We start from the raw sequence: 138,591 nt of genomic DNA, 5'->3' as shown, positions 1-138,591 counted from the left end.
TCCCTTGGATCATGGAGGCATGGTTCCCAGAATCAGAGTAAATCTCACAGCCTAACATGATAAAAACAAAAACAAAACACTACTTATTGTCATCTGCAGCAAAGACAAATTATTTCTTAGATGGGGACAACGGACTTTGCTCTGAACGTGCCACTTTGCCTGGGAGGAAAGACTCCTGGCCAGTTTCTTCCTGGGAAAATCGTGAGCTAGTGCTTCTCCTTTGAAAAGACCCACAGGTGTAGAATAATGCAATGGAAGACAGCCAATGTGCTTTTAAATCTGGCCACCTCATTCCAAACTCCATCAAAAGGTAACCATGAATGAATAAGAGAATTCTCCAAAGGATTTTCTTTGAATACTGAAGCAATCAGGTTAAGGACAAGCCCTTCATTAGTACCATTTGCTACTGCAACCTCTCGCGGTAAGTGAGCACTTCATGTTTCAAGAAGAAATGCTCCCAGATACTATCATTGTTCTTAACTGTTTTGGGGAAGCCCTCTGTGTTATCAATATCCCTGTTATTCCCCGAGAAACCCCAAAACCCTAAAAGCACTCAGGAAAGGCTTCCTTACCTGGCATCATCCTAGCCAGAGTGAAGAGGGTTGAGTCGTTGGCCACAAAGCACGAGGAAAACAAGAGTGCTGCATCTTTGCCATGCAAATCAGCCAGCTCCTGCTCCAGGTCCACGTGGAATTTACTGGTTCCAGAAATATTTCTAGTACCACCTGCTCCAGCACCATGCTGTTTCAAAGTGTCCCTTTTATTTAAAAAAAAAAAAAAAAAAAAAAAACGGGGGGGGGGGTGGCAGACAGAAAATAAGCCTTATGGTTCTGAACACTATGTGAATCGTTCCTTTCCCCAGGAGCTGGGACACTGAATCTTAAGTTCATCTAGCAAGTCTCTCATGGTGAAACCAGGGGCCAGAAATTTCAGCTAACTTCACCTTTAGACTAGGTGGCAGGTGTCAACACCAGGGTGAGGATATCGTAAATACCTCTAGGGATCATCAAGAACAAGTGTTTATCAGTCACTAGATACTTAGTATTAGCTGATTCCTAAGGCGTGTTTTCTCTGACAAACATCTTTCTCTCCAGACACGATTATCAGTCTCTACAGGCATATCTTGGACGGTGGTTACCTGAACCTAAACCCTCCGGAAATCAGTCACATAATGTTAGGAGAGATCTATTACTATACCTCAGACTGGACTCTCTTTAGCAAGCCTCCTTAGAGATTTTGGCAAGCAACTCTCTCAAGTATCTCTAGCCATGGCCACCTCCAGAAGCACGTGAGTGCCAGGAACTAACATCCTCATTAATGTCTTTCCTCCAGTGCTGCTAGATTTGCACCTCTCCATTCACCTGTGCACAGAGGCCTGGGCTTGAAGGAGGCGCACCCACTTGAGGAGTGGTAGGAAGTAAACGGACACAAGTAGTCAATGAGCCCATACGCTTGAACCATCACACACCAAGGGGCTCCACCACCTACTTGTGAATTCCAGTCTAAAAGTCATCTGTAGATATCTTTTTTTTTTTTTAAGATTTTATTTATTTATTTCACACAGAGAGAGATCACAAGTAGGCAGAGAAGCAGGCAGAGAGGAGGAAGCAAGCAGACAGAGGGGGAAGCAGGCTCCCTGCTGAGCAGAGAGCCAGATGTGGGGCTCCATCCCAGGACCCTGAGATCATGACCTGAGCGGAAGGCAGAGGCTTAAATCACTGAGCCACCCAGGCACCCCATCTGTAGATATCTTTAAAGGCTAAGATAGTATTTTGTTATGGCACACTTTCAGCTTCTGAATATTGCCCCCATAGAAGATCCAATCCCTCTAAATCATCAATGTCTTGCCAAATAACGTCAGTGGTATCTGAAAGCTGAGGGCTACTTACATGACTGCCCCGCATACTCGTGGATGACGACTCATTCCTAGGTAGTCATTGCTACACCAGACTGACACCTGCTTTTTGGTGATCAGGGAGTCCGAATAGTCATCTGCCATGGGGAAAATGTGAGCTCTCCGGTTCACAGTTTTAAAAACTCGATAGGTATGGTCATTTTTTTTCTCTTCAATTTTCTTCTCAAAGAAATGATCATATTGAAAAGTTGAAACAGCTAAAAACCAAACAAAAGACAGGACAGAATGGCGGTTAGGACGCACGTCTGGCTTTTGGCAAAAGATCTGGCTCCCAACCCATGACCCCATTTTGGTCATCTAACAGCAGAGCAATTCTGGACAAATGTAGTCATTCCTTTCCCCAGGAGCTAGGACACTGAATCTTCCGTTCAACCAGAAAGTCTCTCGTGGTGAAACAAGGTATTCATGATCTCCTCTCGACAAATTAATGCTCATGTGAGCAACTCATAGGATAACTTCATCTTGAGAACATGAAGGTCTCAAATGAGACTGCATGTGTGAACCGCTTAGCACAGGGCTGTGGCAGAGAAGGGTAGGTATTAAGGTTACCAACAGGGTTTGCATTTACTATGGCCAAGAACACCTACCGGCATCAAGCAAGAGACAAGGTTTTTAATCCTTAACTTACCATACAATTTTGTTTAATCTAACGTATGTTTACATTAAAAACCCTCTCATGCATCAGGCAAATAACAAGACCTACATTTTGGCAAGTTATCTTGAAGAAGATGGGACACTCTTTCTGGTCTTTGCTTTCTCATGATATCCTGGAAGTTCTTCAGCAATCCACCTGGCTCCCCTTCGTCAGCCTTTACACGAATTACACTGGGGTTCACTGAGGTCTGGGCAACCTCTGTAACAAAAGTAACAAGAAGAAAAGGGGACCAACATTCTATTCTGAGCTCACAATACTTTCCAGAAATATTGTCAAAAATGAATTACTGCCTAGTTCACCAAAAAGAGCTGACCATAACCAAAGTTAGTAGGAACTGAGCGTATGAAGCTTTTCTTCTCCACTTCTGTTTCAATGGCCAATTCCTGGTGGTGTCTTGTTTTCAGAGCTACCAGACAGCTTTAATGAATATTAGAGTCCAAAGCTTTCTAACTGGCTGGCAGGTCTTCCCCACCTTCCCACTCCACCCAACCCTAATCTCACTTTTCTTCAGAGAAGACAGTTCCAGCCATATGCATCATTTCTGCTGGTGAGGTTTTCTGGGGACTCTGGTTCTCTGTGGCTAGAGCCACAAGTGGAATTAAGTGACCATCAGTTAGTGCAGAACACTCTTTTTTACCTTTTATCCCACCGGATGGCAGGAAAGAAACAAAGGGCAACTGGTAACAGCTTACGCCAGCAGGGTATTTTCAGAAATGAAGCAATTACTATAAAAACTGGTCACACCCTATACACACACACCCCAGAAAGAAAGTCCCACATTTTCTCATGCAGTCCTCTGACTGCCTATCTTGAAGACCTTCCTCCCTGGCCCTAAAAGAGGAAGTTTTTTTATACAAATGCTACTCTAACAATAGCTCATACATAAATCTGAAGGATCAAAAGAGCCAGAGGGACCTCTTGGTTCTTCCCAATGGTTCCAGTTCTGTGTTTACCTTTTCTCACGGCATGCATTTCCTGCACATCCTCCTGAAGCTCGAGACTGGCTTTGCGGAAGACACTGCTGCCCTTCTGGCTCATCTGGGCTGCCAGGAAAGGGCATTTGCTTGCAGTGCCCTGGCTCGTAGCAAGGGAGGGATGTCCAGACGGAAACTGCGTGCCATGTGGAGTCTGCTGGGATCCATCGGCAGCCTGCTGAACCTCAGCTTTGGCAGTTTTGTCCTCTGGGGGGGGTGTGAAATGGAAAAAGCAAAGCATCAGATCTAGTTGCATAATTCAAGAAAGCCCCTTGTTTCTCATATGGCCTCAAAGAAAAGCTTTATACTTACTCTACCCCCACTTCTCAGGGACCAGTTTATTTTTATTAGGTTCTGATAATTGAACTGTTTTCTTTTTTTTAAAGATTTTATTTATTTATTTGACAGAGAGTGAGAGAGATCACAAGTAGGCAGAGAGGCAGGCAGAGAGAGAGGGGGAAGCAGGCTCCCCGGTGAGCAGAGAGCCCGATGCGGGACTCGATCCCAGGACTCTGGGATCATGACCCAAGCTGAAGGCAGAGGCTTTAACCCACTGAGCCACCCAGGTGCCTCCAAACTGTTTTCTCGTTTGCTTCACAGGAAACAATGTTCTTGTGAAGAGTTAACTGGCACAATCCAGCTATCTCTCAAACCACATTTCTCCCATATAAATCCACCAAAAAGTAGTGTTTTCTAGCTTCAGCTAGCCTAGAGTTCTTGAGCTGGAGGATTTCCAGTAAATCTACCCGAAAGACACATAGCATATTTCATGACAGGACACGATCTTGAAGGTAGAGGTGTCCATACAATTATTTCTCTGCTAATATTTTTGAAACAGATTCTTTTTTTTTTTTTTTTTAAGATTTATTTATTTGTCAGAGAGAGAGCGAGCGAGAGCGAGCAAAGGCAGACACAGTGGAAGGCAGAGTCAGAGGGAGAAGCAGGCTCCCTGCGGAGCAAGGAGCCCGATGTGGGACTGATGTGGGACTCGATCCCAGGACGCTGGGATCATGACCTGAGCCGAAGCCAGCTGCTTAACCAACTGAGCCACCCAGGCGTCCCTTGAAACAGATTCTTGACAAAGCAGTTTGCTGTTGCTTAACATATAAACTGACTTTTTCTTAACAAAAGACATTTAGCTAAAAGTGAGGTCTTTCGATTGTTGTCTAACAGAGTTCAAGTTATTAGTTTGGTGAGGAAAAAAACCCCAGGGATATCACAGTCACACACTTCATCTACTTGCTCATCTAAATGCATCAAAAAGTGCCCGGAGTTGGGGGCGCCTGGGTGGCTCAGTGGGTTAAGCCTCTGCCTTCAGCTCAGGTCATGATCCCAGGGTCCTGGGATCGAGCCCCACGTCAGGCTTTCTGCTCAGCAGGGAGCCTACTCCCCATCCCCCCCGCATGCTTCTCTGCCTCTTTGAGATCTCTCTCTCTGTCAAATAAATAAATAAAATCTTTAAAAAAAAAAAAAGTGCCCGGAGTTAACACAGTTGGCTGGCAAATGTGCTTCTAGTCACAATGACTCCCCTCTCCCCTGGAGCAAATTCATTCACCCTTCTTCTAGTAAAGTCTTATTCTGCATCATCCTGGAATACTGTGAGTCAGAAGCTAACCTTTCCTACGACTTGGGGAAGAGACATGTCACAATACAGTTTTTATTAAAATCTCCTATGAAGTCAAAAAAATTGCTTTGAAGTTCATTTCATTCATTATAAAAGTAATACACATTTGCTGTGGGAAATCTAGAATGACAGTGTTCTGCCCCTCAAAAACAGCCATTACAGGCATCTTGGTAAATTTTCTTTTTTTTCCCCCTATGTACAAATTTTAAAAAAAGTTTTACTTATTCTACATGTACTTGCTTATTTTGCCCTTTTTTGTTATAAAGGTCTGCCTAAGCTAGTGAATAGTTTGCAAATGTCATCTGAATGGTTGCATAAGAGTCCACCAAGTGACCAAGCCATGTTACACTCAACTTCCTCTATGCCAGGGACAGAACTGTTAAGAATATTTTGATTGTTCAATTAAAAGAAGAAAAACAAAACTAACTCCTAAGAGGAAAAAGGAAAAGAAATCCTACAAAGGATTAAATCCCTCTGCTTACAGAAAAAACAAAACAAAACAAAATACTCCCTTCTTACAAGGAACACATCCAGAGGATATACTGAAGAGAGCCTGTAAGGTAAATTATTCTCTAGGATTAAGTGAAACTTGAAAAGCCTCCTCCTCTCCTGGTAGAGCCAAAGCAAAACAAAAGCCAACTCTGATCTCTTTATTCAAAACAAAAATTCACATATAAAATAAGGATTCATATGTTAAAAAAAATCACTACTTTAGCAAATTCTGTATGATTCTTGACATACATTCTTGAGGTTCCTACACCTTGAGGTTCCATACACCTTGAGGTTCCATACACCTTGAGGTTCTTTGTTTCAAGTTCAGAAACAAAAGTAGAATGGTGTTGACCGGGGGTGGGGAGGGGCAGTTAAGAGCTCAAGGAGCAGAGTTTCAGTTGTTCAGGATGTTGAAGAGCTTTAGCAATTGGACGGTGGTGACAGCTGCACAGTAATATGAATGTACTTAATACCAATGAACTGTTCAATTGGTAAGAGATGATAAAAGTTTTATGTTAGGTGAATTTTAACACAATAAAAAATAATTTAAAAAAGAAGAAAATCACAATTTTTTTAAGCCACAACTTTAAAAGCCAAAAGCTTCCACTCAATTTTGCTGTAAGCCTAAAACTGCTCCAAAAAGTCTATTAATTAAAAAAGAAAAAAGCCAAAGGGCCAAATATTTAACGAAGGAAAGGTTAAAATAGGACATTTCAACTTTTTTTTTTTTTTTAAGTAGCATGGAGCCCAATGTGGGGCTTGAACTCGTGACCCTGAGATCAAGACCTGAGCTGAGATCAAGAGTCCGACGCTTCACCAACTGAGCCACCCATGCGCCCCAGAATATTCCAGCTTTATATTTACACAAATGAGGTACTGATGAACACTAAAACTCCAACAGACATTGACATGTGATCCAGAAACCTGTAAAGGGCACACTGGCCACCGTCTCACTTTTAAAGTTGGGAAAATTAGAGTGCCTAACTTGCGGGGTTAGGATGACAATTATGAGATACTCTGGTTACTGTGACCTTCGTCACAATGTGGACTAGAAGCGCTTCCAGTCTGGTGATGAATTGCAAATACCACCACCTCCTACTTTGTTGCCAATGACACTTACTCTCATTAGCTGGAGGGGTTTCCTTGACCTGCTGGCAGTGTACTGCTGAAGTGGACAGGGCCCGAGTGGCTGGTTTGGCCCCAAATTCCATCATCTTAGGGCAGTTTTGGGCATAGAACAACAGAGATTTTCCTGCCTTCTGCAGAAAAGCCTGAGGCACTCGGGATAAGAATGGGCAGCGGCGAACAACAGTCTCCATGTCCGAGAGGGTACACTGATCCTACAGAAAGACAATGAGTGACATCAACACTTGTTAATAATCGGGCAAATACCACTGCAAGGCCACTGGGTTCAGGTGTCACCTGCAGTTTACAGCAACGGTACTCTTATAACAAGTCTGAAAATCGTCTAAGGACGGCACTCGTGTGGGACTCAACTAAGGAGTGGTAACAGTACTCTACCCAGGTCACCAACTTCTTTCATTCCCAGCTCTACACAAAAGCACCTGCAAAGCAACTTTACCAAGTGAAGTAAACGCCGATGATTAACCACCAAGGGGCTGGAACAACGAGGGACAAGTCGGGAACAGGTTTGGGAGGTCAGGGAGACGCAGAGCACAGATAAGACACCTTGGCATACACCCAGGTGAAGTGAGGCTAGGGAAGAAGCCACCATCACCCATCCAGGCAGAGAGGACGCCCAGGGATCCTGAACTTCTCCTGGTCCTCACATCCCCAAACTTGAGGAAGGCACCCAGCTGGGCTCTGGGTCCCTGAGCCAAGGATTTCCCAGAGGTCATCCCCCACAGCTCCAACAGGACAACTGAGAAGGAGGAGACATAAAGAGCAGAGGTAGGAGGGGACGCGGTTAGGGCTAACTGGGGAGAGGCAGGAGGTATAAATCGAAGGCATTAGGTCTGTTGTTAGGTGGTGGTCCTGGGCAGGGCGAGGTCAGAGGTTATCGGGGGTCGAGGGCTCGAGATAACGGGAAAAAGGAATTCTAAAGAAGTGGCCCGTTAAAAGGCAATGTAAGAGGGCCGAATGGAGGAAACTGAGGCAGCTCAATGGGCTAAGGGTCTGGGAGATGAACGCTGAACCCAAGGAGGCGGGTGACGGGAGCAGTGGGGGATGGGGTCCCGACGACCGGGCGTGAGGGGCGCGGGCTGGCAGGACACGCGGGGGCTTCCCTGGCCGGCGCCGCACCCAGAGCGCGGGCCCTCACCTGCGCGGGAGACTGCGGAGGAGGAGGAGGAAGAGGAGGCGGAGGCGGCGGCGGCGGCAGGTAGCCAAACCAAGAGGAAACAACCCGTTGCCCTTGTAGGCGAGAAGCCTCAGGCCGCGACTGCCGTCGTCCTAATATAGAGCCGGAGGGAGCGCTGCGCATGCGCCTTGGGCGCAGACTTCCTTCACGCAGGCGCCCTGCGTCGCGCTCCCAGAGTAGGAGGGGCGGGGCGGGGCGGAGCAGGGAGGGTGGGGTGGGACCTGGGCTTTCCCGGATAGTCTGCTCTAGGAGTGGGGGCGCGGCGGTTGATCAAGGGCTTCATCCTACAGCCCCTTCTCCCTTCCCTATTAAGTGCCCTATGCTTCAGAACCCTACACCTCCGTGTAGGGCATAAAAAGGCAGAGTCGGAGGGGAAGTACTCCTGGAGACAACTGGAGGGTTATGGGGTTGTAGAAACGGATCCCTTGGAGATAGAAGGAGCGTAAAGAAGGGGGTTCCGGCCGCGGTCTAAAGCGGGATCTGTCCCGTCTGTGACTAAGGGCTTCCTGGAAGAGGTGGAGGTGTAGTTGCTCAAGGATGGAGTGGTTGTGGGAGTGGTGTGTGTGTGCGTGTGTGTTCGGGGAACTCCTGGAGGGAGAGTTTTTGGAGTGTGGAGGAGCAGAAGCAGGAGACCCACCTGTGGCACTTTCTGTCTGAGATGATGGGACTTAACCTGAGGTAGAGGAAGGAGCAGGAGGAGCAGGGCTGGATGGAACCCGTGGACTACAACAGCTCTGAGAACGAGAGGGTGTGTGGAGGCACAGGGCCTGATACATGGTTAGGGTTTGACACATACTATTGAAGAGGGAGCAGAAGGCTAGCTGAAGACAAAGCATAAGCTGGCACCCTGCAACCTCACCCGCAACCAAGCCCAATGGGGGTTCTTCCACGAATCTCCTAAGTATCTTAATGTTAATAACTTGCTAGAGGGGAAAAAATCCTAAATTGAGGATGGCAAGGCTTCTGGTATCTTGTAGGTATCTTATAGGTCGGTCCTCTTTAGTATATGAAAGTTCTTTTGGAAACCTCCCTTTTCCTTATTTCCTCCAGCTCTGGAGTATATAATACCACTACTCAAGCCCCTGGTGCGGCAGCTTTCAGCCCACTGCTGTGTGTGCTTTAATAAAACCACCATTTTGCAGCAGAGATACCTCACTTCTTTCTTGGTATTCGGCTCCGGACTCCACCCCCACTGAACCTCACCTATATTCCAAAACCACATCACTCTTATTTTTATTTTCCATTGCTGGCTGTCCAAAGTCCCTTGCCAGCCACCCTGGGTATCAACTGGGTGACTCAGGACTTCATCCCAAAGTTCAGTGTTGGGCCATTCCTCCTCTGGGTCTCCCCCAGTCCACACCTGCAGGGTAAGGTTAGGCAAACCTCTCTCAGGAGTGCCAATTTAGCCTCCTTGCTCCACACCCTTCCCAGGTTAACTTGAGCTGGGTTGGCCTGGGTCTGTGCCAGGCTCAGAACTACCCTCCTCCGCTCTTGAAGAAGGGGCCATGCAGGCTGCTCCTTTCCCAGCATGATAGTGACCAAGATGTGTCCAGGTTCTTCTCAATTCCCTTTTGAATCTCCAGCCAGCTGAGAGGCAGGCAAGGTAAATCTCCACATTCAGAGGAGGAAGCTGGGTCCAGAGTGGCACTGGGACCAGTCCAGGGCCCAGGAAGAGGGTTCTGGCCTGGGAGTCCGGATCCCAGCTCTGCCCCATCCTGCTGAGGGCCCCTGAGAAGTACCCATTAGCCCAAGAGGAGACATGAGGAAAGGTCAGCACTTGGACTCAGACCCAGCTGTCACTAAAAGTGAAAACACAGTAAAGATAAAGATGTAAAGTAAAGTACAGTAAAGTAAAGATGGTGTTGGGTCCTTTGCCCATCTCTGGGCCTCACTTTCCTTATCTGGGCAATGGGATCATAATCCCTGTTCCACCTGCTTCACGGAGCTGTTTGAGTGGTCGGAGGTAAAAGAAGAAGAAAGAACTAGATGTTGGAACTAACTATAGGTTCCAACCCTGGCTCTGAATCTTACTTGGCTTTGGGCAGGTTATAGTCTCTGAGGCTCGTCATCCTCATTGTAAAGCTCTTCCAGCCCTGCTACTTGTGGTTGGCAGGAGGGTCAGGTGAAGTCATAGATTTCAGAGGCTTATTGTTTAAACCAGCAAGTCTCCAGCTCTCTGGGAGTTTCCTGTTTAATAGAGGGAAAGGTTGAGAAACAAAGAAACTCACATGGAAAGTGAAATTCAATGTTGTCAACAATTCCAGATGGAGGAGGAAGCTATTACTCCCCAGACGCTGAAGGAGGGGGGATCCCAACCACCAGGAAGTCTTCTAGAAGAGAGGTGCCAGCTGGAAGGGTGGGTCTACATGGGACCGGGAGACTGATAAGTGAAGCCTTGAGTGGGAAGCTCCCAGGCCTGTCCTGGTGGGGGTTAGGGGGTGGAAGGGATGTATGAGTCAGCCCAAATAGTTGGACTTCAGGGATGCAGCCAGAATGTGAAGTCGGGAGGTCAGACAGAGACCATAAAAGGCCACAGAGATGCTGGTGTCAGGGCTTAAGAACCATGACCAGGGCACTGGTCAAAATGCCTATTCCCGGGCAATGTCCCTTTGATCCTGACCCGGGAAAACTATGGTTTTGCCAGGCCTCTCTCTTGGTAATGTGGGGGTGGCACATTTTAGGGCCATATTTTGGGAAATGTGGGTTCCACTTGAAGACTTGGAAGGGCAAGTGCTGAAGCCATGAGTTCTAATCCTGGCTCTGTTTTTGCATCTAGGAAGTGAAAGCAGCCCACCTCTTTTGCTGAAGAGTCTGGGTGGGCCCCATTCTGGCAGAGCTGTGACCCTCTCCGGGGTTCAGCCTTCTTCCTCTCCTCTCCCTCCTGCCTCTTCTTTTTCCTTTCTTCCCCCCATCCAGCCCTCGCTTTTCTATCTCACTGCTGTCTTGCCTCCCCCAGAGCTGCAGTACAGATTCATCTTATCACCCTGCTTCTGGGCAGGGGAGCCCAAGCCACTGGAGTTCAGGCAAGGTCAGACCCCATGCTGGGGTCTGGCTTCCCCCATTTTGTCCCTCCAGCCCAGTCTGCGTCATCGTCATCATCATTGTCGTCACTGTCGCCGTCAGGGGCTGCTGCACACAGCACTCATCCAGCGGTCAAGGCAGAAGGAAAATGTCAAACCCAGCCTGAGAGCTCAGCCTTTTCCACTCTGGGTCCCAGAAGCTGCTTTGCAGTAGTGCCCCTCTTTGAGGGTCAAGGAGCCGACAAGGGGCCTTACACAAGCTTAAGGCTTTCTTCTGGGCCTCAGTTTCAACATCTATCAGTCAGGCAAAAAAATCCCTCCAGCCCTCCACCCCAAGGAGATCCAGATGGACATGGGGCTTTTTTTTTTTTTTTAATTTTTAAAATATTTTTTAAAAGATTTTATTTATCCACTTGAGAGAGAGAGAAAGTATGCCTGTGGAGGTGGTGGGGGAGGTGGCACAGAGGAAGAGGGAGAAGCAGACTCCCCACTGAGCAGGGAGCTGGGCAGAGCTGGATCTCAGGACCCCAAGATCATGAGATCATGATTCAAGCTGAAGGCAGATACTTAAGCAACGGAGCCACCCAGCACCCCTGGACAGTTTTGAAGAGAAGCCAAACCTACAGCCTTTGCTACTGATGCTTTGTGTAGTGTTGGCGGCGAGCCAGCTGTGCTTCTTGGAGTGGCTGGCAATGAGTGGGAGATCAGCCTTGAGAATGGCTAGAGATTCTGGAAACAGCTCATTTCTGCCCTGGAGAGTTGGAAATGTGAGCTCCAGGGTTTATAGTAATAGGGCCCGGAATTACCATAGGAAATAGAATTTAAGGGTTGGACAGGGTAGGAGGGTCCTGAGGTCCCCAACAGCTGCTTTGTGCTGGCCTGTCCTTTGGAACCCTCTTAGGTTCTAGCCCACCAGGTACAGGCCTGGACTTGGGTTTGTAAAGCCAGCTTTGGAGCAAGGGGTGCACTCTGACCAGCTAGGGGAGAAAGGGACTAGGTTGGGGCAAAGCCATCAAATGCTCCAGGTGTGTGTGTCAGGTGGGGGGAATTACAGGAAACAGCATCACCCCCCAAAGAACAAACTCTATTCTCCCAGAAAGCCCCAGAGGACCCCTGAACCTAGTCTTCCAGGATAGAACACACAAACTGTGGTCCAGACACGTTCTCTTTGACCCACACGGGGCTTTTAAAAAATGTGAATTAGTTGTCAACATTCAACAGTCAGGAGATTGTTAAATTGAAAGATTTCTAACTTCTCTTGAGGGCTCAGCAGGCCTAGAGCCCCTGAGCCGGCCCAGGCAGGAAGTGTATTCTCCAGTTCTCTACCAGTTCTCCCATCAGTGGATCCCTAACCCCAAGGACACGTGGTGTCTAAGCAGTGACGTATGTCTGCTCTATAGACAACTGAGTGTGTGTCTTTAGCCCTAACTCACTTTAGAGCTAGGGTGACTAAGAACCAGAGGTGGGAGAGGACTCAAGGTCATATAGCAAGGGAGGTTTGGGCTGTGAGGGAACCCCAGGGTCCTGCTTCCTAGGCCACACACGCTGGGCTCTTCTGCCCTCATAGCTTCTAGATATGGGGGAAGGATCAGGCTGGCTGTGAGAGGCTTTCTGGAAGGGACTGACTAGAAGGTGGGTTCCCTGATGCAGGAACCTGCAGCTCCTGCATGTGGATCAGGCCGGGATGGGCCGCACGAGGTGATGGGCTGGTGATGGATAGAACAGGCTGAGCCCTTGCCCCTCTGGCCCACGTTGGAGGCAAAGCATGGAGGAGCCTCCTTCCCTGCCTTTCATGGTTGTTGTGGAGACAGATGCCAAGAAAGTAGCTCCTTTTGAGGCAATGACCAGTGTGGGCAAGGGCTCTGGGACAGCGAATGGCAAGGAGGGACACCCATCTCGAAACTGGAGCCTGGTATCCAAGAGATGCCACCTTGGACAAGCAGCTAGGTTGAGGGGTGCCCAGTGAAGGGGTGCCTGGAGGCATTTAAATCTCTGCCCAGCACCCCTTCTGTCCAGACATTGAAGAGCTGGAAGAAAGGCAGAGAAATGGAGAAAGAGTGAGTGAGCCCCAGAGAAGTGGTCCTAGGTGGTCAAGGGTAACTAGGAGAAGACCAGGGAAGATAATAACACAGTGAACAAGTATGGCAGCAAGAACAGCTCTATTCAATGTTTCGGCCTGGTGCTATGATTATATGCACAACCTCAGGTCCCCTTGGAGCAACCCTACTCCAAGGTCAGTGGAACGATGAGCCCCATACACAGGGCAGTAGCCTGCCCAAGTTCACACAGCCAGCAAGTGGAGAGTGTAGCTCACCTGTTGGCCTTGGACTTTCTGGTCTAGTGCTCCATCCTGAGAAGGACGAGGCAGCTGGGAAGAGACTGGGGCTGTGTCAAGGGTCAAGGTCTGAGTGGAAGCTCTTCTCTACTTCAAGGATATGTGTTTGGTTTGGATAGGCAGACAGGAGTGCCAGGCCAAGGAGCCATCCAGCCCGACCTTTAGTGGGAGTCACCTCTTTTCAGGGACCTCTGGGCAGCCAGCCATGGCCTCAGGGTCCTTCCAGAACCCACACTCTGGTGGGACACTACATTCCCTCTCTATCCCCTACACTTGGGTCAGTGGCTCTGGGCCCAGACGCACCATGGCTCACAGCCTAGCAGAGGCCTCCCGCTGCCCTCCTCTCTCCTTGGGGCGCCTGGAAGGAGGAAGGTGGGGGGTCTGGGCTATAGGTTTTCTGTCCCGTACTCCAGAACCTCCCTTCTGCCTCCTCTCCTAGACTACCTGCCCCTCTGCCGGGCCCTTGGCGTGTCTCCACATCTAATTTCCACACATGCCCTTGAAAGGGCAATGAGCAGCCCCATTCTTAGGGAGTGGAGATGGGCTCCTGTCAGTATTAGGCTCCCAGCTCTGTTCTCTTATGTGCTCCCTGGCCTTCAGCAGATGGCACAGTCTCTCTGAGCTTCCATCCCCTCCTGCACAAAAAGGCAGTGGTACTTTCTGTGATGGTGGAATGTTATGGGTCCACTTGACCTGGCCATGATAATGGAGGTGGGCCTCATACACTCAGCTGAAGGCCTCAAAGAACAACCACCTCAGAGTTTCTTGGAGAAGGGCTTTTGCTGCAGGCTGTAACAGGGGAATCCTACCTGAGTTTCCGACTACTTGCCGGCCTGCCCTGCAAATTTTGGATTTGTGAGGCTCCACCATCATCTGAGCCAATTCCTTAAAATGAAATAAATTTCTCTCTTCACGTATCTGTATCTTACTGGCTCTGTCTCTCCGGAGAAGCCTGATTGATCCAGCGCCTACGCGCAAGGGTGACACAGGGGTTCCCTGGGCAGCAGGGATCAGCCTGTGCAACAGCACGCGGTTCGCGTTAATGGGTGGCCACGGCTGAGCCTTGGAAAAGTGACATGTCCCAAGTATCAGAGCTGGGGTCAGTGTTTGGGCCAGTCCTGCCTCCCCACTGCTCAGTGTGTCTTTGCCCTGTCACCCTCCTCCTTGCCAAGAACCTCGAGTGGAGGTGCGCAAGGGGCCATCGGTGGCTCCCTCTCTCCAGGGGTTCCCTTGGGGCTGAACAAAAGCCCTCAGGACCAGGTGGGGGAGGTGAGACCAGAGGCACTGTTGGGGCCTGGCTGGGACTAAGTTAACAGCTTCTTGTGCAAGACTAGCAGGCTTGTGACATGCCGACATTCACCGGCCCCCGAACTGCTGTGGCCCTACTGTGGCCTTTGGAGTGGTTGGAGTGAGATCAGCACAGGAGCGATAGCCAAATAACCACCCCTTCTCTTGGGGGAAGGCTCTTTAGCCCTACCTCCCCCTTGCAGATTTAGCAAGCTAGGCCCGTTGCAGCATGCACTTGGGGTAGGCAGCACAGGGACCCACGGGGGCCAGATGGGGAAGGGCAGTGGGCGCCCGGGGCCCTCCTACATCTCATCCTTGCTCACTGTATCCCCAGGAACACAGCCTAGTGTGGCCAGGCCTTCTTCCCTTTTCTCAAGAAAAGCCTCACATCCAGACTGTTATGTGAGCACTCAGAATTCTTCTTGTATTTTTAAACAACAAAAACTTGTTTGAGTAGGTAATATTTGCATATGACTAAAATGCAAATAGTATGGCCAGGTAAACAAAGAAATTTTCCTCTTCAGGGTCTGTCCCAGACACAGCTACTGTTCCTGAGTTTTCCTGGGTTCTTCCGGAAAGATTCTGCTCATTCATTCAACATTTACCCATTAATTGCCTGTTATAACTGAGCTCCATTTATAAAACATATTCCTCTTTGTTCCTTGCTTTTTGTATTTAACACTGTAGCTTGGAGAGGGCCCTATCGTGAGCAGAGAGCCTTTTTATGGCTGCATAGCACCCCACTATCCTGCTGTTCCTAGTTCCCTGGCCTAGCCCCTCACCAGTCCTTTGGAGTTCCTGGTAGGTTGCCCCTACAAGTTCTTGAACATGCTACCTTGTATGGGGACGTGGGATATTTAGAAAGGACATCACTAGGTCACAGGTCAAAATCTTTGTTTTCTTCTCTCCAACATTGTTTTCTCCTCTCATAATGAATTGCATGTGTTCTTATAATAAGCAGCCTCAGACCCTTGATGAAGTGAGATAGCTTTCAGGAAATGGGTGAATAGGTTTATAGATTCAGCAAATACTTACTGTGCACCCACTAGGTTTTAAGACAGAACAAGGCAGATATAGTCCTATTCCATGGGATGTTCTAGTGGGGTAGACTGTATACATATATATACAACTTACATATATTAATATAAATATATATTCAGTATATATATATTAAATACAAGCCCACGCAAACGTGGTCGCAGAGTGAGCGCTCACATGGGTGGTCTGAGTGACAAGGACAGGGACTGCTTTACTTGGGGGCTTGAGGAGGCCTCTCTGAGAAGGGGATGTTTGAGGTGAGTCCTGGTGGATGAGAAGGAGCCAACCAGGTGATGACTAGAAGTGGAGAAATCCATGCTCTTGGCCGCCTCCAGCTCTGGCCAATGCACTTTATAACATGGGAGGTTGGGGCCACCAGCCATCATGCCCAGGACTGAGGTCTGGATATGTTTCATTATATTACTACTATTACAACAACGATGTGAGCAAGGGGGCATGGATGAGAAGTCTCGGGAAGGCAGGGAGCACTCAGACAGGCTCCTTAGACTTTTAAGGACTGGAGGAGGGAGAGTAGGGAAGAGTTGGAAGGCCTCCAGGTCCTTTGAACCCTCTATGAAGTCAGCGTCTGGTGCAGCTGGTGGGAAGGAGCATGACAAGCGGCCAAGGCCACTTGGGCCCAGTGGAGGGGTCCTGAGAGCCAGGCTGGAGATGAACCTTGTTGGGTGGGGTTTGGGATTGAGGGACGGCTCTGAAACCTTGGGGCTCAGTCTTAGCTGAGGCAGACCCCTGGGCTTCAGGCAGAGTGGCAGTGCCATACCCAGCTTGGGGGGGGGGGGGGGGGCCGGGGGGGGGGGGAGGCCACCCATGACATTTACCCAACCTCTAGAGCCCATCCGGCTTGACTCAGCCTCTGGGTTGTGACACCCGCTCAGTGCTTCCCTCTAGCCAACGGCTGCCATCCTATCTAGCCCCGAGGTTCCTCTTTTCTGAGCTACTCACATCGAGGTTCGTTGGGATTTTGCCTTTGTTGCACTGACTTGGTGGTGGTGGGGTGCTTGGTGGAGGGATGCTTGGTGGAGGGGGTCAGCAGAGCTGATGGCTCACAGGAGTTCCTCAATGAGCATTTGTTGAATGGATGGATGGATGGACGAACAAATGCATGCAAGAAATAAGAAATGGAATGGGTAGATAAACGAGAATTCCCTGTGGACTGGGTGTGAATGCATGCGGTGCGGGTGGGTTCCCAACTCTGAGGCAGTTTGAGGGCAGGTTGTGTCAGCAGAGAGGCAAGTGTGGAAAGCAAGAAGCAGATGGTGGGTTAGCAGATAGCCCAGAGATGGGCAGGGGAGTTCTCAAGGTCATCGACCAGGCACGTGTCGGCTTGGGCATTTGCAGGAGCCTGCCCTGGGGAGATCTGTGCGTGCCCACGTCCTGAGCATCCTGGCACCACACCTCCTCTCATCCCGATACAAGAACACACGGACCCTTGCAGGTGTCCACGTGGTCCTCTTCCCGCCTCCCTCTGTGCTTATCCTGGGTCAGGCCATTTCTGATCCTGAGTCTGGTCTATGGACCATGTCTGTGGCCAGGAGCCCACTGAGCCCCATGGAGCGAAGCTGGGGTGGGGATTGCAGGACAGCCTACGGGGCAGGTGGCCAGTCTTCCCCATGCCAGGCCTTCACCCCTTCTCTTTGTCTTTCCCCTGCTGCCTTCTGGGCCATGCAGCAGGAAGGCTCTCCCTCTACCTCCGGCTAGCTACATTTACAAAATCTGCTTTCCACAGTTGGCTCGTGTCTTTGCTGATAGCTCTGAAATGACGCATCACGTCAGTGAGTTCTTAGGGCCAAGTTTCTGCCAGAGCAAGCCACCCACTAGTCACACTTAGATAGCTCTCCAGGGGTCCCAGGCCCACAGGTGTCAGGGTCACTGACACCCCCTGCACAGCCACACGCCCAGCCACTCTGATCAGAAGGACAGCAGCACACACGCTTGCAGCCTCCGGAGCTGCAAAGTCATGTTGTTACAGGCAGACACCCCAGGATGGCTGCAGGGGACCACTGCCGTGACATTGTCATACACGGTGTCGCACATGTGTGGAGTGTAGGGTCACAGAGTTGAGCACACTGCTTCCTCCTCCTTCCTGCCGCTACCCACCCTCCCCGCAAGGGCTCACTAGCTCCCTGGGATGGGGTGTGATGCCCATCCCTACCCCTACCCACATCCCTGATGAAGCCAAGGCTATCATGAGCCCTGACCTTCCCTCCCTCGGCCTGCCTTTTTGGTGACCCTCCTACTCACAAATCCCCCGATGGCCCTGTGCAACTCCGAAAAGTCCCCAACGGACCTGTGTGGCCTCAGGGAGCTCCCTGGGGCATCATAGTCAAGCTGAGCGACAATAACAGTTTCTTCTTTTGGGGCTTGAATTTCTTCACCTTTTTAATGGGGGCATGGACCTGGTGGCTCTAAGTCTTTTCTGGTACTCGTGATAGGGACAGCTATGATCGTGTGGTCCCTCTGGCATTTCCTGAGCCATGGGCTCCTTGGGGGCCATCTGGCTCCTGAGTCTCTACTTAAACTTTAAGGCAAATACCTCTCACTAATGACTGGGCCCCCACTGACGTTTCCTGGGAAACAAAGCAGAGCCCGGCTGCGCCTCAGGCCTCACAGGGGCCATTCACGCAGGCCTGATACCTGGCTGTCTGCCAGGACCTGAGGAGGAGGCGCCCAGCTTAGAACCAAGGGGCCAGTAAGACTGACCTCTGGGGGCTTACCCAAGACTTCTATGAGCAACCCGCTGGCAAAAAGAACCTTCTAGAAAAGCTGCCGTGTAACTCAGACATGAGCTCAGGCAGGGTGTCTTAGCACCAGAGACAGTCATTGTTCTGGAGAAGCCAAGTGGCAGCCTCTCTTCCCCTTCTTGTTCCTGATCTTCTCAGACCCCTGGGGTTCTGGGGCAACACAGAAGTCAGTATGTCTCCCCAGAGCTCGGGAAAGGCCAGTCAGTTTGGAAATCTCCCAGGTCTGGTCAGGGTCACCACGGAGAGATTCGTGTACTTTCCAAAGGGCAGGTGTTGAGAGGGCACTGTGGACCAGGCTCAACGCAGGAACCCAGAGCAAATAAACCAAAGTGCACCCGGAGTAGCATCCGTGCAGGACGTTTAACGGTGTTCTCTGGGGAAAAAGAAATTCTGTGGTCAAGTAAGTTAGGAAAGCCTATTATATAATTCAGCGGGGCTGAACAAAGGCAGACTGGTTTCACGCTTGTGGGTTTTGGCAGAGCCCTTGTCAGGCCGTGTGCCGCAACTGGGATCCGAGGGGTGGGTGGGGAGATGGCGTGGGTCTCCCTTCCACCCTGCTCTCTTCTCCAAGCCTCCGGTGGGGTGGGAGACCTTGAGCAATGAGGCTTGAGGGGCACAAGGATTCCAGATAAAGCAGGGTGCCAGGGAATCTGCATTCCTGCAAGTTCTGCCAGGACATCACAGGGAAAACCACCGATTTTCTCTCAGGGCAACCAGAGGGATCTATTTAAAGCCAAACCCCAGAGGTCCTCCTCTGCTCAAAGCTCTCCTGTGGCTCCCTCTCGCTCAGGAGCAACCAAGTCCTCACAGAGTCGGTAAGGTCTACCCACCTTGCAGACACCCTCATCTCGGAAGCCGACCTAGTAAATATCCCCACGTGGGGCCCTTGTTGTGGGTGTTCCTTTTGCCCTGTAATGCTCCTTCCCCAGATCTTCCCCAGAGGGGCAACCCACCCCCCACCCCTTCCTTCTCATCCCCCTCACCCAGCCTGGTACCCCTGCTCTTCCAAGAGACCCCCTGAGAACCACAGCGGTTTCCACGGCGCTGGATGTTGGCTCCATGAGGCCGGGGCCGTGCTGTCTCGTGACTGTTCCCAGCACCGTGCACAGTGCTCAGCAGAGCTTGAGGGCAGGAGGTATGGGGGGGACTATTAAGTGAATGGAGCCAGAGCAGCTCAGAGCCCCAATAAAGCTGGGGCATGCGAGGCCAGGCAGCCCTGAGCAGCAGGGAACTCTTTTGCAGGTGGACTCTGGATAGGGCTCTCTGGTCTGAGGTCAGGACTGGCACCCAGGGAGGGGCTGGAGAGGTGGACAGAGGTGTCCAGGCTGAGGCTGTGGGGAGTGGCCCTATGACAGCCAGGCTCTGTCACTGGCTCCAAGAGTCTTATCAGCGTCTATCCTTGGAGTACTCAGTGTTCCTGGTGATTCTTCCCAGAGGTCATGGCAGTGCTGACGAACTCTGCTGCCCCCAGATCCTGATGAGCTCAGAGGGTGTCCTGTGGCAGAGACCAGAAGGTTCTGAGGAACTGCAGCCAGGTGTGTTCTCTCCGCTGCACACTCCACTGACTCTGGCTTGGCCTGCAGGTGACCCCAGTGGGCAGCTAGGGGAAGGAGGGTTAGCTGGACCTGTTTGACTGACAGGTGCAGAGGAGTTACGGGGAGGGGTTGGGGCAGTGGTAGACCCTCCTCTCACCTCCTCTTCCGTAAGGTGGGGGAGGGCTGCCCAGGATTTTCATTGCGGTCCCCGGGGCTGTCTGATTCTGTGTCTTGCCTTCCCCAAAAATCGCCATGCTGGCTGTACCCCTGTGACTCTCTGCCATCATGCCAAGGCTGTGTTTGGGTGGCCTTGAGTAGCCCCCCTCAAGGACCATGTGAACTTGCACATGATGTCAGTGGTGGCCTTGTTCAGGAGTCCCAAGGAATTTTCTGACAAGCAAGGCTTTGGCTTTGGGCTCCCTGCCCAGTGAGTTGACATTAGGCCCCGAGCCTTGCTCTGAATGGCTCTGCCTGGTGGATAGACTGAGGGGACTGAGGTCCCTGGGCCACCCGTCCCGGCCTTCCGTGCTGGGTGTCACTCCCTGAGCAGTGTTTTGCTTCCCGGCACTCATATACACCCAGGCACACACAAGAGTGCATGTGTGAGTACGTGGGTACCACAAGGAAAGTCTGCCCACCATCTCTGCCCACCTGCCCTGCTTTTTTAAACCACCCTTTATTTAGAGCCTACTGTGCACCAGGCCTGCAGTTCAATCCTCATGGCAACCCTATACCCTAAGGTTGTGTTCCCCAAAGAGACATGTTGAAGTCCTAACCACCCCCTTCCTGACCCCATACCTGGGAATGTGACTTTATTCGGAAATAAGGTCTTTGCAAATATAATCACGTCAAATGAGATGGAACTGGATGAGGGTAGGCCCTGATCCCATGCCTGGTGTCCTTGTAAGAAGAGGGAAATTTGGACACATAGAGAAGACAGCCACTTGAAGAAGGAAGCAGAGAGTGGAGTCATGTGGCCCAACGCTGAGGAACCTGGGGGCTGCCAGAAGCCTAAAGGGGCCATGGAGCGTCCTCCACTAGAGTCTTCAGAAGGAAAGTTGACCATGTCAACGCTTCAGCCTCTGACTTCAGGCCTCCAGAACTACGACGGAATAAATTTTTGTGGTTTTAAGCCACCCAGTTTGTAGTACTTTGTTACAGCAGTGCTAGGAAACTGGTATACCCAGTTTTCTGTTACGAATGCCACAGGATCTCCATTACATGAGGAAACAAGGCTCAGAGAGGTTAAGCTCTTGAACACAGTCACACAGCAAGTCAGTGTTATACCTGGGATTAGAACCCAGATCTGCACAGCTCCAGCCTTTCCCTTACGGACCCCAGAACTGTCACCTTCTTCCTTGCCTCCATTCCCTGACCTGCTAAAGCACACCACCCCCCAGCCCCTGGGGAGATCCCATGCCCTCCCTGCTGGTGGTCTCCTGTCTTCCTTGTTAGCTCCTAGACTGTTCCAGTGTCCTGGCTTCCCCAAGCTCCAGCCCTAACCTCCTTCCTTCTCTTCCCCAGCAGGCTTCAGGGGCACATCTCCCTATCCCCCCAACCCCTGGGTGCCACAGTGGCCTCAGTTAATGTGGGGATTCTGGTTGTCCCACAGCCCAGCACCCCACTGCTCTTCCTGCCACGTCACTGTGCTGTCCTGATCTCCCCGCAGCCGGATTCATTACTCACTGCTCCCTAGGTCTGAGCCACCCAGGCCTCTCTGTTCCCAGACCACTCCCTTTCCTGAAGGGGTTTCTTTGGGGGCTGACCCCTGCTGGGACCTCCATGCTCTCTCTTTGCCAAGGACCACTCCCCTGGGTCACTCAGCCTCCTGTCTTACCCCAGCTCCTCACCCGATGGCTATTAGACCAACTTGATGACACTGGCAGTTCCCCTTTCCTTATTCCCGTAGTCCCCTGACCCCAGCTCTGTCCTGCAGCTCTTGAATTCCTAAACATTGCTCAGATAGTAACTGGATACCAGCCCTCCCCCAAAAGGAGTATCCTGCTGGCCAGTGTCACCCCGTGCACATGTCCTTGAGCCCTGGCCCAGTCATCTGTCATACTTAGGGCTTTGTCCAATCTGCCCAGTTAAGTGCCTTCTCTGAGCACTCGGACTTCCAGACTCACAGAGTGATCCTCCCCAAGGGGAGCACCGACTGTACCCCTCACTGGCATATCAAGGCTCTAGTGTCCCCCCCTGCTTATAGGACAGAGGCCAAGTTTCTCTGTGCAGTCTGCGGGGCCTTTCCCACTACTATCCAGGCTCCCACAGGCAGCAACTTTCAGCCAGAGGAGGCCTGGGTTCTAGCCCTGTTGCTTTCTCTGAGATCAGGCCTTCCTGGGCTCCCAGCCCTACACCTGCTTTGGTCCCCCTGACCCTCTACCCTGGCCCAAGGGTGGAAGTTGCCACAGCCCAAAGCAAGCGCAAGTCTGTTTGGCCTCATTTGGTACAGGCCTGGCATGATTTGGCAAATTGAGTCGACCTGGTTGGGAGAGGGAAGGAGAGCAAGGCCACCATTTGCCCAATGCACTCCCCTCTCCTGAACCTGCAGAAGTTTGCACAGAGGGGTCATCGGAGTCCCTGTGTCCATGTGCCCCAGTAGGGCACCAGCACACACACGGGGCCACAGTTCATGTCCCTGCCCCCCCCCCCCATACTGACCCCTGTCACACACACAAGCCTGACTTCCTGGCTGGCGCCCAAGATCCTGTACTGGGGGCTTTCTTCCCCCAGAAGGCCCCAGGCCTGGCCCAGGAGAGCCTGGAAGCTCCAGGCCTCCACCATGATGGTGCCATAAACCGTGACTCCCTAATCCTCAGGGGGGACGGCCCCGAGGCCAGTTCAGTGTCACATCTAAGACCGCTCCAGTGTGACTGGGCCCCCGTCACCCACAGCAGTCACTTGCTTCATAACACACCCTTCACTGGTTGCTTTCCCTTCTCTGTTTCACTTTCCTTCTCCCTATGCTGTTTTCCAGAATCACCTCCCAAATAAATGAGTTACCCCTGAATCTGTCCTCAGGGTCAGTTTCTGGAAGAATCTACAGTGAAATACACGGGCGCACACACACGGCCAGCCACACCCAGACGTGCGCACACACAGACACACACACACACCCTCAGTCACAATGCAGACAAACACACACCCAGCTATGCACACACCTGTGTCCAGTGCCCTAGAGAGGGGACTAGACTCAACTGACAAGATCTTCCCTCCGGGAGCCATGGAAGTGGAGAATCTGGCCTGAGGGAGTCTGAGCGGCCTGAGCCCTGTGGGGGCCTGAGGGAAAGTAGCTGTTTGTTCGTTCTGCTCAGGGAAGATGAGGGCATTTGAACAAAGGGTAGAGGGTAGGAGTTGCCCTGAGGGGCTGTACAGGCAGAGGGGACAGTGTAGACCCAGCACAAGGCTGGGGAGGGTCTGGCCCATGAGGTGCGGTGGGGTGTGCAGCGAGCCTGGAGCAGGGGAGGGCAGAGACGCTGTGGGGAGCCTGCCTTTATTCTGAGGGCAGGGAGCCATGGAAGGGTTTAATGTGAGGGAGCATAGGGCCAGCCCCAGAGAATACAGACTGCCAAGTGTAATCATCCCACATCTTCGCCAAACCCCTTCTCGCCCTGCCACAAGGAACAGAAGACAAGCCCCGTCCTCTCTGGAACTCAGTATATCTCCCCTGCATGGGGTGGCTGCTCTGGCCCTGAGTGTATGACTGACCCGTAGGGGGTGAACCTACCCGGAACCTGAGGATGACTCACCACAGAAGGTCTTTGTCCCCTGGGTGGACCTCTGGGCTCCTGGCCATTGCGGTGGGAGTGGCTGGCCCTCCATTACGCGGTCAACTAGGCAGTGGAGGTGAGTCCTCACCAGTCAGGCCTGTCCCTGCTCACCTCAGCCTGGAGGAGCTGTGGCTCTCTTCCAACCCAGCCCTTCTTCTTCTGGGGCCTGCGATGCCATTTCTCTGTGGAAGACCTGCTTGTTCTTCAAGTCCGCTTCCCCACCCACCTCCTCCTGGAAGCACCCATCTTGTCAACAGAGGGACACCCCAGGGCTGAGCTGGAGCCCCTGGGATGATACTCATGGACCTTAGCCTACTTGATGGTTCCTTCCCTCTCTGAGTCCTCTGAGGAGCCAGGCACAAGGGCTATTATACGCCTGACTCTGCATAATGTGGTGATGCCAGAAGAGGGCTAGGCACACAGCAGGCACTTGATAGATGCTTGTAGAACTGAGTTACCTGCTTCCCAACCTGACAGCAAGTCCCTCCATGAGTCCAAGCATCACCGGGGGCCTTGAAAGGATTTGCTGGTGAATCACTCAGGCCCAAGTGACCCCAAGGACTGAGCTGTCAAAGTCTGGGTGACATTTCCCCCTGTGACCAGCAGAGGTGGGGTTCCTGCTCTCCTGGAGCTCATAAACCCGGGGGAGATGCACGAGAAAGCAATGGCACACAAGCCCGAGGGGGATGGAAGGAGGAGAGAGTCAGAAGGCATGTTTCTGAGGAATTATTGTTCAGGCGGAGGCCTGAGGGTCCAGGCCTGAGACAGGCATGATCTCGGGGAAGGTAGGTCGGGCAGAAGGAACAGCCAGTGCAAAGCCCCAGAAGGGTCTGAGCTTGGAGTCTGGGGGGCCAATGTGGCATGACGAGGAAGGGGTGACCGAGGAGGCCTGCCTAGGTGTGCCCCCAGCCCATTGCCTTGGGGAGTCCGCCCAACCACATATACCCACTGAGACCAGAAGGGCTTTAGAAGTCCCCTATGGATGTCCTTACTGGACAATGGGGAAACTGAGGTCCGAGATGGGACCACAGAGTAAGTTAGGGTCAGAGTTGAGACTTGTCTAGTCTTGGGTCCCTGGCCAGAGCATCGGAGATGGGTGAGAGCTCCCCTGGAGGGCAGGGCTGTCCAGGCCCCCACTGTGCCCAGGGCTTCTTGGTAGGTACCAGGACCATCACAGAAGAATTACCCAGACCCATGGAGTCAGGCTTTGTAGCTGACCTAGGAATAGGCATCTAAACCAGCTGCATCCTGGATTCTGGAAACCCTGAGTCCTACGCCCCAGGAGCAGGCTCACCCCCTTGGATGACCTGCTGAGAGAGGTTTCTATAGCCCACCTTTCACACTGATGGGTGGTGGAGGGGGTCAGGAAACCGCAGGGCACACTGGGACTTAGTCCTGAGTCTCAGTTCTCAGTGTGACTTGGTGTCAACTGGTCCATCCTCAAAATATTAATTTTATATTAAAAGGACATTAAAAGAGAAGCAGACAGTAAATTTACTTGCCCATTTACAATAAAACACAAGACAACAAAGGACTTTCTAATGTGGGGTTGGCCACTCTGGGACACTTTGGGTCCCCATCTCTGCTGTTGGGGATCAAAGTCTTTTTTTTTTTTTTTTTTTTTGCCCCCCAGAGAGGGAGTGAGGGAGGGGCAGAGGGAGAGGGAGAGAGAGACTCTCAAGCGGACTCACACCCAGCACCGAGCCTGACGTGGGGTTTGATCTCACAACTCTGAGATCCTGACCTGAGCTGAAATCAAGTCAGACACAAGCGATGGAGCCACCCAGGCACCCTCAGGAGTGAAAGTCCTGAGGCCCTTTTTAGTTCATCTGAGATCCGAACTATTTCAGCATTCTTAGTTCTCAGGTTCTAATCCTCGCTTCCCACTTACTCTGTACCTCAGTTTCTCCACCAGTAAAATGGGCAAAATGCTGTATCGCTCCTGGGGTTGGGGCTAAGACTTCATGTGACATGTGGTGTGGAGTGACTCTGTGGTAAATTAAAGTTGTCAGTTGCTTTCTTGGTCAGCCCTTCCCTTGCACCACAATTCAGGATCCCCTGGAGGAAGGAAATCCAATTATCCTCTGATTCTCAGGTGTCTGGCTCCATCTTCTCACTCCAAATGCTCTGGGGTTAGCCAGCAAAGTCCTGCTATGGGGCGCGAGGGGGCTGTGGCTTGCGTCTTACTGTCTTGGTCCACATCCCGAGGGTTGGGCTGGTGTCTCCCACCACCCTGCCGGATTTTCCCGCTTCTCTCCCACAGCTGGGCAGTGGGGCATGGGTACAAAGAGTTCCCTTGGCTACTGTGGACTGAACCTATGTTCCTCACCACCAGAAGACTGAAGTTTAAGAGGCTCAGTGACTTGCCTAAGACCATAGAGCCAATTCGCAGCCCAAGGCTGTGCTGTCCAGTACCACGGCCACTAGGTAATACGCCTGTTACATTTAAATTAATGAAAATTAAATACAATTAAAAATTCAGTTGTGTAGGCCCAGGAGCCACATTTCAAGGGTTCGATAGTCACATGTAACCAAGGGCTACTGTATTCGATAGTGTAGTTAGAGAACATTCCCATCATCATAGAAAGTTCTCTCAGTCCCTCTGGTTTAGGGCAGTCTTGGCCCAAGGACTCACCTGGGGAGCTCTTAGACACCAGTGCTGGGTCCACCTGCAGAGCTTCTAAACAGCAGCGGGCGCTGAATATTGTTGCTCAGAAGCCCTGTCCGAATGATCTACCAGGAAGGTTCTCAGGGTTGAGTTCAGACCTTTTATGGCATTTGCAACCCACCCCAGCCCCCCTAGGGAGGGAGCCAAGGCCAACGGACCTCAGCTTTGTGGGATTTATTCTATCCCAGCTGGGCTTTTTTGGCCCCTTCCCTTTTTCCTGGACAAGGCAAAACCATCCCCCAAGGGGTTGCTTGGGGTTATGGGAGGGAGGACACTGGTCACGCTCATGGGATGTGGGTAGAAGGACTCAGCACACAGAGGCTTCCCCATCTGACTTGAGTGGATGGTTGAGGTGTGGTCACCAACCAGCTCTGTTTCTTCACACCTCCTGGAAACTGGTCCCAGATTCATTGACATCACTGCCCCCCCACGAATCGCCATAGCAGCTCTAGACATGCCGTTCACTGTTTGCAATATGGAAGGACAGGCTCAAGGTGGACATTCACCCAAAGGGATGCCCCTGTGTGGGCTTCTTCTTCTTCTTTTTTTTATTTAAAGATTTTATTTATTTATTTGACAGAGAGAGATCACAAGTAGGCAGAGAGGCAGGCAGAGAGAGAGAGGAGGAAGCAGGTTCCCCGCTGAGCAGACACCCCGATGCGGGACTCGATCCCAGGACCCTGAGATCATGACCTGAGCCGAAGGCAGCGGCTTAACCCCCTGAGCCACCCAGGCGCCCCCAGTGTGGGCTTCTTACCAGAGTGGCCAGTGCTGTTGGATGGAGAAGGAGGGCTGAGGAAGGATAAAGGCTTGGGCTTAGACTCCTCCCTGCTTGGGGTTCAGCCTGTCTTTAGAGAAGTTTGGCCAGCAGGGGCAGGCACACTATTTCCACAGCGGGTATGACGGAGGCCCAGAATTGCCATGGGATTTCCCTCCGACAGACATCACTCCCACAAGAGGAAGTCCTGACATCATAGCCTCATCTGTGAGAGGGCTCTTTTGGCTCCTCTCAGCCCTGGGAGGGGACATGTGGCCAGTCCCTTGACCCACTGAGCCCGATCCCCATGATTCTTGTCAATGTGTGTGTGACCTTGCAGTCTAGCCCTACTTCTGAGGCCACCTGCTTTATCCCTGCTCTCCCGATGCTCCGCATTTAACCCTGCCACCAGACCTTTGCCTAGTCTATTCCCTGCACTGGAATTGTCCTGTGTGTCCGAACCCCCCACCCCACCCAATTAAAGCTCAGGTTTCCCTGTCCTCACAGAGAAGCTTTTCCTGATTACTCTAATCCCTTCCCCTTCTCTCCCAGTGAGAACAAGTCCTGCCCTTCAGAGGCTCTGTAACCATCCATGAGCAATCTTGTCATGATTCATTGATTTCACTGGCAGATATTTACTGTGAGCCCACTCTGTCTGGGCCCCGTGCTGGGTGCAGGAATATAGTCACATCCTTTCCCTGGAGCTGATGTTCTACGAGGGGAGAAGATAACAACCCAAGAAGTCCGATGTGTCGTATGGCAAAGTCACTGGTGAAAAATAAAGCAGGGAGAGGGAAGGAGGGTTGGCGTTTTAAGTAGGGTGGCCGGGGGACGCCTGGGTGGCTCAGTTGGTTGAGCAGCTGCCTTCGGCTCAGGTCATGATCCCAGCGTCCTGGGATTGAGTCCCACATCGTCGGGCTCCTTGCTCAGCAGGGAGCCTGCTTCTCCCTCTGCCTCTGCCTGCCATTCTGTCTGCCTGTGCTCACTCTCTCCCCCCCCCCCTCCCTGATAAATAAATAAAATCTTAAAAAAAAAAAAAAAGTAGGGTGGCCGGGAAAACCACAATGAGAAGGTGACATAGGAACAAATTCTCGATGGGAGTGCTAGGGTGAGCCAAGTGGACACAGAGACCGTAGCCAGTGCAAAAGCCCCGAGATGGGAGTGTGCCTCTCACATTCTTATTCCAGGAACAGCAAGAAGGCCCATGTGGCTGCAGCAGAGGCAGCCCAGGGAACAGAGGTGGGAGCAGAGGCATAGAGGTATCAGCTAGACGGTTGGAGCAGAGAAGACATGTGATGTTACTGAAGTCAGATGAAAAAGTCAAATGTGTTAAGTGGCAGCTCCGTATCAAGCTCGTACATTAATTAGTGGCTCATGGAATCCCTCCTCCCCCACTGTGGCAGATAGATTATGATTATAATCAAGGACATGGAGGCTCAGAGATATGGCGTGACTCCTGCTAGATCACCCAGCTTAGAGATGGCGGGTTCTGGGCTTGTCCCAAGATGTGTCTGACCCTGGGACAAGCCCTGAGCTGCCATGCTCAGAGTTTCAAGCCCAGGCCACAGTGCAGGGCCGGGTGATAGAATAGATGGGGCTTTCCAGGGGCAGGTTGGATTGGGCTATGTGGATGGGCGTGATCCCTGCCTTTCCGCCTTCTTTCTCTGCTTCACCCTGAGGTGACATTGGCTCTTGGGCAGGGGGTCTGCAAGTGATGAAAGGGAGAGAGTCTCTTGCAGGGGTGCCTACCCATGGGCTGTATACCAGGATAGAAACATTCCTGCCACAAGGGGGTTTGAAAAAGCTCTCTTCCAGCCCCCCTCAACATGGAGGTCCCCCCAACATGGAGGCCAACAATGTTGGCTCTTCCAACATTGAGCATACTCATCCCCAATATGAGGGACTTAGATAGAAACGAAGTCCAATCGGATGGAGGTGGCACAGGGTAGGGGCTGCTCAGTCAGAAGGTGGAGGCCCTAGTCTTTGTTTATACAGGTTGTGTCAGTGGTGGATCATGGCTTGTCTCCGTGGCGTTGGGAGAATGTGGTGTTGCAATTTTTGGAGAATACATGAGCAAGAATGGGTGGGGCATCCCCAGCTCTTCTTCTGTGGGTAAGGATAGAAGATAGTGGGATCTGGAAAGACTTAGGAGAATGAGTAAAATCTTCTAGTGCCTGTTACGTTGAGCGAGCTCAACATTTGAAAATCATTTTACCAAAGGGTTTCCCTAAATTTGGTTTTGTAGCTTATGAGCTCCAACAGACCAGGGATATTTCACAACTAAAATTATACAAACAAAAGAAAAAGACAAAACGAAACCAAAAACACTACCAATAATAGCAAGAAAAGAATTCTAAGTTTAATGGATATATTTTTCTGTATTTTTTTTTTCTTCCTTAACTTTTTTTAAAAAAAGATTTTATTTATTTGACAGACAGAGATCACAAGTAGGCAGAGAGGCAGACAGAGAGAGAGGAAGGGAAGCAGGCTCGATCCCAGGATCCCAGGATCCCAGGGTCATGACCCGAGCCGAAGGCAGAGGCTTTAACCCACTGAGCCACTCAGGCGCCCCTTCCTTATCTTTTTCACTTTAAGTGTTTAGACAGCAGGCAAGAGAATCACTGAATAAGTTGTGAATGTTGGGGGGAAGACTTGAAAATCATTCTTTGAACAGTGTGGCACAACCTCAGGGCGTGTAAATGATACAACACTTGTTTCAAGGAGAATTTCAGTGTCTGAGTTAAATGAGCCTGAACACTTGTAATGTGAAAAAACCAATTCTGTGCCAAATCACAGAGAAGATGGGATTAAATGTATCTGTTTCTTCTGTCTGGCCCCAGACTTTCCAGATCCAAAAGAGAGACCCATTCCTCTACACGCCAGCTACCCACCTGTGCCAGGTTCTGAATCTGCTCTGGTTTGGAGACCCATGGAGATACCATCTTAGGTCTCGGGATGTAGTGAGAAATCTCTGGGCCTGGCCAGATCCTAATCAGTGTTGGAGTGTGGCCAAACTGGCCTGTCCAGGGAGGCAACAGCTTCCTGAATATTGCAAAACATCCGGTCCAGGTCAGTTCCAGGTTGGGAAGATGCCCAGAACAGGGTAAAAGGTCTGAACAAGGACTGCCTGGGTGTTCCAACAACATAAAATGAGCAGGGATGGCCCCTGGTGGCCAGGCCCTTAGAATGTCTCCTTTTTATCTTCTTTTATTTTTTATTTTAATTCCAGTATAGTTAACATACAGTGTTACATACAGCAGTTATGAATAGTTAACCTACCCTGTTACATACAGTGGTGATGTAGAGTTAACATACAGTGTTTGTTTCAGCAGTTCTACATGTGATTCAGCAATTCTACATGTCGTGTAGTGCTCATCACAGTAAGTGTACTCTTAATCCCCTTTATCTATTTTATCCCTCTCCCCACCCACCTTCTCTCAGATAACAACCATCAGTTAGTTCTCCATATAGTTAAGAGTCTTTTTTTTTTTTTTTTTTTTTTGGTCTCTTTTTTTCTTTGTTCATTTTTCTTAAATTCCACATATGAGTGAAATCATATGGTATTTGTCTTTCTCTGTCTGGCTTATTTCATTTAGGATTACACTCTCTAGACCTATCCCATGCTGTTGGAAATGGCAAGATTTCATTCTTTTTTATGGCCAAGGATATATATACACACATCCACACCACATCTTCTCTGTCCATTCATCTACTGATGGATACCTGGGTTGCTTCCATAATTCGACTTTTGTAAATAATGCTGCCATAAACAAAGGGAGGCATATATCTTTTTGAGTTAGTGTTTTCCTGTTCTTTGGGTAAATGTCCAATAGTGGAATTATGGGATCATAGGGTAGTTCTGATGAGGGAACAGAAGGCTGCCCAAGGACAAAGCAAAAGCTGACATCCTCCAACTACCCCCTTTACCCTGAGTGGGACATATGTGACATTCTTTAGGAATCTCCCACCCATTTAATGTTCATACCTTGCTAGAGGGCAAAACAACTTTGGCAATGGCAAGGCCTCTGGTATCTGGTATCTTTGTAGGTCCTCTTTAGCATATGAAAGTTCTATTGAAACCTCCCTTTTCCTTACTTCACCCACCCCAGGGGTACAAAACCTGGCATCCCTCACAACCTGGGGCAGCCGCTCTTCCTGCCCACGGGTCCTGTCCCCGTGCTTTAATAAACCACCATTTTGCACCAAAGATGTCTCAAGAATTCTTTCCGGACCTCACCCCACCGAACCTCACCTATGCTCTAGAACTTCATCAATTTTATTTTTAATTTTTTGAGGAAACCTCATACTGTTTTTCACAGTGGCTTCTCCAGTTTGCCTTCCCACCCACAGGGCATGAGGGCTCTTTTTTCTCTGCATCCTTGCGAGCACTTGTTGTTTCTTGTGTTTTTTATTTTAGCCATTCTGACAGCTCTGAGGTGGTATCTCATCTTGGCTTTAATTTGCATTTCCCTGATGATGAATGATGTTGAGCATCTTTTCTTTTCTTTTTTTTAAGATTTTATTTATTTTTCAGAGAGAGAGAGGGAGAGAGAGCGAGCACAAGCAGACAGAATGGCAGGCAGAGGCAGAGGGAGAAGCAGGCTCCCTGCTGAGCAAAGAACCCAATGAGGGACTCGATCCCAGGACGCTGGGATCATGACCTGAGCCGAAGGTAGCTGCTTAACCAACTGAGCCACCCAGGCGCCCCTGTTGAGCATCTTTTCACGGGTCTGTTGGCCATCTGGATGTCTTCTCTGGAGAAATGTCCATGTCTTTTTTTTTTTTTTTTTTTCCATCAGAGAGAGAGAGCTCGCGCACAAGCATGGGGAGCGTCAGGCAGAGGGAGAAGCAGGCTCCCTGCTGAGTAAAGAGCCAGATGAAGACTCAATCCCAGGACCCCAGGATCATCAGGAGCTGAAGGCAGATGCCTAACCAGCTGAGCCATCCAGGCATCCCAGAAATGTCCATGTCTTCTGCCCATTTTAAATTGGATTATTTGCATTTTTGGTGTTGAGTTGTATAAGCTCCTTATATATTTTGGACACTAACCCCTTAGCAGATAGTCATTTGCAAATATCTTTTCCCATTCAGTAGGTTGTCTTCTGCCTTCTTTAATTACTTTCTTTGCTGTGTAGAAGCTCTTTAACTGGATGTAGTCCCAATAGTTTAATTTTGCTTTTGGCTCCCTTGCCTCAGGAGACATATCTGGAAATGTCTCCTTTTCTTTTAAACATGTCATTTATAACCACTTCTCAGGGCCGAGGGTTCTGGAGAGGCCCAGGCTGCCTCACACTTCTCTGTATTACAAATGGGTAAACTGAGGTATTTCCCCTCAAGGTCACAGGTCACACAAGGAGGCAGGACAATAACAGAATAGAACCTAGGTTTCTCCATCCATGGAGAATCCCACGGATGTCATTCCAAGTGACTGGTGTTCTTTCAAATCGACACTTGTTTTAAGTTCGGAGGAGCGGACCATTTAAACTATCTCCGAGGGGTGACTAATTGGCCCGTAAGGCATTGGGCGACTACCTAGTTTCAAAGGCCCTTTAAGAGAACGCCCAAAGAATGACGCACGTGTCCTCCACTTCCGGGATCCTTGAGGCCTTTCCAACGCGTGGTTAATCCCGCCCCGCTCTCAAGGTATCTTGGGAAAAGTAGTTCCACTTTCCTACATACCCTAGGTGGTGGCTGTCTTGAAACTGCATTTCCCAGAAGGCTGTGCTCGTGGCCTCGTAAACGGAGCTAGGGGTGGGCGGTGTGAACACCTCATCCTGCGTTTTATCATTTTTCAGGGGATTAGTGACAGTGGACGGAGATCTTTGGCCGCTACGTCCGTGGGCTGCTGGCCTAGCGGAGCTGTGCGCGGAGGCCGTGGAATCCGCCACACAGCTCTGCTTCTGGCCTGGGGTCAAAAAGCCGACGCGCTGCGTCTCCTTTAATCGCCGTGAGCGGGGCGTGGCGACGCGACCCGCGTTGCTATTGGCGGCGGTTGGGGGCGCGGAAACTGAACCGGCCGCAACGGCCGACGCAGCTTTCTCCAGCGCCTTGGGCGCCCCCGACCTGCCATGGCTGCACCTTGCCCTGTAAGTTCTCGCCGGCGGTGTTTGCCCGGCCTTAGTCTCCCCATTGGGACTGTAGGCGCCTGGCCCGAGCGATGGCTGCGAGAGGGCGAGTGGGACGCCGGGTTCCAAGCCAGTCTTCTCCAGCCGCTTGACGGTCTGTGCAGGGGTCGCTGGGTCGGGACACGTAGTGAGCACCTCCTGCGCGCCAGACCCTTTGCGGACTGCCGCGGCGGACCACCAAGTCCCTGCTCCCTGGATTCGCATCCTAGCTGAGGAGACGCTAGTACTAGTACGTTTCGACTGGAGGTCGGGCCGGAGGCCAGCTCCGGGCCTCACTGGCCTGAGTCTCATCATCCTGAGCAGTGGGTGGCTGGTCGGGGCTTTTTTGAGCGAACACTTGCTCGGACCGGACAGCTCAGGTGTGCATTGTGTTCTGGGCTGGGCGCCCCGAGTCCCAGGTTCCTCCAGAGGGAAGCACTCCCAGACCCCTCTTTTTGAGAGATTGTGTAAACATGTCTGGTCTTTGGGCTGGGTTGAGAGTCAGGAAGATCAGATGGTCCTCTGTAGAGCGGAACGCCTAGACTTAGGATCCAGGCTTTGTTTTTTTTTTTTAAAGATTTTATTTATTTATTTGACAGATAGAGAGATCACAAGCAGGCAGAGAGGCAGGCGGGGGTGGGGGGGGAGCAGGCTCCCTGCTGAGCAGAGAGCCTGATGCAGGACTCGATCCCAGGACTCTGGGATCATGACCTGAGCCGAAGGCAGCGGCTTAACCCACTGAGCCACCCAGGCGCCCAGGATCCAGGCTTTTTGATCCCTATTCTAGCCCTTTCCACAAATCCCTCCCCACTTCTTTCCATATATAAACCACCTTTGGGGAGATGAGGAACCATAGAGCCTGGTGGGATGAGGAGTTGGGAAGGGTGTTGGGCGGTCTCAGGAGTCCCCTGGTCAGAGGTAGAACTGAACTTACCTAGAGGTGGACATTATCTTATTCTTGTTCTCCCAAGACGTTCAGATGTAGCAGTTGCTGCTCTGTTGGGGGCCCTCTCCCAGCTGCCACTCCCTTGAATGGGGGACTGGGGCAGGTGTGTTGGGGGTGGAGCTGGGCACAGGGCCCTGAGGGCCTTTGTTCTGGTTACAGCTCTGTGAGGTGGCATCAGTCTTACTCTGTTCCCAAGGACATTTTCTTTTTTCTTTTTTTTTTTTTTTTTACCAAGAAGAGGTTTTGCTGGGCTCCATGGTGTGCCCAGAATGCTTCTGATATTTAGGGAAGGGGAGATGTTTGCATGGCAGGACTGTGACTCTTCAAGTACTAAGAGAAGCTGCTGTTGGGTGGTAAGAGTCTCTAGAATATTTTCTCCATGTCTTCCTAAGCTGTGTCCTGAACAGCTGCTTCCTTGACCTCAGTAGAATGGTGGCACTGCCCCTTGGGGCCTGTCCAGGCTGACCTTTGGATTCATTGGCCAACACTGGCTACCAGTGAGATTGAAAGTGCAGAATCTGATTCCCGAAATGGGAGTTGCTGAAAGGTCCCCATTTCTTCTTCATTCTCTTAGAAACATTGCTTTGTTGAAATACTCACATGTCTTAAAATTCACCTTTTTTTTTTTTTTAAAGATTTTATTTATTTATATGACAGAGACAGTGAGAGAGGGAACACAAGCAGGGGGAGTGGGAGAGGGAGAAGCAGGCTTCCCGCCGAGCAGGGAGCCCAACATGGGGCTTGATCCTAGGACCTTGGGATCATGAGCCAAAGGCAGACACTCAAACACTGAGCCACCCAGGTGGCCCAGATTTTTATTATTTTATTTTATGATTTTTAAAAGATTTTCTTTATTCATTTGAGAGGGGGAGAGGCAGGCAGAGGATGGGGAGTAGCAGACTCACAGCTGAGCAGGGAGCCGGACATGGGGCTCTATCCCAGGACCTGGAGATCATGACCTGAGCCAAAGGCAGACGCTCAACCATCTGAGCCACCCACGCACCCCACGATAGATTTTTATATATTGATCTTGCAACCTCGCTTAACTGGTTTATTAGCTCTATTAGTTTTTTAGCTATATGTTAGTTATAGTTATTTAGCTATATGAAAATCCTAAGGAGTTTTATATATAGGATCGTGTCTTGAGCATTTTTGAACCCTCCTGGCTGTTTGGAAGAGTCTTGACCCCTGGGGAAGCTCCTTCTTCATTCAAGTTTCACACATTTGACCCTGGCTTTCCAACAGGAGGACCCCTCGCTGGAGAGGCATTTTAAGGGCCACCGAGATGCAGTTACCTCCGTGGACTTCAGTCTCAATACGAAGCAGTTGGGTAAGAGGAGGCATCTTTTCCTAGGCGCTAGGTTATGCGCCAAGAAGGCGGAGTCTCTAGCTGGGAGGTGTGGTGTGAGGGGAGTAGGACACTGTGAGGACCCAGGTGGTTTGTCTAAATCTGCATCTGGCTTCAGCTGGTCACTGTCTGGGTGCTGGGCTCGGTGTCTCTGTGAACTGCATTCTGCATGCAGAGTGTGAGACTCAAGAGAGTCTGGGGGCCTTGACAAGGGCACGTAGCCTTGGGAGGGGGGCCCAGGGTCTGGGCTTTTCACTGCATATACCCCAGCCATCTCTTGGATCTGGCTGGTGGAATGGCCCTAAACAATGGCTCCGTTTCCTTGGGTCCTCAAGTCTGTTGTCCACAGCAGTATGGGGGCATCCAGTGAGAAGGGCGAAGAGCAGAGCCGCATACTCCCTACCCTTGTGCAGCAGCTGAGTACTCCTGCTTCTTGGTCGCTTGGGGGTTCTTATACAGCGTCATGGCTGCCGTTTTCTTATTTGTTTGTTTCTTTTTTTTAATGCATTTTTTTTCTTTTTAAGATTTTACTTATTTATTTATTTGAGAGCGTGAAAGAGCACGGGTGTGCATGCGTGAACAAGTGGAGGGGAAGGAAAGAGGGAGAGGGAGAAGCAGACTCCCGGCTAAGAAGGGAGTCCAGGACCCTGGGATCCAGGACCCTGGGATCGTGACCTGAGTTGAAGGCAGGCACTTAACGACTGAGTCACCCAGGTGCCCCTGCTTTCTTCTTTCTATGGACAAGACTCCCCCCTTCATCCCATGGTCAGGGTCCCCTGCCAGAGGCTGCTGGTCACTATAGATGAAGAACAAATGAAGTCATTTGATCTATCTTGGGGAATCTCTAGGTTTCTGACTAACTTGGCCCCTCTCAATGGTAGAAGGCCATTGGGTTGGGCTGGTAGGAATTGCTGTTTACTACCCTTAGGGTGTGACTATGTGGGTCCCCACGGGGGATGAGTTTTGTCAGAGGCCTGCTGGGTTGCAGCCTCGGGCTGGCATGTGAAGGGCATCTCTTGGCTTCACTCCCCTGTTGCTGCTCGGGCTTGCTGCTTGGAGAGCTGACAGCCCATCGATGCTCCAAACCCAGGCTTAGCAGTCGCTGGAAGTGTGATGTGTCTCCTGTCCCCTCACCCCATCGTCCTGCTCAGAGGCTCGTGGCCCACCAGAGCTGAGGGTCACAGCATCCCTCCTTCCTCAGCCAGTGGCTCCATGGACTCATGCCTCATGGTCTGGCACATGAAGCCCCAGTCACGCGCCTACCGCTTTGCGGGCCACAAGGATGCTGTCACCTGTGTGAACTTCTCCCCTTCGGGACACCTGCTGGCCTCAGGCTCCCGAGACAAGACCGTCCGGATCTGGATACCCAATGTGTGAGTTACAGACTTGGAAGGGCTTATCTGAGCCTGCGGCCCTGGTGCCAGAGCTGTCCCCACTCAGGTCCCACCCTGGCTCTGGACTTGTCTCAGTGGGCATCTGCCCGACTTCTGAAGAGGGGCTGTCAGAAGCTGGGGCTCTGGTTGGGGCCCTCCCCGCCGGGTCAGGAGAGGGATTCGGGGCTTACCACTGCCATCCCGCCAGGGCTCCCATCTGATGCTGCTCATGCATGGCAGGGTGGGTGGTGGTTCTGGCCTTCCTTGTCGGGGGGCTGGGGCGGCAGGCCTGCACTGACGTCGGGAGGGGCCCCTGTGGGGTGGGGAGAGCATCGATGTGCTCACGGGCCCTCTGGTCACCGCTCTGGGTTTCCTGAGTCGAAGTACTCGTGCCCGCAGCAAAGGCGAGTCTACCGTGTTTCGTGCCCACACGGCCACAGTGAGGAGTGTCCACTTCTGCAGCGACGGCCAGTCTTTCGTGACGGCCTCCGATGACAAAACGGTGAAGGTGTGGTCAACTCATCGCCAGAAATTCCTGTTCTCCCTGAGCCAGCACATCAACTGGGTCCGCTGTGCCAGGTGAGCCTCGTCCTGGCCCAGGTCCCTTGGAGGGACCCGGGCCTTGAAGGGCCCTGAGGCGCTGCTGGGCGCCCGTGTAGCATGACCTTGGGCACACTAGTTCCTCTTCCATATTCCCGAGCCTCAGTTTCCTTATGGGTGAAATGGGAGCAGAGAAGTTGTCACTTTGTGAATTGTCGAGGAGCTTCTAGCTCACACGTGGCAAGTGAGTTCATTGCCAGCCACGACTGAGTGTGTCACATCTGGGCTGATGTGGCTGGAAGCACGTCAGCAGGGGCTGTTTTGGAGCAAGAGCGACAAGGTGATGTCGCTTCTACCTCACTACGATTTCTGTTCCCTTTTCACGGCAGTCCTGCAGGCCACATGGTGTCATTCCCACTTTGCGGATGAGGACAGGGAGGCTCAGGACAGCGCCAGTATCTTGCCCCTGGGCGCTCGCTGGGTTAGTGGCAGAGCTGGGATTTGAACCTGCGGTCTACCGCTCAGAAGTTGATTTTGCTTGAGCTGCTGGATGGGGGTCGAGGCTTCTGAGGAGGCTGGTCTGGAGGCTGGTTCTCCCTTTGCTGTGGTGGGGCAGTGCTGTGGGGATGGGGGCCAAGTCACCCAGAGGACATTTCAGGGGCCAAGGATCGTGGGTGTAGATGAGCCCGCTTTTAGGTATTCTGATCCTTTCTCTGTAGATCTCTGCGCTCCAGAGGAAGAGGTTGGGAGGGCTGGGGATTCTGGGAAACAAAGGGAGTCGGAGATCAGGGCCTATTACAGTGTTCTTCTGGAGACCCCACGCAAGTTACTTCTTCTCAGGGCACCTTTGTCCTGGGAGGTCCCTGACTGCTCCGAGAGGCCTCACCATTGGGCTCCTGAGAATAGGAATCAGGCCAGCAAACAAGTGTGGAACCTACACCAGCCTTCGTGGGTGGGTCCCTAGGACCTCCACACACTTTTGTCCTTAGATGGTGCTCCAAGTCAAAAGTGAACTCAGGGGTCCTGGGAACAGGATAACGATGCTGATGGTGGCTTCGGGACACCTTCATGCTAATAGCATCAGCCATCAGCACACACTTTGCCACATGCCATGTGCAGTGCTGGGGGCCTCATGTGAGCGACGCTGCTCCCCGCTCCCCACAAGGTAGGTCCCGTTCTTACCCATCTCCCAGAGGGAAAGCCGCTTGCCTGGGATTGCTCAGGACCGGAGCAGGGCTCATTGCTTTGGCTGGTTCTGGAATCAGGGGATGGGCAGGGCAGGAAGGTGGCTGTGGAGGACAGCGTGCCGCGTCCACAGTGGTGATGTGACTTGTGCTCTGCCTGGTTCAGGTTCTCCCCTGACGGGCGGCTCATCGTGTCTGCCAGCGATGACAAGACTGTCAAGCTGTGGGACAAGACGAGCCGGGAGTGTGTCCACTCTTACTGTGAGCATGGCAGGTAAGTCACTGGACGCTGTCATCCTCCTGCAGGTGTTCAGGAAGAGCATGGACCTAGGGACAAAGGGGCCCCAGTGGCCTTATGTGGGGCCACGTTTCTGCCACTCTCTATCTCTGGATTCTTTCCTCTGTGAGCAGGAGGTTCAGCCTCATCCCCATCCCCACAAATATGAGGAGCTAACTTCAAGGCATGTGATGCTTTGGGCCGCTCTTCCCAGTTCTCAGACTGGTGACTTGTCTCTCTCAAAGAAGGTGACCCCAGACCTCCCCACATCACATTAGTATGTTACTTACCTATGGTGATGGTTTTATCAATGACAGGCTTGTCAGGTTCTTGTAAGTTCTTGGTGGTGGTTCCCATTGTGCCACATCATCGGGAGAGGCAGGGGCCTGCACTGGAGCTGGACCTCCCCTATTCTCTCCTCGATGAACCCCAGGGAGCCCAGGGCCAAGCTCCTCTGGAGAACTAGCCACGATGCCAGCCTGGGTGTCACGTGTGGGCATACTGGGGGACCTTAGCCTGTCTCCTGGAGATAGGTCAACCAGTGGTCTTGGGGTCCTGCTGGCCCTTTGCCCTCAGTGGGCAGGGCCTGTCCTGCCTCCCGTTTTGATGAGGGCTCTAGCTCTGACTCAGAACACCCTGAGTCATCAGCTGACCTCTGGGCTGAGGACTACTTTCTCTATTTGTATTTAGAAGTGGCTGCTGGGATTTGCTCCCTGGTGAGTCCACGTCCAGTACCTGCTACTGTTCTCACCCTCTCCTTGCTATCTCTTGGCCCCTGGTAAAGAAACAGGGCAAAAGGGAGGTCTTCTGTGTTTGGGGAATAGTCTGAGCAGATGTGCATGGTTAGGAAAGGATTGGATGTCTGGGGTCTGTTCAGAGCCCGGATGGTTCTTCTCTAGCCTGTGGCGGCCACTTTCTTTGCAGCTTTGTCACCTCCGTGGACTTCCACCCCAGCGGCACATGCATCGCCGCCGCCGGCATGGACAACACGGTGAAGGTGTGGGACGTGCGGACACACCGGCTCTTACAGCACTATCAGCGTGAGTGGCCGTGCGCCGCCGTGGCAGGGCTGCGTGGGAGCAGGCAGCAGGCTTGTCACTCTGGTGCTGAAGTGGCCCTGAGGATGGCCCCGGTCAGTGGGGAAGAGCCCTGGGCCTGCTGGGATCTCCCGTGGTCTGTAGTCTGTGTCGTGGCCATACTGGCTCAGAACACTGGCCTGGAGGTGGAGTGTGGCACTAGCTGGTGTCCCCCAAGCCCTCTGGGAATCTTACACATGCTGTAGGGCGAGATGAGGAGTTCGTGGGGGATGTCTGGCCAGGGCCCTGCTCACGGGCCACTTCTCAGGGGCTGCCTGTGCTACTGGCCTAAGGCAAAGGGGGCAGGTCTGTCAAAAGAAGTCAGTGTTTATGCGATCTTGGCCACCTCTGGCCTCATGGTGTCCTCCATAGATACAGAGCCATGAACCAGATGGAGGGTCCACTTAGGGTAGAGACCAGGCTCAGGAGACAGCCCCAGGGATGTGTGACCTGATCCAGCGGTAGCCCTTGGGAGGCAGAGTGGCAGGCAGTCAACATGGGCCACATCAGGCTCCAGCTTGGGGGTGGGGGAGGGACGGATTTGGTATGATTAGGATGAGCTAGCCGAGGGTACTGGAGTATGGAATTGTCTTGAGAGCAGGTGTGACTGGGCAGGGCCCTGAGCCACCTCAGTTGTGGGGATGGGGCCAGGGAAGGAAGCTGGTGAGGTCCATGGGAGGAACTGGGGCAAAGTGCAAGGGGCAAAATGGTGGGTGGGCCCGTGGCCGAGACTGGGGAGGGGGAGAGCTGGAGTTGCTTGAGGACCTGTGGTCGTTGACTTGGGACTAAGTTTATTTATTTTTTTAATTTTTATTTATTTTTATTTTATTTATTTATTTGACAGACAGAGATCACAAGTAGAGAGAGAGGAAGGGAAGCAGGCTCCCTGCTGAACAGAGAGCCCGATGTGGGGCTCAATCCCAGGACCCTGGGATTATGACCTGAGCCAAAGGCAGAGGCTTTAACCCACTGAGCCACCCAGGTGCCCCTGGGATTAAGTTTAAAGTCCATGGGCTATGTTCCAGAATTCACACCTGAAAATGGGGAGGATGTGTCTGGACAAAGGTGTGGGACTTGAGCTCTCCTTTCTACCCGCTCTGAGCCCTTCTTAGCTGATTCTCAGATGTTGAGGATGGCACTTTCTTGAGGTAACCGATGTGAGAAGATCTTCCAAGAAGAGGGAGAGGCTCCTGGTCTTAAAAAGCATGTGGTGGGGACGCCTGGGTGGCTCAGTTGGTTAAGCAGCTGCCTTCGGCTCAGGTCATGACCCCAGGGTCCTGGGATCGAGTCCCACATCGGGCTCCTTGCTCAGGAGGGAGCCTGCTTCTCCCTCTGCCTCTGCCTGTGCTCGCTTTCTCCCTTTCTCTCTGAAAATCGTTAAGGGAAAAAAAAAACAAAACAAAAAGCATGTGGTGGAGGGTGGGCTCTGCAGCCAGTCTCTGCATTCCTAGTTTTGTGATGTTGGGCAGGTCACTTGACTTCTCTGGGCACCCTGGGACAGTGATGGGGTCTCCTTCGCAGATGGTGTTCGTAGGGTAACAAGGTGGTCTGGAACCAGGTGCTGTGTTCATGATGCCCAAGTTGCCAAGTCTGGGTCCTGGAGATCCCGGAGGAGGGAGTCTGGCCTGCACTGCCCTACGCCACCACCAGGTGGCAGGGGCTAGCCGCATTACTGGTTCCTTCCTCCCCAGAGCCCCGTGTTTGTCATAGCCGGGGTCCCAGACGGGGCTTCCAAAATAGAGCAGCAATGCATCTGCCCTCTACTTGGAGACCAAAAGTCTCCTTCCCCTTCTTCAGGCTTTAGAGGCCTCTCTTCTGCTCTGGGCCAGGCCTGGGTTAGAGAATGGGCACATCTGCACGGTTAACTAGGGGAAGGTTGGTGGGTATGGAGGAGCACTGGGCAGGAAGGTGCCCCTGAGTGTGGGGTCAGGAGAGAGGGGAAGGGAAGGTGATGAGGCACTGCAGGTTGGGAGTATAGGCTCTTTCCTATCTGTAACTGGGGTGGTAATAATACCTTATGGGGTTTGTGAAGCTCTGTTGGGGGAATCCACGTGAGTCCTGGAAATGTGGTTTGTACCACAGAAGTATTTTTCTTTTAATTTTTTGTTTAATTTTTTTTCACCACATAAGTCTTGACACTGAGGGGAGAGGATGTCTAGGCGACCCTGGGAGGGTCCAGCTTCACCTCTGATGGATCAGGAGCATGGGTCTGGGTTTGTAGAATACACCAGCAGGTACCCATTGGGGAATGCCATACTCTGACCTATGGTCCCAAAGATGCAGTCTGGCTGGCCATGCTGGGACTGGTCATTGTTCGAGGAGTGAAGGTCTGTCTGGGAGGACAGCAGTGCTTGGAGGTCTGCATGGGCGTGGGAGGGGGGGAGTTGATGCATTTGGGTGACTGGTGGATGGGCCGCTTGCACCCAGTGTCTGAGTGAGGGCCGGGTGTCTGAATGGGGCGGGGATGGGGCCCAGAGGGATAGGTTTTGGAGATTGACTAGAGTCAGGAGGTCATGCTGTGGGTTGAGCAGCCAGCTGGGCCCAGGAATCGGGGGGCTTGAGAGGGGCTGAGGCCATATCCTGGGTCCCTGCGATTGAGGGGCTACGGAATGGAAGGTCCACAAAGCAGCCAGAGTGAGGGGTAGAAGCCCTCTCTCCCAGTATGGGAGGGCTGAAGGGGCAGAGCCAGAGGCACGAAGGAGCACAGCGTCTCCTGAAGAGTGTGATTGGGAGGAGGAGTGATGTAAGGCAGTCGAGGAGGGTGCCGGCTGCTGGAGAGAGGTCCCTGGAGTTCTTGAGGGGGCAGTCTTGGCAGTGGATGGGCATGGGAGGTCAGTGACTGGCAGGGCTGGGGAGGTGGTGGGAGGGCTCAGGTGGTACCAGGAGCCAAGCCCTGAGGGGACCGGAGGTGCAAGAGGCTGACAGGCCCTGCGGAGAGATTTCAGTGGGTTTTTTTGCTGTTGTTCTTTGCTCCTGTGACAGAACCACCAGCGTCTTGTTCCTAAGCCACCCTAATATAGATCAGACACCTGGGTGGCTTGGAATACCTCAGCTCCCTGCCCAGTGCATGGTGCATGGGGCAGCAAACTCATTCCACTGGCTCTAAGCTCACCCTCTAGGGCTCCAGGAGAGCCTGGTGGATCTGAGGACATTGGCTGGGGGATGGAGCCCTCACTTTTCTGCTGCTTGAGGGCATGGCTAGGTCTGCTTAGGTCTAGCGGCTTCCCTTAAGGGCTGCATGGCTGAACTTTCTTCCTGTGAGGCTCCCCCTCGCCCCTTCATGGCTGCTCCCTCATCCTTAGAGGAGCTGTTTGGAGGCTGGTTCCCGAGAAGGACTTCTGGCACTCTGGTAGCACATGCCTGAACTCTTTAAGGTTCCCAACCCCTGGAGGAATGTTTTTAAGGCTGCTGTGATCCCTCATGTCTCTCTTGGTGACTCTGGATGAGTTCCAGGCGTTCCTGGGTAGGCTTGGGGCACGTGAGATTGTCGGGCTTTTCTGAGACCCTTTGATTCCTGGTACTGTGTGTGGTCAGCAAGCCCAGCCTGCCCATGTCCAGCTGCCCTGTGGTTGCCTGCATCAGAGAGGATGCTTTCTGTCCTGTGCTGGGTCTTCGGGACTTAATTTGGACAACAGCAGGCAGCTGGCACCATTTGTCTCAGGCATGGAGTTTTTGGCTCTAGCCTGTCACTGTGGGGAGCGGTTCTGGTTTCCCAATTCAGCAAGGAGACAGTGGGGCTACTGGAGCCCTGGGGGTGCCGGGCCCCACGGAGGTGGGTTCCGCTCCATATGCTCTGAGCCCACATTAAGGCTGTTCAGACATCTGAGCAGCAACCCCCATCCGGAACTCACAGTGCGGTTTGTGGCTCACAGGCACGTGTGGGTCCGCTGTCCAATGATGGGCTGGGGGTGGGGGGTAGGCGAACAGGACAGGGCTACTCCCCATTTCACAGATGGGCAGTTTGAGGCTTGCCCATGGTCCCGCAGCTGGGAAGCTGGGGATCTGAATCTCCAACAGAAGGCCTCTGAGTGTAGCGACCACATGCTGGCTTCCTTACACCATGTTGGATCTCGTGATTTGCTTCCTGAGGTCCCTGGGAGATTGTGGCTCAGCCTTCTCCCGACATTCTAGTTAGAGCTCAGAGTCCCAGGTTCTCTGTTCCCTGGCTCCTACCACACCCCTCCACCCTACCCCAGATGTGGTCATGGAGGGTCTTCAGGGGGCTGTGCAGTCAGTGGGGCAGGCCTGTGTTCTTTGCTTGACATTTGGAGACCAAAAGCGTTGGTCAGGAGAGCAGAGCACTGTCCCACATAACCTGGCCTTCCCACATGGCATCCCTAAGTGGGCATTTATGGGACATTCACACCGAGGCAGGTTTTGAGCACCCTTCCCTGCTGGTTTCAGAGCACTGTCATTGTGTGACTCCGTGGCCCCTGGAAACCCAAGGTCGCTGGTGACGCCAGTGGCACGTTGTGAGAAGCCGCCCCGGGTGAAGAGAGCCGAGCCCTTTGTGAGGGTGGTGGACTGGGCCTCGGCCTGGTGGGGCCTGTCTTACAATGCTACCTCCTTACAAAGCTACATCCTGGGTAGCTTTGTGTGGGTGCCTGGGACTTCTCTGGGCCCCCTGCTCCGTCTGGAGCCCACTGGGGAGTGGGCTGGGTTTGTGGAGGGCTTGTACTTGCAGGGCTGTGTAGGCAGCGGGATTGTAGGTCCCTAGGACTCTCCTTATGCCACGTGCTGCCCATAAGTGATGGTTAGTTCCCAGTGCATAGGGTCAGGGTCTGCAACGGCCTCCGTCCCACCCTCTCTGGGCTCCTGGTGACGTGTAGAATCTTGATGTTGGCGTGTTTCTGACCGTGGGTTGGAATGTCTTCCCTGGGACAGCCCATGCCCCGCCTCCCCCCTTTGCGGCATTGGAAGTAAGAAGAGGGCCTGCAAGCTTTGAGCTTGATCAGAAGTGGATTGTTCTGGACAGTCACTGCTTGGGACTTTATGGCGGGAGCCTCCCTGGGGGACTGTTGTGCAGGGCTGATTCTTCGGATGAGGCCTCCCTAGAATGTGTCTCCCACCTCCATGGAGCGGGAAGGGCTGCCCCAGGCTGGCGGGGCGGTGGGAGAGGGAGGAGCATGGGGAGGGCCAGGCAGTGGGTCCTGCTATCTAATACATCCTCATCCCCCAGGCTGAATGCTCTTCTGGAGTAAATGGTTCCAGCTGTTTTCATCCCAGCAAGGAGAGCTTTGATATTCCTGCCGTTTAAAATGGAGCAGGACTTGTGGTACCCGTCTCTGGGGGAGATTCTCTCTGTGGGGTAGACTGGTCCAGCTGGGAGGCCCTGCATGGTATCCACATCCTGACCAGCCGCCCTGGCAGTGTGGGGAAGCCCTGGACTCCGTGAGCTCGCCCTCCCCTGATCCACACCCTCCTGCCCCCACTGCTGCTCTGCCAGCTTTGCCTCGGCTGGGGTGGGGTGGCGTTCATTCCAGGACAGGCTGCCAAGGGCCATAGAAATGAGAATAGCGTGTCCTTCTCCAGGCGCAGGGAGGTAGATGGGCCAGGAGCAGCATTTGAAGGGGTCCTGGGGACGTAGAGGTGGGGCAGGCTGCCTCGCAGAGCTGTCCCACTGGGGGGCTGAGGGGTTAAGGGTGGCGGGGCTCCCCTCCTCCCACCCCACTTCACTACCAGCGTGAGGCAGCAATCTGGCGAGCATCAGTGGCCACTTGGGAGCACAGGGCCCTAGCTCTTAGCTTGTAGACACCCGACCTAGAGGGCTGGTGGGAGGGTGCTGAGCCAGACTGGGCTCCTGCCTCCCTGGGCATGACTCACTCTTTGCGGGGAGGGAAAGATTCACTTTTTATCATTCACCCAGTTGTGTAATCACAGTGACTGTATTCTGATGGTTAAAAAAAAAAATCTGGGATACCTGGATGGCTCAGTCGGTTAAGTGTCTGCCTTCAGCTCTGGTCATGATCCTGGGGTCCTGGGGTCGAGCCCCACACTGGGCTCCAGCCCCACACTGGGCTCCCTGCTTGGTGGGCAGCCTGCTTCTCTCTCTCCGCCTGCCTTCCCGCCCTGCTTTGCACACACATGTGCTCTCGCTCTCTCTCAAATTAAAAAAAAATTTGGAAGTATACAGAATAAAAATGAGAAGTCCCATATTCCAGTCCTCTCCGGAGGACTCTATAGAAGGTCTCTATTTGGGGCTTCTGTCCACTTCCCTCTGCATGTGCGTGTCCCCTTCCACATGTGGGTACTGGCAGTCACATTCTGTTACGAACGTTCTTTCTGCTTCTGCTTGTGGTTGGCTCCTGCCTGTTCAGTTCCCGCTGGGGTCAGCTGTGGCTGAATTCTCTGGCTCTCCATGCCCCAAGTCTTGGCAAACACTGAGAACTCTGACCTCGCCCACCCCCGACAGCCTCGAGTGTGGGGAGTGCGGCAGGCTGAGGGCTCTGTCCTCTGTTTCTGTGGAGCCCCTGTCAGTGCCTCTGCAGGCTGGCTTGCAGAGCTCTGGTGCCTGGAGAGTACTCAGACGGAAACACTGTGTTATGTAAAGCCCTGGCTGTCTCCCCTAAGTGTGCTTGGGAGCTTGTACCCACACTCCCCAGGCATGCTGGCACATTAGCTGGGCTGGTGTCTGGGGGGGCTCCCTATACCCCTGTGGGCTTTGCGGATGGCCAACCTGTGGTGGGTGTGTTTCTGGCCTAACGCTGGTTGTTGCATCCTCCCAGGGCCAGGCTGAGGGGCTGGTTTTAGAATTTTTCTTTCTGTTTGTAGCAGTTCTGATTCAGCAGGCCACGGTTATCTCACCCTCACTGGTGTCCCCGACCTGGCCCATGGATGAAGGCACTGAGGTCTTCTTAAAGCAACTTCTTTAAGAAGATGTAAGGTAGCCGGTGTCACGTTGTCGTCCCCACATGGCCTGCCTGGGTCCAGCTCACCAGCCGCTTTCTGAGTCCTGCTCAGTGTCAGGTGCTGAACCGGGAGGCCAGGACCTGACACAGCCCCTGCCTGGTAGAGCACATAATCTCATGGGGGACCTGGCCACAAGTCAAAGAGCTACACCGAAACGTGAAAGACTGCGGTGAAGAGTGCACCCACTGGAGCCTCGTGGTGCTTCGGGGGGACAATTCAAGGGGGTGGCTCTGATGAGATCGGGAGGCTTCCTGGAGGAGGTGACTGAGCAGTGAGCTGCAAGGTCGGGGCTGGAGATGGGCAAGAGTCTCCCAGCTCTGTGTGGAACAGCTGGGGAGCTGACGGGCCGGGGTGGCTGGATTGCGCAGAGTGAGTGTCCCTGGGATGGGGGAGCTCAGGCCGGGCCACTGGGGGAAAGAGTCACACGGATGAAGGGGAGCTATGGAGTGGGTAAAGTGGCAGGACCTGGAAGCTGTGGGTGACAGCCAGGGCAGCAGAGAGACCCATCAGGGACAGAGGCCAATGGTAGGCCCCTTCCCACTGCGCCCCAACCCGTGGGTGCTGAGGTAGAGTAGGAGAAGCGGACACAACATGTCAGGGTGCTTGCTCAGGGTCCTACGGTGAGGGACAGTGGGGAGGCCGGATTGGAAGCCAGGCCTGACTGGCTCCGGAGTGTGCATCTCACCATCTGCCTGCCTGCCCCGATCCCCCATTTGGTTTCCCCTAAGTAGTGGTCAGAGAGACAGAGTGGACACTACGTTTGAGCACTCCGTTCTGCTCCAGCTCGACCGCTCCATGCGCTGAGGACAGGCATCAGGAGACACAGGGCAGGCGGGAGCCCATGTGACAAGGGCACGGACAAGTCCTCTACCTCTCCCAGGGGCTGTTGTGGGGCTCCCCTTGTCATCAGAGCTGTGACCACCCTGGCCTGGCCCCGAGCCAAGCCTTGGCTGGCCCCAGTCACCCATCTTCAGGCTCCGGCTGCATCCCCGGGCCTCTTGCCAGCGCCTGACTGACGTCCCCCCTCTAGTGCACAGTGCAGCGGTGAATGCCCTCTCCTTCCACCCGTCTGGAAACTACCTGCTCACCGCCTCCAGCGACTCGACCCTGAAGATTCTGGACCTCATGGAGGGCCGGCTGCTCTACACACTCCATGGGCATCAGGTGAGGGCATCAGCCTGGCGCTCGGTGCTGTGGAGGGAGGTGGAGGTGCCGTCTCGAGGCCCATGTGGGTCTAGGGAGAGGCCCTTCCCTTGGCACCCCCGCTGGGGTTGGTTTCTGTGGTCCCCTCACAGCCTGGGCAGTGGGGTACGATGCAGAAACAGGTTCACCCCTCACAGGACCTATGACCTCTGGCAGAAGTGCTGGGGCTGGTACTATAGCTGAGAAGGGAGTCCAGGGGTTAACTTTGAGGGTGGGAGAGGCATCTGGACATGGTCACACTTCCCCCACGGGGCTGCATGGAATCTGTCCCTCAGTGACCTCCAGTGTCCTTTGGGTCCAACATTTGAGTAGAGGCCTGGAACCCCTGCCTTGAATGGGGGTCTTCTGGGGGTTCTCCAGACACATTGTCTTTGGAGACAGAAACCACAGGTGTCTCTCAGGCAGGTGCTAAGGGAGGAAATCTTCGTGTGTGTGTGTGTGAGTGTGCGCGTGCGTGCGCGTGCGTGCACGTGCGTGCACGTTTGTGAATTCCTGGAATTGAATGGAGGGAGCAGAGACCTTCTCTCGGAGTGACTTTTGCCAGTGTAGCCAGTGGCCTGGACTCCGTGGGCGGCCACTGACCAGCACTAGCACTAGCCCCTGTGGGCAGGCCATGGGAAGGTGGGCCGCTTCCAGCGCCCAGTCAGGAAGTGTGGCTGAGCAGAACAGTCATTGGAATGTCTCCAGTTGGGACATAACTGCCACCACCAAAGGGGGCAGGGAGTACGGAGACCAGAGCTTTCTTTCAGTTCATCCCTTCTCCACTTGTGAGAGAGAGGCAGGCAAAGGGGAAAGCGGGAGTGGACTGTTGAGGGCTGAGGGAGGCCTGCTGTGCTCATGCATCTCGTGCTGGCAGCAAGGTGTGAGGCGTCCAGGCTGGGGCTCTGGTTTCTCCTGCCCTCTGAGTCGGCCATGTGGGGACCATTGGCCATGGTTTGGGGAGGGGGCGGGGAGGGTGGGCCTTTTCTTCTGCTCTCTTGGGACTTGGAAGGCTGCCTGCTCCCCTCAGCCCATGGTGACCACTTGTGCTCCCTGTCACATGTCTGGAGTGCAGGACCGGTGGTCCCCTCCCCGCAGCGGCCGGCCCATCTAGGTGTAGTATCTGGCCTCCAGGTGACTGCTGGGAAGCCACCCTGTCTGCCCTTTGGCAAATCGGTTGTTCAGACTCATGTGTAACCGGTTTGAGCTCTTCAATAACCAGGAGGATATTTTAAAACCACATGAATTTTGTTCTCCCCTCCAGCTCCCCACAGAAAGAAAAAGCAATATCCAGAAGCATCACGCAAACAGAGGCATGCCAAGCGATCACCTAGGGCTTTTGGGATGTGTGTGTGTGCGTTTGTGTGTGTGTGTGTGAGAGTGTGTGAGGGTTCTCTTTTAAACTGTTGACTCACTTCTCAGCCTAATAAGCCTTAAATGTGGTGTCTAGAATGCCAGTGCCGTGTTCAGGCACAGCATTGAGCACGTAAAGGAAACCTGTTGGCGTTCTCCTGGAGAGGTGACACAGGGAACAAGGGAAACTGCGCAGTGGTTTGTTGGTTGTGGAACCTGGAGATGTGGGAACTAGGCTGAGGGACGGCTGGCAGTTCACACAGCCCTGTGCGGGCGTGCTGTCCTCTTGGGCTCCCTGCTTGTGCAGTCCGCTCCCTGGTCCGTCTCTCCAGGGAGCTGTGCACCTGGACTCTTCGGGGACTTGAGCATTCACATTCTGTTCCAGGAGGTGGCTGAGTGCCCCATCAGGCCCAGGTACCACCAGCCACTTCCTGAAGCATGGAACTGAGCAGCCCCTGGGCTCCCGAGTGGATCGTCGGTGCCTTGGGCTTCTGTCCTGCAGGTGAAGGCGGCGGATTTGAAAGTCCTTCCGATCCTGGTGGGGGCAGCCGAGGCCCAGGGAGCGGTTGGGAACTGTAGGGGTTGCACACAGCTTCAGGTGGCAGGGCGACGACTGGCGTGCAGGTCTCCGCGGTTCCCACCCTACTCAATTGCCTCACACGTCTGGCTTTTAGCTGTCGAGTTGTGATTTCGCTCTTGTTTTGCGATTCCCGGTCGGTGTAGGAGACCAGCAGGCTTTGTGACCGCTTGTGTTCCAGCCTTGCCTGCGGCATGACCTCATTCTGGTCCAGCAGGAGGGAACCCCGTGAAACTTAGGTTTGGACTTGGCAGCCCTCCTTGGGACAGTCCCCAGGCATGGGAGGGAAGAGTTGTGGGAGGGAAGGCTAGCGAGTTGTTCTGCCAAGTGGAACGCACCTCCTCATGCTTCTAGTTCCACACCTGCGAGAAGGGACAGCCCAGGCTCAGGGTCAGGCCTGCCGAAAGGAGCCAGCTGCAGGGGGCTGAGGCCGGCGGGAGGCAGTCCTTGGCCGGGAGGGCGCTCTGGGTGTATGCCAGGGAAGTGTCTCTCTGTCCCCATGTGAGGGCCAGGCCTGAGCCAGCCCCTTTGGGGGAACAGTGAGGGAGGGTCAGGAAGGAGAAGGAGGCTCAGGGCAGGCAGTGCTGTGGGGCTGACCCTCTGATCTGGGTTGAGGCCAGAAGTCTGATAGGCCACTTCATGGTCTCGTAAAGGCACAGGGGCACCGGGATGGAGGTGCTTGTCAAGTGCCAAAACTAAGGTCAGGATCACCTGAGACAGCCCGGGTCTCCTACGCTGCACTGAGGGCAGCTTGTCAGCCCAGGAGTCTGGCCACAGCAGCAGTTTGCTGGTTGCTGTCTAGCACACAGTCGGCCATAGCGCCCATCGGCCCATGTGAAGCTGGCTCCTTTTGTGGGGTTAGGGGTGGATGTCAATCCTAAGTTCATTGTGGTCCTCAAGGATTCTGGTGTTTCTCTCCTACAGTCCTGGCCCTGGGACTCTGAGCTTCGAAGGCTCATTCAGGGGAGGTAGCCGGGGACTGAGAGAGGCTTCTGCCCCATGGGAGCTCAATGCCACTTCGGCTGTCCCCCAGGAATGGTTCCTTAGCTGCTGCTAGGGCCCGTGGGGGCTCTTCAGAGGCTGCTGCCACATGAGTGTCTTCGAGTGATTGAGCACTGGGTGCTGGGCCGAGAGCTGGACAGGCCCTTTGCTCTCTGCAGCCCGGAGGCCCCAGGCCCTCAGCAGCTCTGTTGCTTCAGCTGTGAGGGCTCTCGGCAGTGAGGAGGCAGCTGGTGGGGCTGGTGGGACAGGCTGAGGGGAGCCCTCTACCTCAGCCAATCTGCCCACCCCAGGTGGAGGGTGGACGCAGTAGGGAGGGCACTGGCAGCCTGGATGGGGCTCATTGCCTTCTTTCCTCCACCTTTGTCCCCAGGAATACCAGGGCAGTTTCTCTCAGCGGACTGAGCTAGTAAAGAGCCTGCACCAGTCTCCTTTGCTAGCGTCTTTGAGGAGAGTGCTAGGAGCCATTCTGGGGGGTCGGGCACAGCCTTGTCTGGCGGGTGATGGTGCCCAGCTTTTTTAAGGAAATACCCCAATATCTCCAGGAACAAACAGCTTGTACCCACCTGTTTCTGGTTTCGAAAAGCCACGGCTCCTCTCCCACCTAGTTCAGCCGACAAGCCTGAGCCTCAGGAGGCGGGAAGAAGGCTCTCAAGGTCAGACCATTCCAGCTTCGCCTCTTAACCTGGGACATTGGGCAGGACCTTGAGCTCTTCCTTATTTGTAAGAACTGCTGCGTCTGCCTCCTAACAGGGGAGCACGTGTCTACACTCCCCAGCACCTGGCACGGTAGGTCTTTACAGATACTGGTCCTTTTCCACTTTAGCTCTTAGGAAAGATCCCAGGCTGCTCTAGGTGAGCGCTCGTTAAAAGGCCATTGAACATTTGTGTTATGGGCACAGTTCTGGCAGCCCGCGTGGGCATTCCTCTGTAGGAAAAGTAGGGGTCTCTGATGGGCCCGGCCCATAGCCACGAGCCCTGCCCTCTCGGGGCTGGGGAGTGCCTGTTTCCCTTCCCTCCATCACCCACAGGGTCTTTCAGGGGTTTATCTAGCTCTTCGTTTTGTTTGGGCTCATCCTCATCTCCCCTAAAACACCCTCTTGCTTTGGCTTCTCTTTGGCCACACAGCTCCTGAAACCTGTCCTTGCGCAGGCTTTTTGCCTCAGTGCACTGGTCCTGGCCCGTTGCTCTGAGTAGGTGTGGCCTGTTAGTGCCTTGGTCCATAGGTCTGCCTGCCGGGCCCTTTAGTAGTCCCACCCATCAGGCTGTCTTTTCTAGGGCCTGCCTCCCGGAGGATGGGCCAGGTATATTAGCAGGAGGCTGGCCGGGTGCCATTGCCCTCTTGGAGGCTCTGGAGGGTCTCACTCTAGGGTCAGCCACGGCGGTGACAGTTAAGCAGAAGGAAGAGGGGTCCTTGCTTCTTGTTGGACCCAATGCAGACTTCGGGATGTCAGCATACAGGGGTCTCCTCTGGCACCCCTCACCTTGCAGCAGGGAAGAGCAAGAGAAGGAAGAGCTTTCCCACTGAGCACAGCTGTTGTACTGCAGCCCCATGCCCCGCGCAAGGCCCCCATAGCTCCGTGTGGCAAGTGTGGGAGCAGTGTGCTAGAAATGCAGATTTATTTTTCTGTATTTTCTGAAACATAATCTTGAGCCATGCTCATTTGGTTTAAGTCCCCAGAGCTATTTGGGAGAGGATAGTGGGCGGGACGTGGGTGGGAGTTAAATCTGGCATTTCTGGCTAGGCAGTTGGCGTTCGTGCTGCTGCGGAGTGACTGAGCTGCACGGGGACCACTGGGCACGTGGTTCCGTGCACCCCGGCTGGCTCGAGGGCCTAGAACCCCAACCCAGGGCTGCTCTCCACACTTGGGGCTATGCTCCGAGGCTTGGTGCTTGTGAAATCACAGGCTCAGGGTATGGGGTCCACCAAGGTCACTGGGAGCTTGGGCCATGCCAGAACCGAGGCTGGGACTGGGGAAGTGGCATTAAGGGGGGTTGCAGGGTTGAGGAGGAGAGGGGGCAGCATGACAGAGTGGCGTGGAACACGTGGGCTGCCCCTCAGGCGGCTCCAGGTGGAAGGAAGCTCTCAGAAAGTGCCCTGCCCCCTTTGTTTCTTCCAGTGCTCGGAGGCCTGGTGTAATCATTTCACTTTGGAGAATTACTTTTATGCCTGGGAGGCTCAGACCCAGTTTGGATAGTTGGGCACCTCCGGGGAGGGATGAGAGCACATCAAGAGGGAGAACAGCTCATTTACTTCAACTTGTGTAAGCCGAGAGGTCAGCCTGGCCTTCTGTTCGCTGCCACCAGCCCAGGGTTGAGGATTGGGAACCCGCATCCTTGGCCAAGGTCAGGAGAGAGCCTCAGCATTCCTGACCCCCAGCTCCTCCCAGAGGCCACTCCTTGTCCACAGGGTCACTACTCATACAGAAGAGTCAGCCACGGCAGGCGCCAGCGAGCGAGTGCAGGAGCGTCCCTGCTGTGGGGGTTGTGGAAGGAGCAGCCTGGGCGCATCAGAGACCAGAGCTCCTACGCCAGGGGCTTCTCAGGCCTCCCTGGTCTCCATATCTTTGTTGGATGGTCACTTTTTTACCTCTGACTTGAGACATATGGTGTGACATTCCTGTTTGTTTGCTGGCAGCCAGTGAAAAACATTTCAGAAGCCTAGGAAGGTGGTGGTGGGTGGGGTACTGTGCTGGGTCTTCGGCAGCGTAGCTGTTGTGGCCACCATGGTCAAAGTTTCAAGTGCACAGGGATCTTGGGGAGTCAGGTCGAAGCGTATGAGGAGAGCAGAAGGACCTGGACAAGCTACTAGGGCTGGAGAGGGAGAATCAGCAGGACCTATGGGATCTAAACACTGTGGGTTCCTTTGTTTTGCCTTTTTTTTTTTTTCTTAAACTTTCTTGATTGATGCTTGATGCTTTGCCATGTGAGAGCCAAGAAAGCAGATTTTGTGGGTCCCTTGGGTTTGGAGGTTGTCAAGGCAGAGACAGTATGTGTTAAAGTGACTGGGTGGGAGGCCAGGCTGTGTCCTGTGCTTGTGACGACTGAGCAGAATCATCTCACCGAAGCCTGACTGGCCAGATCTGGAGAGGGAGGGAAGGATCTCGTTGGACCCTTGAGGGGTCTCTGCCAGCAGATGTGGCCTGCAGGCGGATGGGGACCAGGACGTCAGGCAGGTGGGCACCTCAGGAAATCAAAGCACACTGCTGAAGTCTCAGCCAAGAGCTCAGAGTCACGCCGGGAGTCACTGCAGAGGCCCCTCTTGCCTGGGTGCAGAGACCACTCGGTGACATCCCTGGCCTGAGCCAGTGAACTAATGCACCGAGATTGTTGTCAGTGATAAAAGGGACTCCCCACCCTGCCCCAAGCCACGGTGGTTTGGAAGCTAGAATGCCCGCCTAAATGATTGCTGGGCTGAAAGAGAATCAGTGGAAACACCATCTGGAGGTGGCTGCCAGTGAGAGTATTGCATGTTGTAAACTTTGGGGGTGTAGCTAAAGTAGTAAATCAGAGGCACACGTGTAGCCTTAAATGAGCTGATTCAAAACTGTGAGAAAGATTGGAAAAAATCGAATCAAGAGCTCAATGCTGAAAGTCAACGAAAGATCCTGAAGCAAGATGAGACCCTCTGGAGCTTGTGGTGAGGAGCAGTGAGCAGGCTGATGGGGCTGGAGCACCAGTGAGGGCCAGAAGCGGTGCAGGGCGGGGGGGTCTGGTGAGGTCGGTGGGGCCGGGGGTTGTGTGGGCCCTGGAAGGGGTGGGATGAGGGTTGTCAGTGGTGGAGAAGCCCGGGCTGCCTTCCAGTCCCTGCTGGCTCTGGCTCACAGCAGAGCTCTCTTTGTGGGCCTCAAACAGGCGAGAGCCTCCGTGGAAGGGTGTTCCCTCTGGGAACAGCAAGGTACAGGAGCCAAGCATCCTCTGGGTAAATGGGCATTACCGGGGAGGACTGGGGTCCTGCCGCCTTACTGCTTGCCTGCTGCAGGCACCAGCCCCAGAGTGTCTGGGCATTTGGACTCTGGGGAAACTTCCAGCACCTGCTCTCTGGTCCCAGCCTCCCACCAAGCCACAGGCTGCCGGCTGCCTTCTTCAGGGGTGCTGCTACTGCTGGCCTCCGGCATCTTGTCCCCAACTTGGCATCTGGTGGTTGAGTGACAGCAGGAAAGGAGACTGATGAGTATTTGTTTGGTTCCTTAGTTGCTCTGACCTCGTGGGAACTGGCTATTCCTCCATGAGTTCCAGGCAGGCAAAGAGCCCAGCTCCTTTGACACTCCCGTGCCCTGGTTTCCTTCTCTTTTCCCTCTCCCCTCTTTGTTTTTCCTCAGAATGAAAATAGTTTTGTTGTTTTGTTTTTATATTAACATAGCAACGCCACATACTCATTGTTTAAGAATTCAAAGTTTGGGAAATTACAGGATTTCCAAGAATTAAGTAAGAGTCATCTGAAATTTTCTCCCCCCACCACCCCAGAAGTCCTGTTCACCCTTGGGGGTTGTCACCCTGAAAGAGTATCTCAGGGATGCTCAAGCTGCCCCCCGCCATGCACTCAGCCCCGCACTGGCAGCCCATGATTCCTTGCAACTGGCATTTTGCACTCAACTGATGCCATTGACATCATTCCCAGTCATAAAGATGGATCTCCTTTGTCCTACTGGATGGCCATGTAGGGCTCCTGGCTGCATTGATCCCCAGGGCGCTTGGAGTCCCACCTGTGAGAGAAGGCAGGGAGAGGCACAGGGGGAAGGGGCAGGACCTTTCAGACCTGGGTCTCCCTTCTGGGACATGTCACCTGTAGGGAGGGGTCAGCATGCAAACCATCCTCCGAAGATTAAGTGGGTTAGTGCACAGCAGTGTTAAATGGCCCCATACTACCTTCCTCAACATCCTCATTATGGTCATCTTGGAGAGGAGGAGCCATGGGTAGATTCGGGAAGTGGAAGAATGTTCTGTCCTGCTGAGGATGCTTGGGCCCAGGGGGGTGGCTTTCTGCTTGCCTGTCCTTTCTGGGCAGGCAGAAGCTTGTCTTGTTCTGTGACCACAGATTCCTGTTTTAGCCCATAACTTGTCTGGTCTTTTCTGGTATCAAGTGGAAGGTGCATCCCAGTGTTCCCCATGGCCAGAGGCACCCATTTGGGCAGCTGGGTCTCTTGCTGCTCCCTGCTCTGGTCTGGAAGAACAGAGATGGCCTTTGTGACAGAGGCCATGCCGTCATCAGTTAGGAGAGAAGCTATTTTTTCTGGTTTTGCTTGAGGTATGCCAGGTACTAGCAGAAGGACTGTTTGGCTAGGAGGGATTGGTTCACTGTGTCGTGTAAACAGACTTGCTTCGGGCATCTTTCTGCTGTGGATGGCAGGCGTGTGGGAAAGAGCCTTCCATTTTTCCCAGGAGATCACGCCCTGCTCCTCCAAGCCTGGATGTGCTCCTGGGCCCTCCAAGCGCTGCCTGTACTGGTCTGGCATCCCCCTTCCCACAGTCATCCAGACCTTCAGCCCCGGAAAGCCAGAGTGGGCCTTTCTCCCCGCAGGGTCCTAACATAAGGCAGGTGATGCACATTAGGGGGATGTATCTTGTCACTCCTGTGCTCAGGCACATTTGATAATCCCTTCCCCACCCCCCTTCCTGCCCTGCTCTGCCCTCCTGTGTCCCCTGGACTCCCTGACAGCACCCTGCTTCTGCTCATTGGCTCCGGTTTGGGCCATGCACTTCTCTGCTCGGCTTTAGGGCAGTGTGGGGGAGAAGCACGGCCCCAGGCCAGGAGGACCAGGTTCTGGAGCCGGTGCTAGGCCCGGGATGAGTCAGGGTACCTCTCTGACCTCCAGCTCACCCTTGAAGCGGGGACAGTGATGTCAGCCCAGCAGAACTGTCAGTGTGCACTGTGCTGCTCACTCCTCCCTGCCCACCACAACTCTGTGGCCTGGCCTTTGTGCTGTCAGCGGTGCTTGGGAACAGAGGACTCAGCCTTGATGCTTGAGGCCGAGCTTTGACAGGTGCCTCTGCGAAAGCTTGGGGAGGACTAGGAGCTCCATGAGGCCCAGCCCTCGGTCCTCCCGCTGCTCTTGTTCATGAGCTGGTTTTCTTCCTGTGCTTTTAGAAGCTAGAGTGACCTTTGGTGTTTGTTCTTTTTTGTTTGTTCTGATAGGGCCCCGCCACCACTGTTGCCTTTTCAAGAACAGGGGAGTATTTTGCTTCTGGAGGTTCTGATGAACAAGTAAGTAAAGAACGGTGTGAGCAACGTTGGCTGATACTTACAGAAGGGAACAGGAGGTCAAGGCACCTTGAGGATGGGCCAGTTCTTGCCAGCTTCCTTGGTGGCTTTGAGTGACCATCAAGGCTAAAACTTGGGCTGAGGTGCTCAGGCCCGGGGTGCTCCACTTAGGAGCTCTTTGAGGGGCCCCGTTTTCAAACTGTTTGGTTGCAGGGGGAAGACACGTGTAAGGAGGTCCTGTCCCATTTTGTCACCCTTTGTGCCGAGGCTTTCTGCCTGTCAGCCCTGGTGCTTCCAGCCCAGAATGTTCCTTCGCTTGGGGCTGGGCCTCACAGCTCTGACTGCTCAGCCCAGGAAAGTCCCATTGGCCTCCCAGTGAGCCCCCCCAGCCCCATGGACAGATTCAGGTTGAGTGTCTGCTAGGAAAGCAGAAGGTGGTTGGAGGCTTTTGTGGCATGGCCTGGATAAGAGGCCGTGGGCGTCTTCCCCTCCCAGCACCAGCTCCTGTGCTAATCAAACAAGGGAGGAAGAAGGCCCAGGGGACCCCTGAGCTGTGCCCGAGTGTGGAGGCCTGGCTCATTGCTTAAACAAGGGAAAAGTCGTACTGTCAAGTCACACTATAAATAGTCCTGGTAAAAGAAGTCACAGAGTACAAGAGGCAGCCTAGTAGAAAGTAGGGCTTCTGCCCACTCTGGCCCCTCCTCAGGCCATCCCTGTGAGCAGCTCCCTGGCTGCTTTCTGAAAGTCAACTCCCAAGAGCCTTTGCAGAGAGACATGCGAATCTGTCCCCCTCCCGGGAGTGTAGTCAGCAGCTGGACCAGTGCGATTACACTGGGCCCTACAAATAGGGTGGGAGGGGTGCTAATTCTGTTTGTAAACAGGAGGAGAAACAAAGGCCTCAGTGCCTGTCAGTCAGGGGGCAGTAAGCGGTGGGCTGCCCTGGGAGTGGGGTGCGGCCTCCCACAGAACCAAGCTCGTGGCTGCTTTGCAAGCAGGGAGGCCTCTCAGGTGTGGTGAGCTGGCATCTGACAAGGCTTCGGGACTCTGGGGCCTCCGCTGAGCACCAGCCACACTCCGTAGCTCCTGACACATTGTAAGTGACCCTGGTGCAGGGCAGCCACCTGGGGTGACACCTTCTAGCAGGAGCTCTCTTGCTCCTCAGCAGGGCCATTTTCCAGCCTTTTGCTGGGGGACCCTCAAGAGGCAACGCTCCTTCAAGCGGAGCGGGGAGTGATGGGTGTGTTACCCACGGCTCCCTGGCTACCAGTGTCTGCCGAGCTGTCTCCTGTGAGGTTGGAAGTAACATCATCCCCTCTTCGCCGATGAGGAACCGGAGGCACAGAGAGGTTGAGTGCCTTGCCTGGAGCCACACAGTAAAGGGTGGACCCAGGAATTTAACCACAGTGGTCTGCTGTAACTTAAGGCCAGGCCGCGGCCCTTGGGAGCTTCTGTTTGGTGGGGAGAGGGACGATAAACGAGGACGAGAGACAGAGAAATTGAATAATTGTCGAGTCTAATGCTATGAAAGAAATCACTAGAGGGCTGTGATAAAAATTAGCAGGAGACCAGGACAGTCTCTCAGAAGATGCTGCTGAAGCAGACACTTTAGCACAAGCAGCTAGCGACACTGATGCTGGGACACTCCAGGAAGGGGCGGCAAAGGGCAAAGGCCTAGGGACAGCACACAGTGAGCCCACGCGGTGGTCCGTCCGAAAAGTTTGGGAGGTGGGGCAGGTCCCAGAGTTGAGCTGGGCTGTCAGGTGGGGACTGTCTTGCAACTTTGGCTGGGGTGGGGGGTGGGGTCACCTCTGGGCTCATTTCTTCCATGAAGTAGGGCTGGTGTGATGTCTCTGTGCTTGTTGCTCTCCGCAGGTGATGGTCTGGAAGAGTAACTTTGATGTTGTGGATTATGGAGAAGTCCTAAAAGTGCACAGGCCCCCAGCCCCACTGGCCACGTCCTCTGGGAATCTGGTAAGTGACTCAACAGGCATGTCCCGAGCCCTGAAACTCTGGTGGGTCATGGTGAATGGCAAATCATACTTTGGCACTTGCTGCACTTTGTTTCAAATCTAGAGTGTACAAACAAGACGTGAGGACCACTGGGTGCAAGGTCCTGTGCTGTCTGGTGGGGGGAGTGTTTGCATGGCGCAGGCTACTAATGGTTGAGGAGAGGAAGGACCTGTCCCATGCCCGAGCCTTGGGCCGAGGACCCACTGGAGAGTTCCTAGAGGGTGTGGGGCCTGAGCCACAGCTGGGACGGATGGGAAAGGCCCAGCCTTGTTGCTTTCACTTCCCTTTTTTTTTTTTAAACCATGGAAAGGAAGTTCCTCAGCCACAAACTGTTTTTTAGTATCTTTGTTGGTAAAAGGGCATTTAGTGTTCCTGAATTAAAATAGTTAACGGCAATTTTTGACAGATACTTTTGGGGAAAATTTGATAACTGCCATGATCTCATTGAATAAGGTTGCATTCCGCTGTGGCTGGAGTAAGTTGTCAAGCCAAAGGTGTGGAGCCCTGAGGGTTTTAAGCCCTAGTGGCCGCAGGGTGTTTAAATCTCTCCCTCCCGGACCCTGGAGGCAGTGTAGCCTCTCCCACCCACGGAAACCAGCCTGAACAACAGGAAACGGCTTGCCCAAGGCCCCCAGCAAGTCAAGGCTGGCCCAGAATAGAACCAGGAAGCCTCTGAGTCCATCCTGGGCTTGCCTTGGCTCCAGCAGAGGGATCCCCCACCCCAGCCTGAGACGCACACACACGCGCACACACACCCCCATTCTGTGTGTTGGAGCTACCTCTAGGAATAGGCCGGGTTGAGATTTAAAGCTTTTCTTCCGAGGGTGGCCCTGGGCTGGGAGGTTTTGTTCTCCTTCCACATTTGTTAACGAGTAGCTGATTCTCAGCTTTGGGGTTTGGTGGGGATGACTGGGTTGCATTGCGGCCTGCTTGCTACTATTTGGTCTTCTGCCTAGAAAGGCATTTCTCAAACTGCAGGACTGGGATCCTGTGGGGTGAGGACCTTCTCCCCTCTAGCTCCCCCATGTACTGGGCATTCAGTGAGCCGAGCCCAGGCTGGACAGGTCAAGTTACTACTCATTCTCAGATGAGATGCCTGGGGCTTAGTCACCTGCTGGGATGCCTGGACCTGGGGGCTTACCACACTGGCCCCTCTGAGCAAGGCTGACCAAGCTAGAAACTAGGGGGCACAGGGCTGCCCAGCAGCTCTCCCCCATCCCAGGAGAGGGCACGGCCACCTGCCTCTTGGGAATGGTTAGTAATCAGCAACAAGGGGAGAATCCCATATTCTTCTTCTTGTGGTTATTAGGCAAGTGGCTTGGACAAGCTGCCTCTTGTCCCTTCAGTCTTGCTCAGATAAGGGGTATGGAGCATCCTTGCGTCCCAGAGCTGTGGGGCTTAATACTCTAGCATGAAGGCCTTCAGGGTAGGGGAAGCCAGCAGGACAGGGCAGGGTTTGGCAAGGATGGGAGACTAGCTCACCGGTACTCAGGAAAACCATGTGTTCCCATGCTGCCTGCTGGCCCACGACGGAGCTATGGCCACAGTTCCCCTGGACGTCACCACGTGGTGCTTACACAGGGGAAAGGATATGGGCTCTGGGGTCAGAGAACTGGGTCTGAATCCTGGCTGTGTGGTCCCAGACGAAGCACCCATTCTTCCCACACCTCTATTTCTACAGTGGGACCTGAGTACTCTCGCAGGCAGGTTCTGAGGACCCCATGTGGGACATAGGTGAACTTTACTAATCCACACAGTGACTGGACTTATTAGTCCTAAAATTGTTGTTTATGGCTTTTCCTCTACACGCCGAGGCAGTGTGTGGGCCCTTATCCAGACAAACCCCCATGCCCAAGGCTACACACCACTTGGAGTACACGGCGAGGAGTGTCTCTGATCTCAGGACTCCCAGGCCAAGAGGAGGGCTAAGGGGTTTTTGGTTGGTTTGTTCTGTTTTATGTACATGACATAAGATTTCCCTTCTGAACTAGTTGAAGCATGCAGTTGAATGGTGAGAAGAGCATTCACCCTGTTGTACAGCCATCAGCCATCACCACTGTCACCCACAGAGTTTTTCCAGCTCCCCCTCGCCCAGGGGAGCCCGTTGGCCCAGTCCTACCCTGCAGTTAGGTTTGCCCCTGTGGTGGGAAGGGAAGCTGACAAGTACGGGCTCACCTTTCCTGCCCCAGGGCTTCCCTGGCACTGAGTTGGTGACTGATCGCATGGTTGGCCAGAGTGTCACCACTCCCCTGGGGAGCCCAGTTCCTCTGCAGCCACATGCCAGGAACTGGTGCATCCGATGAGCTCCCGCCCCTCCCGCAGACCCCACCTGGGGCCCTATGAAGGCTGCATGGGGGGCTTTCCTGGGCCTTGCAGGATGCTCAGCAGCTCCTGGGCCTCTCCCCACTGGCTGCTGGTAGCATCTCCCCGCCCTTTGTTGTGACAGCCCCAGATGTCTTCAAACATTGCCAGATCACTTCCGGGGGAGGGGGGTGCGGTGCACGTAGGATGGCCCCCTGCTGAGAATTGCTACCCTAACTCCAGCCTCAGGAGTGATCCCAGAAAGGCAGTGAATGCAACAGCAGGAGGGTAGGAATCAGGTGGGTCAGGGGCATCTCTGGCAGAAACAGCACAGCCACGGTGTGGAGGATAGGCTGCCCTGAGCACAATGACTCTGGAGCTCCTGCCCCTGCTCGATTGGGCCAGATTTGGGCTTCACCCGGCAGCCATGGCTCAGGTCTCTAGACTATCTCTACAGAAGTCTATTTTATAGAAATGTCATTTCAGCCTGTCAAACTTTGGAATCTTCCAGAGGTGACAGTAAACGACAAAAAAAGACCTTTAGCAACTCGTTTTTTTTTTTTTTTAACTTACCATTGGAGTGCGTTCTTGGCCTTCCTGCCTGCCGGCTTCCCTGGCCCTGAGATAGTAACTGGTGAGTGGTTTGGTGGCTGGCCAGGGTGGCCTGGCTCAGCCCATGCCCCAGGCGCTCTTGAACCTTCTGACCCCCTCCCCCTCCAGCTCTGTCTCTTCCCAGAGCCTGGGGCCCTAAAGCTGCCCGACACATACCTGGGCATTTGAGGATCTTAGGGAGCCAGGAGGCCAGATACTGTGTGTGTCACGGAGGATGGCATTCTAAAGCCGGAGGGCAGGCCCCCCAGTGGACCGTGGCCAGGGCAGCCCTGTGAGCGTGTGACAGCCCCTGTGCCCTGGAAAGCCCCCTGCCCTGTACCCCTGCTCGGACTGTAGCATTCAGCTCTCTCTCTTGGAATGAAGGCCATCCTTGAGCTCACTCTGAACAGAGAGCTCTGTTCACTGCCAGAGCTATTTTCAACCTCTGGTTGAAATTCACAGCTTATTTTTAGGCACATTTCATGTTGAAAAGCACAAGCCATTTCCCAGCCCTTCAGAATGAGAATAATGGGTTCCATTTTCCCTCTATTCCTGGCTGAGTTGTGGAGGAGAGAGTTTAGGACTGTGGCTGGGAGCTTTCTCTGCTTGGAAGGCTGCAGAGGAAGGGCTCCAGCCCAATGGCTGAGCTGTGGGTGGCCGGGAAGCTCCGTGTTCTGCCGTGACATGATACAAGGCCAGAGGGAGGTCGGGAGGGCTGCTTGTGGGCAGATGAGCACTTCCCAGAGGGGCACGTGTGGGGGCAGGGGGTGGGCCCTGCCAGTCTTAGGCAGCAGGTGCTCCTGCTGCTGTTTTCAAGGGTCTGGTGCTCACCTCTGTCCTGAGCTGTAGTCCCCGGCCTTCTCTGTTTTCTCGGCACTCAGCCACTCAGGTTCTAGCTCCTCTTAGCTCCCTCCTGCCAGCCCATGAGGCATCAGGGTCACTGTGTCTTGGCTGACCTTGGATTTGGCCCCTGCTCCCCCAAGCCCACCTGACATAGGACTGATTTCTGCCTCAACCACAGAAGCATTTTTAAAACCACTTTTAACAGCAAAGATGCATTTGTTCCGATTTACTCTTCTTGCCTTTCCTCCACAAACACCTGAGAGCCTATTATGTAATTGCGAAGGAAGGTTGTGCCGAGCGGGGTGGGAGGGGAAGAGCGCAGAATTCTAGGTAATTCAGGAAAACTAAAAACCACTTCCTACGTTCTCGGGCCTGGCTGCCCTCCAGTTCAGACAGTAACCTTGAATTTTGGGGCCCCTCAACCTCAGATGGGAGGACGCCAGGCCTTCCTTCATGAGATTTCACGAGGTGGTGCATGCCAGGCAGCCACTTGGAACCATGCCTGGCACATGGCAAGTACTCACCAAGCTTTAGCTGTTTTTAAAATGTTCCTCTTCCTTCCTCTGTCAGACCGAGAGCAGGATGAGCCCCCTGCCCAGTCGGGCTGATTGTGTGTTCCCCACTTGCTGAGTTGGGGGACAACATGCAGCAGAGGGAGCAATTCTGACAGAGATAATTTTTGATGTTGACTGCTGTCTGCAGGTCGCCTTTGTGAGGTCCTGTAAGGGTTTTAGACCCTTGCAGGAATCAGTTCTGCTTCCTGATGAGAGACCCAAGTCCTCTGTGTTCCCAGATCCAAAAGCCAGTCCATAAGGTGAATGGAAACAGGCTTCTTTTCTTCCACCACCCCCATGACTCCTCAAAGCTAAGTGGCTGCCCATGGCCCCCCGCCCCCATCCAGATCCTCAGTGCTAGAGCTGTCCCCAGGAGGAGGTGGCAAGGTTGGCCAAGAATGCTTGACCCGAGTGCTCAGCGTTCCCTGAGGATGGCCTGTTTCTTCTTTCTAGTTTCTCTGTTCTGAGGGTGAAGCCCCAGCCGCCTCCTACACCCATGCTTCCACTTTCTGTTTTGGGGTGCTACCATGGGTGGCGCTTGATGTAGGGGTTCTCGGGCTCGATTCCAGTCTTGGCACTGCCTCTTACCCCATGCTGAAGATCTGAGGCTCCTGGGTTCTTAACCCAGGCATCTAGCCTGAGGAGTCAGATTTGAGGCAGAGGACGGGATCCATTTCTGCTTGCTTTGTGGAATTCCCTCTGTATGGAGCGTGGAGGACTGGGGTCTCTCGCTGAGAACGTAGATTTCTGGCTGGCATTTGCTTTCAGTAGTGGGGAGAGGTATGCATTTGAGGGGATGCGTGGCAGACGAGGCATTGTGGGTGTTTACAGCAAGAATGAAGTCCGGATTTATGTGTATTAGAAGGGAACCTCTCCTTTCTCCAGCTGACCCTGGTTCTGGCTCTGAATTTCCCAGGACTAGTTAGTCAAAAGGGCTCTAGTCAGCAGGTGAGTTGGGACAGGCCCAGGCACTTACGCATCTTGGAAGAGGGTTGGTTTCCTGGGGTCCAGACTCCCGACAGCCTATAACCAGTTGGTTGGCGGTTTAAGAGCTGTACTGCCCCTGTTTGCTGATCTAAGAGGAAGCTGGAGCCTAGCCTGACGTGTTGAGTCTCTCCTGTAACCTCAGGCAGTCCATATTGCTTCTCTGTACTCGGATTTCCTCCCACCAGCCTAGGGTACATCCTTCGGGCATTCTCCATTTTCCCGGCTCACTACGTAAAAAGCTTCTCCTGCCGGCATGGGGGTAGGGTGACTGCAGCGGCCTTTGCTGATTCTGGGCAGCAGCAGGCCCCAGACAAGAGGCCTCACGTCACACTCTGGTTGCATTTTCCTCACCTTTACCGGCGTAGAAGTCATGAAAAGTGCTCTGGGCTTCTTAGTTTAAGCGGGAAGACAGAGGAGAATAGAAACAAAGAAGATTCTGTATTTGTTACCAAGCTACAATTCTTAAAGAGAGTCCTGCTGGAGTCCAGGCATCCTTGCCCAGTGGCCAGGGACGGTAACTTGACTGCGCCCAGTCTAGGAGAACCAAAGATTCCAATGTTCCCTGCAGAGGGGCACCTTGGGCCTGGGGACCAGCATGGGGGGGTTGGACCCTTCCCTCAGGCTCTGACCTGTTGCATCTGCTCCTGGGAAGCAGGCCAGATCCCCACTCCTTTTCCTTCCAGAGGCCACAACTGAGTTTCCTGGGAGGTGGGTCAGGGCTGCAGCCAGGCGCATGTTCTATAACGACTGTGTTTACTGGAAGGAGGAAGTTGCCTTTGGCAGCGCAGCGAGGAGACAGGCCTTTGACCAGTTCATGTGGATTGCGATAAGCCTCTTGCTGTGGCTCTCAAACCTCATTGTGCTTCCGAATCACCCCGAAGGCTTGTTAAACATAACTTGTCCCATCCCGAGTGTCTGACTTGGAAAGGAATTTGCAATTTCTAGGTCATGTCGATGGTCCCGGGACCCACTCTAAGAGTCGCTAGTCTACTGGAAAACAGTCTAGCCAGTTGTGACAATGGCTTCCTGAGCAGGGATGTAGCAGGAAGAAGAAAGTCTCTGACCATCTTGGGAACTTTCCATGGTTCATGGGGACTATAGTTTGGGAGAAGCATTTGGAGAACTGGGGTCCCTTTCAGCCCAATTTGGAGAATTGTAGTCCTCCTCTTTCCAAGAGGGGAAAAGTGCTATAATGGCTTTAGTTCTAATCTCTGTCTAGTGGTAAAAGAAATCCCAGTGCTCCCCTGTGGGCTCTTTAAACCTAGAGGCACCCACTGGGCTCTACAGACAGCTGGTTTTCTTACCAACCAGGATGCACTAAGGGGGAGGATGGTACCCAGGGCAGCCCTCCGTGGGCCTCTGCCGCCGGTCTTCCTGTCTCGGTTCCTGTTCCGTCCATTAGCGCTGCTGCACTAGTCCAGTGACCTGTTTTTAAACCCGCATTCTGTGGTCACCTGCCTATTATCCTCAGTGCCGCTGCCTCCTGTGCCTGTGCAAGTGTGTGCCTCTATCATCCCCCGCCGTCCTCCAGAGCCTGCGGGGCCTCTAGGGAAGCCAGCAGGTGAGAGTCTCTGGCCCCTGAGCTTGAGATGACCTGGGTGCTGGTGTCTCAACGTCTCAGGCCTCAGGTCAAGGAGCTTTTTGGGGAAGTGCCTCCAGGTATTAGGAGCAGAAGTAAGTCCCAGAACAGCGGTAACCGCAGTGGCAGTGAGAGGATGGGGCTGTAGGATGGGACTTGGCTGTACACCCTTCTCAGAGTAGCCCCTTGGAGTGGTCGTTTCCTGCCACTGGAAAATTCTCATCTGTTCCACCAACAGGTAGGTCACTATCTAGAGAAGAGTAGCGTGATTCTTAGGAAGGAAAGCCTATTTAATGACTTAAACCAACAGCAGACATGTTCTCGGAAACCCCAGGCAAGGCATAGTAAGATATTCATGGTGTCAGGAAGATCCAAGAACCTAGCTCCGGAACCCATACAAGGCCCGGAGGACCCTTGCATCTGGCTCTGCGTGCTTGGACATGGAGCGTAAACCGGGCACGCACACACACCTTTCAGAGCTCTGTTACCTTCTTCAAGGGTCTCATAACCATTGGAGGTTTTCCTTTTCCCCGCATTTCCCTTCTTCCCAGATGACCTCCTCCATGTAGCCTTTTCCGGGAGGCCCACAGCTTGTGAATCCTTCCTGCCCCACCTTTCGGAGCAGCCCTTCTTTCCTGTAGTTGGTTATTCTCCGGCCTGTGGTCTTCCTGGAGGGCTAGGTACTTGGTCACTTTTTGGCGCCCTGTATGTCACCAGAACACAGAATGTTCTAGAAATCCGGGTTCAGTGGACACGTGCTTGCAGCTGAGGGCAGCATGGGTTGAGCCTTTGAGGCAAGAGGCAGGCTCTGGCTCTTTCTTTTAGTGTTTTTGACGGTCCTAGGTTAAAGGAAGGAAACCCCTTTCTGGCCTGGTTTGTCAGTTTCCAAGGGCAGGTACACGGGGTGGTAGGGGCAGTGACCAGGCAGCGGAGGTGGTAGAATCAGCATGTCTGCGCTAGAAGTTTCAGTACTTCTCGTTTTCACTGGAAAAAAGCCTTTTGCAGCTTGAATTTGCCAGATTGGATGGCAGCGTTGGCCCATGTGGTGTAAGGGTGTTAGATAGCGCTTGTGTTTATGTTCTCATCGGTTACCATGGCAAAAATCAGAATAGATGGTTTCCATGGAGATTATCTTAAAATTAGTTTCTTTGACGGTCTGGACATTGCTGCAGGGTTCACAGAATGCTTGTGGTGCCCCTGGGGGATTTCTCTGTGGCCATGCCAAAGACTGGCCTGAATGTTGATGGACTCTGACAAATCTGCATCCTGTGCTTGAAAATGCCGGGACACCAGGCTGGGGACATGTCCTCAACTTCTTCCTGGGGTCCCATTTGCCTGGCCTCAGCTCCACGGCTCGTTCCAGCCACCTGGGAGCTTCTTCTTTTTTACTAAGTAAAACAAAACACAAAAACCCCCTTTATATTGTGGAAAATTTCAAGCAAGCACAAAAAGTAGCGAGAATAGTGTCACAGACTCCCCTGGATCTTTTGTCTAGCTTCAGCGTTTTGCTGGTCTATTTTGCTCATCTCCCTCCCCCCATTTTTTTTAGAAGAGTTGGAGTATTTTTATTTAATCCCAGATACATTATTTTACCCTAAATAAAGACTTTTCTTGGTTATATAACTGCAGTGCTCTTGTCACATCCAACAAAATTAATAATCCCTTACTATCAAATGCCTAGTCCATACTCACATTTTTCCACATTGTTCAAGAATATGGCTCTGTGCTTTTTGCTCAAATAAGGACGTGGGAGGCATTGAAAAAACCCATGTCTCCCTTCCCCACCATGGTTCTGGTGCCGGGAGAGACTGAGCAGTCTTGGCTAGAGGTGCATTTGGGCTGGGGGCAAGAGAAGCTCCGGGGTGCCGCTCTCCCACTGTCCTCAGGGACATTTATACCACGAGCTCCAGGACACCCTTGTTCCGGCCTGGAGATGGGTCTGCTAGTGCCGGCTGTCCTGGGCAGGCATCCGCTGGAGGGCGCTGTCCCTCTTTGCAGCCTGTAGGGGGAGGCAGAGAGAGAGGTGATATAACCTTGGTTCACAGTAGCTGTGTGCAAGTTAATTTTCCAGGAGGGGGAGGCTGAGAGACCCCATAGGATGCAGCCTCCCTTGACTCCTCCCTGGGGGTGAGAGCTTTGGCCCAAAGAGGCCCGCTGCCTCTAGGGTAGGCAGAGCTGGCCGTGGTTATCTGCCCTGGCAGGCCGTGCTCGCGTCCTGAGATGCTACACAAATTCTGAATTGCCGAGCTCGGGAGTGATGCCCGGGTGTGGTCAGTGCCTCTAACACTCTCCATTGAACTAAGTGCAAGGAGAGTTTAAAATAGCCAGCCTTTGTTCCCGAGGTTTTAAAAATTCAACCCCAGTAGTTACAATGAGCTGTCTTCAAGTGGATCTATAAATAAACCGCTACTGTTCCTCTTTGTCACCGAGAGCTTCGGCGTCTTCCAGAGACGTCGGCTCTGCCGCTCATCTTCATTAGCTGCCTCTCATCTGTGGGGCAGCTGTGGCCATCAGCAGGCTGGGCTGACAGCGCGGAGTTTGTAATGACAGCGAAACGTTCCCTTTTTAAAAAGCCACATTTTACAAATAATACATTATATGTTAATAAAAACAATTAATTTTTTAAAAGCCACATTTTAAAAGCCAAGATTAACTACACAGGGAAAGATGTATTTTCGCACTGGGGAAGCCTGGCAGAGCGGTCATCACCATTGGTCAAGGTCAACGCCACTGATAATACGTCCTGTCCACATGAGTTCTGCGGTGTCGGGTGGTTCGCTTCTGTGGTGTTCTCATCAAAAAATGGATAACCTCGTTCTGATTGTGAGAAAACACTGGACAGACCCACACCGAGGGACGTTTGACAACAGAACTGATCAGTACTCTTCTTCAAAAGTGTCAAGGTCATGAAAGACAAGGGAAAACTGAGGAGCTGACCCAGATTGCAGGAGACCAAGGAGAAGTAACTCAGTGCAGGGGGACGTCCTGGTTGGGATTCTGGAATAGCAGGATCCAAGGACATTAGAAAAACTGGTGAAGCTCAGCCGGGGCCCTTAGTTTGGTTAATGGTATTGTCCCAAGGTTAATTTCCTGCTCTGATCATTGTCCTAATGGTTATGTAAGATGCTAGCACTGGGGAAGCCTGGGAGAGGGATATATGGAAATTCTCTGTACTATTTTTTGCAACTTTTCTCTAAGTCTAAAATTAGTTCAAAGCAGTCTAATTTTTTAAAAGAAAATCTCTAGTCAGTCCTTGGGCTTCATCTCCCTCCCTGGGTGCCCCGGTTCAGGTGTTTGCACTGGGAGGGTAGGTGTTTCTGTCTCAAGGAAGGGGGCAGGTGACCCTAAGCCCCTCAGCACCCAGCCGGGGGTGGGCCTGTGGTCACATCTGTGGAACGGAGCTGAGCAAGAGCTGACCCTGGAAGACACGGGTCCTGGGGTCAAGGGATGGCTCTTAGACCCAAACGTGACCCGTTGTCATAGAACATTTAATTCCGTTCAGAGGCTGCTCTGCTGGCCGCAGACCCTGTGTCCTTGAGCCTCTTGGCTCCCTCTGTGCACACAGATGACCCAGCACCCTGCCCTCCTTGGGAGCCTGCTGCGGGGAACACACGAGAGCACCCTGCACATTTGTACCCTAGATAAAAGCCAACACGGTAACCAGATCCCATACTCATACTTAGACTGGCTTGGAAGAACATTGGCAAGATTGTCGAACAATTAGATGATTTGAAGACACCAGTGTTCCTCTTGGGTTCAGGGCTATGTTTAGAACCAGAAATTTTCTCTCTTGTTGGACCCCAGGCCGGAACTCTAAATTATAGGGCAAACAAGGCTGTTGTGTATCTAGTCCACAAATATGCGCAGTGGATACAGTACCAGGTTTCTTCCGAGCTCTGATTCGAGAAAACGGCCGTGCCTTTTTTCCACTTGAAGAGCTGGAGAGAAGCATGAGCTCCAGTGAGCTCTGTCCTCTTTTCTGCTCTCCTGGCTGGGATCAGGTTTAGCAAACAGGCAGGCAGACATAGACACCCATTAACTTTTCATGAGGGCAAATTGTCAGAGCCAAAGGCCCGAGGCAAAGACTGTAAGAAGCAAATGCGTGAATCTCTGCACCCTCACTTAGCAGACTATGCAGTGAGCAGTCAGATGAAAGATTTTAGTTGAGAAAGATTTAATCATGGTGTGTGTGTGTGTGTGTGTGTGTGTGTCTGTCCATTTCTTCCAGTTTCGTGCTCAGCCCTGCTTTGGAGACACAGTGACACGCTTTGGTGTTTTTAGTGGGCCATGGCCAGCCAGACGGCTGCTCGGTTCTGTACAAGTTGGGTCCCCGTGAGATAGCCCAGATTTGGGGCACAAGTCACCTTCCTCTCCCCTTTCTGGCCCAGAGTCTGGCCCGTGGACTAGTTCAGGGTACTTTTGTCTGTGACAGAGTTTGTTTCCAGAACAGGCCGAGCAGGGGGCAAGGTCCAGTGTTAGAGATTAAAAGAAAAGGAGAAATTTCCACCTTGAGCAGGTGTTAATAATTGACCACCCCACTTACCAGAGCGGCCACTGGGTCACATTAGCTCACAGCATCTTCATGGTAAATCTCCGGCCACTCCTGGCTGCTGGCCAGGTATGTACAGACCTTGCTTGCTGCTGACTGTCAAGCTACATAGGGACCTCTGAGCAGCTGGGGCCTGACATTCCACAGACAGGGTGGCCACTGCCTCAGAAACGCTGCCTCAGAAACCTCTGCTGACGACCAGGGAAACTGAGGCTTTGGGAATTGAACTGCACTGAAACGTGAGCTGGTTTTTTGTATCTGGGAACTGTAATCCCCAGACCAGTGATGGGCCTCATGGGCCTCACCTGGAGTCTTCAGCCTGGGCGTTTGCCTTTTGGTAATGTCCAGTGGAGAGTTAGTGATCTTCACCTTGATAACGAGTGGCCGTGATGGGTAGTATCAAGTACAGTGTTACGTGATCGGCAGGTTGGGCTTCTAGGGCTACTTCAGTTAAAACAACATCTTTTTTTTTTTAAGATTTTTATTTATTTATTTGACAGCACAAGAAGGCAGAGAGGCAGGCGGGATGGGGGAGGGGGCGGGAAGCAAACACACTGAGCCACCCAGGTGCCCATCTTTTTTTTTTTTTTTTTTAAGTCAGGCTTAAACATACAAATCGTAGCATTCACCATTTTATTTGTTCTTTTTTTTCTTTTTAAGAAAGCTTTACGCCCAACATGGGGCTTGAACTCATGACCTTGAGATCAAGCATTGTATGCTCTACAGACTGAACCAGCCATGCACTTTAGCTTTTGCCATTTTAAAAAATGAACTGCTGGGGCACCTGGGTGGCTCAGCTGATTAAACATGCGACTCTTGGTTATTTTAACTCAGATGATCTCAGGGTCATAGATCGAGCCCCAATACATCAGGGTCTGTGTTCAGCACAGAATCTGCTTGGGGTTCCTTCCCCCCTCCTTCTCCTTCCCGCTCTGTTCCTTCCCCCGTTTGCATGCTCTCTCTCTAAAATAAATAAATAAAATCTTTAAAAAGTGAATTGCTCTCTGAGTTTGGGCAGACATGTACAGTTAATCACCACCATGATCAAGGTACAGAATATTCCCATCATCCCTAAAATTCCTTTTTGCCTCTTTCTATCAATCTACTCCTTCTACCTCCACCCATAGGCAACCACTAATCTGCTTTCTGTCACTACAGATCAGTCAGTGTGTGTGTGTTTCAGAATTTGATACAAATGGAATCATGTAATTATATATTCTCTCTGGTTTTTTTCAATTTGTCTAATTATTTTGAGATTTGCCCATATTGTTACATGAGTCAATAGTTCATTCCTTTTTTAATTTTTTTTAAGATTTTATTTATTTATTTGACAGAGATCACAGGTAAGCAGTGAGGCAGGCAGGGGCGGGGGGAGGGGGAAGCAGGCTCCCCCCTGAGCAGAGAGCCCGATGCGGGGCTTGATCCCAGGACCCTGGGATCACGACCTGAGCCGAAGGCAGAGACTTTAACCCACTGAGCCACTTAGGTGCCCCAGTTCATTTCTTTTTATTGCTGAGTAGTACTCCATCGAATGTTTATCTGCCTGTTGGTGCACATCTGGGTTATTTTCAATTTTTGGCTATTGCAAGTAAAGCTGCTGTTAGTTTTGTTTTTGTTTTGTTTTTTTTTTTGCTGTTAACTTTGTTGTTGTTTTTTTTTTTAAGATTTTATTTATTTATTTGACAGAGATCAAGTAGGCAGAGAGGCAGACAGAGAGAAAGGAGGACACAGGCTCCCTGCAGAGCAGAGAGCCTGATGTGAGGCTCGATCCCAGGACCCTGGGATCATGACCTGAGCCGAAGGCAGAGGCTTTTAACCCGCTGAGCCACCCAGGTGCCCCAGCTGTTAACCTTTATATACTTACCTTTATATGGACATGTATTTCCCTTTCTCTCGGGTACATATCTAGCTGTGGAATGGCTGGAACATAACAAGTGTATGTTTAGCCTTTCAAGTAACTGTCAGACTCTTTTCTGAAGTGGTTGTACCATTTTACATTCTCCCCAGTAGTGTCTGAATTTGAATTTCTCTACTTCCTCGCCACCACTTGGTATGGTCAGGTGTTTTAACTTTAGACCATTCTACTGGGTGTATACTGGTATCTTACTGTGATTTTTTTTTTTCTAAAGATTTTATTTATTAGAGAGAGAGCGGGGGAAGCAACAGTGGAAGAGGGAGAAACAGACTCCTCACTGAGCAGGGAGCTCGACATGGGCCTTGATCCTAGGACCCTAGGATCATGACCTGTGCTGAAGGCCGACGCCCAACTGACTGAGCCACCTGCGAGTCTGTGATTTTTAACTTGCATTTTCCTAACTGCTAATGATGGAGAGCATCTTTTATGTGTGCATTTGCCATCTTTATATGTTCTTTGGTGAAGTGTCTGTTCAAGTCTTTGGGGGTTTTTTCTTTTCTTTTTTTAAAAGATTTTATTTATTTATTTGACAGAGAGAGAGTGATCATAAGTAGGCAGAGAGGCAGGCAGAGAGAGAGGGAGAAGCAGAGCAGAGCCCGATGTAGGGCTGGATCTCAGGACCCTAGATCATGACCTGAGCTGAATGCAGAGGCTTAACCCACTGAGCCACCCAAGTGCCCCTGTTTTTTCTTTTAATTAGGTTGTCTTCTCATTGAGTTTTGAAAGTTCTTTTATATTCTAGATACAAGTCCTTACTGGATATGTAACTTGCAAATAATTTCTTCCTGTCCATAGTTGGTGTTTTCATTTTCTTAACAGTGTCTTTCAAAGAGCAGTTTTGAATTTTGATGTTCATTTTATCAGCGGTTTCTTTTATGGGTCATGCTTCTGGTGCCATACCTAAGAAATTTTTGCCTAATCCAAGACCATAATGATTTTCACCTATGTTTAGAAGAAAAGCTTATACAAATATTATAGTTCTAGGATTGACATTTAAATCTGTGATCCATTTTGAATTAGTTATTTTTTATATGTGGTATGAAATATGTACCAAAGTTCATTCTTTTACATATGGACGTCCAATTGTTCCAGCAACTGTCTTTACTAAGTTGTTTGCAGGCCTTCATTAAAAATTAATTGCCCAGCTCTCTGTAGGTATATTTCTGGATGGCGTTGATCTATGTGTCTGTCTTTTTACCAGTACCACACTCTCTTCAATTACTGTAACTTTAAACTAAGTCTTGAAATCAGGTAATGTTTCTATGCTTCTATAGCTGATTTCAGAGAGAGCTGTCATCTCAAAAACACTGGGCCTTCAGTATGCAAACATGATATATCTCTTCATTGGTATTGGTCTTCTTTGATACTACTCATCAGTGTACTGTAGTTTTTAGCATAAAAACATGTAGTTTTTAGCATACAGATTTTGCATATATGTTGTTAGATTTATGTTTAAGCATTTTGTAGTGGGTTGAACAGTGGCCCCCTCAAAAATATGTCTGTCCTGACCCCCACAACCTGCAAACATGATCTTATTTGGGAAGGAGGTCTTTGCCAATGAAATTAAATCTCGAGATGAGGTTTTATCCTGGATTGTTGGGTTGGCCCTAAATCCAATGACAAGTCTCCTTACAAGAGCTACACAGAAGAAAAGGCCATGTGAAGATGGAGGTAGAGACTGGAGTAATACAGTCATAAGCCAGGGAATCCTGGAGCCACCAGAAGCCAGAAGAGGCAAGAAACAATTCTTTCTCAGTGCTTCCTCAGCGCAGGGGCCCTACTGATACCTTAATTTTGGACTTGCAGCCTCCAGAACACGGAGAGAATAAATTTCTATTGTTTTAAGTCACCAAGCATGACCGTTTGTTAGAACAACTGTAGGCAGGAATAACACATTTCATGATTTTTTCATGCTATAGGAAAGATAGTAACCAAGGATTTTTGAAAATTAATGAAAGGGATCAAACAACAGACCCAAAAAGCTCAGAAAAAGGACAAAAGGCTAAACAAAAAACCTAAACCAAACCCTGTATAAATTACATTCAAGCTTCTACAAACCAAAGATTAAGAGAAAATCTTGAAGGTAGACAGAAAAGTGACATTGTATACAGGATCAAAGGTTAGAACCATAGAAGAATACTTCTATGAAACTACACAATCCAGAAGTCATTGGAGTAACATCTTTAAAGTATTTAAAAAAAAAAAGTGTCAACCCAGAATTCTGTACTTAGCAAAAATATCTCTTAAAAATGAAAGAGAAATAAAGACTTTTTTTCTAACAAAAGCTGAGAAAATTTGCTACCAGCAAACTTGCTCTGTAAGAAATATCTCTTTTCTCTTTTCCTTCTGGGATTCCTGTCACACGTGTCAGACAGTTTGGTCTTGTCTCACATTTATGGATACTCTGTTCTGGGGTTTTTTCCTCCCCCCTTACTGTGTCAGTTTGAGGAACTTATCAGTGTTGAAGGACATGGATTCATTTTCCTCAGCTGGGCTGAGCCTACCAATTAGCCCGTCAAAGCCATTCTTCCTCTCTGTTACGGGGTTTCTGATTTCTAGCATTTTCATGGACTCTTTCTTAGACTTTCTACCTCTCTGGTGGAATTCCCCATCTGTCCATGTGTGTTATCCACACTTTCCAATACAACCTTTAACATAGTAGTCAGAGTTATTTTAAATTTCATGTCTGATAGTACCAGCATCAAAGTCATCTGATTCTGCTGATAACTTTTTTTTCCCCAAGATTTTATTTATTTGAAAGAGAGCGAGAGAGAGCGAGCTTGCACATGTGATCACATTTGATGTTGAGGAGAGGCAGAGGGAGAAGCAGGCTCGCTGCTGAGTGCAGAGCCTAGATATGGGGCTCAATCCGGGACTCCAGGATCGAGACCTGAGCCAAAGGCAGATGCTTAACAGACTGAGGCAGCCAGGCGTTCCTGCTGATGCTATCGGACAGTGGGGTTTTTTCCCTTGCCTTTTTGTGTGTGTCATAATTTTTGATTAAATGCCCATACATCATGTTTAGGATAATAGAGACAGAAGTAGATAGCCTTATCGGGAGTTGAGCTGAGTTTAGTGTTACTCCTTACCCATATCTACATCTTGATGTTGAACCAGTGAGACCATAGTCAGTCCAGATGGGTTGATTTCTTGTCACAAAGAAGACCTGCCAGCTGTTTTGTTTTTTAATAAATGTATGGGTTGGTGACCGTGTGTTCAAGTGGCTGAGATCAGTCGGATATTTCTGCAGTTTCTACTGTGCACGATGCTGAGCTCCTGGTAGCCTATGACAGGCTGGCGGCCGTAGAAACTGAGGCAAGCAGAAGATGAACCTGCTGTGAGAGCTCAGGATCCCATACCAGGGACCATACTAGGGGACCGTACCAGGGGGTACATGCAGACCCCAAGTGAGAGTTCCACAAAGTGAAAGGGATTTGTCTTTTCTGAGTCTTCACCTTTTTTTCTTCGGACGTTAGGAGGTCTGTATATGGCAAAAATGAAAGCTATCCGCTCGGTGCCGCTGTGTAGATACATAGTATGTGCTGATGTCATCGTTACTGAGCCGGCAGGGCTCCCGGGACCCTTTGATGTTGAGCGGGGCAGAGTCCTTATAGCCTTTCCCCCTCACGTGCTGCCCCGGCTGTTCCGTCACTGTCATTACTCACAGCCGGTACGTGCGTCCCTTCTCATCTCCTTATCTCTGCTTATCGCTTGCTCGCCCAGCGCTGGGAAACACTGCATCTCCAGGGAGCTGGCTTGCAGGTGAGGGGCTGCAGCGCTGTGCAGGGTGGAGCTCTCCGAAGTGGTGGGTGCATGTGGAGGGCCTACTCCATGTTCAGCTCTGAGCCGGGCAGGCGGGTGGGGGAGTAACTCAGACAGTGTTTGACGCCGGACCTGTGTGGCAGGCATGTGGAGGCAAAACCACAGGCCGTGTCACCTGTCAGAGGCTGCCTGATGTCAGGGAATGGCCTCTCACGTGGGTCCTGGTCCCAGCTTTCTCCTTTCCTGGGTGACTTTGAGCAAGATCTCTAACCTCCCCGAGCCTGCTGCCTGCCCCCACACCCACCGAAAAATAAGCTTAATGATGCCTGCTGTGAAGAAAGGGTCACTGTAAGGATTAAATGTGTGTAAATGCTGGCACGTGGTAGGTAACAAGGGGACAACAGCTCTTGCTATCTTTATGTTCTGGCCCTGTGGCGTGTGCAGTGCTGTCATATCCACCAGTAAGAGGATGGACAGAAAGCAGAAAAGGGCTGCGTCCTGGGGGAGGAAAGACAAGGACCAGATGGCACAGCCAGAGGAATAGCCTGGGGCAGGCAGGACCCTGGGCTTGTGGGGGAAGCTTGAGGCTGGGGCCCTCCCAATGGTCATTTGCTCTCGGAGCTTCCATCTCCTTTGTTGTCACCTGGTCACAGCCTGTGAGAGGTCAGAGTGGGCAGGGGAGCATGGCGGTTCCCACAACCGTGTCCTCCAAAGGCCTCCTCCCTGGCTCGGCACGTGGCTGCTGTCCTCAGTGCACCTTTGGAGCTGGCTCTCTTTGGGCTCAGAAGAAGGGTTCCTGTTGTGAGTCAGCGGTGGTCCCCCCAACTCGCTGTCGTCACTGTGCTCCCAGGGACTCAGCTCGGGGCTGTCAGTTTCTGGGCCGTTTTTCAGAAACACTCAGAATTTCCATTCTATCCTTCCCAGGCAGCAGGCAGCACCCGTCTGGCCACTCCTGGAGGATGCTGGCTGTCGGGACAGAGGGCTGCCTGGCTCCCACCCTCACTTTCATGGCCTTTCCTGAGGGAGCCACAGGGACTCACTGTCCAAACGAAGAGTGTGTGTGTCTGGAAGGGTGGCGGGGGTGGAGTGGGGGGGAATCTTTCGGGGCAGGGGCGCAGGGCTGGAGCTACTTCTCAAGAAGGGCCTGCAAGTGATTTCAGAGAAGTGCCTTTCACAGCCCAGCCCTTTGCAGGATAGGCCCAGTCATCACTCCCATCATGCAGATGAGGAAGGAGAGGCCTAGGGAAGTTAAGCTTCTTGCCCAGGGCCACCTTGCTTATCAGTCCTGGAGCTCAAATGTCGGCCAGGGCCTATCTGAATCCCTGCTCTTCCCCAGTGCACTGTGCAGGGTCCCCTGACATTGCTGCCTGGGCCTGGGGCTGCTGTGGTGAGGTGAGGGCTATTCAAGGCTTCTGGAACATTTCCTTTTGGGGTGGACTCCTGCATAGGCATTGGGATCTGAAACTGTGTGCCGCTACCTGTCAATGACCAACATTGTGGTTGAACCCGCCCTCATAGTTCTTAATATAATTACAAGACACCCTTCAGCAGTAACCATCAGGAACCTTTGGAAGAAATGAAGGGACCGGGGCACCTGGGTTGCTCAGTGGGTTAAGCCTCTGCCTTCAGCTCAGGTCATGATCTCAGGGTCCTGGAATCAAGCCCCACATTGGGCTCCTTGCTCAGCAAGGAGTCTGCTTCCTCCTCTCTCTCTGTCTGCTCTCTGCCTACTTGTGATCTCTCTGTCAAATAAATAAATAAAATCTTAAAAAAAAAAAAATAATGAAGGGACCTAGAAGTAACACAGCACACGTGAGGCCACACAGCAAGGGTGAGGGGAGAGGAGAGAGAGCAAGCACCTGAGGTTGCACTTTTATTGGGGTTGAGGGTAGAGGCCTGGGGGTTTTCAGGGCTCCCTCGTTATTGGTGAATTTTAAACATAAGAGTGGGAATTTTAAGAAAAAAAACCACATGGCCATATGGTCAGTTCCCTAAATCTGCCAAGATCTCGGAAACCAAGGAACCTCTGTGGTGGGGGGTGTCCCAGCTCTTCGTCTGGTCATGGGCGGGCAGCATGTTTATTCAAGATAGCCCTCGTCAAGTGGATGCCTCTCTGAAGTGGTTGCCTGGGCAGTCAAGAAGTCAAGCACTTGCATTACAAACCAGAAGGAAAACCCCACACCTGTCAGGGCCTACGCTAGCCAATCGCACTGGTTTCTGGAGGCCCAGGGCCCCAGTCCTGGTGGGCACACATAGCACACAGCAGGCACGCCCACAATGGGCTCGCGTGCTTGGCACTGCTCCTGTTTTAGAGAACACCCCTCGAGCTCTGTGTCTGACCTTCATGTTCTCTTTAACCTCCAGAGCCTGTGTTTCTCCAGGTTCCAATGGGCATGCATGGGAGAGTTTGCTATCTTTGAGACTAGAACACTTTCCAACTACAGCAAAATAGGCAGTAGGGCCCAGGAGCCAAACTGCCCTCCTTGGCTGATTGGGAATCCTCCCCTGTGATCTTTCTCTTCTAGGACTCTGATGCCCACCCCGGTGACCCTGGCCAGAGCAGAGTCTTCCTAGGGCTGGGCTACTATGGGTCCATCCCGGAGATGGGCAGACTCAGAGATGCAAGCCAGCTGCTGGTGGCACATGTGCAGGCAGCCTCGGGGAGCCCCAGTCACAGCCAGTAAATTCTCCTGGCCGGGTAGAGTAGCCATAGCTCTGTGGCACATGGGTAGCTGGCATGCTTTGAGCCCAGAGATATCCTAGATTCAGAAGGGACAGGGCTGATGAGCATAGGCAGGAAACAGGGAGAGGCACACAGACTCGTGGATGGGCAGCAGGCCCTATGGACAGGCCGGCATTGATTCAGCCCACTCGTGTGTCCTGGCACTGGAGATGGAGTGGCTGGAGGAACCGGGCAGGGCTGGGGCAGGCACAGGCATTCGGGAGCACAGAGGCGCTGCTGATCAGGCGTTCCAGGTTGCAAAGCGAGTAGAGGCTAGGGTGCTGGGGTCAGGGGGAAGGAAGGCTGGATGAGGGCCTTCCAGTAGGGGAGGACCTTGGGATCTGGGCAAGGGGGTGCAGAGGCAGGAGGGGAGTTGTGCAAGGAGGTAGCCTGGAGTGGGGTGCCTTGTCAAGGTGCTCAAATTTTCTCCCAAAGGCAGTAGAGAGCCCTGGAGGACTGGCAAAGCCATGGGGTGATGTGGTAACATTTAGAAATTTGTTGAGGTCATGGTTTAAAACCCTGAGCCCCATGTGTGGCTGCCTTTTATGGGTTACTGGGGCTTTGGGGCCAGCCAAGAGTGTCAGTCTCACTAAGCACATCATTCCCGCAGGGAGCAAGTCCACAGAGGAAGGTTCTAAGACCAAAACTGGGGCATCTGCCATCTGTGTCCTCGGGAACGGTGTGGCTCTGGGAGTTCCACCCTGCTGAACATGCGCACAGCTGTTCATGGGTTAAGAGAAGTGCTAATACGTACACAGAGTGGTGCCTGAATCTGGGGAGACCCAAGTTGGACTGGGATGGGTCCCCTTAGGAATCACCTGCGCTCTGTGATTGTGAGTGTGTATTTGGTGGGGGAGTGGTGCAGAGGTTAGGCTTCTGCATTTGGGGACTGAAGCCTCTCAGGCAGGAACACTGATCCCTCACTTCTCCGGAAGGCTCTCTACAGCAACTCGGGGTACCTGTCCCACCAGGCACAGGATTCCCACCAGCCATCTGGATGCTCACACACAATTCCTGTTTTCCCAGGGGTTCTGCACTAGGGCGGGGTCGAAACATCCCCCCAGTTCTAGGCCAAGCCCACACTGGGGGTGGGGAATGGGCCTGGGCCTTGCCAGGAAGAGGAGTGACATCAGAGCCAGCCTGGGCTTCAGGGTCTCCAGACTCTGAGGGGGCCTACTACGGGCACGGGCTGCATGAGGAACCACCGGAAGGCACTCTGCGGCCCACCTGCCCCTCCCCCCTGGCTCCTCCAGCCCTCACTGCCATGTGCTCGGATGGCACTCCTCACTCACAAAGGAAGTCCTGGAAGCGGGTGCATGGCCCGGATGTGGGAGTACCGCCACACTGCATTTCTCACCAGTATTTAGAACTCATGTTTTCCAGATTGTGGGTAGTTTTCCACTTTATCCTTTGGAGGGGCTGTTCCTCTTTCCGTGTTTCTTTAAGTCCTGAATGAGGACTGAAGGACTCCCTTTCTTTTCATTGTCCTTAGCCAGAAGTGGATTTCCCCATCCCTCCAGGCAGAGGGAGGAGTCAGGAGTCGGTGCAGAGCCAGCCCCAGGAGCCCACCAGCATGCCCCAGACGCTGACCAGCACACTGGAGCACATCGTGGGCCAGCTGGACGTCCTCACTCAGGTAGGCCAGGACATGCGTTCACCCCACTTGGCCTGGCATTTGGGCCGTTTGAAGTTGCGCAGCAGGTGCTATATTTAAAAAAAAAAAAAAATCATCATAATGGATCTACTTTCCAGTCCAAATTAATAAAGTTGCATTGCCTGCCTTGAGGTCCTGGCTCTCAGAGCCATCCGAGCTCCGGCCAAGCCACTGGACCCCCAAAATCCCCAGTACTAGTCCTGCCAGGGTGTGCCCTCCCAGGGCCAGCCTGGCCCACAGCAGAGCTTTGAAAGAAACACTGTCCATTCATCCCGCTCATCGCGGGGTGGGCACCCTCCAGGGGTGTGCCAGGGAGCTGTGAGCAGTGAGTCAGGCATCTGGGAGCCCAGGCTCTGGCTTTGAGCTGGCACTGCTCTTATCCTCCAAGCAGCCTTGGCGAAATCCCTTTGGCTGGTGCACTCCCCAAGCCCTGGTGCACTCCTCTATGATGTGCGGTGTTCATGGACTCCAGGTCCTGTTCATGGTCAGGATTAAAGAAGATGAATCTGTGGGAAGCATTTGGCTTACACCTGGCTCAAGGCAGCTGTTCAGTAAACATAAGCGGTGGTGCTGACCAGCGTCATCAGCAAGGTAGACATGGACCCAGGCCTCTGGAGCATAGATACATCTGGCAGTTGCTAATATAGAATTGGAGTACAACAGCTTCCCTAAGAACAGAGTGCCCTGGCAAGAGGTGGCTGCTGGCACCGCAGGCACGAGAGTGGCCTTGGTAGGGGGAAGCAGCCTGCCTGCAGGACTGGAGGGGGCCACAGGCACATCCAAGCAACAAGCAAAGCCCAGCGTGACTGGCATGGGGTATAGGTGGGGGTGGTGGTGCCAAGGCAGGATTTAAAGGTCGTCAGGCCCTTTCCCCACCTCAGCTGTGGGTGCAGACTGCCTTCTCTTGTGCCAACTCCTGGGTAGACCAAGGGTGTGGGAAGAAGACAAGGGAGCCCTGAGTCCCTGGTAGAAATAGAGCTGAAGTGGCGTACCATCCTTTCCCTCCCTCTGGATCCCTGGCCAAGTGAGAAAAGCTCTCTATCATGTCATGTGGCCCACGGCGTGTCGTGGCATCCCAGCTGGTACTGCACACCTTGGGCCCAGGGAAGGAAGGAGCTTTGAAGGGAAAGGTCTGGTGTCAGTGGCTGGGGCTGGGGGGCGTCGGGGGTGGGGAAGACAGGCACATCAGACAGACATTTCTGGAAGCCTGTTAACCCTTGAGAAGGCCTGTGCTGAGAGAGGTATGAGCAACATGCACATCCCCCATCTCACACGCATCAGAAACCGCCAAGCCCGCCTCATGTTCTTCACAGCCTTGTCAAGTGTGAGAGATCAGGGGAGGTGGAATCAATTAGAACTTTATAGGATAAAATTGGAAATTAAGTCTGAGAAGATGGTTAAAAATAGCTTCATTGGATCGCTTCATTGGAGTATAGCACTAGAAGCATTTCCCGTCACTGTTTCAGGGGTGCACGCGGGAGGTTTTGTTACGTGTTAGCAGTTTGGAGTGTGATAGTAACTTTGTGAGAAACCTCCATCACCGAGAATAATGAAGGCTTTCAGGTGGCCTGGGCCTCTGGCCCCAGGTCTGGATGGCTGTGCGGCACCCTCGTCCTACCTCACACCATCCAGCCCCTTTGCAGATCCAAACAGCACTCCACCCCCGACCAGATGCCAGGCCCGTCAGCCAGGCACCTGCTCTGCCAAACAGTGTGCATTCCTGAATGTTCCTGATGGACTTGACATCCTGAAGAAGATTCTTGGTTTCCACAGTTGAAGCCCCCAGTCGAGGCCGCAGCCTAGTTTCCAAGTGGTAGGAGGTGCATTTGTGCTCTCTGGTGTGCTGTCCTTGAGTTTGGCTGCTGGTTGTTTTCCAGACGTACCTCCTCTCTTCCATTTGGGGCTCTGGCTGAGGTATCCAAGCTACAGCCAGAGCTGTCTCTTGTGGGATTGGGTGTTCCTTTCTCTTGGGACCAGTGTGGCTGTGGGCAGCCCCACCTCTGAAGTCCAGAGCCCAGAGCCAGGTGATCCTGCTGAGATACCCATGTGGGTCACTCAGCCGGGCTCTGAGCCTCCTTTGCCTATGGGTATTGGTCTCACACAGGACCCCGTCAGTGAGCACTGCTCGCCATCTTGACGTACCTCTGTACTCTGGAGGGGCAGGGGTTTCTCAGCTACCCCCACAAGGACTCCTACCTCAGAGTCATCTGAATCATGCTATTCCCCTCTGTCCCAACCCCCTCACTGCCCCTTCCCTCCCCGACAAGGAAGTCTACTTCAAAGAGGGTTCTGAGAGGGAAGTTGCCTTCTGGGTCCTTCCATCCTCCGTCCCCCAGAACATCCTCCAAGGAAGAAGTGTGGGGGCTGCAGTGGCTGAAATGTTTACTGAGTGAGTCACAGAGCCTTCCGCCCCTGGGTGACATGAGCAGGACACCCCGTTGCGGAAGCCCTCAGTCCTCAGAGCCTGCCTTTCTGCTCAACAGGCTGGGGTGGCCCAGTGACTGATTCCTCCTCTCTGGATGTTCACGGCCCATTTGTGCCAGTCTGAAGGCCCAGGACCAATCTCAGTCCTCCTCAGTGGCCCCCAGAGGTCAGGCGGCTGAGTGCGCCCATGGAGAACAGTGGCTCAGCTTGCTTGGGTGTACGTTCTGGTGACCTTGGGCCAGGTGCTTAACCTCTGTGCCTCAGTTTCCAAATCTGGAACACATTGCTGATAAGAGTAGCCACTTCACAGGTCTGTCGTGAGGATTAGATGTGTTAGCTCGTGTGAGGCTCTGCGAACAGTCCCCAGCAGTGCCATGTGCTGCCCTCGTCATTAGGGTCTGGTGGGGGTGGCCGGGGGATCACAGCAACACCAGAAACACTTCCCCCAGTTCCCCCCTATCTCCCTGCCTGGAGGAGCCGTGCCTCAGACCCTCGCAGAGGGGGCAGCGAGTTCCCTTCGTTGCTTGAGCTCTCTCTGCATCTGGGGCCAGCAAGCGTTCAAAAGGCTCGTCATTGCCTGGGAAGCAAACTCTCCTTGGGCCATGTACAGCATCCAAAATCCAGCCCTTTGACTCTCCAGTTGAGGATGGACCATTTTATTTTTTTAGGAATGCCTTTTCTCTAAAGTGTTCTTCAAAACGGGTACACATTGTTCTTCAAAAGTGTACCCGTTCGGGGCGATAACTTTGGAATGGTTGCAAGGTTCACAGGCCTTTGTCCATTTCCCGCGTGAGTGTTCTCTTTGACCCGGCCTGGCAGTCCTCCCTATGGTGTTGTATTAGATGGGAAGTCCACAGAGGGTAGGGATCATGTATGCTTTGTCATCTGCCTCCTCCCGCTGTTTATCTGAGCCCTGCAACTTTCCACAGGCACTCTTACCTGACCCTCTTGTCATCCTCCCGCCTGGTGCCCAGCAGCTAGCACCATGCCAGTCGTGGATAGGGTGTGGGTAATGGCTTGCTGGGCCTGGACCAGCCCCTGGGGCCACTCAGCCGGGGACTTCTCCAGGATCCTGGGTGATCCTGAGCTCAAGCCACTGTAGGCTGGGGTTCCCCAGCTTCCCCTGCTGGAGAGTTTTGGTGTAGTCAGGGTTGGCTTCCTCGAGGAGTCCACCTGCAAGCCGAATGTTAACCTGAAAGTTAAGGCCAGACATTGTTGCTCTGGGATCACAGAGCCTGGTAGTTCTGAGGTCCCAGGCTAGAGAGTACACCCCCTTGCCCTGACCCTTCTTTGTGTGGAAGACACCCCTCCTTACCCCTCTGAGGTTGCGGTTTGGGGCTTCACGGATTCCTCCACTGTGCTCCTTGGGACCCCATCCCAGCTGGATTTTGTGTTCTGAACAGCTGGGGTCTGTCTAGCCTTACACTCCCCTGCCAGCTGTGGGAAGCAGAGTGACCACCGGCCCATCAGCTTGGACACACCTGCCCTCCCGGATCTGAGGACCAACCCCATCATTCATCAGGTGACATTGTTCCCCAGAGCCTTATAAAGTTGGAACAGTCGAGCCAGCTCATGTTTCCGAGCGCCGTTGGGAAGCCCTTGGTTAAATGGATGTGTTAGACCGGCACCAGCTGTTCCGTGAAGCACAACACGAAGTCCGTGTGCTCCCAGGAGAGTGTGGGAAAGCACCAGGCTGGCCAGGTAACATAGGAGTGTAGGGAGTGGACATTCCACAGGCCTCCGCAGCTGCTGGACTTGAGTCCCAGGAATGCCCTTGAGCTGCCAGTGAGACTCTAGTGGTCTGACTTGGCAGTAGGATGAGAGGGAGAGAAAGAAGAGCTCTTTTCCCAGGTCCAGGGAGGGGAGTCCAGGAGGTGACGGGGGACCGGGGTGCAAGGGGTTGTTGAAAATCCGAGATGGGTCATGGGGCCCATTAGAGATGGGAGCCTTGAACCTGGACCCAGGTATCTGGCCAAGATTGAAACTCTTCAAAGACGTATACTTACTGTGATAGCTGTTCTTTTAATCCAGTTATCCTAATGATTGTTGGGGGAAATGTGTTTCCTAATAATGGCATTTAGGTTTTTCTTTCTTTCTTTTAAATTTTTAAATTTTTATTTATTTGAGAGAGTGAGAGAGCCTAAGCAGGGTGAGGGGTAGAGGGAGAAGCAAGCTCCCTGATGAGCAGGGAGCCCAATGTGGGGCTTGATCCCAGGACCTTGAGATCATGACCTGAGCCAAAGGCAAATGTTTAACTGAGCCACCCAGGCACCAGGATTTAGGTTTTTCTTTGGAAACTTTTTGCTCCTCAAAACCCAGATGGGAATTCTCAGGAGCTGCCAGGGCTGAGTGGGTGCCCTGTCTTCCTCTTGTGATCCTGTCCACACACACACACACCCTGGAGAGAAAACACACCTGTCCTATGGCTATCACGGGGTCACTGCCTGTCCCAAGTCTTCTCTTCCTGAGAAAGTTGACTCAACCTTAGAGGACTATGAGGTCCAGAAAAAAACTGCTCCGGCCCAGCTTTGCCTCTTTCTGTCTGTGTAGATCTGAGTAAGCCTTGGTTTCCTCCTCTACAGACGGGAGACTTTGGGCACTGCCCATCTGCCTGTCCCGTGCGGTAGGCAGCAGAGGTCAGCACCTCACATGGGGCCAGGACTTCCCTTAGGGCCTTCTTTCCATGAGTCGCCTTCCTATCTCTGCTCCCCTTGAGGAAGCACTCCAGGGTAGGCCCCGTGGCTGCCAGACCTGCCTGCTTGGGGTTCTGTATCCAGACAGAGGCCCTGGTCTTTCCTCTCATGTTCTTGTGGGCCTGTGTCAGGTGATCTGGGGGCCACGTCCCATCACCGGCCTGGCTGCGTGAACTCCCCTCCCCCTCCCACACTGTCCCCTTTGCTTCCTTTGCAACTCCTGTATGACAGAGCTTCAGGGGCTTTCTGGGATTTGCATAGTCCCTGGATCTTCCTCAAGGGCCAGAAGTAGGGCGCTGAGGTGCAGACAGTACCCGGGAGCTGGGGAGGCTACAGTGAGGGGCCTGGGCCCAACAAACAGCTTGGAGGTTTTGCCTCTGAAGCCCACAGCAGAGTTATTTCTGACTCTAGTTTCACATCTTGCTGCTTTTTAAAAATACCAAACCATGAAATTCCTGCTCCAGCTATGTTTTTTTTATGGCACCCGTGCTTCGGGCTGGCCACAGCAATGCTGTGATGTCACGTTCAGGTTCCTGTGACTCACCAGGGGCCGCTGGGCTCCGGGACTAGAACATGCATGCAGTGGGAAGCAGGCGGGGGCAGGCCTACCCAGCCCCGCCAGTGTGGGCCTCTGACATTTGAGTTCGTGAAATAGCCAGAAAAATAGCCAGGTTGTAACTCTGCTGACCTAACTCAGCAGGGCCAAGGATTTGTGTCTGTGTGCTTCGGGGAGTTAGACAGTTGGGGAGTGGCCTGTTTATTTTGAGACATCCCGACCCTCCCCATCATGGTCCTGGTGGTTCCCTATTTGATGAGCTGCTTGGGTGAGACACCTAGTTCCGTGCTGGCAGGGAAGGTGCGAACGCAGGGCCCACCTGACTCCTCTCGGGGGCTCTCGGTCTACTTCTTTCCTGGGCAGATGAACTGTTGTTTGTACAAACAGACTCGATTTTGAAGCAGTTGTGCCATTTTAGCTGGGGGTGGGCCCTCCCAGGTGTGCCTGGACCGAACTCTTCAGGAGGGTGTAGAGTGAAAGTCAGCCTTCCTGGCTGCTCCAACCCCTGCCAGGACTCCCATTTATAGAGTGTGTGCAGCCCTCCAATGGCAGCAGCCTGGAGTGGTGGTTGCAGGTTCCGGCAAACGTGGTGCTTCTCTCCACATCAGCACATCTGACCACCAGGCCTACCTAGTCCAGAGAGGGTCTAGCTGTCCTCTGTACAGACATTCAAAAGCTGCCATTGGGCCAAAATCAAGTTCAGGACAGCCTGCGCTCCTGCCACTTGGGGGTTTGGAGACGAGATTTGTTTTTCCTCTGTCAAGAGGCTGCTTCCTGGGGACAGGACACTCTGTGGTCTGTGTCAGAGGCATACTTGGGGTTTGACTCCAGCTGGTTGCAGAGGGGCTGGGCTCTGGCCCTTCCCCCACCCTGTTGCTCTTTTGGGCCATGTGTCCATAGGCCCCTCTGGCTTTGCAAAAAGCAAAGGCTGGCGCTGCTCAAGGCACTCAAAGATAGGCCAAGCTCACGTTCATGAGTGCATGGCAGGCTTCGTGGCAGCTCTGTCCTCTCTGCCGTCTGCGGTTGTGGCAAAAAGCATTCCTCTCCAAAGAGGCTGCAGATCGAATGCCCCCCGCCCACCAGATGGACTTGGGATGGCTGTGGTTACCTCCGGGGCCCGGAATGTTCACGGTCCTAGGAGATTTCTCCTGTGAGGCCCCAAGCCTGCTTGGGGTGGGCGGCACGGGGGGAGGGGTGGGGGAGCAGGGGCTGAAGTGGGATAACAGGGCCCATGCAGGGGCATCGCTTTCAGACTGACTCCAGGATTACTCTAGAGAAAGGAAGAAGGGGACTGCAGGTTGTTTGCTCGCACTCTTCTTGGGACCCAGGGGCCCTCCGGGGAAGGGTTAAGCGCTGGCCACAAGAAGGGGTCTATGACTGTTCTGGTTGGACAAGCAGTGCCATATAGGCCTGCATGGCTCTGTGATGAACCAAGTCACAGCTGACCCTGTGGCCATTTGGCACTGTCCCAAATGAGGCGCCGCTAGAGCAGGGGCAGGGAGAGCTACAGTCAGGCTGGCCCCTTCCTTCCCCCTGCCCCTCGGAGGGCCCTCTCCGGGCCTGGACGGCCAGTACAGATCCTCTCCTTGATGGGGGAGGAAAGGCAGAAAGATGCTTTAAACTCAGGGAGGCATGGCTTTTGGAGGAGCAGGTCCATGCCTGCCTCCTTCTGATTTGGGCCCTGCTGGTGGCTCCAGAAAACCATTAAAGATGACAGGCTACGTTTCCTACCATGGATCAGTGGGTCCTCAGCAGGGCAGGGAAATCCTGTGAGCCCTTCTTGCCTGAGCTGGTCCTGTTGGGCTGGGGCTTACCGCCTGACTTGCCAGGCTGTCCTGAGGCCTCCAGCAAGCTACCTGACAGTCTGTCTGACTTGGGATGATCGTGTTTTATTGGGTTGTGGTAAATTAACTAGCATGTTCATTTATGGATTGTTGGAAAAGTCAGCTTCCAAAGAAACAGAATGCAGGAGGTGGTCAAAGCCAAAGTTCACGCCCCATGCTCGGCCCTGTTTGGACTCACCCTGGGGTCAGAGTACAGAGCCTCTGGCCCAGCAGTGACTAGCATCGTGCACTTTGGGGCTGTCCCCGTTAGACCCTTTGCCTCCCTGGTGGCCTGCCCAGGGCTGACAAAGAGATGACCTTGCACTCAGGCCAGTGTGGGTGGGATACACAGCTCAGATCTTCTGTCCTGGTGCAGGTAGCCCCCCATGGGTCCCAGGAGCATTTGGTTTTATGGATGGTGGTGAGTGGACCCACTTTTAATAGCTTCTCTTTTGTGGGTAAGTAGTAAGATGGAAAAGCCTGTGTTCATTTAAAAGGAGCTGCTTTTAAGTCACAAGGAAGGTAAATTAGCCAAGATTCCTTAATCCCATGGCTAATCCACCAATAGAAAATAGTATTTCATGTACTTCTCGAGGAGAGCTAATCCTCCGTAGAGGTGGGGGTTGGGGGATGCAGAAATGTCAGAGAAATCCTATATCCCTGAGATAATGTGAAACAGAAACATAGACCTATGGGCTCGAGGGACAAAGGCTCATTTTGTGTTGTTAGCAGCAAACTGGGGGGTGAAAAGGGTTGGTTAAAAAGACAGTTGCCTAGCCTGGGGAGATTGGGAAGAATTTCTTCAAAAACACATTTTGTTGTATATCGACTCTGTGATCCTAGACAAGTCAGTCTATCAGACGCCAGCGTGAGAGGGAGTCTCCTTCTTCCCCTCTACAGTTCAGGGCTCAGAGCTGTTCGCCCTCATCAAATGAGGTCTGAGGTGGGAAGGGGAGGAAGTGGGCTGCTTCCTGGACTCCCCACCTACTTTGTGCACCCCCACATCCTGCTGAGGCCAAGGCCAGCGGACAGGGGCCCCTCCGTCCTACCTACCCTCCAACCCCTACCCCACCGTTCCCTCAAGCCTCCCAGGTCCAAGGACCAGGCTAGAGGGAGGGGAGCGGGTTCCTTACCAGCCAGTCGGGCTCATGGGGACCTGGGCTGGTTGGGGCACCACCCAAATTCTCTGCATCTCCGTGGCGCTCAGGGCCTGGCATTTGTCCATCCAGCGCCCTGTGTGGCACCTACTGTGTGCTAGGAGCTGTGCCTGGAAACAGGAGGATAGCGGTGAGCAAGAATTGACAAAAACCCCTGTCCTCGTGAAGCTGACGTTTAGATTGATGGAGGTCAACAGGCTGTCGAGGGCCAGCATCTGCACCTTCAACTTGAGGGCCCCTGTGCCACAGATGACGGGGTGCCAGACAGAGGCTGGGGCAGAGGGCCAGAGCCCTGGCTGGTGGGAAGAGCAGGGCTCAGACCAGCAGCCCCATTCTCAGGAAGGTGTGCTGGCCCTTCCAGCCCACATTCACCCCACAGACACAGGGCAACTGGCTGGCCAGGGCACCATCCCCAAGACAGGGTACTGCGTGTGCACATGCACACATGTGTGCTCACACAGACATACACCAGCAGACAAAGCTGGAACTGGCAGGAGACGAGGCAGAGCTGTGCGGGCGCTGAACCTGGCAAACCCACTTTGTTTTGATAGCTCACAAGACCCCACAGCAAAGAGATTCCCCTTTTCTTGCATCTGTTTTAGATCTTTAAAATCTGAGTGAAGTCAAAACCATGCTATGGGGGAGATTAATTCCACATTTTTCCATCTTTGCAATGAAACCAAAGGAAAGTTCGACATTCTGTGCGGCATAGTCAAGACAGGGGCCTTGAGCCAATGGCCAACGCCAGGATGTTTCCCGCAGCCTGGCACCAGGGTCCCCAGTGGTGTGGTTGGGCAGCTGTGCTCTCTCCTGAAGCCCCAGGGCGCCTGGGACACTACCACCAGTAATCTGGCTTCTGGGGTGGGGGGCGGGGGCTGGGATGCCCCCACCCCTGTGGGAGACCGCCTGGAGGAGCCCAAAGCAACCACAAGCCTGGAAATGATTAAAAGGAACTTTCCGTCACAAGAGAACTTTAAGGAGCAGCCAGACCACCACGTGCCCTGATGGCTCAGTCCCTACCAGGCCTGACCACAGGCTGCCTTCTTCAGGGCCCCATCCAGGCCCATCTGTGCGCAAGGCCCCCTGCAGCCCAGAGCTCCTCCATGGCCCCTGTGAGGTGGGGAGTACACCCCCGTGTCTAGAGCAAGGGCCACATAAATATGAGCTGTTAGTACAGGATTACAGTGGAGCCCAGAGAGATGCATTGTACAGATGAGGAATCTGAAACCTTGAGTCCCGTAGCTTGCCCAAGGCTGCTCAGCAAGCTAAGAGTCAAGTTCAGATCTGAACCCAGAAGAACAGCCCTGGAGCCTGTGTTCTTCCCACAGGATAAAGGTGGGGACCGGAGGTTACCATGGCAGCATTTTCCAAGGGCCCGCCCCCATGCTGTGGCCAGGACATCCTGGGGGAGGAGGAGGAGGACAGGCACTGAGTGTGGGATGGGACCCGGAGGTCTTCAAGGGGAAGAGGGCTGGAGTGGGGCTTTGGTCAGAGAGAGCCGTGGTAATAGGCAGCGCGGGCCTGGAGTCCAGCCTTTAGCCCTGAGCTCCTGCACAGGAAAGTAACGTGGGAGAAGCAGGTGGAGGGGAAGGGTGACCCAGGAGTCCCGGGAAGCTGAGGCAGCAGAGGGGGAGGCCCTGGGGCAGGGGTAGCCTGCCTGTATCCGGTGAGGGTACTCCTCGAGCAGAGCCCTGAGGTGAGGGCGTTGCCCAGCCTGATTCAGCAGCCAGAGGGGTCACAGACAGCACGGTCCAGTCCCGGGACTGGTTTCCTGCACCCGGTCAGCCCTTCCTGCAGCCCTTCCCCGCTCCAGCACCCCCCTGTGCTCACCACTCCCCCTGCCCTCTCCCAGCCTTTGGGCCTGTGCCCCGGGCTGCCTCCGCCCTGCATACTTCACCTCCCTCCCTCCGACTTTCTCCCCACTCGGTGGCCCTGGCACACAGCTGCACAAGTGGCACCCCCCACCCCAACCACTTTGCCTTCTTGCCTCACTGCCTGTCTTGCCCCCTTCGGGCACTGGTGGCTCCGTCTCCTGGCTTTCAGCTACACTGCTGTCTTAGGACAGGTTTAGTTCCCCTCACCACTGTGCCCCAAGCCTGGCAGAGTGCTTGTGGGGGTGGGGGGGTGTCACTTCTGGGCCACATCTTCCACGGTCTGGGAGGCCTGGGAGGGGCCTCGTGCTGTACCCAGAGCTCTACTGAGAGCAGGAGGCGGATGTGGAGAAGTTCCCTGGCTGGGGTGGGGGGCTGTGGGAGAGAAGCCTGGGAAGAGGGGGTCGCTGTGGGAAAAGCTGGGGCACGGCCTCCCTATGCAGGAGCATTCTGTAAGGAACTGGCCGGATAGCTGAAAAGTGCACATAGAACGGCTGGTTGGTCTCCCTTCATCTTTCTTCCGCCTTCCAAAACGTTACTCACTCTTAGTCGTGGCCGAGGTGCTTCTCCAGAAGCCAGCCCAGACAGGACAGGTGCGGCAGCCACGCCAGTGCCTAGAAGCCCCCACAAGCCAGAGTCTCTTGCTGGCGGCAGGTGACAGACCTGACAGATGTGGGGATGTCCAGAGGGCCCCATTGGTGTACTGTGGTGCCCTCGGGGCTTTATGGAAGTTGGGCTCCAGTTTTGCTGCTACATTTGCCCACAGGCTATATAAGAGAGAGATTTTCAGGAAAGGTCAAGGTAGCAGCCGTGCACTGGGCGGAGGAGCAGCTGCAGAAGGTGCCCTGGCTCAGAGGGTCTGCCCTGGGTCTGTGTTCTGAAGTGCCAGGTCACTCCCTTCCGTCTCACCTCCAGCTGAGGCACCACTTGGCCACGGTCAGTTCCCGGGTTGAGCCTCTTCCCCAGACTCGCTTTGGAATCAGCTTTGAGAACTGGCCACTCTGAAACTTGCTCAGACCTGTGAATGCAATAAGGCAGTGCCAGGGAGTGGAGGCTTCCCTGTTCCTGTCCCCTGTGGCTGAGGGCCCTGGGGCCCCTCCTCCACCTTGCCCGTGGCCACCACACTCTCTTCCTTGTTCAGCCACTCCAGACCAACCACACCGAGCTCCTTGATAGTTCCAAGTGCACCATATTCTTCTGTGCCTCAGGGCCTTTGTACCTGCTGTACCTGGGGTTTGGAATTCGTTTCCTTCAGCCCATCTTGTGTTGTCTCCTCACAAAGGCCTCCCAAGCCCTGGTCAGAGTTGGAGGTCTCCTAACCAGGTCTGTCAGCCCCAGAGTAGGTGAGCCGTGTCAGGGTCCTGGATTTCACTTGGATCTCACTCTGTGTGAATACATCCTGCTCCTTTTCTTGCCTTATCTCCAGACACAAGTGAAAAGGGGATGAAAAATGACCTGAAAAACAGGTAGAAACAAGGAGTGGGGGAAGGAGCTGAGGAAAAAAATGCAAGACAAGCCCGCCTCAGTAGGAAACCAGTCTGGGGAGAAATAAGAACCCAGCAGGGCTGAAAGAAGGGGAGGTCATGCCGTGAGGAAGTTGGGGGCCAGGAAGTAGGCAGAAGGGACAGAGGAGAAGCCCACCAAGCCCAGGGAAAGCACGATGGCAGAACTGGTAGGGAGAGAGTGGTCCCCAGAGGACTGCACACTGCTCTAGGAGGCGAGCGGGGCCTCCGAGGGTGGGGGAGTCCTCCCAGGGAGCACTGGACTCTCACCTTCACACGATGCCCGTGCAGCGGCCGTGGGAGCATCCTGGCTCCCCAGCCTTGGCACCAGCCCCCTTGGGCAGCGCGCTCAGGCAGATGCCCTGCAAACCCACTTTGGCCTCTGATGGCACTACCGTTTCCTGAATCCCTGTCACACACCAGGAGTCGGGGCCTCCCCTTGGCCACCTCAGAAGTTAGTGGAGATGCACACACCAGGCGCTGTCCCTCATAGGGCACCTAGACTGGCCCATCTGAGCCCTTGGGGGGCATAGGGACAGTGTAGGGGGAGCTGGGCTCTGCTGTTCCAGCTGCCAGAGCCCCACGGCTTCAGGCAGGCAGTGGAGACCTGGATGCCTGTCGGTAGAAGGCGTCTAAGGCCATGAGGTATGGAGCCATGGTGTCTGTGGAAATGTCCCCTGTGCTGTGTTGTCTCCCACTTGGAGTTGGGGGCCCTGGGTGCCAGACGTGTGGCTGAGGACTGGCATTTTTGGTGTGGCTTCTTTGAGCATCACTCAGGTTCTTAGGGGACTAAAAATACAAGCCTGTCACTTTAAAATCGGTTGTTTTTAGACCCCACTCAGAAGGCCCTTCAGGGTGTTACATGAACCGTCTTACACTCTTACACGTCTTGAACTGTGAGTGAGAGAAGCCGCTCGCCTGTTAATGTTGACTTGACGGGACAGATCAGTGTCTGCTATCCCCTGAGCAGGAAAATGAGGGTTCGCGTGAGATGCCCTTGTTCGGCCTCTCCCGGGAGGATTTTCCCCTAGAGAGCTCAGGCAGCCAAGTCAGGCTGGAAACCGTTCCCTGCTCCAGCTGGAGCTGGACTCCCTCGTGCTCATGGTTTTGGTCCCCAACACCTCTATCACCCTCCTCCCTGTCTGGTCCCCTGTGTGGGGCTGTCCCTTCTTTGTCAACCACTGAGGGGCCAGGCTGCTTTCCAGGGGGCTTCAGCCGTGTCCCTGACATCCTTGTGCCCCTGGTTCTGTCTGAGACCCGGGGCTTATGGGTCCATTGCTCTCCCTGCTTGTGTCCCCGACTCTGCCCCCAGCAGTGAAGATGATGTCAGCAAAACAAAATAGCCTTGCTGCTGGCTCTGATCCCCCGCCAGGCCCTCAGAGGGGCCTCACACTTAACCTGTCCTCTCCGGAGCCCATTCTCACCTCTTGCGGTGCTGTCCTGTCCCTTCTCCCATCCCCCCCCCTGACTTACCACCGGGTGCTGGCGGTTCATACCTTGTGGGTGTGTCTGGTTAGGCCTCTAACACGCCTAACCAGGGCCATGCAGGCTCTCCCCAGAGCATCCCCGTGTGGCAGCCAGAGGGGTCTGCTCCCCACTCAGCCTAGGACCACCAAACACCATCCTGTGCTCTAAGGCTGAAGGCAAGGCCGCCGGGCGTGGCCGGCAGTGCCTTGCCCCATCTCCTGCTTCCATGAGGCCCTTCCTCGTTCCTGTACAGGGCCCTCCTTTGCTCTGTCCCTCCTGTTCCTTTCTTCCCTGCCACCTCTCGGCTCTGTGCTCACTGACCCTTTGGGCCCAGCACCCTCCTTGTCTGCTTGCTTGGTGAACTCCTCCTTAGCCTCTGTTCACCCCTCCCTTCCCCCACCCAGACCCCTCGGTTCTTCCCAGCACACCCTCCTGCTCTGTGCTGCTGCTTAGTGCTTGGCTTCTGGATGGGGCGTGCACCCCACGGGTCCCGCCGAGTCGGTGTGTGTGCCCTTGTCAACCTCGGTGACATAGGTCAGCCCAGGGACCATGTGCCAAGGCTGAGCGTGAAGAAAGTCTGGGGCAAGGGTCTGCAAACTTTCTTAACAGTAGCTATCAGGCTTTGTGGGCCAGAGGGTCTCTGTCACAACCGTGCAACCCCATCCTTGCCAGAAAGCAGCCATAGACGGTATGTAAACAGGCGGGCATGGCAATAAAGCCTTATTTACAAAACTGGGCAGCAAGCAGGAATGTTCCTAAGGGCACTGTTTCCCATGACCAGGGCTGTGGCATCCTGGAAATCACCAGTGACAGGAGCAGCAGAAAGTGGTTCAGAAACAAGCCCTCCAAGGTGACCTGCTGACCAGGTGTGACTTTGAGAATGAAAATTCTGGGTCTCCTGTGACCTTGCCCGCCCATGAAGCTCCCCCGTAGCTGGCAGGTGAAGGCTGTGACCTTGGACGTGGAGGGTGTTAGGTGAGGGGTGATGGTGTCCAGGCATGGGGTTTGAATTTTTTTTTTTTAATTTATTTATTTGACAGAGAGATCAAAAATAGGCAGGCAGGTGGGGGAGTGGGGGAGGGAGCAGGCTCCCTGCTGAGCGGAGAGCCTGATGCAGGGCTTGAGCCCAGGACCCTGAGATCATGACCTGAGCCAAAGGCAGAGGCTTAAACCACTGAGCCACCCAGGCGCCCCGGTGGGGTCTGAATTCTGCTTCCTGTCACTGTGGTTCAGGGAGAGAGTAGTCAAGCCCTGTGCTGTGAGGGGTGGGGCACGAGCAAGGGAATGGGGTGAGTTCCATGCCGTGTTTGGGAATTGATCATTTATGCTGAGTGACACGGCCCCCAGTAAAAGAAAGCGTCTAAAATTCAAGTTTTCGCGTGGTTTCTCATCACGTGTCTATTAAAAGGTTCTTGTTGATAATGTCCCTTTTGTCCATATAACATTACCTTTTTGTAGCCAAAATTGTGACTTTTGTGATAATTCCAAACCTAAATATCCAGTCAGATGAGAGAGTGCTTTGTGGGGTTTGGGGGCATCTGAGGCCTGGGAGCCACCTCTGAGGGCGGCCTGATGGTGTGAGGAGATGCTGGGTGACGCTGGAGGGTTGTTCGTTCCCATTTAAACTGGAGCCACTGGGCCAGGTGACCTGGACAGGACAGAGGTGTCTTCTGATGGATAAGAACAGAGATGCACGAGGTTCTCCTTAGACTGCCCGAGTTTGGGCTTTGGGTGGGGGACACACAGGTCTCCTGGGGTTACATGGCTGGTACCCTTCAGGCGTGGCTGGAGCAGGGGAGGAGGAAGGCCAGGCCTCACCTTATTCGTTCATGGGAACAGAGCGAAGGTGCAACTCATGGTGCTTTAGCCCAAACTCTGAAGCTGGGCCCCCTTAGTTCACGGCCCTGGCTTGTCATTTATAAGCTGTGTGACTTCAGGCAAGCTGCTTAATAGCACCGTGCCTTGGTTTCCTCATGTGAAAAATGGGGATGATGAAGCCTCCCACCCCGGAGGGTTTTTGAGGAGTGCTTGGCGTATCATGAGCTCTCCGTGAACGGCAGCTGCCAAGAGCGGCCCCTGGAGCCGAGTGTGTCAGAAATCATGAGGATGACCGCCACCCCCCCCACACACACACACCCCCCCGGCTCCCCCAAGCCTGTCCTGGGTCTTCCCACCATTCTCCCTTCAAGTCTGGACTCCTCACTCCATTTACAGCGGGGACTCGAGTAAGCTCCCCAGATGGCACAAGGCCCAGGGAGAGGGAATGAGTTGCATGGTTTCTCCCCAGTCCACAGACAAGAGGGACCTTTCCGAAGGAGTTTGGACCCCAGCGTGCAGGAGGCCTAGGACATGGGTTGCCTTGCCCAGACAGGTCCGCCCAGCAGCCAGAACCCTGGCCTCTTCAGCCGCTTCTCCACTTTCCCTTTGCCCTGCTGCAAGGGCAGAGGCCTACAGACAGCTGGGTCAGTCAGGGCTGCTTCCCTCATTGGCATCTGCCACCAGACCTCCTTGGGGACTTGTGGGACTTATAAGGGGGAGAGGCTGGGACCAGACCTCCGGCCTACCGCTCCTCTGCACAGAGAAAGGGGAGGGGCCTGTGGGCCCTGGGGCTGCTTGCAAGGCCAGACCTCATTTGCCCTGAGTGGAAGGAGGGTGAAAGGGTGGGTTGGGGGCAGGGGTGACGGTGTCTGGAAGACTGTGGGGCTGTTTGCTTCAGTAGTGCGCCTCCCCACCCTCTGAGGCAGGTGGGCCTCATCTCTGGGCACCATGTGGCAGGACCCAGAGTGCAAGGCGGGGTGAGCAGCCTGCTTAGCGTGGATGGCCCTGGGCAGCTGGAAGAATGGACTACGGCCTCTGCCATCTGAATGCTGAGGCAGCACGCATTTACTGAGGCTTGTGGTATGCCTGACATGTGAACAAGGCCATGCAGTATGACCTGGAACCAGTCCTTGCTGGGGACGCCCTCACCCACCCATGTGCTATCCCCAATGCTTTCCCCTTCCGCCAGAGGCCCCAGCAGCTGGGAGGCTCCGTGGCACCATAGTGGCCTGGGCTGAGTCACTGCGGATGGCCCACCCGCCCTCTTGCTGTCTGTACCGCCAGCCCTGAGCATGTTTGACCTCTGTTCCTTGAGTGCCCCAAAGGCACCCACTCGGTCTCAGGAGAGATCTTTCTCCGTGGCAGAGGGAAGGCACATCAGCAATATCAGGCATTGGGATTTCTAGGTTTCACTTGACCTTGAGAGACACCATTTTCCATGAAAACGACACCCCATGCTTTATTAGAGTAGGATTATTAAGGAAAACTTGTGGAGCAGAGAACACCAGACAACATTCTAACATACAGATAATCCAAAACTCGTCCTCCTCTCCCTGGCCCATCCTTCCGGCTCAGACGGGGTTCGGGTGGGATCAAATGTGAGTGCGAAGAGCCTGGTGGGCCTCATCCCCGGATGGCGACTGTCACTCAGCATCTGGGCAGAGCCGGGGGGCACTAGAAGTAGAGACCAGAGATGGTGACTCTTCCAGAGTCGGTTGCAGCTGGAGAAAGGGAGAGGCGGGAGAACGACAGGGAGGAGGGGGCTGCAGATTTTGAGGAGTCGTGGATGTGAAGCCTTCCTGTCTGCAACAGGCCAGGAAGCACGTCCTCAAAGCTCCCCAGGGGAGGGCCCACAACCAGCCGGACAACCAGCCGGCACGGCACCCTCCTTCCGGGGCTGCAAGGGAGAGATGGGTGTGCAGTTATGTTTAAAGAAGTATAATATGGACAAATGGCCGTATTTCTACCAAGCAGAAGCATGGGCCCCCCGTGGAACTAAGTGGAGGCCTCGTGAAATGCGTGGCACCCCCGCACCCACTGCCTCCACATTTGCGGATTCGGTCCCTGTGGAAAGTTAAAAAGGGCGGGGAGGGGGTGGGCACGGATGAAGAGCAGGCTGGCTCCCCTACTGTGACCTGGAGTCCAGGGCCATCGGAAAAAGTCTGGATGGGGAAGGATTTTGGAGCTTGGCTCAGCGCGCGTTTCACAGCAGCCAGTGGAAACTTCCAGGAATGCTGCTCTGGGCCAGCCAGGGGCTGTTTCCGCCGCCCCTTTTACGAGGTACAGACCCCTCAGCGGCTTCTGGCCAGCACAGGGGGAGTGTGACTGTTCCCTTCAGCCCGGCTCTGCCTCTTGGGGTGCAGTGCTCCTTTTCAGGCTCAGGCCTATACCCCCGGGTTCAGAGCCCCTGCAGCCCAGGTCAGCACCCTCAGAAATGGCCAGCCGCCCTGAGGAGCAGCCTCCATGAGCAGCCGACATCCGTGCGGGATGCTGTGAGAATTTATAGCTGCCCGAGAGGATAAACTCCTTCCCAAAATGTTTCAATGGTTTATTAAATGTATGAAAGGAAAGTTTCCTTTTCATTGGACCAAGGCCCAGAGCCTCCTTAGAGCCTCAGGGAAGGTGGCAGAACCTCTTGGGAAAGCCCATAGACAAATGGGCAAAATTAATAGAAAGTATTGTTTCTTAACCTGACCCCTTTCTGCTGGCTGTCAGCTGCACAGCACAGGGACCAAGCCTGCCTCGCTCATGGTGGATTCACCCCAGGCCTGGTGCAGGCCTGGCACTCACCCAGCCCTCGGGGAGGAGGTGAAGGAGAACTCAGCCATCATGGCCAGCCTGGCGAGGGCTGGGCTTGGCTGTGTGACTGGTGGGCAGGCCCTGGGCAGGAGTCCTTGAGGGCAGTGAGCCAGCTGCTCTGTGGGGAACACATGGGCTCCCAGACAGCACTACCCCTCTGCCAGCACTCTGTCCCAAGCCAGAGAAGGTGGGCATGTTTTTTACAGCCTTGTCCAGCAGCCATGTCTGTAAGACTGGCCCTGACCCATGAGGCACATGCCTCCCCGGCACGTGGGACTACCAGCGTTTGGCAAGCCAGATGGCTAGGTCCACAGGCCAGCCATGCTGGGTGGGCAGGAGAGGACAGGGAGCTACGGGCTCAGCCTCTGGAAGCCAACATGATGACAGACGTTCCCAGCATGGATCAAGCTAAGAAGTGCTGGCCACCATCTTGAGTCACCTCCTAGGCTCCAGGATTCCTGTGACCTTGGCATTGTCCTTCCATCACAGAGGAGAAAAGGGGCTCAGAGATGGAGTTAGCGCCTGTGTCTCAGACGACCTATTCCTGCAGTGGTCCTCCTTGGACTCAGACAGGCAGAGGCCCTCCTAGGCTCAGAGTTGCTCAGTCACTCACCTCCCAGCCTGGGAAGCCCCTCCAGGTGTGGAGGTGAAGGGTCTGAGACGTGGGCAGGACCCAGATGGGGTGCCTTCATTTGGGGGTGTTTTCTTACCTTTGGAATGGAGATGGGTGGTGATCTCCAGTTGATTGTAGACAGAAGCCTAGTCCAAATGAGGAAGTGGTTCTGCTCTGGATTCCCGTCTAAAGGCCAGACTTTCGGGGCTGGGGATCCTGACCATTGGTTGTCTTGGGGAATGACCAAGGCTGTGAGACCCGCTGCCTCCCTTCCCTGTGTCCTCCCCTTGCCTGCAGACATCAGAGGACAGCCACGCAGAACCAGGAGGAGACGCAAAGGCCGGAACTATCCCTAGCAGCCACCGGAGACAGGGACCTGGCAGCAGGACAACAGGCTGGGCAGCTGAGCAGGACTGGTTGAGGGGATCCCCAGGGCAGCCCTGTAGCCCCTCTGTCCTCTGAGGCCTGACTGTGCCATTTGTTTTACAGACGGTCTCCATCCTGGAGCAGCGGCTGACGCTGACGGAAGACAGGCTGAAGCAGTGCTTGGAGAACCAGCAGCTAATCATGCAGAGAACACCACCGTGATCAGGGGAGCCAGGATCAAGAGCTCGCTCGATTTGGGGGGGTGGGGTGGGGGATGGCAGGCCGGGGATTTGTACTGGGGGACTTGGGTCAATAAACGAAGGGGATTCAGCTCCGCCCCCGAGACCCCGGGGTTAGGCACTTCTGTCCCCGACCTGCTCTCTGCCGGCGGAGGCTTGCAACCTGTCAGCAGAAGGCCCCTCTGGGCAGTGCCTGCACAGACACAGAGGACTGCGTTTGGTTTAATGGGAAGGAGTCACTTGAAAATGTTTGCTACCTCGGAGTCCTCATGGGCCTGAAGATCACAACACACCCTCCCCCCAGAAGAGGTTGCCCCCAGGCCGCCTTATGGGGTTTTGTCGCTCTCTCTGCTGAATGCCTGACTCTTCCCACCCATGACAGCTTAGGAGTGGACTGACTGCCCATTGGCTGGGCCAGCCAGGAGATTCCTCTAAATATGACAAAAGGCTCCATGGGGGCCATCTGAGTCAGGTTAGTCCAGGAACAAGCGTGCGGTGGGGCGGCAGTGGCTTCACTGTGGCCTGGATTTCTGCCCCACACGTGTTCACTGGGGCCCAGTGGCTTCCTCCTCTGTACACCTGAGGGTGAAGGAATCTGAAATTAAAATGGACTTTATTGAGCTTGTCATAAAAGTGGCTCATTCTGAGTGAGACCTCATCAGTGCCCCCCACCATACACACTCCTCAGGGCCCCTAAAGGGAGAATGAAAGCAGTGGCTTCGGAGGGCCCTTACCAGGTCACCTTGGGCACTCAGGACACTCATCTGCATCTGCTCAGGGAACTGGGGGATCCAGGACAGCCGGAGCCCCAGCCCAGCACCCACCTCCCTCTGGCTGACCTCAGCCAGTTTCGTCAATTGGGTCCTGGAGGACTCAGGCAGCTGCATTTCCACTTACTCCGGAGGGTTCCCACAGGCTTCTTCCTGTGCACTGCACAGGGAGAGCCAGGCGAGTGCCCTCCACGTGTCTGGGTGCTGTCCGTGTCTCCGGCATTTGGCTTCTTGGGGCCCAGCCAGCCAGGGAGGTATTTATCCTTCAACATACCTGCTGTGCCCTGGGGGGCTGGGGGGTCCCGCGTTAGATCTTCTCAGGAGCTGTTGGTACCACGCAGCTAATGAGCTTCCCAGCCTCTGCAGCTTCCAGGTGGGAGCAGAGCCTGAAGGAGTTGGGACCCACACGGAGGCAGCCTCCATGGAGCCTGGATGAACGGCAAGAAGGGGGAAGCTGCCTCCCCCAGCTAGTAGGGGAAAAGCCACAGTCCAGGGTCAGGCTTCAGCCAGCTGTGTAGCCTTGACACGGTCACATAACCTCTCTGAGTCTCAAGTTCTTGTTTTAGGCAGGGCTGGTAAGTACCCCTCCAGGGGCTTAGGAGGTAGACCGTCTCCCCCGGAGCTCTGCGAGTGGGGAAGAGACTGCCAGGCAGGCCTGTGGGTCTGAATTGGCAGGTAAGGTGCTCAGATTGCTCAGGAGGTCAGGAGCTCCCCCTGCGTGAAGGCTCTTAGGGAGTCTGGGCAACGCTAAGGGAGCTTGCTCAGGACGCCCTTGTGGGGCCGGTCTGGTCATCCTCTCCCATGCTGGACTTGTGGGAGCTTCCAGACCTGAAGCTGGAGACCCCAGCGTTGGGGCTCTGGTGATCTGAGCCACCAGTCCAGGGGAAGATCATCTGCAGGGACACAGATGGTACCCCTCACTGGGGACGGCAGGACAGAAACCACGTCTCCAGGCAGCGTGTGGCTGCTTTTGCTCGGGCCAAGCCAGGTTACCATCTCCCTGCCTTCAGTTTACACCAGGATTGAGCTTTGAGTTTCTCTGTGAAGAAAATGTGGATTGAGACCCTGTCAGGGATTTGGGAAATGGCCTGGCGGCAATGGTGTCTCTGGGTCCCTGGAAGCCCCACCCTGGGCTCTCCAAGAGACAGCCACAGGTGGTCTGAGAGGCAGGGCCCTCCTGTTGGGCTTTCTGCACACTCACACACCCGCCTGGATGCAGTCACCAGCCAGACTCGGAATGGGAGGCAAGATGGTTCTCGGAGAGCAGCGCTTGTCTTTGAATCACCACAGAGACCCACCTCCTCCAAGCCTGAGGGTCAGCATGTGACACACAGGCCAAAACTATGAAGGAGCCAAGTTCTTGCCCAGAGTTCCTTTTCTTGCTTCCTTTTCTTGGTCCCCTGACTTGGGACCTCACTGCTCTGAGGACCTAGGAGCCCAGATTGCCCCTGAGAGAAAGGGGACAGAGGACCCTAAGGTGCTCTGACCCCCCCACTCCCCGCCCCGTGAAGGACCCTGACTTGGGCAACACTGGGCTGGTCAGCTGTGGGGGCCTCATAAGCAAGAGAGGAGTATGGAGCCCGGGTGGGCTTGAGGCGGCTTGGCAAGGTTGGGGGCCACGGGACAGGGCCTTTCTTGTGATGGTGTCTCCCTGCCAGGCCTCGCCAGCAGCTGCCCTGTAGTAGGGGCTCCTACCAGTCCTCCCGCTGGTGCTGCCAGGCTCAAAAGCAGCCGTCTGGAAATGCAAATGCCTCTGCTCAGCCACCATCTCTCCTGATTGTGGATTTTGATAACCGAGCTCTGTAAAAACCAAATTGCATCTCTCTCTCTCTCTCTCTCTCTCTCTGTTTGCTAGAAGGGTGAGGTGGTTAGGGGGTTTTGTTAGGTATATACAGTGGTAATTCCCACCACCCCCTCCTCTCATGGCCCAATTTTCCTAACGTGAACTAAAAGAACAGGTGTCGGTGATTGGTGATTTCTTTTTTTAAAGATTTTATTTATTGGGGTGCCTGGGTGGCTCAGTGGGTTAAAGCCTCTGCCTTCAACTCAGGTCTATGATCTCGGGATCCTGGAATCGAGCCCCGCATCGGGCTCTCTGCTCAGCGGGGAGCCTGCTTCCTCCTCCCTCTCTGCCTGCCTCTCTGCCTACTTGTGATCTCTGTCTGTCAAATAAATAAATAAATCTTAAAAAAAAAAAAAAAGGATTTTATTTTGAGAGAGTGAGAACACGAGTTGGAGGGAAGGCAGATGGAGAGGGAGAAGCAGACTCCCCACTGAGCAGGGAGCCCGATGCAGGGATCCATCCCAGGCCCCAGAGATACTGACCTGAGCTGAAGGCAGACTCAACCCACTGAGCCACCCAGGCGCCCCTGATTGGTGATTTATTTTTATTTATTTATTTTTAAAAAGATTTTTTAATTCACTTTTTTGACAGAGATCACAAGTAGGCAGAGAAGCAGGCAGAGACATGGGGGGAAGCAGGCTCCCTGCTGAGCAGACAGACTGATGTGGCGCTCGATCCCAGGACCCTGGGACCATGACCTGAGCCGAAGGCAGAGGCTTTAACCCACTGAGCCACCCAGGCGCCCCCTGTTTGGTGATTTAAATTGTGATTCCCCCACCTACGTTTGCCAGATTCTTGGGGTTCCAGGATGAACCTGTACTTCTGCCAGAGACCCTGGGGGAGGTCCCTCGGGCCAGCTGGACGACCGAGCCAGTGAGCAGCAGCTTAGTCCTGTTGTCACCCGTGGCAAGCCCAGTCCCCTTTCATTCCCGAGTATCTGCTCCCCATGAGGTCCTGACAGACCGGCCAGGCTGACCTGGAAACTCTGCCATCTTCCTACCCAGCACCGTCTTGTCCATCTGTCCCAGGACCCACTGGCCACAGATTCCCGACCTCGCCGTGCTGGTGGGCTGTGTGTCTGTCTACCAAGAGGGCGGAGCAGTGGAGCCAGGGGTTCGCTCTGGAAGTCATGGTCCCATGACCTACTGCCCGAGTCCAGACTCTGACACCTGCTGGCTCTGAGATCTCCAACGAGTTCCCTAAGCTTGTGGCATCTCCATCTGGAAGGTGCTACTGGTCTAATCGGGCACATGAAGTGCTCAGAGCAGTGACTGGCACAGAGCGTGACTGTGGTCCTTGTGTGATCCCCCCTCCACCAGCCTGGGGTGCTGTCACTTCCAGCAGGTCAGGCCCCTTCCCTGGAAGTTAGTCCTTCTGTCCATGTGCTGATGGTCCCAGGGTCCCTCTAGCTCTGGAATTCTGGGTGGCAAGAGTTACAATCTTTTGATGCAGTGGGCCCTGCCCTGGACATCCCCAGGGGTGCAAGAGGGATTTGGGTCAGCTGGTGGGCAAAGGGGCTCAAGGCAGCCCCACCCCTGCTCCAAAGGCAAGCACTCTAAGGCCACCTCCTTGACTGTCACCAAGGCCGCCACCCGGGCCAGCACGGGCTAGAGGGTGGGTGTTGTGATGACCCGGAATCCCGGAAACCCAGCCCGCTGAGCAAGCGAGAGCATGGTGACTCACACTGGCCCTGTTGTCCTGGCTCACTGTCATTAACCTCATTTTCCTAGATGATGTGCTCAAGATGGGCCCCTGATGGCTCCTGCCTTAATTGGTGTGTGGCCATTTAAGGGGGCCAGAAATCCCCCCAGGGCTTCTCACTGAGCACCCCCGCTCCACCCCACCCGCTCCAGGCTGCTGAGGAGGGACCCCCGGCCAAGACAGCAGTGGCAGGCCGGAGGGGGCCCAGGGGCCCAGGGTGCCGTTCCACTTCCACTGGGCACCGGGCCCTGGCGCAGGGCCTCGTCCCATTGCCTGACGTGCACTAGCCCAGCCCAGCCAGGAGGCCGAGGCAACCTAGGATCACTGGCTTGGCCACTCTGGGGAAGTCTTCTAGAGGCTTTGCCCCTGACTCCCTACCGAGGAGAGCCCAGCCTGTGCTCAAGATAGGACTGGAGCCAGGCCAGAGAGCCGGGGGCGAAGGCATTAGGAGGCTTTCCTGCCAGCCTCTCCTGGGGCTGGGAGCCGCTGTGTGCAAACAGTCTCCCAAGAACCTATTTATAGAGCAAGGCCAAGGAGAGCTTTCACTTCAGGTGAGGCCACCTTGAGCCCCACCTGCCTGGGAGTGCTTTCCGGCTGCAGGAATGCCTCTCCCGACCCCCACTCTCCTACCAAAGAGATCTGAGCACCTGGGGAGGGAACCTGGGCAGGAAAGGAAGCCCTGTGCTACAGCAGCTTCCCTTTCTTGGCTCTAAGCTTCTCCTTCAGGCACAGTGTGTGTTCCTGCAAGTGGGACTTGGGCACCTTCTGTGGGTAGCCAGGAGGCAGGGGGCTGGCCCACAGGAGCCAGGGCTCACACCAGCAGTGTCATTCTGCCTCGCATCCTGACGTCGGCCTTGGTCCAGCTCCATTCTCCTCCTGCTGGGTGCCTGGACTCGGCTTTGGAATCAGGACAGCCTTCGGGGCCGTGGATGTCCCTGAGCGCTGAGGCCTGTGTTTATCCAGCCCGTGTCGCTCTCCTGGTCTCAGGTCTGGCCAAGGAGGGCTCATGTGTCCTACTGATGCTCTGCTCAACTGGCCTCTTACAGAATTTTCCCTGCCCTGGCTCTCCCTGGCACATCTCTCTAGAACCACCTAGTTCTAGAACTGTGATGCCCCACCCCACCTCTGCACTGAGACCCTTAAACCCTGACCCCACCCAAAGGCATGCCCTCCTGCCCAAGTCGTGCCCCCCATTCCCAGATCAGCTCCCAGAATCTCTTCTGTAACAACTGCTCCTAGACTGGCTCCTCAGAAGCTTGTAAAACTTGGAGCCAGAAAAGCAGTATAATTAGTCCTCCCAGACCTTCCAAGCAGCCTGTCACATACGTCTGCTACCTGGAAGCAGAAGGTACTTTCTGTTGCAGAGGCTGGGGCCAGCCCGTGTCTGGGCTGCTGCCATGGACTTCTTAGCTCAAACCGTGAAGCTGACCTTTGCTCCTGGGGTTGCCCTGGTCCTAGGGTTGGGTCTGGCACCCCTGGTAGTTAGGGTGTGTTTGAGAGCCATTTGTGATCCCCTATAAGAATGCCCATGGCTCTGGAGAGATGTTCTAAAGTCTTCCGTTGAGGGATAAGTGCCTCTGGTTTGAGGCATCCTCAGCTCCACAGGCCCCTCTGCTGAGGGATGGGAGCCTCAGCTGGTGCAGGTGAGGTGAGGGCCCTCTCAACCTCCCCCAGAAGCTTGGGCCTGCCTACCACTCAGGCCATCCCAGAGCTAACCACCACCCCCATCCCCCCACAAGGATCCAGAACCCGCTGAGATGCCTGATCATTTCCTGGTCTCCCACTTCTGCTCTCCCATCCGTTCTCATCAGAGTGGCCAGGGGCAGCTAGGCGATCAGAAGAAAAAGTGATAAATAATAAGCAAGAACTGGGAAGATAGCCCGTGCCTTCCCTGCTCAGCTGCTTCCGGTGGTCCCCCAGCCTCCTCCATGGCCAGTGGAGGCCCCAGTGCAGACCACAGCCCTGAGGCCCTCCTCAATCCTGACTGGCCCCCATCCCGTCTCTTGCCACCCTCTGCCCTCTTCTCATGCTCCTCCAGCCACAGCAGCCTTGGCCATACCTGGCGCATTTCAGCCCCAGGGAGCCTTTGCACCCACTCTGTTCCTGCTGCCAGGAATACTGGGACTCGACCTCTCTGCGCTTCAGCCTCCTCATCCAGAACATGGGATGGGAGCAGGAGTGGCCGCATAGGGCTGTTGAGAAGCTTCACTGAGACAATTCATACAAAGCTCTAAGAGCAGGCCTTGTCCTTGCTGGGCTCCAGTACATGGTCTGGAGAAGGGGCTGGAAGCAGAGGCTAAAGGGCTCGGCTCCTGGCATTGGAGTCCTGAAGGTGGGCCAGCTGGAAACCTGGGGCTCAAAACCAGTGCTTCTGGGGGGGGGGGGTTACGCATTGTACCCCACAAAGCCCCCAGACTCTGGCACTAACCACCATGGGTCTCTCTCACTGGACAACACCCCCACCACATGCACACACGTCAACATGGCTCCCTACACACTCTTCTCCTAATGAGGCTTCCAGCTGTCAGGCCAGTCCAGGTGCCTGTGCATGGCCCCCACCTGACAGGGGCGGGGACAGCCAACCTACAGGCCAGGCCTCCCTGCCCACCACCTCGCCAAGAGCGGCAAAGGTGGGGGTCAGGCCTGACATGTCAGTGGCCTTGCTCACCCCAGGGCTCTCTGGTGGAGTAGGGGAAGCTCCCTACACCAGCTCCAAGAGGGGCTGGATCCCAAGGAGCATTTTGCTTCTGGCCAGCTGTCTAGCTCTGAGGGAGCTTCCTCAAGCCACCCTTGCCCCCCACCAAGAGCTTGTTCTATCTTGCCCCTAATGGCTCAGAACCCCAGCCAAGCAAGGCTAGGAGGTTAGGGCTTTCTCCACTTGAAAGAGGGTCTCTCCTACCACTCCCCCAAGGGACTGGTAGCCTGGGGCCTCCTAGAGGGCCTGGGATCCTGGCAGCCAACCTCGTGGTGGGGAGGTAGGCACCAGAACTTCTGGAGATAAAGATTCCTCCTCTTGCTGCTGTCATGCTTCTCCCCCCTTCTGCCTCCTCTTCCTCCTCCACACATGTTTCCAATCCTCTCTCAGGTCCCTCTCCCCAACCCCAGCCCCTTCCCGTTTCCTCGTTTCCTCTCCGAGGCATCCACTCACATGTGGAATTCATTAGGAGACCCTCAGGGCTCGTAACCCAACTCTGGCCTGGGCTTGCGGAGGGGGCCCTGTCCATGGCTCCCATGCTGAATCACAGCAGCCTCCCCATCCACCCCGGCCCTGCCCCGAGCAGCTTTGAGCCAGCAGCCACCAGAGCTGGTCAGGGCCAAGGGCTGGTGCCTGCTGGTTGGGGGAGGCATGGCTGGGTGTCTGGCTCACCTCCTCCTTCTCCAGCCTGCCCCCCCCCCACCGTGTCCATTTATCGTCGCCTCCCCACCAGGCAACAGGCTAGCTTCTGATCCCACGGTTTGGGGTTGGGGGGTTGGGGGGGTGGCAATATGGGCTGGGCCTGAGGTGGAAAATAGACCGTAGGGTCCTACAGCAGCCTGGAAGAGCGTGGGGCTCCGCGTGATCATCTGGCCGACCCTCCGCTTCCATCTGAAGATGGGAAGGACACTCCAGGGAAGAGATGTGTGAGAAGCCACTGGGCAACATAAAGCCACTTTCTCCCCTGAAGGACACGCTGAGGGCATAGTCCCGTGAGTGGATAGTGGAGGTCATGTCAGCAACGGATGCTGTGGTCTCCAGCATTTTTTGGTGTTTTTTTTTAAAAAGATCTTATTTATTTATTTATTTATTTACTTACTTACTTACTTATTTGAGGGGGCAGGGGGACAGAAGGAGAGGGACAAGCAGACACCTCACTGAACGTGTAGCCCGACGGGGGGTTTGCTCCCACAACCCTGGGATCATGACTCAAGCGGAAATCAAGAGTTGGGCATCCAACAGACTGAGCCACCCAGGTCCCCGCTGTGGTCTCCAGAGTTTGGGAAATGCCAGGTGAACAAAATAAACCCAGCTAGATCCTGGCAGGACTTGTCAGAGCCTTTAACACACTTCTGTGCCAGGCAGTTTGGGCCACAGCGCTCATAGTGTTTTCCAGACATTTGACCACATAACTTTTTTTTTTAAAAAATGATTTTATTTATTTATTTAACAGAGAAAGAGAAAGAGAGAGAGAAAGAGCACAAGTAGGGGGAGCAGGGGAGGCAGAGGGAAAAGCAGGCTCCTCGCTGAGCAAGTTTGATGCTGGGCTCCATCTGGGGACTCTGGGACCATGACCTGAGCTGAAGGCAGATGCTTAACTGATTGAGCCACCCAGGTGCCCCACATAACCTTTTATATCAAGGTGTACTGGGGAGGCCCAGTGTTCCATGGATCCCACTTTGGGAAAAGCCCTGAGGAGGCAGGAGGTCTGGGTCAAAGCCCCCTGATGGGGGGCGCCTGGGTGGCTCAGTGGATTAAGCCGCTGCCTTCGGCTCGGGTCATGATCTCAGGATCCTGGGATCGAGTCCCGCATCGGGCTCTCTGCTCAGCAGGGAGCCTGCTTCCCTCTCTCTCTCTCTCTGGCTGCCTCTCTGTCTACTTGTGATTTCTCTCTGTCAAATAAATAAATCTTTAAAAAAAAAAAAAAAAAAAGCCCCCTGATGGAAAGGCTCTCTGAGTTCAGAGAAGAGGGACTATTGTCTGCTGGGTCTGAGCGAAAGGTGGGAACTGAATGGGGGTGACAGCTGAGGAAGGGTAAGAGAAAGCAACAGGGGTCTGGTGTGGCCGATGCTTGGAGGTGGGATCATGTTTGAGCCGTGTTAGGATCCTGACGACACTGATTCCCTCCCCGCCCTTCATCATGGGGGGGCAGGCAGGTGGGTGGGCAGGCGTGGCCGCAGAGTCAAAGGCGTGAGGCCGGCGGGCAGGGCCTTGCACCACGGGATGGGACCTGCACCGGCAGGCCCCAGGTGTTGGGAGCATCCACGCCACCGCACCCACCCAACCATCAGCCTTGGGACAGGGCAGCCACCAGCGCCAGGCCCAGCAGTGGTGCTCGGTCTCCTCTGTCTCCGTTTCACCTCCGTTTCGGCCTCTCTGCTCGAGCCCCTTCTGCTCACACTCCTTGGCACAGCTGCTGCAGGCCCCTTCTCATCCCTCTGCTCCAGAAAGCTTCCTTCCCTGGGGTGGTCATCGCCTGTCCCCAGGGCCCTCTCCCCACTGTCCTGGCCCAAGAGGGTTGAGCCCAGGGATACGTGCTCATCCCTGGGCTGGGCCCTCCAGGGGTGGGCTTCCTCCTGCCTTCTCGCAATTGGCATGGTATAGCGCACACCCACTTTATAGAGGAGGAAGCTGAGGCCCCAAGAGGAGAGGCTGGGGGTGGAATCAGGATTGGAACCAGGTCTCTCTTGGTCAGGTTCCCCCCCACCCCAGTCTCCACCCACCACCCCTCCTCTCCCGCCCTGTCGCAACACGCACGGCACACTCAGACCTTGGATTATGCTTGGAGCCCTGAGAGTCAGAGTCCATTAGATTCCTCTCCCGCAGGAGATCTTAACCTTTGTGGGGATGGATTCTGCCAAGTTCCAGGGCACGTGCCTCGGTGGCGGGAATAGGGCGGCATAAGGGCCAGGCCGGGGAGGGGAGTCTTCTAGACCCTTTCCTGGTGCTGCCCCTGGTGCTGTCCAGCCCAGGCAGCCAGACGGCTGAGCCCATGCGGGATGGCACCGGGTGCTGAGGCCTCAACCCCGCAACCTCGCGCCTGGCCCAGGACAGCTGGGTCCCAGGCCATTTCCCCCAGCCTCATCATGATCATGTGGTCACCATCACCAAGGCCTCGTAGGATGGATTCCTGAAAAACAGGGCTGTGTGGGCCAGTGGGGAGGGAAGCAGACAGGCCCAGGCGGCAGGCAGATACTAATGAGGCAATTAGGCCTGGCGGCTACAGAGAGACCGAACAGTCTCCACCCCTTGGCCCACCCGCAGCAGACCCAGCCCAGGCCCCTGGCACTTCCGCCCCGCCAGATACCCTGGGAATTCCCAGCCTCCTCCACCCTCTCAGCCTCAAAGCTTGGAACGCCTTTACCGTCAGGACCCTGCCCATGCTGGTTCTCCCGACGGGGAAACCAGAGGCTGGTTCAGCCAAGACAGAACGGGACCCAGACTCGGACAGGACAGAACGGGAGTCAGGCAGCCGCTCCTGACTCCATCACTACTTATGGCCTTTGCTCTGGCCAGCAGTGCCTGTCGAAGACACCCTCCTGCCTCCACCCCTGCTCCAGGCGCAGAGTTCCAGGCCCTTCGGGACAGAGGTGGCCTCAGAAGGATCAGAAGCCTGGAGCAGGAGGCCAAGGGCAACATGGTGGCCAGGGCAGCAGATGGGCAGGTGGCTTAGGACTCCTACTCCCCCTAAGCCTAGGCTTGCATCCCTCAGGACCTGGGTGGCCTGGGTACCCCCAAATTCCAAGTTTCACAAGAGGGAGGGGGAATCAACTCAGAGTACAGACTTCGGGAAGGAAAGGGCTCTGGCCTTCATATGTGGCTTTGGGGCAGGGACTGGGTGGTCCTGAGCTCACTTGGGCTCTTTACCCCTCTGCTGTTTCTTCTGAACACCCAGGAAAGCTGGCCTGGCCTGCCTGGTTTCCTGAGGCAGCTGAGCTGCTGTTGGCCCTCTAGGGATGACCTCACTGTCAGTGGGTGGGGCTCCCAGCTGAGTCTAACCCCCAGGCCAGCCCCTCCTCCAACTGGTGGGTAGTGGTATATGTAGGATTGGAACGCAGGCTGGGGACCCAGGGCCCTCTGAGTCCACCAAGAGGTGGGCATTTTGGCTCGACCTTTGGAGAAAGGGTGAGCCACACCTGGATGGCAGGGAAGGGGAGCCCTCTCCAAAACAGGGAAACTGAGGCCTGCCACTGGAGGTTGGGGACCAGGTGCTGCTAGGCACACTGAGAGCAGGAATCCATCCCTCGACAGCAAGGAGCCTCTTCGGGCTCCAGGTAATCTCACTGAGTGACTCCAGCAGGTCATGCAGGACAGGCTGAGAGGCCCAAGTGGGAAATGGAGGTGGGAGGCTTCCAGAATCACCCAGTGTGCAGGGGAGAGCCAAAGGCATTTGAAATCACGGCTGGTGGCTGACAACACAAAGTCTAGAAGGAGGCCAGGGTTCTAATGCTGGTTCAGCCACTTCCTAGATGCCCACTCCAGCTCTGGAAGACAAATGGGTAAGAAGGTATTTAATTTAAAGGCAAGAACTAGGAGAAGTTTCCAACAGAAGGACCAGTGAGTGCAAAGGCCCTAGAGACGATGCAGGAGGACAACAAAGGAGGCAGGGCTGGGCTGGGAGAGTGAGGGAAAGAGAGTCAGACAATCTTGGCCCTTGAGGAGAGGCAGGGCAGTGGGGAGAGGGGCTGAGCCGCTTCATTAAGGGCCACACTGGCCACGGAGAGAAGCTGGGACTCTGTCAGGACGATGGGAAGCTCCAGAGCGGGAGAAGGCCAAGTCTGATTCCACATTCTCAAAAGATGCCTCTGGTTGCACCTAGGGGAACGGAACAAGGGCTGGGAACGAGGCTGGCAGGGTGGGCCAGGGAGAGGGAGGAGGGCCGGAACTACGCTGTAACGGTCAGTGAAGGTGGATTCGGAAACCGGCTTATGGGATGGATCGGCCAGGTGTGCCTGGGACATGGGAAGAGCGTTTGATAGCACAGGTGCTATGTGCAAGGTATAGATAGGCCCCTCTTGTTATGGGGTGAATAGGTTCACATACCTCCAGTCTGTCCCCTGCCCCCACCTTCCAGAAATGGGAAAGAGCAAGGAGTCAAAGAGTAAGCAGTCCCTGTGGACTGTGCTTGGGTCCCCTCCTGTGGGAGGGGCCGGGAGTCGCAATAAGAGCCAGCTGGGAACCTCTCCCAGGGGAAAGGAGCTCTGGGTTCTTAGTCTGGGGCCCAGCCCCTGCCACAGCTTGACTGGTAACCGCGGGCCTCAGTGTCCCCATCCGTCAAATGCGTTGACAGCCTTTCCAGGGCTGATTAAAGGCTGGACGAGGAGCCAAAAGGGAACGTGATTTGAGACAGTCAGGTGTGCACCTGCCCACTAAGCCCACAGGGGTCTGCGTGTGGGAGATTGTAGCTGGAGCCCGAGGCAGGTACTCACCCCGCCTCCAAGACGGCCCTTCCCACTTGCCTGTGTTTATGTGTTTCCTTCCCATCACCTGGGCCACCATGACTCACCTCAGGCCCAATGGCTGAGTAACTGGCTGGGCCTGGAGCCAGGCCCTTGGGCAAGACATTTCCCTTCCTGGGCCTCAGCTTCCCCACCTGCAGAACAGACAAGGCCTGCTCTGGTCTCGCTGGGGAATCGCCAAGGATCGCAGGGCTGAGGATGTGAAAAACGCTGTAGGACGTAGGAGGAGGGCAGCACAGGGTGTGACCTTTGCGTTGGGACAGAAACTGGGCCTGCTTGAAATCAGTCTCTAATCCGTCCTGAGCAGAGAGCATCCCAGGAGGCCCCCATCTCCCTTACCAGGACCCTCGTGCTGAGGAGAGCTTGGAGGACAGAGGGCCGGGCCAGGAGGAAGGCCTGGCGGGGGGGGGGGGGGGGGGGGGGGGGGGGGGGGAGGGGCCGGACTCTGGGTGAGAAGCCAGGACCTCGGGAACTCCAGTGACAACAGGGGCTCACACAGGTGAAGTCACACAGATGCTCCCTGGCTGGATCGGCTCCCTCCCAGATCCCTCCAGGCTCAACTGCCCTTAAGTGGGGAGAGGGTAGAAAACAGGAACAACACCCAGGAGGATCAGAGAAGGAGCACACTCTGCTGAGGTCAGGCAGGGAAGACTTCCTGGGGTCAACACCCCTCAGAAGCTGCAGATGATTTCAGAAGGCAGGGGTCACAGAACGAGGAAGTGTGTGGAAGCAGGGGTGCCATGTCTGGGCACAGACTAGGGGGCAGGAAGGGGCCAGGGTGACATGAGCCAGGGCTGGGGACAGAGAGGCCATGGCTGGCCTGGCTATGAATTGAGGCTTTAGCAAATAGGTTTTATCTCCCTTGTCTACCACAATCAATCAGCTGGTCATGCCTGCTTAGGACGGTTTTGAGGCCAGAGGGTGGTTCAGCAATCAGGAGTGCTGTGATTGACTAGTAATGTCTGCCAGGGACAAAGCAAGGCATAGTAGTATAGGTTTGTCCTCTAGTCTGGCTCCTCAGGCTGGCCCCAGTGGGGGACACACATGGGGAGGTTAGCTAAGGGCCTGCTCTGCCGTTGTGGGAAGCTGGGAGAGAGAGCGATTATGCTGGTCTAGTTCCCCTTTGAGGTCCCAATCCCCTTCCCTGCATACGCCCTGGCCTAGGGCAGGAAACGTGTAAGCTGGAACAGTGGGGAGGCTCCACAGTGGCCTGGCTCTCCTCACTTCTTCCCCTTTATCTCCTCCAGGGAGCTTTGGAGAGTTCCATCCTGCCAGCTCTTGGTCTCTGCTTCTCTTGAGTTTGACCCTTTCCCACCTGCTCCCCAGGGCCCTATTCCTCCTATCCCTCTGCCTCACACCTGGGCAGGGTAGAAGGGAAGATGAATAGGCATGTGGCTCCCCAACCTGAGAGCTGTTCCAGGCAATAGCTTCTCCGGGCCACACTGCTATCACCCAGGGTCTGGTGGCTCCCTCCTGGAAGGAAGGGAGGGGCAGAATTTGGTTCCGTTTAGAACCTGTCACCACAGAGATCCAAGCAATAGCCAATAGCCTGTAACAAGCCCTCTGTGACTGGTCTGTGGGTACTCCTCCAACAAGAATGGCAAATGTCCAGACATTACAGGGTCTGTGTATGTGTATGTAGCTAATGGAGAGTGTGTGCGCACATGTGTGTTGTGTATTTCTGCACACACCCATATTTCTGCCTGTGAGCATATGTGGATACAGGGTAGGTCTATGTGTGTTTGGGACTGTATTGTGTGTGTCTTTACCTGAGTGCATGTGCATGTACAAGCTCAGGCATGCACAGCCAGAGCTCTGCCCAGGGCAGGAGAGTTGCCAGGCCTTTCACGGTTCACTTCTGGCCTGGTTTAGACATTACCTGTTCCCACGGCAACCCAGGCAGGCACCTCACTGGGGGATGGGGAAGAAGCTGTCCCATGGTTCTGGGACAAGCATAGTGACCCCCAGTCTGGGTCTCAGACACAGATGGGCTGGAGTTGCCGGAACTCTCCCCAGCCCCTGCTCAGCTCTCATGGCGGGGTGTGAAATCAATCACCGTTGCAAACTGCCCTCCTGCAAGCAGCAGGAGCTCACCTGAAATTTGTGTTAGTTTCCTAAGGATAGGAGGAACAGACTCTCCTCCCCTCCTCTCCCTCTGGCATGTGCTGTTCAAAACATGTTTGCCCATTTCTAAGAAATCCATGGACACTGGTAGGAAAAGGAAAGTCTGCTTCCAAGATGCTTAAACTATTCTTATTTTTTTAAAGATTTTATTTGAGAGAGAGAGCAAGAGAGAGAGAGACTGTGCGCCCATGAGCAGAGGGGAGGGGCAGAGGGAAAGGGAGGAGCAGGCTCCCCACTGAGCAGAGCCCTGGGATCTGACCTGAGCCCAAGGCAGAAGCTAAACTGACAGAGCCACCCAGGCGCCCCAATGCTTAAATTATTCTTGGCGACATAGTTCCTGGGTCACCAAGCCACGTGGATGGGGGAGGGGTGGACGGCAGGGAGGCTGCACACCAGCTCACATCTGGCTTAGTTCACATCAAACATCCCACTATCATAGCCAAGCCTTGTCGTGCTGGAAGTCCCCTTCACTGCTTGGTTCTGGGGCTGGATATGAGCAGATAGGGAAGGTAGCTCCACACACGCCTCATGGGTTCAGGCCTAGCACCTGGGGGAAAAGGGGTGAGACTTGGGGAGGTAGACATGCCACTGGGTATCCAAAGGGAGAAAGTCTGGTGGGGTTGCTGGACAACAACAGTGATAATTCCAGTGCAAAATTGGGGGCAAGGGTCCCAGGGGCATGGAGCAGGGGGCTAATTCTAGCAGAGAAGGGCTCCCTGAGGGTGACACCGAACTGTGATCTTCTAGAAGGCTGGCAAAGGGTGAAGCCAAAAAATGTCCAGGCCATGGGGGTAGGGTGTACAAAGGCCTGAAGGTGTGTGGGAGAAAGGGACAGCCCTGAGACAGCCCACCCATACTCCACCTCCAGCTTACCCCCAGGGACCCGGACCTATTCTGGGGGTCCCCACCCTGCCCCTCAGGGAAACCCTGGTGAGGGGGTGAGGGGGAGGTGGGGCACCTCTCCTGGGGGCTGCAGATGGGGGAGGGCCTGAACCCTGAAGGGCAGGAAAGGCCACATTCCTGAAGAGGAAAAATGTCTTTGATCCCAAGACCTTGCTCAGGGCACAGGGCTCCCTCTTCCAGGTATGTCTCGCAGCATTCTGGAGGGAGACTCACAGTTGTAGGGCAAGGTCCTGGGCAGAGGTGGTCCTGGCCTCCTGCTGTCTGACCACGGGCGAGTTCCTGCTGTGCTCTGTAAGTCAGAGAGTTCTGTGTCCCCCCCTTGCATGCACGTGCACACTCATGCATATGCACCCAGGGCATCCCGGATATGATCCATTTTATGCCTTGTGTCTAGCTGTTCAAGATTGGAGGCAGGGCTTCCACCCAAGAACCAAGGCTTTGGGCTATGCCTCCAAGCTGAGAGATGGCGGTCCAGGGCCCCACAGGCAGCTCCTACAGCCAGGCTAGTTCTCTTCACTCCTTTGCTTCACTGTCACCTTCTCCTCAGGTGCCTCCCTCCTTCTGGATGCATCTGAACCCTGCCTCTTCCTCCTGCTGGAGGATGCACCCACCTCCCGGGGAGTTTCTCCATTTCCTCACATCCTCACAGGTCTCTCCTCCAGCCTGTACGGTTCCCCTGGAGGAGTCCTGAAGGGGAGACAAGGGAGCCATCACGAGCTAATGGGGAGGGGGGGTGGCACGGCCTCCCTCCTCTGTCCAGGGAGATAGGGACTGTGGGGACACAGCGGAGGCCCCATTTCCCACTAGTGAGAGCAGTAACCAATTCACCAGGCCCTGCTGTCCCCAAAGCTCCAGCCAGCCCTCAACAAGCCCACTGAGGAATGATTCATCAGCCAGCAGGTCCCCTCCAGTGTGGGTCTGCTTAGGCTTCCTTTTCCAGTGCTGCCGCCGTCCCTGACAACCAGCACGTGGACTGCCAGTTGAGGGTCTGACCTCAGAGAAGTGCCCTCATCGCTGGATAGATCTGTGACGGGCCTGCTGGGCTCTGTCCAGGCAAGGTGGCTGTGTGCTAACCAGCCTAGGGCAGAGTGGGAGATGGGAACCCCGAGGAAGTGGAGGCACTCCGCCCGCTGGGAACGGACCGGGCGGACCGCAGGCCCGGCCCTTAGCTCCCTTCCTGGGCAGACGACACTGGCTCTGTAGGGAAAGCGCGGTAGTCCGTGCGCACGCGCGCCGCTGGAGTCAAGCCGCTTTGTTCCTGCGCTACCTGCGGCTCCATTCACCTCCTCCGCCCCGCCCGCCTGCGAGCGAGCCAACACACCGCGCTCGCGGAGACCCCGCCCACTTCCCTGCGCCGGGTGGAACGGCGCCCTCCCTCCCAACCGTCTCCTTCAGTCACGATTGGCCATCTGCGCGACGCGCTCCCGCCTACCGCGAAAGTTGGTTGGCGCACTGGGAAGGAGGTTGGCGAGGAGAGAGGTTGATAAAGGAGAGCTCCCCGCCCACCCGCCCCTCGGAGAGAAAGTCACGTGGCGCTTCACTCGGCGCCTGTCACCTCGCAGCTTGTAAAGCTTTCTTAAAGGGCTAGCTCTGTCTTCTTGGGGCTGGCCCTTTCCAGGATTTTTCCGCTCCTGCCTGCGGAGTGTGGGGCGGCCCTGGGTCCTCCTAGTCCTCTAGTCCCCTGTTCGCTGATTACCCATCAGGCCTGCTGGGGTGGGATCCCCTTTCAGGTCTCGGAGCCTGTGGCCACCCTAGGGACCAGTCGGTCGCCTGAAACGGTGACCTTATCCTAAGCACAGTGCCTGGCACGTAGTAGGCGTTCAGTTTCCATTTGTTGAATGAACTCGCTGAGAAAATGAATGAGTGGGGTTGACAGACAGGAGGAGGGGGATGTTGCCTCAGCGTGACCGCCCCCACCCACCGCCCTATCCCTGGGGAGGCTCTGCTTCAGGGAAAAGTCGGGAGGGGATGCGAGGCGCAGGACGTTCCTAGGGCAGCCCTTCACGGTAGGACTCGGAAGCGCTGCGAGCGCGGGCATAGAGGAAGGGTCTTGGCCCGACACTCCCGGCTGGTCTTAGCCAGGTCGGGGTTGAGGTGGGCCGAGGGCCCGGGCGGGCGCAGGTCTCAGGGTGCACGGGGCCACGAGCGCGTTCGCCTACTCCGTGGGGAGGGGCGGCGGAGGCGCGGCGCCTTTAAGCCCGGGCGCCGGCCCCGCGGCCCCGCCCCCCCCCCCCCCCGAGGACGCCTCGGCGCGCGGCCGCCGGAGCCGCCGTTTAATTGGGGCTGTCAGGCCGCGGCGCGCGCGGAGGGCCGGGCGGGACGGAGGCCGGGAGGCCGGGAGGCCGGGGCGGCGGGCGCGCAGCTCGGCGGGAGGCGGGCGCCCGGAGACGCGGCTGGGGCCCGCGCGGCCGGGGCGCCGTCCCAGGGCAGGGCTGCCCGGCCCCTGCCCCGGGCCGCCCGCGCTCCCCATGAAAAACCAGCTCCGCGGCCCCCCAGCGCGGGCGCACATGTCGGCCTCGGGGGCGTCGGCTGCTGGGGACACCGGTGCGGGGTCGGAGCCCGGTGCGGTGTCAGGGTCCGGCGCTAGCACCGGCGCGGGAGCGGCGACGGGTGCGGGGGCCATGCCGTGCAAGAGCGCCGAGTGGCTGCAGGAGGAGCTGGAGGCGCGCGGCGGCGCGTCCCTGCTGCTGCTCGACTGCCGGCCGCACGAGCTCTTCGAGTCGTCGCACATCGAGACGGCCATCAACCTGGCCATCCCGGGCCTCATGCTGCGCCGTCTGCGCAAGGGCAACCTCCCCATCCGCTCCATCATCCCCAACCACGCCGACAAGGAGCGCTTCGCCACGCGCTGCAAGGCGGCCACCGTGCTGCTCTACGACGAGGCCACGGCCGAGTGGCAGCCAGAGACCGGCGCTCCCGCCTCGGTGCTTGGCCTGCTCCTGCAAAAGCTGCGCGACGACGGCTGCCAGGCCTACTACCTCCAAGGTGAGGGCAGCACTGAGACCCCCGTCCGGGATTCGGGCTCTCCCGCGGCTCCCTGACGCCCCCGCCGGAGGCTGCTTTCTCTCCGTGCGCTCCGCCTGCCCGGCCGGCGCCACGTCGCCCCCGGCTCGCATCCGCCTCTAACGGGAGCTCGGCCCCCGCGGTGAGGGTTTAGGCTGGCGCGAGGGTCCCTTCTGCATCTCGTCCTCGACACAATTCGAGTGGGCTGAAGAAACTTTTGCCAACCTGGGCTTTCCTTTTTTTTTTTTTTTTCTCTCCTGTTGTTGGGGCCATGGCAGCGCCTAGTCTCCTGCTGAGCCCCTCAGAGGAGGAAGGGGCCGCCTCCTGGGACCCCAAAGGCGACAGGACACCAGGTCCTGCTGCTCCAGTCTAGAATGCATGTCCCTGGGAGACCAGAGTCAGGATAAAGGAACCTTTGGCAGCATTATCCCCGCCCCTAAGGTATAGGGACCGTTTGGGTTGGGGAACTCTGGGCATCTGGGCTTTGGGCTCACTACTTGGGGATCACAGCCTCTTGGAAACACTTGGGGCAGAACTGTAACCAGGGTCCCCTGCCATGGCTGTCTGGGACCCCCAAGTCCCCAGCCTACTACCCTTGAGCTTGTGGAAGGGGGAGGCAGCTGGGGGGCGAGTGGCTGCAGCCGGTGTTTCCAATTAACATTCCAAAATGGCCTCTCGCTGGCAGCGGGCGTGCAGGCAGGGAGGGGAGGGGAAGCCTGCGGCACCCTCGGGCGCAGGGCCCATGCCTAGCTGCAAGACGCTCCCCATTTCTTGTCTCTGTAAAGCCCCAGCAGCCCTCCCCCTGTGTTTCCAAAACTAGGGTCCTTGAGATCTAAGCGGGGGAAAGGTGGATTGGGACCCCTTTTATGAACTTGCCACTGTGGGAGGGAAGGGCCAGCCAGTACTTTCACACTGTCCTCCCTGACTGTGGTTGGGGTGGGGGGCAGGGACCGGACTCCCAGGCAGGAGGCCCAGGACCTCTGTGCCTCTCACTGACCTAGACATAGCTCTGGCCCCTGCAGTCCCCTCTGTAAGAGGGGTTTGCACACCCACAGGTGCTGGCCGGAGACGGGGTTGTCTTCTTTCCTTTACCACTGAGCCGTTACTCAGCACCCATGGGTGCCAGGTGTGCCTGGGGGCTGTGGAAGCGAAATGAGCTGGGGCCCTAAAGCCTAATGGGTCAGGATATGGCATTCAGGCATGTTACTTCACCTCCTGGGGGGCCTCAGTTTCCCATTCTGTCGGGGGTCATAAGCTGGATGTAGAGAACACAGGAGCAGGTACACGTGTAACCCAGTTGGCAGGGCCCACATTGGCTGTTGTCGGTGTTAAAGTGCTTGATGTGGGCAGCCCACTGGTCTGGAGACATTGGCCGGTGGCATGGGCAGTCTCTCACCCAGGCCCTCTTACCCTGGCCACAGGTGGTTTCAACAAGTTCCAGACGGAGTATTCAGAGCACTGCGAGACCAACGTGGACAGCTCATCCTCACCCAGTGGCTCACCACCCACCTCCGTGCTGGGCCTGGGGGGCCTACGGATCAGCTCTGACTGCTCAGACGGGGAGTCCGACCGAGAGCTGCCCAGCAGTGCCACGGAGTCGGATGGCAGCCCTGTGCCATCCAGCCAACCAGCCTTCCCCGTCCAGATCCTGCCCTACCTCTACCTCGGCTGCGCCAAGGACTCCACTAACCTGGATGTGCTTGGCAAGTACGGCATCAAGTATATCCTCAATGTCACGCCTAACCTGCCCAATGCCTTTGAGCATGGTGGCGAGTTCACCTACAAGCAGATCCCCATCTCGGACCACTGGAGCCAGAACCTCTCCCAGTTCTTCCCCGAGGCCATCAGCTTCATTGGTAGGTGCTGCTGCTCTCTGGGCGGGGTGGGTGGGCAGCTGTGTCGAGGTGTGTATGGGACTTGGGTGTCACTGGCGCCTGGCTGGGTACCTCTGGGCCTGTCGAAGCCTGTGCGTGCCCTGCTTGTGCTGGCATGTGCCCGTGGCCGAACCCATGCCTGCTGTGAGTCACCGAGGCCCTTGGGACCCAAGTGGTCCCCTGAGTCCTGGACCCCCCCCTGCCCTGCCCCATTGCCTCACCCACGGACCCTGCTGTCCAGCTTGTGTTTTTGTGGCTCCGCTGTTTTGGGCTTGGCTAGCTGAAGCATCACAGCTTTCAGACCTCCCACAGGTCTTGCCTGCTCGTCCTCATGCCTCAGCACACGTGTTTTCCGGGAGGGGGCTGCCACTGTGCCTCTTTGGACTTTATTTTGTACCTGAGGGGGCTAAAGGGTGGTGCTGGAGCCGAAGGCTGACCCCAGATGGGCAGCTATTGGAATGTGGCGAGCCAGAGTGACTTGGTAGGGCCCTGGGTGCTCCTGGCAGCCTGTGGGGCTTGCTTGGAGTATAGGAGGCCTCCCTCAGAGCAGTATGTCCCCCTGTTGCGCTTAGAACCATCAGCCCCCGATGGCCCCAGCTGACTCAAGCTCCATGAGCTGCCTTATCTTCGACCTCCCCATCCTGCTTCCTCTGCGGCCAGCTGGAAGCTGTTAGCAGGTCATCTTCCTGGCCCTAGCTCTTACCCAGGGTGCAGGGAAGGGCTACCAGATCAGCATGAATGTAAACCCTTGGCTCTCGGAGCCTGATGACCCCGTGTTTCTCCCCAGCCTCCAGTGGCAGAGAGGAGGTGGCCTGGGCAGTCCTCTCCCGCTGGCCGCTGTGTCCAGTGGAGGGCGTTTTGGTGTCAGCTGGGCCGGGCTAGCTTTAATAACAGGAAGTGGGAGGCTTCCCCGCCTCATCCGCTTACTGGGAACCAAAACTAGGTGCCTGGCTGGGAGGAAGGAAGGAAGCTGAGGCCTGGGGGAGGGGCTGCTGTGACCATGGCTATTGGGAGCTTCCCAGCTCTGCCCAGGGAGGGACAAGGCCAGGAGGTCTCTGGGTCCTGCCTGAGCGTTCACTCCTTCTCCCCAACAAGACAGGGGAGCAGAGAAGGGGGATCCCTGGCTCCCAGGACAGAGCCTGGCTCATGGGTGCCTTTATCCTTCTTAAAGGTCCCTTTGCATCTGGGGAGGGAGACAGAACAGGGTATAGGAGTGGGGGAGGGGGACAAGTGAAGGAATAGAGGCCTGAGCACCCCCCAGGACTCGCTGGGACTAGATCAAGCCTCAAGCCCCACGCTGCTCAGCCACACCCTGAGAAGGCTAAAAATAAAGCTCGTGGAAGCAGTTTCACTTTGGATCACCCGGGAGTGGGTTTGGGGGCCAGGCATTCCCCATATCCTGGTGTGTCACCATTGGGGGGCTCATCTCCACCGCCCCATTAGCCCCAAGTCTCAAGGTCAGACCGCACCACTCTGCACCAGGCTGCAGCTTCTCTCTCTTCCCCAGCTTCTCTTGCCCCCAGGCAGTGCCTGGATCTGGATTAAGTGCCTACTGCATGCTTAGCCCTGGGTGCCCTCATGGGGATGAGGAGGGGAAGCTCTGCCAGGCCAGAGGGAATGAGCATCAGAGGCGGAACAGCCTGAGAACCTGTGCATCATCTTGTGGGAGTGCACTGATTGAGTGCCAGCTGTATGCCTGGCTCCCAGTGGGCTCAGAATCAGAGAGCTAGGGACCTGGACGGCCCCAGAGAGCTGCCTCTTGTTAACCTCCATCCTTGGCACAGTTGTGGCATAGAGGCCCTAGAGCCTAGGGGAGGAGCGATTATGGGACTGAGTTGTTCAGTGGCTTAGCTAGTGTTTATTGAGCTCCTACTGTGTGTCAGGCTGAGGAGACTGAGAGAGACACTGGGAGAAGCTGGGAGGGTGGGCAGAACCTGGTTGGTGGTGGTGGGAGAGGTCGCTGGTGCATGGGCCTTCTGGGGGAAGTCTAGTAAGTGAGGTGGGGGAGGGGGCTCAACTAAGAGAGCCTCCCTGGCGAAACCTCAGGTGTGGCCTTCCTCCCAACCCTGGCTGTTCAGGAGTAAGGCTGAGGGGCAGGGGACAGGGCAGAGCTGGGTGTTGGGCCGGGGCCCTCCATTCCCTCTCCAGGGCTCCCCTCAGGCCTGTTTCCCAGGAGACCCTCAGGGGATCCCCATGGGAGCCGCACCAAAAGAGTGAGCTTAGCCTCTGCCACCAGTCGAGGACTGACCGTGGTATGTGCCAGGAGTTAGGAGGAGTCTGTCTGTGGCCTTTGGCCTATCACTCTCTTTGTGCCTGTGAACCTCATTTATAAAATGAACTTGCTGACCATCTCAGGTGCAGATGGCCTGAAAGGACACAGGTGACACCCTCAGCACAGGCTGGGCACTGTGTAGCCATCACAAGCACCAGGGTTTGGAGAACCCTCTCTTGGCTCAGGTCCTTGTAAGAGCACTGGGAACATGGGGGCCCATTTTATGGATGAGGAGACTGAGGCACAGGGACGTCCAGTGACTCGAAGCTGACGGGTGGCAGAGCCCTCTCCATAGCCACGCTCTTGACCTCCACCCCAAGTGGCTGTCCCACCCGTGTGGGCCTTCACCAGGTCCCTCAAGTGTTGGGCAGCACCGGCCAGTGAACCTGCTGCCCTCTGTGCCCCAGCCCCCCACCTCCGGCTCCCTGGCAGAGGTGTCCTCCTGACCCATGCCTGTGTGTTGCAGACGAGGCCCGCTCCAAGAAGTGTGGTGTCCTGGTGCACTGCCTGGCAGGGATCAGCCGCTCGGTGACGGTTACCGTGGCTTACCTGATGCAGAAGATGAACCTGTCACTCAATGACGCCTACGACTTCGTCAAGAGGAAAAAGTCCAACATCTCGCCCAACTTCAACTTCATGGGGCAGCTGCTGGATTTCGAGCGGACGCTGGGGCTGAGCAGCCCGTGCGACAACCACACCCCCAGCGAGCAGCTCTACTTCTCCACGCCCACCAACCACAACCTGTTCCCACTCAACACCCTTGAGTCCACGTGAGGCTGGGGCACAGGTGGTGGGGGCCGGCCCCTCCCCAACCCACCCCCCACAGCTCCTCGGGCCAGGTGGGTGGCCCACTCCTGCTACGTCCAGCCAGAAGCTAGGCAGCCTCGGACATGGCCAGTGCCTGGAGGCCCCCGGTGGGCAGGTGGCCGAGCTTCCCTCACCGCCTTGGGGCGGGCGGACCACAAAGCGAGGCCTCCCTCCACAGGACTTTCTGGAGAGGCCCTGAGCTCTGGGACAGATGGCCTCAGGAGGCCAGTGAGGCCTCATCCTTGTCCCAGGACACTCCATCAGCAGATGGGCCAGCCAGTTGGGCTGTTTTTTAAAGACCCATCCACGGACCTGAGTTTACTTTTTACTTTTGGCAGGTAATCCAAGCTCCCTGGAGCACGGCAAGTGTTCAAGCTCTTCTTGATTTTTCTTTTTTAATGAAAAGTGTTATTTTCAGGCTACACGCAACGGTGGATTGTATAAACCAGTATTTCATCCCTTCCTTGATCCTGTGCGCGCGCGCGCGAGAGAGAGAGAGAGAGACATGTTCTCAGTTTTGTTTTTATTACTACTTCAAAAAGCAATTACTGGTTTTTTTTGTTTTTGTTTTTGTTTTTGTTTTTAATGGAAAAGACAAACCCCGTGTTGATCTTGACCAAATGCGTTTTGCACATGTGTGAAGCCTCCCATTTCTGCAGCAGCAGGCCCTTCTCGAAGGGTTGGCTTGCTGCTCTCTTGGCGTCAACACCGCCACCCCCCCCCCGCCCCCCCGCCAAGTCGTGTCCACATCTCTTGGCCCAGCCCCCGTGGCACTGCACTTGCCCGTGACGACCTCTGCAAGTCACAAAGGGTGGGCTGCGGGTGGTCTTTGCATTTTGGGCCCTCCAGCGGTCCCTGCAGACTGGGCAGACTCCCGGAGGCAGGAGATGGGAGGCCCTGCAGCGGGCCCACTGGAGGCGGAGCTGTGGGGGACGCCAAGCAGTAGCATTAGCCCTCTGGGCTCAGCCCGTAGGAGGGTCTGGGCCCAGGGCCCTTTCTTTATGTACCCACTACTTCTGTCTTTCTCTCTCTCTCCCCGTTTGTTTGTGACTGAGTGGAGGCCCGGCTGCGGGCGGGGGTGCAGGGGAGCCTGGGTGGCCGAGGCCCAGCCCTGCCTCCTAGTTTCTGTCCCTTACCCTGGCTGATGCTTCGGTCCAGCTGCCACTCGGAGCCCCCGTGTCCCATGGAAGCTGGCCCTGCACTCCTCTTGCCCATGCCTTCTACTACCAGGAAACTCGCACCAGGAAAATACCAGGGCAGGGGCAGAAGGGGCAAGGATGGACAAGAGAAAGGGGCGTGGGGCTCTGTCCACCCCCTCCCCCCCGGATCCACAGAACAAAGCCACGGATTCCGTTATCCTCCAGTTTCGTTCCTTCTCCAGCCTCAGTCCCACCAGGTGTCAGGACTGCACAGGGGCCCGGGGAAAGGTGAGTGGTCAGGCCGGGGTCCCTGAGTGAGCCAGCACTTGGCCCGAGAGTGAGGCCGAGGAAGCTCTGCCCCATTGCGTCTTACCTCACGGGGCGGTTTTCAGGGATTCTTTAAGGCAGCGGATTAAAATCTTGCCACAGTCGAGAAATTGACAAAAAGCTTCCATGCTGTACATGGTTCTTTCTCTTTTTTACCTTTAAAAAGAAAACCCCAGAAAGATGCATCAGATTTGTGTACGTGAGAGTATGCGAAGAGGGTGGCCAGTTTTGCTTTATGACCTTATGAAGGAAAATTTGTGACCCTACATATACACACACACACATACATATATATATATATATATCCCGAACCAGCAACGGGACTTTGTTTATATTGCAAATAAATATTATTTTTTCTTTAAAACAAAGTGTGATGTCCAATAAGGGACTGGCAGTGGGGAGGGAGGTGAGAGGAGAGGCGGGAGGCGTCCTAGCACCTGTTCTGTGTGAAGTCCGCTAAGCCAGGAGGAGGAGGGGCCCAGCCCGGTGGGGAGGAAGGGTGGGTGGCGTTGCCCCAGCCCTGACACACTACAGGCAGGGACCTTGCGACTTTTCTCCGTGGGCTTTTGCTGATTGGTCGACGGGAGATGGAAGCTTGGAGAGGTTTTGTGGACCAAGGTCATACAACTGAGCCAGCCCTCACTCACCCTGAATGGCTCAGGGCTGTCCGCTGGGCCTTGGCCAGAGCTGTCCCAGGGCCTCAGACTCCTGACCAGGCCCTGGGGGCCCTGACCTTTTCCTCTTGCTGCTCTTGTGGGTGGAACAGGGGCTGTGCATTGGTCACCTCAGCCTTCCACCCAACTCCCACCCTCCCCCACCCCCACAGTCCCTGGGAAGCCAGTGGGACTTGTAACCTGGCTGGTGACAGATCAGCCCCACTTTGCTCCTCAGGAGCTGGGCAGTCCTCAGGTCCCTCAAGCCTCCCTTAGCCTCTGTTTCCATCTCTGAAGCAGAACCAATGGCACGAGATACCCAGTGCCTTCTGTATTTGGGGCACGAGGAGCAGGTTCTATTCATTTCCTGGTCTGGGCCTGCAGAGGAGAAGCGGGGGCCATGCCTGGCTTCTCCAGAGCCAGTGAGTGCCCCCTCACCATGCAGGGCCCCCCTGGGGGCTCCAGGCCAGGACCTGGGTGGAAGCAAGGAGCAAGAAAGAGGGAAGGGGACTGGAGAAGGATGGTGGCCATGGCCTGGGGGTGTGAGGCCCTCCGTGGGGGCATAGCTCCATGTGGAATGGAGCTCCAGAATGAGGAACAGAGGCTCCGGAAGGCTTTATGTCTCCTTTGCCTCTGCCGGATGGAGGGAGCCCCCGTCGGGGACTAGCTGCTGACTCCGTTTCCTCATCTTTGCCTCTCATCTGGTTTTATCCCTTCTGCTGTGACCACACTGGGTTGGCGGCAGGTAGGGTGGTGGGTAAGGGCAACTCGGCCCCTTTTCAAAGATTCCCAGCTGAGCTGTCCAGCTTCAAACAAAGGGATCTTGATTCTAATCCCAGACTTGTGGCTACCAGCTCCTTGCCCCTCTCAGCTTGCCCATCTCTAGAATGGGGGAACACTGGTGCAGTCAGCAGGCCCGCAGGAGAGGGACGGGGGCTCCTCATGGCCTCCGCGAAGAGGCGGGTGCTCCCTCCGGCCCTGGTCCCTCTGTGCCAGGGGCGGGCAAGGGGGTGGGGGCCCGAGCAGGCAGAGACTGGGCCTTTGTTCCCTCTTGCTGCCCTTGGCCAGGGCTGGGGAAGCCCGCGGGTGCCGGGCTGGGGGCTGGGCTCTTGACAGGCCGAGTGAGTGCCTGGCAGTACCAGCGTGCCCAAGCGCAGGCTGGGGGGTGGGAGTAGCCTTGCCTCCCAAGGCGGCTCCTCGAATAGAGGACGAGGGGGCTTGACCTCCTGGACCACCTCAGGCCAGGCGGCCTCAGTGACCCTCCGTGTCCTCATCTGAGGAAGTTCAAACCTCAGCACCATGCCTGGCTATGGGTTTCCTTCAGCTTCTCTCCAGTGGGGACAAGGGACCTGGTCACAGCTGGGCAGCTGGGACTGGGGGTCCTCACTCTGTGACTCCGGGCTGGCCATGCTTACTCCGGATGGTCCAGGAGTGGGAACATGCCTGTTCCGTGGCTCCCAGGTTCCCACCTCATAGTCCTCTCTGAGCTCCTGTTATTCTACCCGGTTTCTGCTGTCCTTTCCCCGCTGGGCCCAGGCCACCTTTGGCTGAAGCCCTTGATGCCAGTGTCCCCTGAGCTCTGGAACATTCGCTCTCTGAGGTGGATCTGCTTAGTCCATGTGTTCTCGGCCCCATATCTCCTCCTGATCCCCTCTTTGCCTCCCTTTGGATTCCTTTTTCTGTCTCCATCTCAGCCCAGGCCCCAGGAGCGGCCCCCTCCCTCCAAGTCTTAGCCACTTCCCAGCCTTCTCATGGGAGGAAGATCTGAGCCACTCACTCATGGGCACATTCATCCCGCAGCCATTTCCTGTGTCGGCTGGGCTGCCCCAGGAGTGGGAACATGCCCGAGGGCAGTTTGGTGATGTCAGGCTGGGTGGCAGGATAATGGGGCCCTCAGCTTGTCCTCTGATAAATGAATCAGGTGCAACAGCAGGAGTGACTAAGGCTGGACACGAGAAAGAACTTGCCACACTATGGAGCAGTCCCTGCTGTGGGGCGTCTGACAAGTTGACCACAAAAGAGATGAACATTTTCCTAGGGTAGCCCTGCCCTTTCCTAGGGAAGGGGCAGGAAGCATTTAGGAGAGGGGTTGCCCCCCCCCCCCCCCCGGGCTTCTCTCCGGGATGCAAACATAGAACCCGCGCTGGGACCTGTGCCCTCCCCTATCACCCCCCTGCTGCCTGACACCCTCAGACCTGCTTCCAGACACCGTGTCTATCTCAGGCCACCTTCCATGTCAGTCTGGACGTGGCTGGGACACCAGCACGCACACCAAACTCTTAACAGAAGTTGGAAAGCCTGACGTGGGAGCCAGGTGTCCTTGGAGCCTGGGTTGCGCAGGGGTAATCTGGGTCCTGATTGATCTATTTCCCCTGTTTGTTCTGGACCCCACTGGAATACAGCCCTCTCACCTCCTTCCAGAGGTCTTCTGGGGTCGGTCCCATCTGATTCCTGATACCTGGCAGACCTGAAAGCCTGGAGACGGTTCAGAATGGCCCTGCTCCCTCCAACCCCATGCAGATAGGGAAAGCGAGGCTTAGATAGGGTCATAGAGTGAGTCAGGGAGGAAGCTAGGCCTCCCCACGCTGCTGCCCTGAGTCTTTTCGTCCAGGTCCGGCCTCCTGCCTTGGGCTGGGAGCCTTCTCTATCCGGCCCTGTGAAGGACCAAAGTTATATGTGTGTGTGCACGTGCGCACGCAGACACACACACACACACACACACATCCACGGCCCCCTCATTTCTCAGACAGGACAAGCCCAAGCAGATCCCATAGTGATGGAGGAGCCGCCTGCCTCTGACTCCAGCCTCTTCTCATTAGGGCGCGGGCGGGGTGAGGTCATCCCCTCCCAGGCAGGGCCATTAAAGACCATCATTAACAATTCTCAAGGGGCCTCAGCCCCATTGTCTCTGGCTGGGTCAGTTGAGCCTCCACAGGGACTCCAGTGCCTCCCATAACACCCTTTGCTCAGGCAGCCAACCCCCTTCCCCGGGCTACCCCGTCACGTACCTCCAGGGGCATCAGCTTGGCTTCTGCGCATCTGTAGGAGCTCCATCAACCCGCGCCATGGCCCCATGGTCCTTACACCCCTGGTGCAGGCAAAGGAGAAGCTGCAGCCCCTTTTCCAGGGCTGGATGAGCCAGGGAGGACGAGGTGCTGTCCAGAGAACCAGGGAGCCCTAACAAGCTTTAAGTCGAGGGCTGACAGTGGCTGGTTGTCACTTGAAAGATCCCCTAGCTACTAAGTGGAGAACATCCTCAAGGGGAATGTGCAGAACAGGGGACAGAGAGGAGGCTGAGCTGGTCACTCGGGGGGGAGGGCAGACCCCCATGGACAAGGAGAGGGTGAGGCACATCTGCAGAACGAGCAGGGAGGGAGACAGCTCATGGGAGGGAGGGCCCGTTGTGGGGACAGAAGGTCCCAGCTTGGGGCTCCTGGATGGCTCGGTTGGTTGGGCATCTGCCTTCGGCTCAGGTCATGATCTTAGGGTCCTGGGATCGAGCCCCACAATAGGCTCCCTGTTTCTCTCCTGCTCCCCTCCTTCTATGCTCTGTCTCTCTTTCTTTCTCTGTCAAATAAATGAATAAAATATTTTTTAAAAGAAATTCCTGGAGTGCCTGGGTGGCTCAGTGGGTTAAAGCCTCTGCCTTCAGCTCAGGTCATGATCTCAGGGTCCTGGGATCAAGCCCCGCATCGTGCTCTCTGCTCGGCAGGAAGCCTGCTTCCTCCTCTCTCTCTGCCTACCTCTCTGCCTACTTGTGATCTCTGTCTGTCAAATAAATAAATAAAATCTTAAAAAAAAAGTAGAAATTCCCAGCTTGTCTGACTCCACGTCCATGACCCAAAAGGCACCACCATGGGTCTTTGCCAGGACATGTGGAATCCTGGCCACTGGAGTCTGAGTTCCCCCTTACCTGCCCCCCATAATGTTTACCCACACATCAAATACCCAGAGAGAGTCGGGGGTCACCATGGTCCTCCCTCCTACTGCAGACTTTCCTGGGACAGCACAGCTCTGATGCCCCCTCTCAGAGCCTTGTTTTTCTCTTCTGTACATCAGAGACATGAACCGTGGGTCCCAGGGTGCCTGGCTGGCTCAGTTGAGGGAGCATGCTACTCTTGATCTTGGGACTGTGGGTTCGAGTTCCAGGTTCAGTGTAGACATTACTTAAAAATAAAAATCTTAAACAACAACAACAACAACAATAAAGAACGGTGGGTCCAAGAGGAGAAAGCAGGCTGAAGGGCCTTCCTCCCAGTGAGGCCTTGGGAATGTGAGTCATGATGATGCCACTTTACCTGTGACCACCCTCCAGGGGCCACCTCCCATGGCCAGCTGTTGCTGATGGCTGGCTGGGTGATCTCAGACATGTTTCCTTCTTATCCGGTCCCCAGGTTCCCTGTTTGCACAGGTGACAAATGAGAATGACTCCGATGGGCCCAGCCTTCAGACTTGGAACTTAGGGATTATGGCCCAGACCTTCACTTCTATCCCAAGGGCTGGACAGCCTGGCATCAGGAGTGGCCTAGGAGCCAATATCCCACCTACAAGGAGACGGCTGGAGTTCAGAGCTGGGGAACCTTGGGCAGGGGGCCTGGCTGGGGAGGAATGGGCCAGGCCAGGCCCCTCTCTGCTCCAGTAGACTCCTTTGCTACAGTCCCTTAAGGACACTTGTTCTTTCCATCTACCTGCCTAGAGGACTCTCTCACAGTGTCCCCCGGTTCTGAGAGGCTGAGAAATTTAGAGTGTTACTCCCAGGTGAGCCCTGGTGCCTGGTCCTACCGCTATGGCCTGCCCATCCCTGTCCTAGCCTGCCCAAGTGATGAGGGAGCAGGAGGATGCTTTGATCTGGAAGTCTAGATGTCTTCGTGGGGTTGTCAGAAAGGGCCTTGAGCTCACCCCCTCCCTCTCGCTCTATTTCTTTGCTCAGACTGTTTGTTACCCCATATTGCTTGTCCATAGTCCCTCCTCACCAGCCCCCCAAATTCCCAAGTCCTGCCCATCCTCAGCCCCTCACCTGGGTGCCTGAGACCTGGACTGGCTGGAGCTGGTTCTCTTCTCTCCTCCACAGAGGGTAAGGGGTGGTGTGACGGCACCCCAAGTCACGGCACAGCAGGAGCAGAGTCACGCTTTCCCTCAGATCCCTAGAGCCAGGCCTCACAGTTCTCTCCCCTGCCCCTGAGAAAGAGAGGGGCTGGACACCACCTCCCCTCCTTGGTTGCTGGGCACTCAGGTTGTCTTCAGTCTTCCTTGTCCCATCAGGACCTCTGGGCCAGGACTCTAGGTGTAGTGTTTTCTACATTTCAGGCTCTTTCTCTGGGCCCCATGCCCAGAAGTGGCATTTCCGGGGCAAACACCTGTCTCCATTTTGCTGCTTGGTTTCTGAAAGGAAAGCAGGATCGTTTACCTTTTATGTTTGGTTGTTGATGTAGCTGATTCGGAAAAGCCGAATGTCGGTCGGTCATGCTAGTCACCCAGCAGGGGCCCGGCAAAGCACTGGGGGCTGAACCATCCCTCAGTGGGAGCCCCTGCCTGGGTCACCAGCTCTAGCGGTCCCTCATCGCCGCCCTGCCTGGGAGTTTTGCTGAATGTCTCCTCCGGCAGCAAGAGTAATAATAGCAAAGCACGTACGTGACCATTGCTCTGGGCCAGGGTGCCCTGCCGACTTTACATGATAAATTCAACAGATCCTCTCAGCAACCCTCAGAGGAAGGTGCTAGATTATCCCCGATGACCTGAGGAAGAAGCCAAGACAGAGCAGCGAAGCCTGGAAGGTGCCTCTCTGGGGTCAGGGTGCAAGTCTGGCTAGATCGGGAGTCCCTCCTCTCAACTAACCCAGGCCGGAGAGGCTAAGATTAGCTTTGAGCCCTTGACCCCACCCAATTCAGATCCCTCCTGGGCTCCTGACTGTGCCAAGCCCGGGAAAGCAGCATTTCAGAGGAGGGAGTCCATAGCCCCCTTTCTGAAGGGATTGGGATGCATCTGTGGGTTCTTCAGGACGGGGCAGGGGAGGTTGAGGAGGAGAGCTGGTAGTAGGTCAGGAGGCTTGGGGAGGGGTGTTGAATCTGGGCTGTCCTGGAGTGTGTAGGCTGGAGGGGCAGAGACTGGGGGATACCAATTCTAACAGGTAAGGCCATCTGGGAGGCTTCCCACAGAAGGGGATGTCTTGTGGTGGAGAACCTCCTTCTGTTCCTGCCCCTGGGGCTTTGCATATGCTATTTTCTCCTGCAAGAATACTCGCATCACCTATAGCCCCTTTAGTTGGCTACCTCTCCTACTCTTTCCCTGAGCGAAGCTCAAATGCCTCCTCCTCCAGAAAGCCTTCCCAACCTCTTCCCTCAGCTGGGCTTCTGGGGCCTCTTCTAGCTCCCATGGACGTCTGTGCAGCCCCATCTCCTGGAGACCTTGCTAGCCACCGCGCTGGGTCCAGCCGGGCATCATCAGCTCTCTGGCCCTTGTCTGGGGGCACTTCTGGAAACTTGCCTGGCTCTGGATGTCAGACCTGCGTGACCCATGCCTGTGGAGGTGGATCTGGGGTACATGCCTCACTGTGGAAACTCGGGTGCCCAGTGTTGCAATTTTGCAGCTGCTGAGGCCTATGGTGGTGCCCAGGAGGTGGCCCTGGACCCCTCTGCGCCACTGGCTGGGTCTCTTACAGCCTCTGCGCCCACCGTGATCGCCTGCTTTCTCTTTCAGTCCCAGCCAGCCAGAGAAGGCTCTGGAACTCCTGTTTATAAATATCTGCTACTGCCACAGCTAAGTGGAGGGGTCTGGAGGCCACGCTAATTGATTAATTAAACCCTCTCGGTTAATTAGCTCCGTCCCTCCAGGGAAAAAAGTCTAGAGCTAGAGCCAGAGCCTCGCCTGGGCTGAGGGAGGGTTTAATTAGCCTGGGTCAGGCTGAACCTGATGCCAGCTGCTGGGGGCAGTGGCGAGTCGGGGAGGAGAGTAAGTTCTAGGCCCTGGAGCCAGTTGGGCCCCCGAGGTGAGGAGAAGAGGCTCCAATCTGGGCCTGGACCAAACCCCCCCTGACCACCTTCGCCTGGCTTCCTGGACCCCAGTGGCTGGAGGCAATGGGACCCGGACGAGCCGTGGAGGAGAAGGGGATTCTTCGAGGGGGCAGGACCTGCGGGAGCAAGGAGTGAAGGCTGGATCTGGAGATGGAAAGTAGTCCCTGCTGGGTTCCGTACTCCCACACAGGGGCTGAGGGATGCTCCGTACTATAGACAGAGCTCCCCGTCTGACAGCTACGGCACAGTGAAGGCCTTGAACGCCAGCACCAAAGCTTGACCTTTGGTGCTGGATAGGGGAGGCCATGACAGGTTGGAAGCCAAGGAGGGACCTGGTCAGGTTTGGGTTTTGGAAAGATCTCAGGGTCTGCTGCTCAGGGGAGAAGGGACTGGAGGGGGTGGCAGAAGCGGACTGGCAAGGAGGGGGCTTCAACGGTCCAGCAGGAATGGAGGTGCATCAGCCAAAAGCTCCTGCTGTGTGGCTCAGGGCCACCCAGTTCCCCTCTCTGGGCCTCTCTCCCCTCATCTGGAAGGTTGGGGGAGGGGTTCCTTGAGGCCACACCCTTAGGATGTGAATGTCACTGACAGGTTGCTTGCCCCAGGACAAAACACCTTCTTTACCCCTCAAGCCCACAGGCATCCGGTTTCCATGTATGCAAAGAGAAGAGCCCCCCACACGGGCGGGTGCATCCCATTCATGATCCCCAGTATCATTCCAGCTGCAGAGCGCAGAAGAGGGAGGGGGACAGGACGCTGTGCAGGAGGAACCCTGTGTTCAGTCCGGCCCTGCGGGGCGGTGGCCGCGGGTAGGAGTCGGAGAGCCCAGGCCACTCCGACAGCCGCAGGCTGCAGGCGGGGCTGCAGCCTTGGCATGGAGCCCGCTCTGGGTCGGTCCTCCAGCTCCCTGAGTGGCCGCCCAAGTGGGAACAATGACCCTTTCACGTCACGCCTCCTCCAGTCACAGTAACTTTGGCGCCGCAGGACAAAGGGGCCATTTCATCATTGTTGGGCTGGATCAACAGCCCGCCAGCCTGAGCCCGGCTGCCCCCACCCAGCTAGGCCCGGGGCAGGGAAGCCGATTACCCAGCCTGGCCAGAGCCCGACACCTTCACTCCACCTGGCGTGGTCCTGGCTGTCCCGGAGACCCTCCTGGCCTTCCTAACCTGGCCTCCCTTTCAGCTCAGAGCTGGGACAGAGCCAGCCACTATGAGAGCAACAGGCCGTGCCCCCGGTTCTTTCCCTCCTGGACTCTCGGTCCCCATATTTGTGGGAAGGGGGCTGGGTGACTGGGAGCCAGAGGGGTAAGATGTCCCCCCTGTGTCCCTGCTCCAGCCTGGTGAGAGCAGAGGTAGGGAGGGGACCCTAACCCAAGGGGAACTCTCCAGTTCAGTCTTCACCAGGTCCCTTCCCAGCCTCTGCTCCCAGGGACCTTCCATGGTGTGAGCTAGCTCAAGGCCACCTTTGCTTGTTCTTGAGCTAGCCTCAGCTCCTCAAGAGCACCTGTCTGTACAGAGGCCAAGACAACCAGGGCTCTTTCTTGGCATGCACAGCCTCAATCTCCCACCTCCTTTTGTCAGAGGCTGGAGGTTGGAGTCTTGAACCCCCAAGCATCCTCTTTTTTCTATCTGGCCAGGCTTTGCTAAGCTTCTCCAGTGGGAGAGGGGTGGCACCTTGGGGAAGAGGTCCCAGACCATGGGCCAAGACAGAAACTGCCTTTTCTACCCACTGTGGTCAGAGCCGGGTCATAGAAAAGCCTGAGAACCCGGACATCAGGGGCCCAAGGCACACTCGGAAGCAGGGGCTGGTGCTGGGGAGTGGCCTGGGGCAGGTGCCCACAGCCTGAGCCTGTAGGCAGCTGCGGTATTGATCAACCACCAACCAGTGGAGGGCGGGAAGGCTGATTGGTCTGGCACCCAGCCAAAGGTGGGGATGCAGAGAGCTCGGCCAAAACTGAGAACGGGGGATCACTGTTGGGCATAATTACACAATAAAAACTGTTGGAGCAACTAGTTCCTTTTTTTTTTTTTAAAGATTTTATTTATTTATTTGACAGAGCAACCCAGCGAGAGAGGGAACAGAGGCAGGGGAGTAGGAGGGAGAAGCAGGCTCCCCGCTGAGCAGAGAGCCCGGTGAGGGACTTGATCCCAGGACCCTGGGATCATGACCTAAGCCAAAGGCAGACACGCAACGACTGACCCACTTTGGAGCCCAGATCAGCCAGTTTTTGAGAGATCCCAGGACTACCCCTTCTGCTCAGGGAGGGCAGAGACTTGACCCTGCCCCACTCTTTCCACAGGACCCCGGGGGTGGGCCAAACTGATGTTGGGGCAGGGGAAGGCCAGGGGCATATGGGTTCCCCAATTTTCCCGCTTCACTGGTGAGAACCCCAAGGTTCAGAGAGTTGAAGTGACAAGTGTAAGCCACACGGGAGGTGAGCAACAAAGCAGAGACTCAGCACCTGGGTAAGAGGGAGTTGGAATCAGGGGCTGGTCGCCGCAGGGTCCTGGTCTCCAGGGACCTGCCCAGGTGCGGGGTGCTCAGCTGGCTCTCGAGGGCAGCCGTGGTGGCATAGCAGTCAGGGAGGTGCAGGGCCCAGGCTGCTCCCTGGCTCTGACTGCCGCCGTCCTCCCAACCCTGCCCGCCGTGCCCGGCGGCCCTGCACACACATTGCCCATCTGCCCTGCCTCACTTCCTCTGACTAAGACTAAAGAATCGTGCCTTCAGGGGACTGGAGCCTGGCACCCGTTGGCAGGAAATGCCCAGCCCAGCCCTCCCTGGAGCCTGCCTGCCCTGGCACCCCTTCTTCTGGGCTCCCAGGAGCATGTGGTGGGGGTGGGGCTAGAGGGTGCCAGGTTACCCATCTTCCTGATCCCTAGCCCCCGAATCCCTCGTGTCCAAGGCCTCCCCCAGCCTATTCGAGCCTGGGACCCTGGGAGGACTTAAGGGCTGAGCCCCTACTGTAACTCCAGGCCCCAAAGCCCAAGACCTGGACTCTGAAGACAGACAGTTCTATAGAACTTCGAGTCTGAGGCAATCCCTGAGCTGTGTCCCTTCAGGGAACAGAAAGCTTGAGGCTGCCATGAGGGACCTGCAGCTCTGAGCCTGAACTCTGAGCTGGGGTAGTCTTGGGCCCTCAGCCAGTGACCAGTGGGCTCAGCTACCCTCCCTTTCCCAGGAGCATTCTGCTTCCTGGGTGTCTGGGGCCAGCATGGACCCTTGCTCAGAGCTGGAGACTTCCCACGAGCTCTCCAAACTCCTCCACCAGGTCCCCGTTTTACTATAAGGGTGGAAACTGAGATCCAGGGAAGTTCGGTCCAGGTTAGGGGCCAGGTGAGGCTGTGGGCCTGGATGTCCCCACAGGTGGGCTCTTCTACCATAGGGCGGGGAGCTCAGGTGACTCAGTCTCAGGCCACAGGTAAAACTAAACTGCCAGGGCGGGGGTGGGGTAGCTCCTCCCCTTTGGATTGGCCTCTAGGCCCACCCACGGGGTGGGGGGGGCAGGGGACCTGGAGATGCTTTCTAGAGGCCATTTGACTGACGACTTGAGTTAAAAGGCCTAAAAATGGGGACGCCTGGGTAGCTCAGTTGGTTAAGCAGCTGCCTTCCGCTCAGGTCATGATCCCAGGGTCCTGAACCTGCTTCTCCCTCTGTCTCTGCCTGCCTCTCTGCCTTCTTGTGATCTCTCTCTCTTTCTCTGACAAATAAATAAATAAAATCTTAAAAAAAAAAAAAGGCCTAAAAATACACATAACCTTTAACCCCGCAGTTCCCAGTCTGGGAAACTGCCCTAGGAAAATCTCTGCTTGAAGGAAAGTAGAAGCAGTTAGCCTCTAACTTGCTCTGTGATCTTTGGAGAGTTCCCCATACAGTTCCCGCTCTGTATGACGAAGGGCTGCAGACATACAGCCGTCAAAACTTAGCCGGTCCATGGGCCATCTTTGTCAAACAGACTCCTTCAGGGACCTGAGTTCTGTGTCTTCTGATGGGCTCCAGAGGCCCTCGACCAATGAACCAATGAAGCAGAACCCTCCCTTTACTCCCAGGATGGTCCTTCCAGTGCCCTCCAGCTAGGGTACCCTGTGAGGGTCTAGAAGCTTCTGCGGGACTCAGCAGACCAGGCCTTCTCTGGGGCTACAGGTGGGTGGGGCATGGCAGTTCTGCAAGCTGTGGGGAAGAACACTGTCCTTCCAGAAGTACCCCTCTCGTGGTGAGGGGTGGGGGCACCACGTCTAGAAGCAGGACCTGAGTCTTGTGACCCTAGAAGCCACCCATCCTTGGCTCACATCAGTCCCAGAGACTGGTGTCCAGAGTCTCCTGGGTGGGTCGTTCCCTCCCACAGGAAGAAGTGCTCTAGTCACGCCCACCAGCTCCCCACTGCTGGGGCCTATGTCCCGTATCTATGACCCTTCCCAGCCCTCCCTCTCTCCTCTCTGGAACTCAAGCCTCCTGTCTCCCCAGTCATGGGTCTTTCAGAGCTCCCCTCCTCTGGGGAGCCTGCTCACACTTCACCTTGAGTCCTATACCCATTGCCCAACCCCCACCCCCATCCTCCATGGAGGCCACTGGGGGACCATGCCCGGCCTGTGGGTGCTGATGAGGGCTGCAGTGAGCGGGATGGGCTCTGCGCTTCACAGAGCTCTTTTGCCACTCCTTGCTTAGTTCCCAAACTTTCTGGGAAGGTGTGAGGCTGATGTCCTCCAGGAGGGGCTGGTGGCCACTTTGACCGCAAGTGCTCCCACCGCCCCACAGGGACCCATTTGGTGATCACTGGGACCTGCCCTCACGTTCCCCCTCTTTGGCCATTTCCCCAGCATCCACATGGCGTTAGCCCACTGCTTCCCCTACCTGTCTAGGTCCTGAAAAGGTGAGGGCCGGGCAGGACCTCCAGAGGACATTTGTCCCTTCCTTGCCTCCAGGCCTTGCTGCCTGCAAATCCTTTGTTTTCCCAACTGGAGGAGAATGGAGCTTCTGGCCTGTGCACTCTGTGTGGGTCCGTGGGACGGAAACACAAGCTGCGGGACCAGGAGGACAACTCAGCGGTCAGGTGATGAGACCCCCATCACCACAGGCTACCTTGGAACGTTTAAGCCCTGACACCTGCTCCAGGGCTCTCAGGTCGCCTGAGTCAGGGATGAGGCACCTGCATGGATTCTCCTCCCTGTGCGCCAGGCTCTATTCCAGGCACATATAACCTCATTTCAGCCTCATAGGGAGGGCTCCTTTGCTCCCATCTTTTGAGCAACAGAAGGGAGGTTGAGGCACTGAGCCATGGAACTGAGCTGTGATTCCGTAGGCCGTGGGGAAGAGGCCCCCGGGAGGCTGGAGAGCAGGTGGGGTGGGAGTCCTTTAAGCACCCACCGCACCCACCCCGCTGAAGGTGCTGCCATAGGTGCTGTGGGGCGGGGGCAGTTCTGCTCTGGCTTCTATCGGCTGGCCGTGCAGCCAGGGCCCTGGCTTCAGCCCCGCAGCCTCTGCGGCAGCATCGGGATGTGCCTGGAATTCCAAAACAGAGCTGCAGCCTCCGCTGGCCCGGCAGCCCCGCGGCTCCAGGCCAGGTCCTGGCTGCTGCAGTCTCTGCCCGACCTCAGGGATCCCCATACAGTACAGAGAGAAGGGGAATGAATTCAGTCGCAGCCTGCTGCCCCTCCCAACCCAGGAGAGGGGTGTGTTGGGGGTGGGCAAAGGGGGCTCCAGCAGAGCCCTCTCTGGAGGGCCACACTGAGCCACGCAGCTATGCTTCGCGACGGGTGGGTTCAGACCCTCTGTGAGACAGCCCTGAAAAGCTGGGACAAAACTGGTCACCCCGGGCTGAGGACCTCCCTGTGTGGGTTGAACGGGTTACAGGCATGGAGCTGTGGCCGCAGGCTAGAGCTGGGTGACCTCGGGCCTGTTGGCAACCCTGCAAAGTCCCAGATTCCATATCGGGGGAATGGGGAATGTCAGACTGATACCTCTGAGGTTCCCATAAGCCATGTCTGGCCTGGTGTGATCACGAGG

General features: G+C 54.9%; 3 protein-coding genes and 2 long non-coding RNA genes across 7 annotated transcripts in view; 3 read left to right on the top strand and 2 right to left on the bottom strand.

Moving 5' to 3' along the window:
* Window positions 1–8,089, bottom strand: part of ALAS1 (5'-aminolevulinate synthase 1) — a 13,913-nt gene extending 5,824 nt beyond the window's left edge. Inside the window, exons 1-7 of the mRNA XM_059389866.1 lie at window positions 7,942–8,089; window positions 6,781–7,000; window positions 3,524–3,751; window positions 2,619–2,768; window positions 1,890–2,112; window positions 573–757; window positions 1–51 (exon numbers count right to left, since the gene is read on the bottom strand). The exon at window positions 1–51 is cut by the window's left edge and continues 129 nt beyond it. Coding sequence (XP_059245849.1) covers window positions 1–51; window positions 573–757; window positions 1,890–2,112; window positions 2,619–2,768; window positions 3,524–3,751; window positions 6,781–6,979 — 1,036 coding nt within the window. The 5' untranslated portion in view covers window positions 6,980–7,000; window positions 7,942–8,089. The remainder of the gene's footprint in view (window positions 52–572; window positions 758–1,889; window positions 2,113–2,618; window positions 2,769–3,523; window positions 3,752–6,780; window positions 7,001–7,941) is intronic.
* Window positions 8,090–19,016: 10,927 nt separating this feature from the next.
* LOC132009806 (uncharacterized) lies at window positions 19,017–21,021 on the top strand. The gene is made up of 3 exons (XR_009402063.1): window positions 19,017–19,234; window positions 19,854–19,954; window positions 20,863–21,021. It is a non-coding gene; the product is annotated as an uncharacterized LOC132009806 (long non-coding RNA).
* An 11,868-nt stretch (window positions 21,022–32,889) lies between these two features.
* On the top strand, window positions 32,890–100,634 carry POC1A (POC1 centriolar protein A). 3 transcript variants are annotated; one of them, XM_059389865.1, is made up of 11 exons: window positions 32,890–33,235; window positions 35,445–35,529; window positions 36,749–36,920; window positions 37,320–37,499; window positions 38,811–38,918; window positions 39,846–39,961; window positions 47,937–48,070; window positions 57,154–57,222; window positions 59,092–59,190; window positions 80,529–80,668; window positions 99,899–99,986. In XM_059389865.1, exons 1-10 carry the CDS (start codon window positions 33,218–33,220, stop codon window positions 80,619–80,621), a joined length of 1,074 nt encoding a protein of 357 aa, XP_059245848.1. In that variant the 5' UTR covers window positions 32,890–33,217; the 3' UTR covers window positions 80,622–80,668; window positions 99,899–99,986. The 3 variants fall into 3 exon arrangements, with proteins under 3 accessions (XP_059245848.1, XP_059245847.1, XP_059245846.1); XM_059389863.1 differs by having other exon boundaries at window positions 32,893–33,235; window positions 80,525–80,668; window positions 99,899–100,634; XM_059389864.1 differs by lacking the exon at window positions 80,529–80,668 and having other exon boundaries at window positions 99,899–100,634.
* A 14,157-nt stretch (window positions 100,635–114,791) lies between these two features.
* LOC132009805 (uncharacterized) lies at window positions 114,792–116,827 on the bottom strand. The gene is made up of 4 exons (XR_009402062.1): window positions 116,503–116,827; window positions 116,121–116,196; window positions 115,723–115,798; window positions 114,792–115,153 (listed from the first exon to the last, which is right to left on the bottom strand). It is a non-coding gene; the product is annotated as an uncharacterized LOC132009805 (long non-coding RNA).
* Window positions 116,828–117,915: 1,088 nt separating this feature from the next.
* Window positions 117,916–125,276, top strand: DUSP7 (dual specificity phosphatase 7). Its single transcript, XM_059389862.1, has 3 exons — window positions 117,916–118,494; window positions 119,934–120,368; window positions 123,125–125,276. The coding sequence occupies exons 1-3, from the start codon at window positions 117,978–117,980 to the stop codon at window positions 123,430–123,432; spliced, it is 1,260 nt and encodes a 419-aa protein (XP_059245845.1). The 5' UTR covers window positions 117,916–117,977; the 3' UTR covers window positions 123,433–125,276.
* The last annotated feature ends 13,315 nt before the right edge of the window (window positions 125,277–138,591 follow it).

Source organism: Mustela nigripes, chromosome 2 (assembly GCF_022355385.1).
Source record: "Mustela nigripes isolate SB6536 chromosome 2, MUSNIG.SB6536, whole genome shotgun sequence".
In the NCBI taxonomy this organism is placed as follows: domain Eukaryota; kingdom Metazoa; phylum Chordata; class Mammalia; order Carnivora; family Mustelidae; genus Mustela; species Mustela nigripes.
This window is presented reverse-complemented; position numbering and strand designations above follow the sequence as displayed.

Coding starts and splice junctions, on each gene's coding strand:
- POC1A (XM_059389863.1), top strand. Junction 57,223..59,091: donor CTGGAGGTTCTGATGAACAA/GTAAGTAAAGAA, acceptor TGCTCTCCGCAG/GTGATGGTCTGGAAGAGTAA. Junction 80,669..99,898: donor AGCTGGACGTCCTCACTCAG/GTAGGCCAGGAC, acceptor TTTGTTTTACAG/ACGGTCTCCATCCTGGAGCA.
- DUSP7 (XM_059389862.1), top strand. CDS start 117,978: ATGAAAAACCAGCTCCGCGGCCCCCCAGCGCGGGCGCACATGTCGGCC. Junction 118,495..119,933: donor CCAGGCCTACTACCTCCAAG/GTGAGGGCAGCA, acceptor CCCTGGCCACAG/GTGGTTTCAACAAGTTCCAG. Junction 120,369..123,124: donor CGAGGCCATCAGCTTCATTG/GTAGGTGCTGCT, acceptor TGTGTGTTGCAG/ACGAGGCCCGCTCCAAGAAG.